This window comes from Pelmatolapia mariae, linkage group LG7 (assembly GCF_036321145.2).
Source record: "Pelmatolapia mariae isolate MD_Pm_ZW linkage group LG7, Pm_UMD_F_2, whole genome shotgun sequence".
NCBI classification, from domain to species: domain Eukaryota; kingdom Metazoa; phylum Chordata; class Actinopteri; order Cichliformes; family Cichlidae; genus Pelmatolapia; species Pelmatolapia mariae.
In genome coordinates this window covers 1,668,044-1,811,004 of record NC_086233.1, presented here as the reverse complement: position 1 = coordinate 1,811,004, position 142,961 = coordinate 1,668,044, and the positions used below count along the sequence as shown (strand labels likewise).

At 46.2% G+C, this 142,961-nt stretch overlaps 5 protein-coding genes across 5 annotated transcripts; 2 read left to right on the top strand and 3 right to left on the bottom strand.

The window, feature by feature from the left end:
* The first annotated feature begins 13,729 nt into the window (after nucleotides 1–13,729).
* Nucleotides 13,730–20,532, top strand: znf277 (zinc finger protein 277). The gene is made up of 12 exons (XM_063477537.1): nucleotides 13,730–13,767; nucleotides 14,300–14,513; nucleotides 14,794–14,882; nucleotides 14,996–15,078; nucleotides 15,316–15,407; nucleotides 16,119–16,229; nucleotides 16,313–16,445; nucleotides 16,576–16,643; nucleotides 17,119–17,215; nucleotides 19,313–19,355; nucleotides 19,439–19,613; nucleotides 19,821–20,532. Exons 1-12 carry the CDS (start codon nucleotides 13,740–13,742, stop codon nucleotides 19,993–19,995), a joined length of 1,308 nt encoding a protein of 435 aa, XP_063333607.1. The 5' UTR covers nucleotides 13,730–13,739; the 3' UTR covers nucleotides 19,996–20,532.
* Nucleotides 20,533–21,873: 1,341 nt separating this feature from the next.
* LOC134630277 (uncharacterized) lies at nucleotides 21,874–32,789 on the bottom strand. The gene is made up of 7 exons (XM_063477430.2): nucleotides 32,784–32,789; nucleotides 32,597–32,654; nucleotides 32,215–32,328; nucleotides 28,325–28,478; nucleotides 27,356–27,974; nucleotides 26,465–26,607; nucleotides 21,874–22,228 (listed from the first exon to the last, which is right to left on the bottom strand). The coding sequence occupies exons 1-7, from the start codon at nucleotides 32,787–32,789 to the stop codon at nucleotides 22,213–22,215; spliced, it is 1,110 nt and encodes a 369-aa protein (XP_063333500.1). The 3' UTR covers nucleotides 21,874–22,212.
* A 5,873-nt stretch (nucleotides 32,790–38,662) lies between these two features.
* Nucleotides 38,663–88,464, bottom strand: LOC134630335 (neuronal acetylcholine receptor subunit alpha-7). The gene is made up of 10 exons (XM_063477536.1): nucleotides 86,735–88,464; nucleotides 80,162–80,301; nucleotides 68,764–68,808; nucleotides 62,453–62,562; nucleotides 59,187–59,266; nucleotides 57,238–57,405; nucleotides 51,972–52,166; nucleotides 49,557–49,643; nucleotides 47,517–47,626; nucleotides 38,663–41,151 (listed from the first exon to the last, which is right to left on the bottom strand). The coding sequence occupies exons 1-10, from the start codon at nucleotides 86,790–86,792 to the stop codon at nucleotides 40,567–40,569; spliced, it is 1,578 nt and encodes a 525-aa protein (XP_063333606.1). The 5' UTR covers nucleotides 86,793–88,464; the 3' UTR covers nucleotides 38,663–40,566.
* Nucleotides 88,465–91,152: 2,688 nt separating this feature from the next.
* On the bottom strand, nucleotides 91,153–110,080 carry spg11 (SPG11 vesicle trafficking associated, spatacsin). The gene is made up of 40 exons (XM_063477535.1): nucleotides 109,615–110,080; nucleotides 108,933–109,120; nucleotides 108,627–108,857; nucleotides 107,817–108,027; nucleotides 107,350–107,487; nucleotides 106,789–107,189; nucleotides 106,293–106,438; nucleotides 105,955–106,087; nucleotides 105,386–105,541; nucleotides 105,132–105,307; nucleotides 104,847–105,023; nucleotides 104,392–104,463; nucleotides 104,150–104,277; nucleotides 102,868–103,076; nucleotides 102,604–102,799; nucleotides 102,152–102,355; nucleotides 101,785–101,891; nucleotides 101,539–101,684; nucleotides 101,263–101,427; nucleotides 101,109–101,175; nucleotides 100,486–100,648; nucleotides 100,168–100,376; nucleotides 99,828–99,936; nucleotides 99,392–99,551; nucleotides 99,005–99,286; nucleotides 98,498–98,698; nucleotides 98,271–98,378; nucleotides 97,766–97,931; nucleotides 97,465–97,679; nucleotides 96,435–97,170; nucleotides 95,403–95,548; nucleotides 95,081–95,285; nucleotides 94,835–94,975; nucleotides 94,234–94,367; nucleotides 93,813–93,932; nucleotides 92,543–92,711; nucleotides 92,360–92,436; nucleotides 92,051–92,206; nucleotides 91,647–91,798; nucleotides 91,153–91,565 (listed from the first exon to the last, which is right to left on the bottom strand). The coding sequence occupies exons 1-40, from the start codon at nucleotides 109,827–109,829 to the stop codon at nucleotides 91,391–91,393; spliced, it is 7,290 nt and encodes a 2,429-aa protein (XP_063333605.1). The 5' UTR covers nucleotides 109,830–110,080; the 3' UTR covers nucleotides 91,153–91,390.
* A 64-nt stretch (nucleotides 110,081–110,144) lies between these two features.
* On the top strand, nucleotides 110,145–122,079 carry ciao2a (cytosolic iron-sulfur assembly component 2A). The gene is made up of 5 exons (XM_063477538.1): nucleotides 110,145–110,382; nucleotides 111,891–112,055; nucleotides 114,138–114,187; nucleotides 120,390–120,435; nucleotides 121,368–122,079. The coding sequence occupies exons 1-5, from the start codon at nucleotides 110,259–110,261 to the stop codon at nucleotides 121,466–121,468; spliced, it is 486 nt and encodes a 161-aa protein (XP_063333608.1). The 5' UTR covers nucleotides 110,145–110,258; the 3' UTR covers nucleotides 121,469–122,079.
* Nucleotides 122,080–142,961: the final 20,882 nt, after the last annotated feature.

Here is a 142,961-nt window from a genome sequence, read left to right as displayed (position 1 = left end):
CCCGGGCCAGAACCAGGACACGCTGGAGAGATTATATCTCTTGGCTGGCCTGGGAACGCCTTGGTGTTCCTGCGGACAAGCTGGAGGAGGTGGCTGGGGAGAGGGAGGTCTGGGCTTCTCTGCTTAGGCTGCTGCCCCCGCGACCCGGCCCTGGATACGCGGAAGAAGATGGATGGATGGATAAAATAATCCAGATCAAAAGTTACAAACAACATGAATTAAAGATCATAACAATGCATGCACTCATTTACTCACAGCCAGGCAGACCTTCAGTACAGTAAAGAAAAACACAACTGTTACACAAAACAAGAAAAACAAAGTAAAACATGAAGTAACCAAAACAGTTTTCTGAGACCAGAAAAGTGACGTGAAATGTAGCAACAGAGACGGAGCAAACAGACAGACAGCAGAAAAAACCCTACAAATACAGAAAAACTACAAATACATGACACACACCTACATCTGGTGTTCCCGAGCTGCTCTGACATGGATGCAGTCATGTAGATCTTGTTCTGATGACATCACTGTCACAGGTGTAGGTGGTCACCTGCAGATGTTTAGACTGCAGGAAACATGTTACACACAGTTCTGTGGTGTGTAGCATTGTGTGTGTGTGTGTGTGTGTGTGTGTGTGTGTGTGTGTGTGTGTGTGTGTGTGTGTGTGTGTGTGTGTGTGTGAGAGAGCTGGACAAAGAATGAGCAGAGGAAGAAGAGCCCTTGTGGCTGTTGTGACTCTGATCCGTGTGGGCGACTCAGCTCGCATCATGACATCTTCTGAGGTTCTCGGGCTCCAAACACGAGGAACGGTGTAGGTGCCGAGCAGGCGGTTGCTATGCAACAATTCATCGCCAGCAGCATCCAGGTTGGACCCGAGTGGAGAGCAGCAGTCAGGCGGAGGGGGTGGTGTGTTCTTTGAAAAGCCGGAGGAAAGCAGCGTTTCTGCAGCTCTCTAGTAGGCGAGCTGTCAGTAGATTTGATTATGTGGAAGCTTAATGGAGAGGATCGGGCCAGAGCAGCTGCAAACGTTGATACGGTGCAGATAAATCTGAAAGACCGGGATGGAGGATGTGTAAAAACAGGCAAAATGGGCCCTGGATGAACAGAGTGACACTAATTTGAAGCTTGCGACAGGCTGATGTAAGACAGGTACAGTGAGAGGCAGCACAGTGTTTACGCTTTACAGTGAAGGGATGAAGATGCCGAGTCTGTAAATGGAAATATTTACCGATCAGCTCTTCTCTACATGAAGCCGACCTCGCGTCAGCTGTGACAGTCTGACCAATTAAACACACGTGTTTTATGGTTACATCTTTTAAAAATCACCTTGTTCATTTAAACTCCTGTCACAGAACAAAAAGGAATTGCATCGTGGGTAATTTAGGTAATGAATAAATAAAGTACTTCCTGTTCTGCTGCACTTATTGTAATCATCTTTGTTGAATCCAACATCGTCACAGGAGAATTATTTTAGCAGAAAGTTCAAAGATTTGGGCAGTCTGGAGTTTTTCTACATGGCAACTCTGCATTCACAATTTCCAGTTCTGATGAGTAGAAATCTTCAAATTTCACTCAGTAAAACTGAAGCTCGGACTTCTTGGACGTTCTGTTGGTACAGTAACTTTACAGCAGTCTTATTATTGATCAGATGATGTCATTAAAAATGCTCCAGAAGACTCAAAGCATAAACACAGTCCTGAGGTCCAGGTCAGGTGAAGCTGAGCAGACAGCTCTCGCCTGTGTCACCATCCACCTGTCATTCAAAGAGGCCACGCCCCTAGTAATGCAAAATTTAATCCTTAATACAATTCAAACGGGCGACTTATAAAAACATTGTTGTGATGTTTACAGAGATTTTATTTTGAAAGGTCGAATGTAAAGCGGAAGGATATAGAAAAAAGGACAACGGGGAAACGGGAAAGAAAACAAGTTAGCGCTGCAGACTGTGTTACCGCTGCAAGCCTGAGAATTAAAGAATGTAACTGAGAAATACTGAAGGTGTCATCATTAATGTTTGAGGCATGCAAACATTACATTGGCGACGAGAGTAAAGGCTACAACCAAAGCAAGACGAAGGAAGTTTCCCTACCCGGAGCTTAGGAGACAAGGACATGGCTGCACACGCTACTCCACTTCCACCCTTCGACACGGAGACCGACCTCGGTTCCGTCGGACCTCGCTGGACGAAATGGCTTCAGAGGTTTGAAAACTACACCACAGCAATGAATATTACTGGAGATGCGAGATTAAGAGCATTATTGCTGCATGTGGCTGGTGAAAAAGTGCATGACGTTTACGACACGTTAGCAACAGATGGCGACAAGTACGCAGGTACAAAACAGAAACTGTCAGCATACTTTGCGCCCAAGAAAAACGTGCAGTATCAGATTTATCTGTTCAGGAAAGCGGTGCAGGAATCAGGTGAAACGTTGGACAACTATCACACCAGGCTGAGGATTTTAGCCAAGAACTGTGAGTTTGCAGACATGGCTGCAGAGATTAAAACACAAATTATCCAAAGCTGTACATCATCACAGCTGCGTAGAAAAGCACTCAGAGAACCTGATTTAACGTTGGATGATCTATTGAATCATGGCCGTGCATGTGAGTTGTCTGAATTGCAAGCTACAGGGATGGAAGCTGACAAGACAGCTGCAGTTAATAAAGTACAGCACAAAACAGGACGTGACACCACGGCTAGAAACAAATGGACACCCTCATGGCAGCCGAATAACCGCTGTCGAAACTGTGGAGGCAGATATCCTCATGAGCAAGGCTGCCCAGCCAAAGACAAAATCTGTAATGCTTGTGGCAAATTCAATCATTTTGCAAAGCAATGTCGCTCAACTGCTAACTGCTTAACTGAAGCCACCTACAACAAACTGACACCACGTCCTGTGTTAACTTCTACAGACATCAAAACCTACCCATACCATTCATCTACGTCTCTCCCTGTGTGTGGTGCGTTCAGGTGCAGTGTGGAAAAACAAGACAAAACAGTTAGGTGTTCCTTCTTTGTCATTAAAGGAGGAGGTTTCAATATTTTGAGTTTTGAAACCTCAAAAGACTTGGGACTCCTTCATATTGTCACTGCGGTCTCTTCTCAGTCTCAACGTTCTGTTGCAGACAAGCTAGTGGAACAACACCCAGAACTTTTCCAGGGAATTGGAAAACTCAAAGATTTTCACGTGAAACTGCACATAAACCCAGATGTAAAATCAACCTGTCAACCACACAGACGTGTTCCTTTTCATTTACGTCAAAAAGTGGAGGACGAACTTCAGAAATTGGAAGCTGATGACATTATTGAAAAAGTTACGGGACCAACACCGTGGGTTTCACCCATTGTAACACTGCCAAAACCAAAGAATCCAGACGACGTACGGATATGTGTGGACATGAGACAAGCAAAACTGCAATCGAACGTGAACGACATGTCACACCCACGATCGATGATGTAATCCATGAGCTGAATGGATCTACGGTGTTCTCAAAACTAGATCTCAGGGCAGGATACCACCAACTTGAACTACACCCTGACAGCCGCTACATTATGACGTTGACTACTCATCTGGGACTTCGGAGATATAAAAGACTGAGCTTTGGGGTCTCTTCTGCAGCTGAAGTGTTCCAAAATGCTATTTATCAGACGCTGCAAGGACTGAACGGAGTCAAAAATCTCAGTGATGACATTATAGTCTTTGGCAGAGACCAGGCTGACCATGACAACAATCTTACAGCTCTCTTTAAGCGACTATCAGAGGCAGGTCTTACTCTGAATCGAGAGAAGTGTGAATTTAATAAAACAAAACTTGAGTTTTTTGGTTTCATCTTCTCTGCAGGTGGCGTTTCAGCAGATCCTAAAAAGGTTGCAGCAGTTCAACACGCTCCCAACCCGAAAACACCTGCTGACATCAAAAGTCTCCTTGGCATGGCCAATTACTGCTCGAGGTTCATCAGGGACTTCTCATCGATCTCTGAGCCACTGCGCAGGCTCACACACAAGGACACCCCTTGGACCTGGGGTCAGGACCAAGAAACTGCGTTGCAGGCACTCAAGGTCAGTCTCACAAGCGACACGACGATGTCCTACTTCTATCCCAGCAGACTGACTGAACTGATTGTTGATGCTAGTCCAGTAGGACTGGGCGCCATTCTCTGTCAAAAAGATGAAAAGGGGATGAAGCACATTATTGCATATGCAAGCAGAGCACTGAGTGATGTGGAAAGGAGATACTCGCAAACTGAGAAAGAAGCGCTCGCCATTGTGTGGAGTTGTGAACATTTCCATTTGTATGTTTATGGACATCCATTCACACTGGTGACCGATCACAAGGCACTCGAAATCATCTGGAATAACCCACAATCAAAACCGCCTGCCAGAATAGAAAGATGGGGACTGAGACTTCAGCCATACAACTTCAGAGTGGAATACAGAAAAGGTGCTGATAATCCAGCTGACTTTATGTCACGTCATCCAGTGCCAACACAGGAGAATGAAAGTGCTCGTGCATGTAAGGTTGCAGAAAAGTACGTCAATTTCTTCTCTTATCACTCCACCCCAAAAGCCATGACACTTCAGGAGATAAAAACAGAGACTCTGAAAGACCAGGTTCTGCAGGAAGTCATCGGTCGCATCAGGAACAACATGTGGCATCTAACAGATAAATCCCAGCATGCTGACGTTTTGAAATCATTCAAACATGTTCAAAGTGAACTAACAGTCGCTGACTCATCTGACTTCATACTCAGAGGCACGAGGATAGTTATTCCAACTGTCCTGCAAGAAAGAGCAATACAACTGGCACACGAAGGGCACCAGGGTATCGTCAAGACCAAAGCGCTACTACGTACCAAAGTATGGTTCCCAGAGATCGATCGGAAAGCAGAATCTGCAGTTCAAAACTGTCTGCCATGCCAAGCTAGCACACCTGTCACACACACTGATCCTCTGCAGATGTCACCATTACCTGAAACGCCCTGGCACAGTGTCAGTGCAGATTTTTATGGACCGCTCCCTACGGGGGAATACCTGCTCGTTATCACAGACGAGTATTCTCGCTATCCAGTCGTTGAAAGTGTACGCTCAACATCAGCATCTTCTGTTATCCCAGTTATTGACAAAGTGTTCTCCATGTGTGGAATCCCAAGGACAGTAAAAACTGACAATGGTCCTCCTTTCAACAGTGAGGCGTTCTCACAGTTTGCGGACTACCTGGGATTTCATCATTGCAAAATCACACCTTGTTGGCCTCAGGCGAATGCTATTGCTAAGAGATTTATGAGAACCCTAGGCAAAGCACTGAGAGTTGCCAAGACACAGGGCACACCATGGAAACAGCAACTAAACATCTTTCTTCGTGAGTACAGATCTACACCTCATAGCACAACGGCGAGCTCAGCAGCTGAAATACTGTTTCAACGCCAGCTATACACCAAGCTCCCTTTCTTTAACACCACTCCACAGAAGTGTTCAGATGCTGAAGTGAGAGCGAGGGATGATAGTGCAAAGATCAAGATGAAGGTGATCGCAGATGCAACCCGTCGCGCCAGACCACACTCACTAAGTCTGGGTGACACAGTGCTGCAACCCAAGCACAACAAATTATCCACACCGTACAATGCAAAACCCTACAAAGTGACCAAGGTTAAGGGTTCTGAAATTACAGCTACAAGGGATGGACACTCGATTGTCAGGAATGCATCATTCTTCAAGAAAATCAGACATGGACTTGAAGATGCCCCACCTGTACGGCATGTCGACCCCGCCTTAACAGACACGCCCAGATACCCAGTCAGATCAAACAGACGCGTACCTATGCATCTGTCTGATTACATCAGATCTAAGACTTGAATGTCTGAGTGACCAGTTTAAGGTTACGCTGTGTGTAACATGTTTGATGTTCCTGAATCTAATACTGTAACCTGTATTCTGGTGTTGAATGTTGATAGTGTTTAGTCAGAGATCTGCGCAAGTGCAGTGCTGTTTAATTGATGTTTAGGTGTGGAGAAACTCAAGTAATAAGAACGTTCAGTAATTTCATTAGGTGTCGTTGTCATAGGGTCGGATTAATAACTCACCTCGTTGTGTACCTAAGTTTGTTAAAAAAAAAAAAAAAGGAGGTGATTGTGATGTTTACAGAGATTTTATTTTGAAAGGTCGAATGTAAAGCGGAAGGATATAGAAAAAAGGACAACGGGGAAACGGGAAAGAAAACAAGTTAGCGCTGCAGACTGTGTTACCGCTGCAAGCCTGAGAATTAAAGAATGTAACTGAGAAATACTGAAGGTGTCATCATTAATGTTTGAGGCATGCAAACATTACAATTGTCATTGCTACTGTTGCTATGAGGGACAAAATGATCCATTAAAGGCGGACATTTTAACATGGGAGTCTGTGGGGACTGCCTCACTGCTGGAGCCTCTGGTGGACGTTGGAGGAACTGCAGCTTGTAAATACTGTGTTTGATAAATATTTTATTGTTTTACAGATATTCTCAGGCAGTCCTAACACTCTAGCTGCATTATGTCACGCTAAACTTAAAATAAGATGGCAATCTCCTGACAACAAGACAACACAGCGGTGATTCAGTTTAGAAGCAGTCAGGCCCACTTGGTTTGCTGCTGTGTGGATATTTTAGCACTCTGAGCTTCGGTGTGGACGTCCAGGCCTCCAAACATGCTTTTGCTTCATCTGAAGCATCAGGAACCCTGCGCTGTTTGAGTTACAGTGTTCAGGCTTGGAGGGAGAAAAAAAAGAAGATTGATGCGGCTCGTGTTGAAGTCACGGTCTAAATCAGAAATCCTCATCATATCCAGGCTGACCGAGGCTGCCTCGCCTCGCTTCTCTCCAGGGTTTAATTAGAGCCCCCGGGCTCGGTGTGAATAATGCAGCACCTGAACGCACCTGAGCGGCCTGCTCGAGCAGAACGAGGAGCCGCAGGGAGGCCGAGAGAGCACCACCTCGAGAGGGAGAGAGAGAGCGAGGGCGGTGAAAGGGTTTGAAAGAGTAACATCATAACATCTGAAGGTTTTCATGTCACTCTAATGATGTCCTGACAGAACCACGAGGGGCATCAGAAACATCTGTGTCACCCCTGTCCATCACTACATCTGTGTTCGTGACACTGCTGGAAGAGGGAGATTAATCCAGATTGCTTTGATTATTGTTTCCTTCCATTTTGTTTGCACTAACACTGCAAGCATCAGACTAAATCATACTTATTACTTATGACCCCACAGTACCATATCACCCTATTAGAGCACTTCGCTCTCACACTGCAGGCTTACTTGTTGTTCCTAGAGTATTTAAAAGTAGAATGGGAGGCAGAGCCTTCAGTTTTCAGGCCCCTCTTCTGTGGAACCAGCTTCCAGTTTGGATTCAGGAGACAGACACTATCTCTACTTTCAAGATTAGGCTTCAAACTTTCCTTTTTGCTAAAGCATGTAGTTAGGGCTGGACCAGGTGACCCTGAATCCTCCCTTAGTTATGCTGCAATAGACGTAGACTGCTGGGGGATTCCCATGATGCACTGGGTGTTTCTTCTTCACTCACCATGTGTTAATAGACCTCTCTGCACTGAATCATGCTTGTTATTAATCTCTGTCTCTCTTCCACAGCATGTCTTTATCCTGTCTTCCTTCTCTCACCCCAACCGGTCGCAGCAGATGGCCCCGCCCCTCCCTGAGCCTGGTTCTGCCGGAGGTTTCTTCCTGTTAAAAGGGAGTTTTTCCTTCCCACTGTCGCCAAAGTGCTTGCTCACATCTGATTGTTGGAGTTTCTCTTTTTTCTCTTTATTATCATAAGGTTCTTACTCTACAATATAAAGTACCTGGAGGCAACTGTTGTTGGGATTTTTTGCTGTATAAATAAAAGTGAACTGAGCTGAATGTAATTTGGTTGAACAGGAAATTCACATCATGGATCTGCAGCAGCCGTGTGATGATGTCATGTCAACATGGACCAAAACCTCTGAGGGAGGTTTCCAGAAACTTTTTAAATTTGTGCCACGAATAATTAAAGCAGAAGAGATCTCAGACTAGCTTCACTGTCATTCGGCCATTTGACATGATATGAATGAAAAACAGATTCTCTGTCTGGGACCTGGGTCTGAGCGACCCAGGGTCCATGAGCATTTATGACTCTTTTTATATGATATATGTTTGTTTCTGCATTGTGCTGCTGTTCCTGTATCTATGATGTTGGAGACCTCAGTTGGAGGTCTCCACACCTGCTCAACCGCCTGCCATAACCACGCCACCATCACTTCACCTACCTGTTGCTGCTGCATCACCGTCCAATCTACCCCCAGTGGCTGCTACACCACCATCATTTCCACTGCCTGCAGCTGCCACACCATCTTCACCATCGGTTCAACTGTTGGCAGCTGCGGCGCTGCCGGAGGGACCTGCTCTGCCCGAGCAGGAGATCAGCGCGCCGGAGGGACCAGCACGGCCTGCATGTCACAAACCACCTGCAGTGCTTCACCATTGGCCATCGGAGCTCTTACGTGGCTGGACCTACTACAAGGCTGTCATCAGATCACTGGCCAGCCACCAGAACTGCTATGCCGCAGCTGCCGGACCTGTGGCAGGCCACTCGAGCTGTTTTCCTGCCGTCACCGTCCATCGGGCCAGCTGCCAAAACTTTGGGATGCCACCGTCAGAACTGCGGTTGGTTTTTTCAGTTTTCTGGGGACTGTTTTGACACCGCTGCTGGACGTGCGGTCGGACTTTGAAACTGTTGGGATTAGGGGCTCTGTTTGCTAGAGGATTTTGTTTTTGCACGGAGAGTGCGGAGACTCGGGAGCAGAGTACAGGCACTTGGGAGAAGGCGCGACACGGGAGTCGAGGGAGCGCACTGGAGATTTATTGTGTGTTACAATTACTTCACTGTAAATAAACGCACTGTTTACTGCACAGAGTCCAGCGTTTAGGTCCTTTCTCCCACATCCCCACGGTCAGGTCTCAGTATTGCAGCATGCTACCAAACAACGAGTAAAACATTACAAATAACTACAATTAATAGAACAAAAAATTCTCAAAAATAAGTACTAAAATATGCAAAAACATAAATGACAATCACAAATATATAATATTTATATAAATATAATGGTTCTTCTTTATTTTAATGACTATTTACAGATTTTCACTGGAGGCGTCAAAACTATGGATGAACACATGGAATTAAACCCTCGGCCTTCTCTCAGCGAGCTTCGTGGTGTAGTCACCTGACATGGTTTCACTTCACAGGTGTGTTCATTGGTGGAATTTCTTGCCTTCTGAATCTGGTTGAGACTAGAAGTCAGGTTGGTACACAATAGGGCTGCACGATATTAGGAAAACCTGCGATGTGCGATAACTGTGATCAATATTGCGATAACGATATGACTTGCGATAAAATAAATAGCAAAAAAACAAAACCCCGAATACATAATTTCCGTTTTACTGCAACAGTTTTATTTAAAGAAAGCTGCTGTATTAGCAGTGTAACAACACAGTGCACTTTAACATTGAAACATTGCCCCCATAAAAAAGTTTGGGTCTTCTTTAAGATCCCAGCTGGCTAGCTCCTCACGTAATACACGGGCTATATTTTCACTAGTGTGTGAGTCTGGAAAACACACAGTCTCTAAACACCGTGTTTTCAGTTCAAAGTCTTCGGTGAGGAAGTGCACTGTGAAACTCATATATGGCTCCGTTGTACGACTTGACCATAGGTCTGTAGTGCTTGCGTAGTTTTCAGCTTGGCTCAGTTCAAACGTGACGGTCTTGCGGCATGTTTCGTACATTTGTGGAATGGCGACATGGGAAAAGTAGTTCCGTGAGGGGATGCGGTATCTCCGGTCCACTTTATGTAACAGACTGGTGAAGTCCTCTCTGCTAACTGTATTTATAGGCATCATGTCTTTGTCAAAAATGTGTAATGGCCTCTGTTATTTCTTTGTACCGCTTCGACGTTTTCTCATAAGGAGTTCCACTTGAAAAACTCTGATACAGAGACGGCTGTTGGACTGTGGTGCTCTTTGTCTTAACATTAGCAACCTTTGTTTGGCTAGCCCTATCTTTCTGGAACTCTTCAAACAGTTCTCTGTGGTTGTATTGAAGATGATGGTGGTGGAGATTAGTCGTGTTTCCTCTGGTGGTTGCCACGAGGAGAGCGTCGTCTTTATCAAATCCAAAGTACCTCCAAATAAGCGAGGTATTACTTTTTTTAGCCACGAGTTCATAGTCAGTAGCGTTCTCGTCATGCGTCTCGCTCTCAGCCATTACAGCTCTGACTCGTTGCTGCAGCGTTGTTCGCTTCCCACCTACATAGGAGGAGGGCCTCTAATCCATTTGATTGGTTAATGCCGTGAAAGGCTCTATTCGACTGGTCAAATGTGTAAAGGGGTTTCTTTGATTGGCAAATTCTTTAAAGCATGTGTGTAAACATTTTAAGGTACCCAATTATCGCAGTTTACGCCGTCTTTTGCGATGGGCCCATCGCACAGGCTGATATTGCGATGACAATAAACTTTCGATTTATTGTGCAGGCCTAGTACACAGCTGACAGCTCTATTTGACAACGGTTAGAATTCATATTATGGCAAGAACCAATCAGCGAAGGAAACAACAGTCTGTCATTACTTTAAGAACTGAAGGTCAGTCAGTCCAGGAAATTGCAAAAACTTCACAAAAACCATCAAGCGCTACGATGAAACTGGCTCACACGAGGACCGCCCCAGGAAAGCAAGACCCAGAGTCCCCTCTGCTGCTGAGGATACATTCATCCACCAGCCTCAGAAATCACAAGTTAACAGCTACTCAGATTAGAGCCCAGATAAATGCCACATAGAGTTCCAGTAACAGACACATCTCTACATCAGCTGTTCAGAGGAGACTGTGTGAATCAGGCCTTTATGGTCAAATAGCAAGCAGAAGAGATTAGTTTGGGCCAAGAAACACAAGGAATGGACATTAGACCATCTGTGCTTTGGTGTGATGAGTCCAAATTTGAGATCTTTGGTTCCACAAAGGTGAACGATGGTCTCTACATGCATGGTTCCCAACATGAAGCATGGAGAAGGAGCAGTGGCGGTCCTAGCCTGTTTGGCGCCCTGGGCGAACACTCCCTCTGGCGCCCCCCCCCCCCCCCCCCCGCCCCCCCTGCACACACACATACTCACACACACACACACACATATGAAGAGAGAGAGAGTATGCATAGTATGCAAACGGCTACTAAAAAGACATAATTCGTCATACAATGGGAACAGGACAAATCAGCAATTGACACTAATTAATATTATATTATTGTATATATTGTTTGGAGTTTAGTCTGTTACTGTTACTATTTTTACCATTTCTTCTTGGAGGAACTGTAACCCACATAATTTCCTTAGGGATTAAGAAAGTGTTCTGATTCTTAATGTTTTAGGATACATGACCTGCCATTATCCAATGACACATCTGCTTACCTGTATCTTTTGCTCGTTTCTCCTTGTAGGAGCCATAATTAAATGTATTGAATTTTAATGATCACTGGGTTTTCATTTGTTTGGTTGCTATGGTGATGTGTAACGGGAGTCACGTGGGTGCTAGCGGTGACATTAAGAGGTCGTTGTCAGTCTGTCTTTCACTGGTTTGATTTTGACAGAGAGGAGGGCTGGGTAGCCGTAGTTTTTGTTGACCGCAGCACAACGAGTTTCCCCTTGTTGCATTAGAGCTGTGATGTTTTAAGAGTTTGAATCGCGAGCCGATCACATTGCTCTGTAAACTTTTCAAGCACTTTAATAAACAAGCAAGCAAGCGTAAAGTTGACAGCGCGTCAGGCAAATTACTCTTAAATATTTATTGTTTGTTTACTTGCACTGCTGTAACTGGAGCCTCGTCGTCTCGTCTCTCTATATACTGGACTGTATGTAGCGGAGATGACAATAAAGTTTACTTTGACTTCAGCAGCGAGCAGGCGCACCGAGGGCTCTCGCGCTCACTTTTCGCGTATAGAATTTCGAAAAAACATCGGTGCAAATTATAAGTCTGTATCATAATGTCTGCTGTCTTCGTGTTTGTTGGTTTGTTTTTATTTTGTTTTATTTTGCGAGTTGGTTATTAGACGCTGCTCCAGCCACCCCGCCGCCCCGCCCTCTCCTCCCTGTGCCGCAAGCAGCAGGCGCACCTCGCAAACGGAGGGCGCCCTTACTCCCAGAAAATGGGCGATAGAAAACTGATCGGTGCCTATGCCATCTCCAGTATGCGCTGGCATGACGTCGGGGCAGCATGAGTACGAGCAATTTTTTTTTTTTTGCCGATGCCCGTGATGCCGCCCCCCACCACGATGCCGCCCCGGGCAACCGCCCGTGTCGCCCGTATCTAAAACCGCTACTGAGAAGGAGTGTCTGGTAGTGTGTGCACCAGTGAACATGAACTTTTAAAACTCAAAATATTTTTTTATATACTGGTTCAAAGTGTTTGTGAGACACTTTGTTTTTTATGGCTGGCTGTAGCTCAGGTGGCAGAGCAGGTCAGCCACTAATCAGAAGGTCGGTGGTTCGATCCCAAGCTGCCTCCTGGCTGCATGCCAAATATCGTTGGGCAAGATACTAACCCTGTATTTGCCGGGCCCTCTGACCACCACCAGAGGGCCCGGTGGCGCCAGTGTCCGGCAGCCTCGCCTCTGTCAGTGCGCCCCAGGGCAGCTGTGGCTACAATGTAGCTTGCCATTGCCAGTGTGTGAATGACTGAATGTAGTGTAAAGCGCTTTGGGGTCCTTAGGGACTGAGTAAAGCGCTATACAAATGCAGGCCATTTACCATTTATGCTGGACTAAAAAACTGCAGTCACAAAGACTGACTCTGAGCACTTTTTGGTGATTACAGAGTCATAATAACGTGTCATATATGAGATTATCACCATGGCATGACATCACATCATTTGCAATATTAAAAAAAAAACAGCTGACAGTGTGTTTTCATATTTTCATTCTGTGCTTAAAGGGAGAAAAGTTTATTATTTATGCAATATTGCTGTCAATGCTTTTATCTATAGTTTGTTTTTGCTTTTTTTGTTTTTTTAGAATAACAGCACCAAACCTGAGAGTGAGTCAGACTGCAGGATGAACACTGAGCTGTTTGTGCCCCCCAGTGGTCTTTGACCACAACGTGCGTCCAGTGAATTCCCGAATCCAAGCTGGATGATGAGCTGTGTGTCATCAGCAGCCACTCCACCTTAAAACTGATTTCACGTATAAAACTTGGGTCATTTATTTAAGAATTTGCACCATATCCAGCTTTCCGTTCCTGTGCCCCCCTGTACAGAAACTCAAATGTTATTTTCAGACTTTTATTTTAGGGACCATTACACCTGTACACATGGTACACATTCACAAATAACGTTTCCTTTAAAAATTTGTAATAGAGGGGAGGAAACATATGCTAATGTAATTTTAATAAATGGGGATTTATGAACACTAAACTTTCATGTTCAGAACACTCTCGGGTATATCTTGAGGATCTGAGTGTTCATGTGATTAATATTCTTTGCTATATATATGCATCAACGTCCAATGTTACATGTTAGTCAACTTCATTCACATTAATTAACCTTCAGCTTTCGAAACTTAAGTTTTTATATTTCCGTGAACCACTTGAATGCACCTTTTCTAATTCGTGTTTTACCGGGGGTCCGCGAAGGCGCTTCGTTGGCATTTTACGGCCTCCGATTGGTTCGATTTGTGTTATTTGCACCACGTGACACCAGACATGGCCGCCAGCGAGCCGAGTAAAGACGGTAAGTGTGACTTTTTAAACGTGTCCGCGGCTTTAATGCTGATATCTGGTGGTCTGCGTGCAAAGGTTTGGGTGTCGGCGACTCTCCGAGTCTGTGGAAATTCACAATCAGCAGAAAAAAGGCTAAAAACATCAGAAAAGCAGGCGGGAAACCGCCCGGCTAAGCTAGCAGGCTAGGAAATAGCTAGGCTGCTAACTCTGATTATACAGCAATCTCTATATTCAGTCAGTACACTCAGTCTGACAGAGGTGAAGTTTATTCAGGATTTAACAGCGTGTAAAGTCTGAGCTCGATTAATGAGTTATTTTATTTATTTATTTATTTTTAACTTTTAGATCATAATTTTGTCCCCACGGGTGATGAAAATAATTATATACAGGCAGATTTTTGTAGATCAGAGGGAAATGCTTCTTCATGCCAGGCTGTACATTCTCGCTTCCACTTGGTTTTGACTCACCTGGTCTGGAGTAGAGAGAGTGTGTGTGTGTGTGTGTGTGGTAAATAAGTTATTGTCTCTCTTCTGCTTTCTCAGGTAAGGACAGCATTCTGGAGGCGCTGTGTTTCCCCGAGCAGCCGGCTGACACCTCCAGCGCTCCCGGTGTTCAATGTCCCGGCTCCGAGCCGCTGGTCTGCCTGTTCTGCTCTGAGTCCGTCCCACCGCCGCAGAAAGACGTCCTCCTCAGACACCTGCTGATGGAGCACAAGCTTGTCATCGCCGACGTCAAACTCATCGCAGACGTCCCAAAGTACGAGCCACACATGCTCCAGCTCACTCGTTTAACTCTCGGGAACACGTTTGGATGTTTTTAGCATTTGGAACTCGATCATTTCACCAAAGACTTACTGTAATTATTTGGGGTGATGGGGGGAAACCCTTACCTTACAAGTATACATATATACAACAAGTCCAGCATGTCCACGCCCATTAGTGTGCTGCTTTTATGAACCGTGACGAAGTGTTTCTGTGCGCTGGTAAACCTGGCTGTGAGTCGGTTGCAGTTTTTACTGACGAGTTTCCTCCATCAGGTACTTGCTGTACTGGAAGGGCAGATTCCTCGAGCAGCCAGTCACAGATTTCTGCAGCGTCATCAAAACCAACTCCACGGGCCCAGTCGGTGAGTTCACTCAAACCCACAGAGGACCTGACCTTTCAAAGTTAACCACGTACACTTCCTCCAGCTCTGATTAATGACTCATTAAAAACTCTTCTTCCTCGCTGACCTGACAGAGAAGCAGGAGGACTACTTCCTGCTGTGTGACGTCCTTCCAGAAGACAGAGTCCTCCGAGAGAAGCTGCAGCAGAAACGACTGGTGAGGAGACGTGACACTCGGAGCATCCTGAGTGAATCTTGTGCTGCTGGAAGTTTCGTTTCTTTTAAACTTTATTTTGAGGCAAAGTCTGAAAATCAGGAAAAATCAGAAAAATTGCAGATTTAAGTGATGATTTTACACGCTTTGTGTCGTTGTAACCTCTGCACTTTAAATATCTGAGCACTCCGAGGTAGTTTGGGAAGAATTCCTCTGAGCTCTTCTTCTGTGCTCCCACAGGAGGAGGTCCTGGAGCAGCAGCAGAAGGAGCGAGACGACAGCAGCTTCCATCGTCTCTGCATGTTCTGCAGCGAAGAGTTCACGGGAAACAGGTAAAGCGCCGCAGGATTCCCATCAGTCCTGGAAACCTCACATGTGTTAGACTAAAGCAGACAGAAGGTAGAGCTTCCTGAAATCATGTGACTAAAAGCTTCTTTGCTTCCTGTAGTCATCCTCTTATGATCCAACCCCCAAAAAGCTGCTTTGATGCATAATTCCATAAACATCATTCAGTGACGTGTCTGAGCCTGAACCAAGAAGCTGATCTGAGACCAGTGCAGCTCCTCATCCTTCTTCCTCTTCTGCTAAGGGTCATGTCTCAGACCTGTGCAGGTGTGCGCTGGTTCATGAATGGCATGAAGGTGTGACTGGCTTCTCACTGGTGTTTACCACAGTTCTTGTGTGGATCTGTGTCTTTATCTCCAGTTAGGCGTCCATCCATCCATTTTCAGTCACTGTGTTGGTTCGCAGATGCTCGGCCTCCCTCTGCACAGCCACCACCTCCAGCTCCTTGGGGGAGGACGCCGAGAGACATAACCCGTGTCCGCTCCGGGTCTCCTCACATTTGGACATACAGCGGCCCATGGCGAGAGAGGCTGCTTCCCTCTGTCTGCCACTATGGGCACGCTGCATGGATCTTGAAGTCTTGTCCAAATGGGAACTTCTGGACGAAGCCCAAAGGACTGCAGCGCAGTGCTAACAGTGATGATGTCAGCTGATGTTTTCTTTTGTTTATTAAAAACGGCTCCACGTGCTGTTTCCAGGTCGTCTCTGCTGAACCACATGGCCAGAGAGCATTCCTTCAGCATCGGACTGCCGGACAACATCGTCTACTGCAGCGAGTTCCTCGACACGCTGCAGGACAAACTGGACAGGTACGCTAATTGTTGCTTTTTATTCACAGCGTTAAGTTTTGTTTAGTTTCGCGCGCCTTTTCATTTTGCTCCCCTTGCTTCAGTCTGCAGTGTCTGTACTGCGAGAAAACGTTTCGAGATAAAACCACGCTGAGGGATCACATGAGGAAAAAAGCTCACCGCCGCATCAACGCCAAAAACCACGAGTACGACCGCTTCTACGTCATCAACTACCTGGTAAAACCCAGCAACACACTCGCCACACGCTTCCACGTCAGGATAAACGAAGCAGTTCTGTAGAAGCAAACGCGCTACCTGAATGTATTGTCCCGATTCTGATTTTAAAGCGTCCCTCCTGTCCTGTCAGGAACTGGGAAAAACGTGGGAGGAGGTGCAAAGCGAAGATGACCGTGAGCTGGCGGATGATGAGGATGAGTAAGTATCCTCATGTAGCTCTGTGAGGATGGCATTAACTAAAGTGTCCTGATTCATATCATACAGACTGCTGTGTCGTGTTAAAGGCAAAAACCGGGCCGGGCTGCACTTGCGTGTAATACCAGTTTTTACCACCAGATGGTGCAGTTACTGGGTGTAACGTTTATTTTAAACCAACACGACATCACCAGTCTGAGCACGCTTGATCTCGAGAGCTAACCAGGTGCTGAACCAGGTGCTGAACCAGGTGCTGTGAGCTCGGGGTAGCTGTGGATCAGGAGGTACAGCGAAAGGTTGGAGGTTTGATCCCCGGCTCGATCCCAAATACTGACCCTTGGGTTGTCCTTCCTGAGAATATTCTTATTTACTGTGTCAGCCTGGATGCAAAAGTTTAAATCAAGTCCACTTCCTACTCCTCCTCTGATCCTGTGTGAATCCTTTCAGTCTGCTCATTTCATCTCCGTATCGTCCGCAGTGATTGGTCGGACTGGCAGGCTCATCCGGTCTCTGCAGTGTGTCTGTTCTGTGATCACCAATCGGAGACGTTGGAGCAGATCTACGCGCATATGAAGGTACGGGAACGTAGAAGTTTCAGAGAAGGAAAATATCGTTTTCTGCTTTTCATCCCTGAAATGATTCTGCAAAGGATTCTGGGAGAACAGAGACAGTGCACACTAACAGGAAACGATCTGCTTCCTGAGGTCTCTGCAAACATATGAATCCATCGTAAGCACAAAACATGGATTTTACTCAAAAAGTGCTCTCACACACAGATGGACCGAAGCTGAAGAGCTTTTAAAATGAAGCGCCTTTTATTTTGAAAAGTTTCCAAATAAATACATGATTGTCAAAACTTTAACAAGCAAATAAAAATGTTTCCTCGTTGTTGGGTCTGTGTTTCCACAGGCCCCGCTAGTTTAGAGACTTATTCATCATGAAGAAAACAAGACATAACAGAACATCTTCAACCGGTTTTTCACTCGCTAACGAGGGAAGTTTTTGGTCAAGAACCAGCTCTTGGAGCTCACGCTCCTAACCTGTCTCATGCCCAAAATCCTTCAAAGAGCAGCTGTCCCCGTAGCTATTTATTGACATGACAGTTACAATACAAAATACAACACAAGCACCTCCCACCGTAAACCCCCCAATGGTTCTAAGACAAGGCACTATGGTCGTATCCAAATTCATGGGCTGCATCCTCCTGAGGACCAGGCCTTCGCAGTCTACGTGGGCCGGGTACTCATAAGGTCAGGTAGGCTGGAAGTAAACGGCTGTGGAATTGGATGGTCTAGCCTTCTGATTAGCGTCACCGCTGTCTCGGTGGAGTTTAATAAACTCGGCCGTCTGCTCCTTGCTATCTAAAATATAACAGGACACTGGCGTAAATTCTCGACTGTCTCACACTTCTGTTTAATCAGTTTTCTGTTTGACGTTTATCCAGCTGTGTGAAAACCAAGGAGGAACCCACCCGGGGGACTAATAAAGTTTTATTTTATCTAATCTAATCTAATAACTCTAATCTCAGCCAAACCGATTTACTCACGAACAAACAAAACACTGAAAAAAGCCCAACAATAACATTTTTAGGTTGTCTAAGTGACTTATATATTATGTTTAACCTGAGTAGCGAAAGTCCGCGGTGATCTGAAAATGATGTGCCGGGAGTTGTGCCGTTCTCGGCGGCTTCAGTGACCCTCGAGCTCTCGGCTAGCTATCGAGCTGGTGGGTGACAGACGTCTCCGAAAACGTCGAAGAACTTTTGCAAATATGCGATGTCTTGATAAACCGAGCAGATATTTGATGTTTACACAGCTACTTTCTCACCTGAAAATATCTTAAAAGTTTATTTTGTGACTCAGAAAGATTAATAAGATTAATTTTAAAACTTAGTAGCGGCCGCCATTGTTGGAAACTGGAGTTTGGCTGGGCCACGCTATGAATTCTGGGATATGCTGGGCCATGAAGGACACACCCGACCCATCCTTCAAATTCGGGGAAAAGGAGGATACATTTGTCGGCTGCATTCGGAGGAGTCTACGAATTTGGACAGCCTTCGGCGCGTCGCTGTGACGTAATCAGTCTACAAATGCGTCCTCAGGAGGAGGCAGCCCATGAATTTGGACACGACCTATGTGTGTGTGTGTATGTGTAAGCATCTGTATGCATGTGCAAGAACGTGTGTGTGTGTGTGTGTGTGTGTGTGACCTCCTGCTGACCAAAAGGATCATAAAAGCAGGAAGCTTACAACACAAGAAACAGATCTGTCAGATAGGATGTATCTGCAATAAAACCTCCCCCAGCACAGAGTGGCTGGAGAGGTGGTCAGAGACAAAGGAATGTCTTGATCCTATAGATTGAACTCAGACCTTACAAATTTAAGAAACACAATGACAACATTCAACAATTAGACTTAACACTCGCTAACAATAAATAAAATCTAGGGTTTGACGTCGGCTGCAGTCAGATTTTTGTCGTTGATTAAACGTTCTGATGGTTTAAAGTTAGAACCAGTTTCCCAAACGTGACTCTTTCTGCTCATGAGTGACGAGTTTACCTGAGAGGCAGAAAACTTTCTCTCTGCTTTATGGTTTTGTTATTTATGAAGTCTGTGACAAGCGTCGCGGCGTTGCGTGACCCTGACATCTTTCTGTTTTGTGATTATTTTGCAGGAGGCTCACGGCTTCGACTTCCACCTCCTTAAGACCGAGCTCAGTGAGTGAAATCTCTGTGGTAATTAGAGCAGTTTTCTTCTTTTTCTTCCTTCTGAGTGTTTCTAATGTTCTGTCCTCCCTCAGACCTCAAGTTCTACCAGCAGGTCAAACTGGTGAACTTCATCCGGCGGCAGATCCATCAGAGCCGCTGCTACGGCTGCATGCGGATGTTCGACTGCCGGGCGGACGCCCTGCGTCACATCACGGCTGAAGGTCACGTGATGAAACTGCCGGAGATGTCCGCCTGGGACCAGCCGCAGTAGGTTTAACGAAGCGCCTGTGATCCGCAGAATTAACCAATGAGAGCGCGGGCTTTAAAGCTGGCGTACAGCTGCTGATGAACGTGGTCAACGCCACAGATGTTTACACTTCATTTGGAGTATTTTTATCAGCTGATGAAAATGGCGTCCTTTTTTAAGTTGGGACTAATTTGAGCCTGAGCACTAAACTTCGTCTCGCTCCGCAGGTACTACTTCCCCACGTACGAGAACGACGCTCTCCTGTGCACGCTCTCTGACAGCGAGGAAGGCGACGGTGACGAGGAGCATCGCAGCGAGGAGATCCCGGTCATCGCGGAGGACATCTCTAACCTGAGAGCGCTGAAACAGTCCAGCGTCCTCAAGCAGCTGCTGAAGGAGTGAGGAGGCAGCAGCTAGGACCACAGACGGACACGTGTCATACATTTGACTCAAAGTCGTCTCTGAGGTCGGCTGAGCTCAGCTCATGGTGACCACATCCCACATGGGTGGAACGCAGCGGCACGGGTTTGAGTCCGGCCCGTGGTCTTTCCCTCTCAACTATTTCCTGTACGTCTCTACTTAGTACAGATAAAAAAGGCAAAAGGAAAAAGTTTAAAAGAAGAGTCCTCTCCACAGCTGGACACGCGGACGCCATGATGTCCGCTGTAACGTAATTGCTCTGCCTCATGCAGTGAAGCTGAAACATGCGTTTTCTTGAAAATGAATTTTATTACTCGAGTAAAAATGATTTTCTTTTGTAACTTGTAACTGAGCTGGATTCAGTGCTGTGGTGGACGGGCAGCTCATCGTCAAGATAAGACGAGAGAACTCTTTATTGTCATTGCACAGTCATACTTAGAACAACAGTACTACACAATTGGAAACTGTCCCGCGTCGGCACTACGCACAACACAACACAGGAACTTAATAAATGAAAAGAATGAGTGTATGTTTTATTGCACATTGTTATTATTATTGTTGTTGTTGTCCCCTCAAAAAGGCCAGGGACTTCTCGTGCCTGAAACGTCTGTCCTACTTGGCGTTTCTGTTGTTTTTCTGCATTGCTTTGCCGAGCGACACCTGCCGTATGGTGGAGCCGAACTGCAGCGTGTTCAGAGTTTCCACCGCGTCCTTCGCGTCCGGGCTCACGTTCACGAACATGCAGTACTGAGGAGAGAAACGAGAGGGCGCTGCAGGAACTCACTGCTGTCAAACTTCCTGTTTTATCCTCATTTCTGACTCTGGCAGGCCCAGGCTGTGTCTCAATTCAGGATCTGCACGCTTGAAGTACGCGCACTACGCGCACTACGCGTACTACGTACGGTGCGTACTATAAGTACGAGAAGTGCGGAAGTGAGAGGCTTGTGAAATGGGACGATCTAGCCTTCGTTGCGCTGTTCAGGTTGCCTAGCAACCATGATACTAACCAAGAGAAACGTGTCATACAGCTTTGTTTGACAGAAATGAAGGAGAACATATTTTGTTCATTTGAGACCACGGGACTGTAAAACATGATTGTTGGGCTTCAAATCTGTACTGAACAGTCATTTTAAGATTAGCTAGTAAATAACAATTAGCTAATGTTGTTCATGAGACTAAAGTCATCTCACTGTGGTAATGTAAATATAATATGGCCAATATTATATGTATTGTCAGATTATATATATATTACAGCAGTGAGCTTGAATCTCTGGGTCAGAGATTCAAGTTGCAGTTATTTATATTTCCTATCACCTTAAATCTTCACTCAAAGACAAGTATCTGTGACAGTGTATATATAGGTCTATTATACATAAGAGACAAATATTGTTCGTTTAATATGTTGGCATTACTAAATTTGGCTCAGTGCTTACAGTACATATATGTGTAAAAAAGAAAATGTACGAGCTGTGATAACTGTTGCTGATAGAATGAAGAGTAGACTGATATATGAAATATTCCTTTATTGGGTGAGAAAATCAGACCATGTCATAACTGCTTTAAGTCATACAGAATAGATATCAGAGCCTTAAACAGGCTGACTTCTGCTAAATGGGTCAAACTGGGCAGAAAGTAAACAAACACATAACATCCTTATAGAATATGATGTAACACTATAGATCAACTTACCTCAGAATATATAAAGCATACAAACAATTACAGCAATATGATGCAACAAACACAGCAGTGCTACTAATCCAAAATACTCAAAGCTTCATAGAACTGAAACAAACATTTATTTTTAGCTCCATTCTGCTGCTGATACATACTTTAGGTTTCTGAATATTAAACTTGTTGCTGCCTTTCATAGTGTGTAACTTGAAGGCCCTGAGTACTTTCTCCCACACTGAAAACACTGGAATGATAACATTATTTGAACATTACCTAATAAGACTGATTCAGGACAGATAATTAGTTATGTTAAACTTTCCTAGCAGTCCTTCACAAACAGGGAACAGTCTGTCTATTCTCTCCATCTGTCAGCTGCTGCTGGCTCTTCCTCCTCCTCTTCCTCACACACTGCGTTTGTGAGTTTGTCCTGGTGGATCATCAGGGGTGCAAAGCCTCACAGATGATGTGCAGCAGTGGGTCCCTCAGTCTGTCCTCACTCTGGACACTTGCAGTTGTCACACATGGAAATCAAATGTGTGATAAGCTGCAGGATTCAAACACAAGTGTAACTTATAAATACATGTTCATACTTTTATTCCACAATCAGAGAGAAAGAAACAGAGAGAGAGTGCAGGACAGACAGACAGGTGACAGTCTCAGGTGTATACACTGCTACAAAACAGCACAAGAGAAGGAGGATTTAGTCTTTGTGTTATTACGAGTGCTAAACAAGAAGAGTTCCAGATGGTACAGTGGACACATGTGTGACTCCTGTGATTAAAGCATCTTTCTTTCAGCTTAACGAGTGAACCGTCAGCTCGTTCAAAGACACGTTAAAGTCCGTTTGGCTCGACACCACCGAACAGAGGCAGCAATATAACATAGCTAACATTAACAGTGCAGTGAATCCTGCTTGTGCCGTGATATTCAGGACTGCAAACCGAGCAGCATCACTGACTTTCGGCTCGTTGTGTTTGTGGATATATGACTGACTTTAATTAGCCATGAAATCATCACATTCTCTGTAAGATTAAGGTCGACTACATATATTTATATATGGGGCGATTGTGGCTCAAGAGTTGGGAGTTCGCCTTGTAATCGGAAGATTGCCGGTTCGAGCCCCAGCTTGGACAGTCTCGATCGTTGTGTCCTTGACACAAGTGTCCAAGACACTTCACCCGTTGCCTACTGGTGGTGGTCAGAGGACAGAGAACACTGTGGCGCCAGCCTCACCTCTGTCAGTGCGCCCCAGGGTGGCTGTGGCTACAATGTAGCTTGCCATCACCAGTGTGTGAATGTGTGTGTGAATGGGTGGATGACTGGATGTGTAAAGCGCTTTGGGGTCCTTAGGGACTAGTAAGGCGCTATATAAATACAGACCATTTACCATATTTAGAAGTAGAGGCTTCAAAACCAAGTTAACGCTGAAAGTACAAACATCAGACTGAACAGGCTGATCCGAAGGGCCAGCTCTGTTCTAGGATGCCCTCTGGACCCAGTGGAGGTGGTGAGTGACAGGAGAATGGTGGCTAAGCTGTCATCCCTGCTGGACAACATCTCCCACCCCATGCATGAGACTGTGACAGCACTGAGCAGCTCCTTCAGTGGGAGACTGCGGCACCCACGGTGTGGGACGGAGAGATTTCGCAGGTCTTTCCTCCCCACTGCTGTCAGACTGCACAACAAAGACTTTAACTGATCAAACACACACATCCACAAATGTGCAATAACACAAATGTGCAATAATCTTTCTGGCACCGTTGTATTTTTCACTCTGTTGTATATAGCATTTGTTATTGTATATTTTATTCTATTTTATTCTACTGTATATAGTATTCTATTTTTATTCTATTCTGTACAGTTGTGTACTGTATTTATTCTTATTTTATTTTATTCTAATTGTCCTTCATAACTTTTGCACTGTCCACTTCCTGCTGTGACAAAACAAATTTCCCACGTGTGGGACTAATAAAGGTTATCTTATCTTATCACTAATGTCACATAACTTTGCCGACATGTGACCAACAGTCATGTTTTAATGTTCTTCATTATTAAACATTCGCACATAAATAAGTGACATAATATTCAGTACTGACTTTTAAAAGTTTACTCTTCGGCCGCTCCCTTCTGCCGTCTTTTGGAGAAGGGTCTGGCTGCAGCCACTGGGGAGCGCCATTCTTGTGGGGTATTTTGCGGCAAAATTATCCACACCCACCGCCGCGCTATGAATTGTGGGATATATGGGACCACGAAGCGTGCACCGGACCACGCTTGATATTTGGGGAAATCGACGGCGCATTTGGAGTACGCATTTGAAGTACACTTCGAATTGGGACATCCGTCGTCGCGTGGCGGTGACGTAATCGCACTCAAAATGCGTACTTCAAGCGTGCAGTCTCTTAATTGGGACACAGCCCCACATTTATAAAATCAGCACCACCATGTTTGGAGAAAGACCAACGACTGACACCACAAACGTCTCTCATAGATTTCTGTAATACCAGAGGCGTCGCCCCCTGCTGGCCACTAGAAAGAGTGCAGGTTTTAAAGTAATTTCCTGGATCGACTGCACTGATCAGACTCACGGGTTAAGAATAAATTAGGTTTTTAAGTTCATTCACAGCTTCTAAGTATTTTTATCCAGCTGTGTGATAAAACTGTCTCAGTTTAATGTTGGCTTACGAACCAAAGTTCACATCAATGTAGGCGGCGCTGCCACAGCCAAGCGAACTTTCGCTTTACCTCGACGTCTCCGCTTTGGCTCTTAAAGCCGAAGTGTCGTCATTAAAAAGAAGTAGACTCTGCTCTACTTTAAACGCTCCCACAGAGACTTTTGGCACACTCGAAACAACTTTTTTCCTGAAGTGTTCGTGGCTGCTCGGTGAAACTCGGCTGCCATACCTTCAGAGTGTATGACACCTTCTCCTTCTCGGAGCAGATGCGCAGCAGCTCTCGCACCGACCTGACAGAAACAAACTCGTGTTAGCGCCGGCTCGTAGCGCCTCAGCAGGTAATGAGAGAGCGTGAGGAGGCTGGGACGGGTTTGTCCTGCTGGTCTCTGTCTCCTCTCTGACGGGAAACTCGACCTCTGTAAATGAAGCGTCTCCTGTCCGCACTGAGCTGCAGCTTCTCCTCATCAAACATGGATGCACGGCTGTCAGGAGGCACAGGTTTGTCTCAGTGGGCCCAAACAGCAGATCATGTTCCAGGGAGGTAGACGAGGGTATTCACAAAGTTTATTCCCAGCTATGTAGACAACCCTGCATTAAATTCAGCTTTGAGGATCAACTTCTGAAAACATTTAAACTCTTCCAGTTTATGCTCCATTGACTGTCTTTCAGATGGAATTTTAAATTTGAGTCTTTCTTTGTACAACATTCACACTCAAGAGCAACTCGGGGTCAGTATCTTGCCCAAGGATATTTGGCATGCACGCTGGAAGAGCCAGCGATCGAACCACCAACCTCCCGATCCGTAGAAGACCTCTACTGGTTCTACCTCCTGAGCTACAGCCACCCCAGTGGAGTAACTAGGTAGCATGTCGGAGTCTCCTCTGTTATCAAAATTAACCAGACAAATCGCACCACCAGTTAAGAACGGCCATGCACCACCACCCACTATTAAGTCAGTTGTAAGCTGGTGGTAAATGCAGTGCTTTAGGGGGTTTACGCCTCAGGATACTCCAGCATGCAGGCTGGAGGAACCCGGGGTTGAACCACCGACCTTCTGATTCGGTTTTAGTTTTGGTGACTGTAAATGGCTTCAGAGAAGAGTGGATTGGAACGTGTCTGATAATAAGTTTCTCGTATTGGTTTTCAACGTTCAAGAGAAGATGAGTTAAACTCCGCGGTGTTGCACGGCCTTACGCGACGAAGGAAGAAAAAAAAGCATTACTGAAACATTGATGAAGCCTCTGTTCAGCGTGAGCCGGTGTCTGTATGCCAGCATGTGCAGAGGAGGCTGAAACACTTCCTCATTTATTATATATCAACGCAGGCTTTCCCCAAACAGGTAACCCTCCTGTAGCCTGAAGCAGCCGAAACAATAGACACGCCTATTAATTATGCAATATATTCTCTATGCTCTGTGAAATATTCATATAAATATTTGATTCAGTACAGGTGTATTGATTTGATGATGGTAAGGGAGATGATCTTATTCCAGGTGGGGGGATAACACCAGCAGCTTACAGTGTGGACCATAACTATTTGGACACGCAGACATTTCAGGGTTTGGGTTAATATCAAACACTTTCTGTCTAAAACATCTTTGCACCGATACCAACGCTGACTGTACTGTTCAATTCTGCAAAAAGCACCGTTAACTTGAGCAGGTCTGCATAAATGTTAAACACGTCATGCCTCAGACGGTTAGCAGCCACCCAAAGTCTTTCACCGTCTTTGTCCTCTCTGGTGCTGCTTCAGTGCAGACATCTCAGCCTTTGTTGGGTCTTTTTGTCACCATGAGGTTTCGGACTGTTCTCCAGCGAGTTTTCATGAATTTATCTGACTGACCAGACAGAACAGTCCTGTTTTATGCTGCTTTTATCGCATCCTCTGAGGTTCTGTTCAAACTCTTAAACACAGTCGCTTACATCTTGTTCGGCAGATTCTTTTTAAACCTTTGAACAGATTCAAACGGCCATGCTTCACATGCAGATCTGTAAACAAACCTTCTCAGGTTACAGCTGCGTTTTGGTGCTTTGTTCTAAGATCTTATAGAGAACCTGAAGAACTAAACTGAATGTATGTACCTAATGTTCCTACTGAGAAAGGCTGACCTGATGTTGACTCCCGGGTTTTCCTTGCTGCCCATCATGGTGTACGTCTTCCCTGAGCCCCTCTGTCCATACGCCAAAATACAGACGTTATATCCATCCACACAGGAAGTTATCACAGGCAGAGTTCCTGCAAACACGACTTCCTGCAGAGAGCAGGGACAAAATCTGCAGATAATTAGTGCTGGTTAGAACAAAAACAGCATGACGGGCATTCGACCATCGAGGTTTGCTGCTTGGAGTTTTTGGGTATGTTCTGGTTTTCTGGATGCAGATCCACGCTCCCCACAGGATCGTCAAATGAAGCCTCATGCCAATTTGTTTATGAGGCATTAAACAAAAATTACAAACCAATCAACGTTAATAAGCTGAGTGCTGTGAAGGCCAAGCGCTCGTTAGAGCCCAGGCTTCATTAAAATCTAGAGCTCATTAACGATCAAAAACAAAGCTTCCCGGTGGGAAAATTAATGACAGAGCTGTGGTATTTAATAATATGCAGGATTGCTTTTAACTGCTAAGTTTTCTGTTAATTAACACAGACACTGTAATATAATCTAACCTCTTAACCTCCCCCAGATCACCAGCAAGCAATCTGAAGTAAGAGTTTGCGTTCAGAGAGCATCCGTCTCTTTGTATCGAATGTTCAGCTACCTGCAAACAGAAAAGCTCATAAAGGAATGAAACCGCTGTGCCAAAATAAATGAGTCTTCATCTGAAATGTTTCATCTTCTACCTTTTGAGCATTTATTTTTAAGATGTGGTTAAAATGGGTTTCCAGTTGAGTGTCAGTGCTGCTTCTGTATTCTTTAAAAATAGGCATGACTGAGGGAGGAGCTCCTGTCTGAAATCGTAAGTTTGTGTGTTCAGAATTGTGGAAGAAGTCTAAGCCTTTACCTGTGTGCTGCTGGGAGAGTAGACTTTGTCTTTGACGACCACCTCCTGGTCATCCAAGCAGCTGGAGGCCGAGCTCTTCCTGCAGCGGCAGAACACCCGTGTGTTCCCCTGCAACTCGAGCAGCTTGTTGTACAGGCTCTTCCTCTCCACCGCCTCCTTCCTGTCGAGGTATCGTAGCTTCTCCACCTCACTGGTTGCCTCCTGTTCCACTTGAGCCAACTTCCCCAGAGGACAATCGAACTGCCCCAGGTGGTTCTTAATGTCAGCGAGTGCCAGGTGAACTACGGCGCGAAGGTGCTTGTTTGAGACGTTCAGCTCCCGGGTCAGCCGGCTCATGTGGCACAGTTGGCCGATGTCCACAGCAGGCTTGATGACGGGTTTGGCAGGTGGGACGGGAGAAGCTCGGTGGTTCAGGAGGGATCGGATCTTCTCCCAGAGCTCCTGCTTGTCAGCCTCGAGCTCGGCGAGCTTCTGATTCAGGTGCTGAACAACATCAGTCAGATAGCGGACTTCCCTCAGCAGCTGACTGTTCCTCTGAAACAGATTGTCGACCTCCTTTTCTTTCGTCTGGAGCTTCTGCTTCAGATCCTCGATGACCCGTTCTCTCTCCAGGAGGGCTCTGTAGGGTTAAAGCAGCATGTTTGATCACATGGTGCTCAGATATCTGATAAAAATAAAGATAATATAACATCTTTTGACTCAAATGTTCCCAAAAAGCACCACTATAGCTTTGAATGCAAAACAAAGAAAACTAAATTCAAACAACATTTGGAGGGTCAGTAGAGTTGGACTGTTCTGTGTACAGTGCTAGCTGGAGGCTAGCCCCAGAGCTAGGATCAGGGTTGTTCCAAAGATTTAGGCGATTACTGACTGGGTGAAAAACCAGCTGAGCCGATGCAAGTGTTGTAGGTGAGAGTACGAATGGAGTAATCGTGTGATTTTTCCACTCTCCAAAAGAAAGTTGCCAACCTGAAGGAGTTGAGGTCATGATAGTTGTGATTTCCTCCTGGGGGGGCCTGCAGGAGGATATCTCCAAACATGGTGTGGTAGACGGAGATGACCTCATCGGGGTCGTAGTTACACTGTCTGAGAGCTGCCGTGATCTCCTTCTGGTCCACCAGGCCTGGAACACAAAATCCAAAACTTATTTCAATGACAGGCAAAGGTGGGAAGTAACAAAGTACAAATACTTCGTTTCTGTACTTCAGTAGAGCTTTCAGGTATCTGTACTTTACTTGAGTACTTTTTACTTTTACTCCCTACATTAAACAAATATCTGTACTTTCTCGTCCTCACAATTTTAAAACAGGCTCATTACTTTGGATTAAGGTGTTTGAGAGGAGTTATTATTTCACGTCACTGCGAGCCTCCCAACATCAAACTGATTTGAGCCTAAACAGAAACACATGAGAGGAAATCCTGTTTATGTATTGATCACTAGGAGATGCCGCGTAAAAAGAGATGAAAGAGGCAAAACCATGTGCCACGGTCAGGGGTTTAAGTGGACCCCCGTGCCTTTTGTTTTGGCACAACGAGAGCAGGTGTCCATAAGTTGTGGTACTTTAGCATCTACTGTAGCTAGCTCTACAGAAGTAGCATAAAGGAAGTAATGTTTATTAAGTGTCAGGTCATTTGAAATGCAGCGTTTCTATCAGCTTGACAAACATCAGCAAACACACAAACTGTTTGTGTCACAGTGTGTTGCAGCTAAAGGCCCAGCTGGTGTATCTGACAGGGAGAGAAAACACAGAGAGCTAAGTTCACTCAGAGATGGAGACAGATAAGAAAGAAGGAGAGGAAGAAGAGCTCAGAGTTAAAGGAAGGATGCTCATTTAAAGCTCACATGGAAGTCCTCATGTTTCTAAATCTGTACACGTCACATGATGTTTGTTCATAAAGCTGCTGCTAAACAAACTGAGGCAGACTGACTGTGTTATTTAAAGGCTGCAGGTTGGTGCAGGATAAACAGGTGAGTTTGCTGTTTGCTGTACTCTCAATAGAAATGATTGTGAGTTGTGGCAAAGTCCATCTCTACAAGCAACAGAAAATAGTTATTAAAATTTAGACTGAAATAAAGTTTGCATTCGTTAGCTTTGCATACTTATAGGTGATAATAATGTTCTTTAAGAGCTACTTTTACTTTCTTACTTTAAATACATTTCAGAGTCGGTACTTTTTCACTTTTACTGGAGTAAAAAAGTTCAATCAGTACTTTAACTTTTACTGGAGTATTTTTCTACACTAGTATCTCCTCCTCTTCTTTTACACAGCAAGGTTTTCTCTCTACACAGTTCATCACACCGAAGCACCACCTTTCTCCAAAGGAACATGAGCATCATTTGGTGTCCAAGTGGGATTGCTCCAGAAACTGAGCACAGCATTTGTTTGCAGGCCAAGAAGCCAAACTCGTCCATGGCCCGGTAGATTAGCCGATCTCAGTGGCACCCGAAGGCTGATGATAAGCTCATATAAGACGTGCTTTGTGAGCTTCTTTGGCTCACAGACGAGATTATCAACAATCCAGATTATTCTTTCATAATATATCTGACAGCCAGTCAATGTCATCTATGTTGTCACTGATGCCTGCTTAGGGATATGAACATCCATCTTCTATCCTGGTGACACTGGCCGAGAGCTGGGCTACACCTTGGGCAGGTCAGCAGTCCATCACAGGCAGACTGACACAACCAGTTTAGATTATTTAACCCAACATGTGTGAAGAAACCGATGCAGGCCAGTGGAGAACAAGGAAAGTCCAGATAGAAAAGAAGACCACTGCTCCACCATGTCATCATTTACAAACACAATCTGATGTTTGGGTAACTCTAATAAGCAGCCGCCCACATGGTTACATCTCCATGCACCATGTTCCTCACTGTGACTCGTTGGACTCGAGCTTTGACGAACTCGGCGTTCTTCTCCCACTGAAGCGGCAGCAGCAGCCAGAGGCCCGACTCGGGATCCCAGAACCTGCAGCTATTCCCCCACTCCTGCACGGAAACAGCAGAACGAGATGGAAGATCCGACACGATTCTCTAAAGACAAACTCACATGCTTCTGGAAACTGCAGAGCTAACGATAAGTGAATGCAGCAGTCGAGGGTAGGCTGGTGCACAGTTTACACAGCACCGCACTGTAAGTGGCTACACCTGCAGTGCAGACTGGACTGTCTCAGCAGCAGGTTACTCACCGAGAGTCAGTACGGATTCAGATCAAGCAGATCAACATCATTGGCACTATTAGATTCAATAGAATACATCACAAATTCCATAGACAAAAAGCAATATGTGGCTGGGTTATTCATAGACTTGACAAAGGCATTTGACTCTATAGATCATGATATATTAATAAGAAAACTGGAACGTTATGGTGTCAGAGGGGCAGCTTTAGATTGGGTCCGGAGTTATTTAGGTGACAGGAAGCAGTTTGTGAAATTAAATGGTGGTTGCTCCTTATGTATGGACATTGCTTGTGGTGTACCCCAAGGGTCAGTTTTGGGTCCAAAATTCTTCAACTTGTACATTAATGACATCTGTAAAGTGTCCAAAGTATTAAAAATGGTTCTCTTTGCTGACCATACAAACATTTTTTGCTCTGGTGATGATCTGCAGAATTTATTGGAGGACTAATGAAATAAGTAAAGTGAAGTTCTGGCTTGATAAAAACAAATTATCATTAAATTTGAATAAATCTAAACTTATGTTATTTGGAAATAGTAGTTTAAATACAAATGCAAAGATTCAAATAAATGGTGTTGATATTGAAAGAGTCAGTGAAAATAAATTTCTGGGGGTAATAATAGATGAAAAACTTAACTGGAGAGCTCACGTAAGATATATTCATTCCAACGTATCACGTAGCATTGCAATACTAAACAAGGCAAAGCAGGTATTCGACAGAACATCACTTCATGTTCTCTACTGTTCACTGGTTTCACCATACTTAAGCTATTGTGCAGAGGTCTGGGGCAACAACTATAAAACCACATTACATTCACTTTTTACTCTTCAAAAAAAAGCAATTCGAATCATCCACAATGCAGGTTACAGGAACATACAAACTCACTATTTTTGCAGTCTGAAATATTGAAAATGGATGATCTAGTGAAATTCCAAACAGCACAAAATCTATTCAAAGCAAAAAGTAAAGAACTGCCAGGAAATATTCAGAGTATGTTTTTTTTGAAAGAAGGAAGTTATAATTTAAGGGGTTTTTGTAACTTCAAAACAGGGAAGGTACGAACTACAAGAAAAAGCTTTTGTGTTTCTGTTCATGGGGTGAAACTGTGGAACAGTGTGAATATGGAATTAAAGCAACGTCCAAACATAAAACTGTTCAAAAAGAGTTATAAAAATATGATCTTCTCGAACTATAAAGAAAAGGAAAATATTGAAATTAAGTGAATGTCTCTATTTAAAAAAATAAATAAATAAAAAATTCATGATGTGATATTATAGTATAAAGTATATCAGAAATCTGTTCACTATTTCTATTACAAATTATATCAGTAAGGAAGCTGACTAAATATTAACTGATAATTTATGGCAACGGGGTGGGATTAAATAAGTGTTTACTTCTTCCCGCTCCCTTTCAACATGTAAATTAATCAGAATGTTGGTTTTTTTTTTTTGTATGTATTTTGTATAGTATTTTTTTTCTCTCTTATTTTCTTTTCTAAATGTACCCGTATATTGTTCACATGTTGAAATAAATTACTAATCAATCAATCAATCAATCAATCAATCAATCAATCAATCAGGTTCACTCACAGACTTTAATCTGTCATCATGACTTTTCTGCATCAACATTTGTAAAGGCTTTCGTAAGTGCAGGCACAGCAGTGCTTTTGTTCATCTCACCACAAACATGTAGGTCATGACGGTTCCTCTGCCCTGGACGTAGATGCTGCCGGTGCAGTCGTCCTCCCAGGCCGTCGGCTGGCTGCTGCCGTGAGTCTGCAGCTGACCGGAGCCCTGAAGGAAAGAGTGTGTCCTGTCATCACTCTCAGGCCTCACACACATGGACAACACTTCTCAAGGACTCCAGTTTTACCTTTTTCCTCCTTCTGCTCTTAGCTCACAGTGATTTTTCAGCTCATTTAGTTTTTTTTTAAAAGTTCAAGGCATTTTCAACTTTGCAAAACAGCAACTTTTTCCATCACGTTAACAGGAAAAGTTAAATAAATGCATCACATCAGGCAACAATACTGCACCGAAGAGCGTCATAGCAGACGGACCTCACTGCATGTGGCGATGAAGTGTCCCTGATTGTACCACTCCTTTGGAAACGGCTGCAGTTTCTGGGAAACATAGAGCCAACAGTGACATCACAAACGGCTGTCAGAGAAGTTTCCGTCCTCACATCGTGGTCATGGATGTCGGGGTAATAAGAGCACAGACGCCATCGTCTACATTCAGTTTTGCTTCACCGTCATAATCATGCTCATCAGCAGTTCTTACCTGAGACTCGTCCACGTAAACTCTGTTGCCATGGTGACGGAAGCAGCTGTACAGCGTCCCGTTTTCATGGAGGAAACTCTCAAAGTGCAGAGACACTTCTTCCCCCTCTGCCGCAGTTTCCTGGTATTAACACAGAAGCCACTCACTGCTCAACACTGTCAAACCCACTTTGGTGCAAATACACTGGAAGTCGCTGAGAATCATCACAGCCTACCAGAGGACGGCAGCTGGAGTGCTGGATGTGTGCGTGCTGTCCTGGTCGATCACAGAATATTATCAGCACTGTTACCGTTTACATGCTTTATGCCTCATTTCCAGCAGAGAAAGACTCTAATCCGGCTCAAAGGACGGAAAATGTGAAGGAGGGCATCGATTTTCAGCTCGTCCTGCTGATGAAGACCTCCCACATCGTCTTTCCTACTACACCAAAGTAATTCAGTAATAGGTAAACAGCTAAACAACAGAAAAGTTCCTGTTTTTCACCATGCACGACAAAAATTCTTCCCTGTTTTGTTTTGTTGGAAGTTTTTTGTTGTTTTTTCCCACATTTTAAATTAAGAACATTTCTATGAATCAACATAAACTTTCTGTAACTGCAGGACAGTCTGAGCAAAACCTTTTTTTATTTTATACATTAATTTCTTATAATTTAAAGAGTCTGATTTCTCAGCTTGTCCCACAAATCGAGACCTGCTGTTGAAATGACACTGTTTTTCCTAATGTTGTGATATCTCAGGACTAAAGATGCAGTTAAACTTGTTTGCACTGACAGAAAGAGCAGTTTGGTCTGGTCGCACCTTAAAAGCTGGCTGTGAATAATTAGTAAGTAATTGGGGAGCATTGCAGGCCCCTGATTACTCCTGCAGAGGTCACACACTCACAGATACGGGAGGACCAGCGAGTCCTGCCATGAATAGTATAACAGAGCCCTGACCTTCATCTGTCAGTGCGTCTCAGGTAACTGTGACAGTTATGTTCTGTCAGCTGAGGCTGGGAGAGGACCAAAGAGTCCCATCAGACATTACATCACAGAGGATCAGTGATGACATCATAACAGCAGCTCTGAGTCAAATGATCAGGACAGATGTTTAGTGTTAAAAAGTTGCTCACGGTCACAGCTGGATCCACCAGCGGCTGGGCTGCGTCCTCCTCCTCCTCTTTGCTGGTTCCTCCATCACTCTTTACACACTGGACGTCCACAGTGTGACTCTCAGCTTTGCCTTCCCTCAAATCTGCCTGCTAACACGCACACACACACACACACACACACACACGCACACACGCACGCACACACTCCTTCCCAGACTCCAGTGGATACAAACAGTGTGGAGGAAATGTTACCTGCAGGGTGTCGTTGCTCCCTCCTGCAGGTGTGGAGGCCCGGGTGTCTCCGGGCTCCGCCTCCCGGGCTTCCAGCGTGTCCAGCCGAGGCTCCTCACCGACAGACGCTCCGCTGCCCATCACGATATCCACAGACTCAGAAGCATCCAGAGAGAAAAGGAGAAAGAGAGAGAGCTGGCAGTGATGTCAGTGTGACAGGTGAGAACAGGTAATCCGACACACGGGAGTGTCTCCTGTCACCTCTGAGGACGACTTAAAGGGGTTTCCCTTCTCATGAGGTCTTGTTAATGGTTTTTTATGAATGATTTAAATGTGATTTCAGTATTTATCATGTGACAAAATGCTGGTTTATCAACCTGCTGTTGGTCATTTACAAACTCATTTCTCCAAGAAGCTGCTGTGAAGAGAAGATCTCCAAAGTTTTACCCTCAGTGTTCCTGCTCTGCACTGCTGAAGATCAACACTAGAGGGCAGCATCTACACACAAACACACTGCAGGGAACACGACTCCTGTTACTCATCCTGGAGAAGGTCGACGGTGTTAATACAGGAACACTTTAGACTGCAGAGCAAACTCACCTGTTCAGCCCTTCATGACCTGCCCACAGAGGCTCTCCTTTCTTATGCTTTGTTCAACACCAGTATCGGTCATTTAACCTTGCTTTAGGGTTAATCTCACTGTCGTGACCTCAGTCAGCAGTTTGCATCCTTCACTGTTGCCCAGCGGCGTGTCTAGAAGTGGGCGTGAGGTGGCACCTGCCCTCCCTGAAATCTGATTGGCCCCTTGGGACCACGCTGGGCTGGAACACTGCTCCTCTTTTAGCCCCCACCATGTTGGATGAGACAGGAACATTTACTCAGGTTTTATGTACTTTTACTTCATTGAAGTATTTCCACACACTTTATATTTTGAGTGAAATCACTGCATGATCGATCAAGCTGCTAAAGAATATATTAGTACTTAAAACCATCATCAGCTGGAACATTAAAGATATACACATCAGTAAATCTATAATTATAGCCCAGTAACATCATCATATATTTGAATACACAACCACTCAGCTATTAGGCTACTTAAAACGATTATAACTTTTAATTAAGTAACAAATTTTAATACTTTTTTGCACTTTGCAGAACGACCATCCATCACAAGATTAAGCTCTCATGCAGCGCCGCTTTTTTAATGATAATTCTGCAAAAGCACGCAGGGCTGAAAACTCTGGTGTGTACACCACACTTATGAAATATTTCTGATTAATATTCTGATTACCTGTGGCCCTCTCATCCAGGCTGTGACCACTCAGAGGCTGAGATGGTTTGAACATGTGCAGAGGAGGGAGGGTGGAGGATGAGGGTGGAGCTGCCAGGCAGGAGGAGAAGAGGAAGACCTCAGAGGAGATTCAAGGATGTGGTGATGGAAGACGTGCAGAGGGTCGGTGTGACGGAGGACGGAGCTGGAGGCAGATGATCTGCTGTGGGGAGCTCTGAAGGGAATTTATGTGCGTTTACTTCCTCAAACAAAACACACGAAACTATCCTGATATCAGCACGGTCGCCTCGTTACGCTCCCAACCTCATTTCTAAGCAAACACAAAAGAATAGAGCATGTCTGCATGCATGCTGATTCAGCAGGGATAATATTAAAGAAGGAAAGCAGAGAATATTTATTTGAAAGTGAAAGAGGATTCCTGAGAGCCTGACGACAGGAAGTTACTGATGCTCAGACTGTCGTGGAGGAAGAAGCCCTGACTGCCTGCTTACCGTGTCCCCACAATACTGGAGCCAAAGCCACACTTATCAGAGGGCGAACAGGCACGTCCACGCCAGTTCACCCCAAATCACACACGTGCAGAGCATCAAGCCGTGAAGACGGTTTGAAATCCGCTCGTGTGCAGCAGATTTACCACAGTGGAGAGGTGGGAGTGCTCAAAATGTGCACAAAAACAAAAGTGTGCCTGTGTGAGTGGAACGAGCGTGCTGTAGTGCTGCAGGGCTGACAGTTTAAGGTGTTTTAGCCCCGCCTCCTGCTACGCCTGAAATGAAGCCTGAGCTTCTGGCTCACATGGATTATGTGCACAGGTGACCTCGTTATCAGAACTGTGGCCATGTTTAATGCGAACATCCACCACGGCAGCAGGATGCAGGAATAAATATATGTGAAAGGTTTACCCTCTTATCTGAACTCTGGCTCTGGCTGATGTACTTTCCTTTCTTCAGTGTTCGGCTGTTTTGGATGTGTCATGAAATGTGCTTCCAGAACTCGCTTCAGGCCAGACAAAGTGAGAGCAGCTGGTGATCCCAGCAGATATATTGTATCCCAGTCTGTGAGCCACGGAGCAGTAAAATCCTCGCTGATTGCTCCTTTTAAAAGAGGTGGACGCATTTCTGCTCCCGGAGGAGCTGCCGGCTGTTCTGGCAGCCGAGCGGCGGGTGAATAACAGCAGGACTCATTGTGCCTCGGCTCGGGCTCCACACCGCAGGCCAAATTAAAAATGACACGCAATGAAAGAGCAAAGGAAACGAGTTTCCCCCAGAGAACAATCTGGAAAATTACCCTCCATTCACACAGACAGGGAGAGCATTGACAGAGTGTCACACTCGCTCACAGCCAATCAGCTTTTGTTGCTTTCTATCAGAGCGGACTCAGAACATCTGCTGCTCCTGTGTCTGCGTGGAGCTCAGAGACGCCGTACTGGAACAGGTGCTGAAGCGCGTCAGGTGACCTAAAGCAGCACTGCAGGACAGGAGGAGCAAACCCACAGCATGTTTGTCCTCGAGTAGCTCTACACAGGAAATGATGTCACAGCTGCCATATTATTGTTCATGTAATCGCGTTAAAAATTATCCAACAGGCTCCAACTGCACAAACGCGGTCCAGATGTCCAGACAGCTAGCAGCTACAACCGCCTGTGTCGCCATCCACCTGTCAGTCAAAGAGGCCACGCCCCTAATAATGCAGAGGTCAGTTATAAAGAGAAATTGTCTTTTAAGAGCAAAACAGTTTATCAGGCTGTGAACATGTTTATTTCTACTGTAAAGTTTTCATTTGGGAGTCTGTGGGGACCAACCGTAGAAAATGCGGAAAACGTCTCTATCGCCCCCTGGTGTCTGGCTGCAGTAAAATGGTAAATGGCCTGTATAGCACTTTACTAGTCCCTAAGGACCCCGAAACGCTTTACACATCCAGTCATCCACACACTGGTGATGGCAAGCTAGGTTGTAGCCACAGCCACCCTGGGGCGCACAACAGAGGCGAGGCTGCCGGACACTGGCGCCACCGGGCCCTCTGACCACCAAGGACACAACGACTGAGCCTGTCGGAGCCGGGGCTCGAACCGGCAATCTTCCGATTACAAGGCAAACTCCCAACTCTTGAGCCACGATCGCCCCTCCTACATGTTAGCGGATGGGACTGGGGTCAGACTAAAATAAAATAAAAATTCCCTCAGATAATTTTTTTCCAAAGATTCTTTCTTTTGTTATCAATAGTTCTCATCATGCTGATCGATGTCCAAGGGGTCTCCTTTCCCATAAGTTTGATTCTAATTCCTACCGCGGTGATGTTAAATTGGGGTGAAACGTCATCAATACAGCTTTGACTGGCAGCTGCAGTCACAGAGAAACTTGCGTATCTCTGTTCGGGAATAGCAGATAGAGCGTAGGCTCTGAGAGGACGCCCAGCGTTTACGCTACGAAAACACGACCGAGTGTTTTAACCTGACAGCCTGAGGTGTTCTTCAGTAAACTGGACTACCCGACAGAAGGACTGGACTACCTGAGGCTGTTGGGGAAACTTGTTTAGCTTCTTTTCTACAGTCACTGGGACCGACCTGCTGGAGCCTCTGCTGGACGTTACAGGAACTGCAGTTTTTTTGTCATTTCCTGCATGTTTTCCCTGAAACGCTGACGTTTGGATCCGCTCAGACTCCTAAAATCCCGCACAGGCTTCTTTCTGTATGAGGCCTTTTTCCAAACAGCTGCTTGTTGCTTGAAGAAAACATTTTCTTACTTACTAAATATTTTGCAGAGAGATCTAAACGTGAACACACCTTTTTTTAAAGAATGTGGTGAAAGAAGCATGCAGTGCTTTTTCTTTGGAGGAAACTGGTGCTTTATTGTTGTGGGTATACACACATCATGTTGTTTATTCTGTGTTTTACATTTTTGTAAATGCTGTGAGTTTAAATGGCTGCTACCTTGGCCAAGCCTCTCTTCTAAGAGAGATGTGATATATAAAAATAAATAATGGGAAGCACAGTTTGAAAGGATCGCTTCTGGCTGCTATAAAAGGGAAGAACGTGGCAGCATGTATTCACGGCGTTGTATACAAGGAGCATCATTTCTACATATTTTAAGCTTTTCTCATCTAACGTCTCTCTCTGGGACTGAGGAAGCAGAGATGGGGAGATGCAGAGTTCCTTCGGATACAAATGACTCACTGAAGGAATAAACTGTCCTTCAGACCAGCACTAAAATAGGTGAACTGGAAAGAATTGGAAAGGTTTGCAATTCATATATACTTACATGTTTGTTGTTGCATGCTGTTTTCCTTCCTGAAACTTAGTGGAAACGATGATGCATTCAAGGACACTGTCCATTTAATGCTTCTGTGTATATCTATGATGGCACAAAAGACCTCACAAACACTGCAGACGAACATCGTGTTTGGAGTAAAGACGAACAGGCAGACGCAGTAAAACAATGGTGTCCACTGGTGTACAGAAACGTTATCGCTGTAGGATCATTTTAATGCTTAATGGACTGAAAGAGCACAGATGATACAAGCACAGCAGACTGCACATCTCACAGCATCCACCAGGTCACTGGTCAACCATCCAGGGTTGGTTTGTGTTTAATGTTGCGGGGAGGGATAGCTCAGTAGGTGGAGTGGTTGCCCCATGATGGAAAGGGCGGGGGCTCGACTCCACTGAACGGCTACCCTGAGGTACCCCTGAGCAAGGTACCGTCCCTACACACTGCTCCCCAGGCGCTGCATTGGTGGCTGCCCACTGGGTGAATGGGTTAAATGCAGAGAAAGTAAGTAACACATATACATTATTATTATGTCCATCACACTCAGATAAAGAAATCTCTGAGACTTCATTGGACGTCTAACCCTGCACCTGGTGACCTGGTGGATGTTGACAGGTTAAACTATGTTTGTGAGAAAGAATTTTCCCCATTCCACATTATTTTGCATATTTGTCATACTTACATGTTTCCAATCAACAAACTATTTTTAATATTGAATGAAGATAAACCAAGACAAGAGTTATCAAACCTTCCTGCCCTGTGTGCGAAAGTAACTGCCCCCTAAATCTGATAACTGGCTGTTCAACCCTCGGCAGCAGACCTGCAGTCTCATGTTTGTGATCCATTCAGGGAGTCTTTCACATCACTGTGGAGGAATTTTATCTTCTTTTCAGGATTATTTGAATTCAGACACACTGGAGGTTTTCCAGCATGAACGCCTGCTGAAGGTCACGCTGACGCACCTCAGTCTGATTGAAGTCCAGACTTTGACTTGGATGCTCTTGGAGTAATTTTGGAAGGTCGGTCACTGCTGGCACGGCTCAGCTCTGTTCCAGGTTTTCTCCATGTGTGGATAACAGCTCTCACTGTGGTTCACTGAACTTCTTTAGAAGTGATTTCTGACTCAGCAGGTCTGGCTGAACCAGACCTGGGTGTGGCAGTGAAACTCAGCTATACAGAAATGTGGTTAATCACAGTTACTTCATGATGTATTAAGAGTAGGGCAGTTACTTTTTCCACACAGGGAAGGTAGGTCGGGATAACCTTTTTCTTTTTAAATAAAGTTAATATTACAAAAAAAAGTTGTTTGCTTCAAAGCACAGGCTGCTTGAAACCAAATCAGGAACATCTTTTCAAAAAGTCTTAATTCAGTTCTTCAATCAGGATCCTCAGTTGGTTCTAGAAAAATCCAGATTTCTGTTTCAGTTTGGAGCAAAAGAGACGTCCAGATTTGTGAGTGTGGTTAATTATTTTTCAACAGTTTCTTTAAACCTGGATTTTCTGCTTCTCCAGCACGGGCAGAGAACCGCCATCACGCGCAGAGAACCGCCATCACGCGCAGAGAACCGCCATCACGGGTGGAGAACCGCCATCACGAACTAAACTGAGGAGTCTGAAACAAGAATGAGGTCTGGAGCGGCTGAACAAGTGTTTGATGTAAGTTAATGTCCAAAGGTCACAGTGGGAATCCACAGAGGTTCAGTCCTGAACAAAGAAAAGTACAGCAATGACATATTTCTGATTTGAAGGATAATCGTCTCTACGAGGACACGGTGAGGGAAGTCAAAGCGCTGAGACCAAGACGTTGGTTTGGGTTTGCACGTGAGATTTCTCCATAAATATAAAAATAGAGACACTCGTTCGTCCTGTCTTCCCTCCTTAGCTGAAGAAGTCTTTGGAAATGGCTTCCACAAAGTTGGGGGCGGACATGAGGATCCCGATGGTGCAGAGGATGGTGAAGAGCGAGAACGCCACCAGGCAGAGCCGGTCGATCACCGCCGCGGCGAACTTCCACTCGCTGCAGACCGTCTCCTCCTCGTCTTGGCCGCGGAAACGCCCGGCGATGTATCTCACCTCCTCCAGGATCTGGTTCAGCTCCGTCTCCAAGGCCGAGCCCCCAGCCACTCCCCCTGCTCTTCCTCCAGCTCCAATCCCTCCTCCTGCTCTCAGCGCGTCTTCCTCAGCACCGACGCCGCCTCCAATGAGCCGCGAGCACAGGAGTTCAGGGTCAGCGGGGGATCCGTAGTGGAGTCCTTCCACACCCCTGAAGCCGACGTAGAGGAGGTTGCCGTTATTTACCTGTGGGTTGTGCCGCAGCGAGCCCTGGCTGACGCTGAGCTCCAGGCTGGACAGGCTGCCGCGCCGACGCTTGGCGGCGTTGTGACACGCCGGACGGACCTTCGCTTCGCCGGGGCGGCGCATCCTCAGGAACCAGGCACACCAGTTCAACAAAATCACACGAGTCTAAAGAAGAAAGAGAAGAAAATCATTATTTCAAAGTAAATTTGATTTATTTTTCTGATGTTATCGATGAATCGAGAGTTCCAGTATTCTGTTTTGGTTCCTTGGAACTTACGATTAAGATGTCGCTTTGTGCGTTTGGCTTCTCATCCTCGTCTCTGTGTTTAGTACGAATCCTTCAAGTTGTTTCCTGTTTTATCATTATTATATATTTCTTATATATTTTATCTGGCTTCTTGATTAGGGTTTTCCTTCCTTCCTGTCTGATGTATTGATTACCTTCCCCTGTGCGTCCGTCCCCTACAGCTTCAAACTCGTTTAGATAATATTTGGACTTTTTGTTCACCTTTTGGATGTCATGATTTTAAACGTATAAATAACCTCATTATTGGAAACTCATTTTCTGTTTGTGTTCTCTCTGAGCCTGCTAACTGTTCCCACCTTAAAGGTTAAAGGTCATCATCATAACAAGACTCCCGGGTTTCTCAGTGCCTGAGGAAGTTTGTGTTACTTGGTCTGTATCATTTAAATGTTAGCTTAAAAGCACTTTGGCACAGAAAAAAGTGCTTGTATGAAACATGTATGAATGGATGAATGAGGCTTGTGGTACGAAAGTGGTTCGAGTGCACAGACGGAGTTGAAAAGCACCATTTAGGTGCGAGTCCATTTACCACATAGGTGAAAAACATTTTCTTAGGAGTAAAGCATGCATCCTACGATTCAGTAGCTTGTAGAACTTCCTTCAGCCACTCAGTGGTTGAAAGGAGCTCAAATCATCATCCCTCCTCCACCACGCTGACAGCTGCCAGGAGGTGTTTGGTTTCCTCCAAACCTGCTGCTGTGCACTGTGGACAAACATCTGTGCTTTGTTCAGAGGATGAGGATGCATGAGGATGCTCACTAAGAGCACAACCCTGCACGCCCAGTGTGTCAGTCTGTCATTACACCGCCGTGAGACTGTGATGGTGAAACCAGGAAATTTCTTCTTCAGAAGAAAAATGAACTCATTAACAAGCAGATCATTTATACCAAAATGTTTTTCCTCATTTGTTAATTACTGATCGGGTATCAGTTTGGATTTATTTGCTTACAGTGTAGAAGAGTTGCAGAAATATCTGGGAAATCAGAAGCTCATTAATATACAAATGCATGCAGAGAGAAGCTCTGAAGTCTAATCAGATCACCTCCTCCATATGCATGTATGAAGCTTCACATGTTCACACGTTCACGAGAAGTCAGAGAGTAAAAGAGTCACGGAGAGGCAGAGTAATTACAGCGTACTTATCTGAAAGTTGACTTTACAGGGTGCGTAAGTGAGGAAATATTTACGTGATTAAAATTCATTTATGCACAAACGTGTTTATGCGGAACAAATGTGCACGAGTGAGAGAGATACGAGCTCCGTGTGCGACGCAGGAGGAGTGGGCAGATAAAAATAGAGCATGAATAAAGTGGGAGGGGGGGCTGCTCGCCTCTCCGAGGAAATCTTCTCCAGCCGTCCAATATCTCACTTCACACACACACACACACTCATTAAATATTTAGCTGTCAAACGCAGTGTTGATGGACGGAGTCTGAACATCAGTCGGTCCTCAGACTGCTCAGTCTGAGTCATCCTGAGGAGCACGGACAGCACCTTAAATTACAGCCATTTCATTTCTTTCCTGTCCGCATCCGTCACAGTCTGCCTGGATTTCCTTTCCTTTCACGTTCTTTAAACTTCTCTTCACTTCCCACAAAAGCACCGAAACCCTCCAGACTCAAACTTCTGCTCTGAAGCCGTTTCCTTCTCCCTGAGACTGATGGTCACACAAACCTCCACAGCAGCTGCTCAGACGGTTTGAATGTCAAACTTTCTGCAGGTTTAGAGAATAATGCAACATCTTGAACACCTCTTCTCAAAATCTGCATTCGTAGTTCTGCAAAAGCTGTGTGAAATATTTTATTTCTAAATATTAAATCTGGAGTATTTGATTAAATACGGTGCGTAAATATTTGTTTCTTCCTGATTTCTTATTTTTGTATTTGTCACATTTTCATAAACAAACTTTACGTTTTAGACAAAGATGATCAGAGTAAAAACAAAAAACAAAGACGCTGTTTCCGATGAAATTTGATGAGTCATCATGTTTTCGCACTATTAAAAAACTAATATGAATTTTTTCCCCTCATAACTCCATAACTACAGGCAGGAATATATTTAAACCAATTTTACTTCGACTCCTATCATACTGCTGACTGACAGCCATGTTTGGATTTTAAATTCCTTCAACAGCGTTGGAATCGACCCTCCGGACACCAGGAAGTGTCCCGGCGATCCTGAGAGGCAGACCGCCACTGCAGCCGTGTATATATGACCCATTTCTGTCCTGACCCCAGCCCTCCCATATGGAAAAGAAATAGTAAAAACTTATATGATTTACTCATGAAATTGGCCACTTTCTCATTACTTTCATATATTGTTTTAGTAAGTATCCAAAACATACAAGTTTCATTATATAATTTTTCAAGGGATCTTATATCTGTTTTCACTCTTGTATGCTTTTCATACAAGTTTCACACAAGACAGATACAAACTTTATCAGATTTATATATATCTTTTCCATATGGGCTGTGCAACGACACCAGAGCAACACTTTGATTCAGAAAAATGTTAACAAGTCTTAACCCTCAAACGAGTCTTTGAAGAGATGTGAAAAGACAAGTTTTATAAAATGTCATCACTCTGACGCTCAGAGAGGTCCTCTTAACCCTTTACAGCAAGCTCAGTACTGGAAACTCAGAGTTTCAACCCTTAAAGGGGTTTTGGAGAATTTACAGGTTCAGCTAATAAACATTTAACTTAGTCCCCATCGCTCTATGTGATCCATATGATTCCTGTAGAGACCTGTACCCTCCTTGCATATGGGGTCGTGCACAAGTTATGTGACCTGTGCTTTGCTCCCATCTGCTCAGTCCTCGGACCAGTTACAGAACAAGACAAACCAATAACGTCGGGTTTGTTTGTTGGGCTCGGCCTCAGTCCGTATCGTAGGTCTGACTGTTACTGATGAGAACCTGAAACCTGTCAAGGATTTGACTTAACCTGGCAGTCCAGTCAGGACAGAGCCCAGCAGGACTACATGCTCAGGCTGAACGAGGCACAGGCTGTCTCTAGAAGGCTCTACTCCACCTGGAAACCAAGCAGGAGACCAAGACAACAGCAGCATATGCGACATCTTCCATTCAGACCAGTGTTCAAAGACTGAACTGCACAGAAGAACTGTTTGCAGAAACATCTCAGCACTTCAGATTGTTCCAGAAGAACATTTGTGAGAACAGATGCTGATGTTGGACAAGAACACCTCAGTCTCCACTCTAATTTAATCTAAATGTGTTCTGTGAGGTTGGGGCCAGGACTCTGTGCAGTCAAGTTCTTCTGCACCAAACTGACTCATGGACCTGGACCTTGCTTTGTGCACTGGTGTGCAGTCATGCTGGAACAGGAAGGCACCATCCCCAAACTGTTTCTACTTTACTTTCCACTGACTCTGCAGGAAGTTGGCGACCTCTGCGTCTCCTCCTGACCCCGCTCTGCGATTTACGTGGCCTGCAGCCAGTGTTGGGAAGGTTACTTTTAAAATGTATTCCACTACAGATTACAGATTACATGCCTCAAAATGTATTCTGTAACGTATTCCATTACGTTACTCAATGAGAGTAACGTATTCTGAATACTTTGGATTACTTAATATATTATCATGCTTTTTACAACTACATGGATGTACTATTGCTGTGTGATTTATTACTATTACTGAAGGTTACTCTCCATACCAATACCAACTAGATGTTTAAATCTTAATATAAATGCGTAACAGTAGGTGGACATTAGGTAAGGCTGCACTTTTTGCAGCGATCTCGTATAGAAAACTATTCCGCGCGTATATAAAACAGGTCTGCAGCTCCGAACCGTAGTAAAGGGACCTCTGGCTAATACATCGGGTTCGTGTCGGGCTCGTAGCTGAAAACTAGCTTTACTTTGTTGTCTGGGTCAACTTTGCTAGCGAGAGACAGAGAGAGGCGTTGAAAGGCTGCTCCAACTGAACTTATTGTTTCAGAGGAAAACACGAACACAGTGTACAGTTGAGTCCTAATAGCTTACTTACAGCTGGGTTCGTCAGGCACTCTTCTTGGCTGCAGTGGTTATTATTATATTTACATGCTTCCAGCTCCCGTTTCTGCTCGGTGACAGCTCGGACTTTTCCTTTCTCTCCCTCCCTCGCTCACAGACACATGACGGGTATGGCAGTCCATTCTCCCTGCAGCACGGACTACACTGCCCATCAGGCTACATGCTTTAGGGCGATGCCTGTAACACTCTGCCTATTAGCTTCATATTAAATCATTTTGTGAATAATAATTTTTAAAAATATTTCTTCACTTCATTATGAGGGGTGTAGTAGAGGTGACATGGGCCACGAGACTGAGACACAGGCTTTAGAGCAGGGGTCCCCAATCCCAGTCCACGAGGGCCGGTGTCCTGCAGGTTTTAGATCTCACCCTGGGTCAACACACCTGAATCACATGATTAGTTCATTACCAGGCCTCTGGAGACCTTCAAGTCGAGAAGGTAATTTATCCATTTAAATCAGCTGTGATGGATCAAGGACACATCTGAAACCTGCAGGGACACCGGCCCTCGTGGACTGGGATTGGGGACCCCTGGTTTGGACTGTGGGAGAACCGGAGAACAGAACCAGAACCTTCTCACTGTGAGGACACCCTGCTTTAGAGCCTCTTATTGCGTGTTTTGTTTGGGTTTCCACCGGCGTGGAATTACCAAAGATAGAGAGGGCACAGCCTAACATATGAAACAGGAAAAGACCGCCGTGTAATCCATTTATTTCAACAAAGTAACTGTATTCTGAATACCACCTTTTAAAACGGTAACTGTAACAGATACATTTACTCATATTTTGTATTTTAAATACGTAACGGTGGTACATGTATTCTGTTACTCCAACACTGCCTACAGCTTCATGGCTGGTTGCTGTTGTTCCCAGTCCCTTAATCCAGCGGTCCCCAACCTTTTTTGCGCCACGGACCGGTTTATGCCCGACAATATTTTCACGGACCGGCCTTTAAGGTGTCGCGGATAAATACAACAAAATAAAACTAGTACCGGTACCGAAAAAAAGAAGATTTATTCATAACACACGTGAAAAGACCCAGGAAAACCGAGTTAACGATAAAAACGATAACAAAATAACGCTGAAAACCGATAAAAACCCTGAAAACCATACATTTCACACCTGAGCCTCAACTCTCGCGGCCCGGTACCAAACGACTCACGGACCGGTACCGGTCCGAGGCCCGGGGGTTGGGGACCGCTGCCTTAATCCCACTAACAGCTGACTGAGGAACATTTAGTAGTGAGGACATTTCCTGACTGGACTTGCTGCACAGGCGGCGTCCTATCACGGTACCACACGGCAGAAGCAGTCTGCACGCCGAGTTTCTGATTTTATACACCTGTGGTCATGGAGGTGACTGGAACCTGAATTCAGTGATATTTTTGGCAATATTTGAATATTATCTTTGGCATCACCATCAGTCATTTATATCATCTGAGTTTGAGAAACCTGCAGCCAAAACTCTGGCTTTACTTTGAACACACGTTCGGTGAGTTCATCTGTGCAGCTTTCTGTTTGCCTGTGTGTGACACGTGTAGGGGGACGCCTGTGACAGCCTGTTCTCAGGTGTCTGTTCTGCACGCTTCATTCATTCAAACTGAAACAGAAACAAACTGCTGGACTCCTCGTGTGATCGGAGCGGACAGCCTCGTCCTCCTCACAGCTTCACCTTCACACCTCAGCGTCGTCCCTCCTCTTCCTCAGCAGGAACATTCACATTCATAAGAGGCGTCAGAGCGGGACTGTCACCTTCACACACCCGACCATGACACACACACACACACACACACACACAGGTAAGAGTTCTGACCTTCAAACTAAATTCTGCTTTAATGGAATCTTGTTCAGAGCCCCAAGTGTGCGTGTGCGCGTGTGTGCGTGTGCGCGCGTGCGTGTGCGCGCGTGCGTGTGCGCGTGTGCGCGCGTGCGTGTGTGTGTGTAGTCATTATTTCTGGAGTTTCTGAAGGAAGCTGCTGTAAAATAAATAGGGGCTGTATTAATAGTCAATCAGTTCTTGGAGTGAAGCCTCTTCTTGTTCAGAGCTCGTTAAAGCACAGACCTCGTTAAGGACCTGGAGCTCATTAAAGCTGACTCGGCACAACGTAGAGACCGAACTGGACTCCTCACTGAGAAATCAGCGCATGCTGCAGCTACATAATTAAAATGGAGAAGAAGAAAAGAAGCGGAGTGACTGACCCACTGTGGCATGTGTCCTCCGTCGGGGTCGTGGTGGTGATACTGCAGAACCAGGACCGTAGCGATGACCGACAGACCCACAATCACCATGGTAGTGGCAAAGTACTGCGCTGAAAGACAGACGTCCAGAGGACACTCAGTGCTGCTCAGCTTTTACATCTGTGACATCCTCTACGCTTACATTTGTCTTATTCATGTGTTGGATAGTTTGCAAGTGGGGTAGTGTTGGAAGATTGAAGCTTAATTTGGAACTATTTTTAGGTTTTCATATATATATGTGTGTATGTATATCTATCTATATATAGATATAGATATATATAGATAGATATATTAGGGGTGCAACAATAATCGTATCGGTATTGAACCGTTCGATACAGTGCTTTCGGTTCGGTACGCATATGTATCGAACAATACAAAATTTTTATTTATTTTATCAACGTTTCTTCTGACGATGCTGTCTGTGTTGAGCACTCAGTGGATCTGCATTCGACTACGCCGCCTAGGCTGCACTGTCGAGCGCAGATCCACTGAGCGCAGCACAAGCTAGAGAGACAGAAGCTAAGCTCGTTGCAACATGGCAACTGCCTCAACGCTACCCGAAACTGAACCTCCCCCACCCTCATTCAAATCTGGCGTTTGGAACTATTTTGGTTATCATCCTAATGCAAAGACAAGTGGAAGCAGACAAAAACAACAAGCATGCATGCTACAAACTTGGGTAAAGTTTGTAGCTGTCATTTAGACAGCCGTTAGCACATGATTCTCCTTATGGGGACCTGATATGTTTAATATGCTGCTGAGAGTATACCCCAGAAGAAGCTATAGTATAGCTTTTATTTTGGAAAGAGCCATTTCTCTGTAATAAACTCTCTTTTCCAAAGATGAGGGATTTCTCCATCAGATAGATTTTTTTTTTATTTGCACTTTGCACTACGATGATGTCGGCGTAAATGTGCAGTCATATTCGTTGTGTTCCCACTGTATATATATATATATATATATGTATGTGTGTGTGTGTGTGTGTATATATATATATATATATATATATATATATATATATTTACAGTGTTAAACACAGTTTAGAAAGCTCTGTTTATGAGGGTTTTTTGGGTTTTTTTTACCACATATTCAGATTCTGGTTGTGGAGGCAACAGTCTAAACTGAGAATCCAAGGCCTGCCTCTACCCAGCTGTTCTTGGTGGACACAGAGTCATTCCCACACCAATCAATAGACATGATCTTTTGGTTGTGAAGCCCCCAGCAGGATTACATCATCCACAAAAAGTAGGGACATGAGGTCACCAAACCAAAAACCATCTGCCCCTTGGTTATGCCTATAGATTATGTCCATAAAAGCTCTAAGGTGAATGAGTGACAAGGGAATACATCTGACTTAGTGCCAGAAATACAGGCACAGGTGCCAAATAACCTATAATAACAGACCTGAGTCTCCATATATACCAAGGGACCAGGTTCACAAAACTCATGTAGTCTGCTCAGGCACCCTCAGGTATCCACGAGAGGATAATGCCAATCAGAAGTCTTGGTCCACGGTTTCACTGAACTCCTCCCACACCTGAACTTTTGCTTGGCCTCCCAACAGGGTAGCAAACTGTGCAAAAATGTAATAAGAGCTTAAAAAATGACCCTATTTTAATTTTCAGGAGGACAGATTTGTTCAGGCTGCTGTATCTGGTCAGCAAGGCTGAAAGGAAAATCAGCTCCTGTGAGCCTGATTCCACTCTTTGTTCAGTCAAACTAAAGCCAATTCCTGTCGGATGTTTTTCAGAGTTTTTGTCCAGCATGAGTAAAATACAGAAGAAGACTTCTGGGTGTGTCGTCATGGCTGTACTGGGAAACCGAAAGTAATGATGGAGAGTAAGTTTTGCTCAGCCTACAGCACAGGATGGATTTTATATGGTGATTATGAGCAGCCAGCAACAGATTTCCTGCGCTGGCTTCCAATTATAACTCCATCACAGGAAGAGATAAGATGATGGAGGGATTAAGGATGAGCAGCGTATTCTGAGCGAGGCTCACCTATGAGCGGAACGGAGTCTGAGGTTGCCGGCATGATCTCGGCCACGAGCAGCATGAAGACGGTCAGAGAGAGCAGCACGGTGATACCTGCAGGCACAAACGTGTCATCAGCTTCATGTTTTTAGTGCGCTCATCAATTTCACAGTCTTCTGACATCTTTTATCATTTTATATTGAATACAAGCTTATTCGTTTTATTTTGTTTTTGTTTTGAACCTTTTTGGAAATGTGGAGGATCTAATCTGCTGGTTTCCATTAACGAGGCTCCAGGTTAGCGTCTCTGTCAGACTCATCCACAGCTCAAATTCATCACTATTTGCTGCTCATTCATATAAGAAATTACTTTTACGCTCGAGTAAGTGTGCAGAGATCCATCATTACCTTTTCATGCCTTTCTGTTCTCACTTATGATGATGGGTTTGGATTGCAGCGATGGGCACAGATTATGACAGAACGAATGAATCCCCTTCTAGCGCGGCCACTGCTTAGGCCTGTTTTGAGAGGCTAAAATGATCTGCCGTGTCTCGCATGAATATTGTGAGAATTCTGTTTGGATCCTTGTTTCTTCTTATTAAACTCGGCCTCACGCCGTTTCCTCCCAGGTGGAGTCCTCTCTACAGTCTGCTTTTGCAGAGACGATGTGTGAAAAGTCCTGTTCAGTCTCGACCCGCTGGCTCAGTGAAAGTCGGATGAACTCTGGGAGATGTGAAGAGTGATGGCCCTCTTGACATTCAAGTTTGATTAAGAGCATAAATTAAAGTTCCAGTGGAAGATGCCGTGTCTGCCGTCAGTAGCTGGAGGCCTGCTGGCACCTCCAACTTCCTGTTCCAGTACGTTTTATGGCTGATGAATATCGACTCGGAGACATCAGTCATGTCGGGTTCAGCGGACGAAGCAGGTGTCCAAAACACACCCGCCATCCCCCTGAGAGACTGAATACTGCTAGGACAGATATTTGTAAGGACCAGCCTGAAAAAATGACAGAAACATATTTTCTGATTCTTCCAGCTGTTCAGAAATCTCTCGTTTCTGCTCTGATGTGAGGCCTTCAGAAAGCTTTACCTGAACACCATCGTCTCACACCTGCAGAGCACTTTACTGCTCTTTGTGAGTTTTCTCTTGGAGTCATACCATGTTTGCTGGTGTCCGTCCCTCTGTGATGGCTGCTGGATCTCCTTCTGTGAGTGTTTTTTGTGGCGGTGGTGACTGAAGGTCGTGTTAGTGTGAGCGAAACCCCCCGGTCATTTCAGGCGTCTCCCTTAGATGCCGCGGGGCATGTCAGGAGAACTCCACAGCGACAGTCTCTCTCTGGGGGATAAATCCACGGTACACGACCTTGTGGATGTCGGGAAAAATGAAGAGCACGCTTCTGGTTTCATTTGTCAGTTTAAGTGCTGCTTTCAACAGAAAGCTTTAAAAGATGCGCAGAGACGCACCCTCATCAGCGATGACCCTCCGGTTCGGTTCACACCAACGAGGCAAACTGGATCTGATTACATACATCGCTTCACGTGTTTCATGTCCTCCTGTGCTGACATCCTCTCTCCTGCATCCTTCTTTCCTTATCGTTCAATCGATGATTTAACGTGCAGTGAAAGTGGTCAGATTTCCAGAGAGAAGCTCAGGTATGACTTTACTCATAAACAATCCTCCAGTCTCCAGTTATAGTTCTAGTGTTGGGATTGAGCGGCGTCTGTCTTTAAAGAAAGGTGCATGCAACATGTTCACAATAAAAGAAGGTGAATATCAGGTGGATGTGAACAGAATTAGCGGGTGACTCTCTTATGTTCGCTGTTCCTGATGGGCTAGGGCCAGTTCAGCGAGAGTATAACGGACTCGACTGTGCTAAAGTTATATTTATAGAATCTGTGCAGTCTCAGAGTTTATTTTTCTACGCATGATGTTTAATTGTGACATCATTTTCTGACTGGTGCAAATTTCAGCAAAATGTCGAACTGAAGCTCAAACAGGAGAAGCAGAACATCTTACAGGTAACGACCTCGAATGAAAACATGTTACATCTATATTCCAGTAATGTATTCTTTCAGATCAGAGCACATTTCTGTGCCTTTGTGTGACTCGATGTTTTGGGCTTTGTTTCCTGTACCTGCCTGAAAGCCTTTGTGTTTGTTCTGATAACAGTGGACTGTTCCTGCTGCTCTGCTCACACTAAGGTGGAAGCATTTCTGTATCTGAAACCAGCTGTGAGTCTGTTTCTTCCTGTTTAAAAGGACTTTTCCTCCCTGCTGCTGCCGGGCGCTGCTCATTTGGTTTTTCTCTGTAATCTTGTACCTTTGCCTCTGTTCACACTGAACACTCTCACAGTGTGTGAATTTTACTAGTCTGGAAAGTCTTTGAGGAAGTACTTAAGAATCGGAGTAACTGTCATCACCGATAAAGAGAGCTGAGCGCTCACCCAGGGAGATCTTCTCTCCGGAGTCGGCGGGCAGCAGGAAGACGAGGAGGGCGAGGGTGGAGATGAGGACACAGGGGATGAGGAGGTTGAGCCCGTAGTAGAGCGTCCTCCTCCTCATCACCACGGTGAAGGTCACGTCAGGGTACGGCTCCTTACAGCAGTCGTAGAAACGCTCGTTCCTCCGCCCAGGAACCTCTGCGCACAAACAGGAAAACACCGACGGTGACGTCAAAGAAACCATAAACCTCGTTCCTCTGAGAAAATGATCTGCTGCCCCTAGAACAGAGAACATCAACATATCTCAGCATGTCTTTGAATTTAAACCCATGACAAAAATATTAAACTGGAAATGATAAAATAACTTGTTTCTATAATCATGAAGCCAACAGTTAATGATTACACTTAGCAGCTTAATGCTAAAATTCAATCATTTTTGTATCCACGATTTTTAAAATGTACCTTTTTACAAAAAAGCAGAAAAATTCAAATGCTTTGATTATGTATTTCAATAAGTGCATTTACAGAATAAGAAACGTCGTCTTGATCCATTCTCAATCATCCAGGAAAGTAAATCTCCAAAAGTTGATTCTGTTCATCTGGACGTAGCGTTTTGTGGGAGAAACGTTTCGTCACTCATCCAAGTGACTTCTTCAGTCTCAGCTGACTGCAGGTTTCAATCTTATAAACAGTACATTTGCATAATGACTGAAACCAGCCCACTGAAGGAACAATGGGCTGGGAGGTCAGTTCCTTCATCATAATTATGCAAATTCTCATGACCATTGATCAACAACCACTGACCAAAACCCACTGATCAATAACCACTGATCAATGGCCATGAGTACCATTCACAGAGAGTTGGGGAATGGCTGCAATCACAGCATTGTAAGATGGCGAAAGATGTACCCTTAGGCCCCCTCCTCGATTCAGAGATGGTCTTTCCCTTTTCACGTAAATGGCCTCCTTGACTCCGCCCTCAAACCAGCGTTCCTCCCTGTCCAGGATGTGTACATCCTCATCATTGAAAGAGTGTCCACTGGCCTGTAGGTGTAAATAGACTGCAGAGTCCTGGCCTGACGAGGTAGCTCTTCTGTGTTGTAGCCAGAGGTTGTTTGGTTTCCCCGATGTATAAATCCTGGCAATCCTCCTGCACTTAACAGCGTACACTATGTTACTCTGTTTGTGTCGGGGGACCCGATCCTTGGGGTGGACCAGTTTTTGGCGCAGCGTGTTTTGGGGTTTAAAAGCCACAGAGACCCGGTGTTTAGAAAAAATGCGTCTCAGCTGCTCTGATACTCCTGACACATATGGGATCACTACAGGTAGTGCAGGAAACCTGCAGTCAGCTGAGACTGAAGAAGTCATTTGGATGAGTGACGAAACGTTTCTCCCACAAAACGCTATGTCCAGATGAACAGAATCAACTTTTGGAGAATAAGAAACATCATTAAAAGTTTCTCACAGGCTTCAGAGATATTTGTGTTTTCTTGTTTTTATACCAGGTGATCTAATAAATGTGTTAATGTCATGTTTCTGGCTCATTGAACGCAGCGTTTTAGTCTCTGTCACGCATCAGTTTAGTTACTTGTATCTTCATCCTCTGTGCTCCTCTCTGTTTATGTGTCTGGGTTTCCCCCATTTAGTTCCCATGTTCCCCTCCTCGTGTTTATGCCTCCAAGATCTGTCACGTGTGTTCTCCCCGTCTCGTCCTCTGTATGTGTTCCATAGCCGTTTCCACCTCTCGACGCTGGGAAAACCGAGTCTCTCCAACAAACAGACGGCGATCACGCGCCACAGACGAGAAGAAAAGCTGTGACAGGTGTGCGTGACGTGGGGTGGCTGTAGCTCAGGTGGTAGAGCAGGTCAGCCACTAATCAGAAGATCGGTGGTTCGATCCCAGGCTGCCTCCTGGCTGCATGCCAAATATCCTTGGGCAAGATACTAACCCCATGTTTGCCTACTGGTGGTGGTCAGAGGGCCCGGTGGCGCCAGTGTCCGGCAGCCTCGCCTCTGTCAGTGCGCCCCAGCTGTGGCTACAATGTAGCTGCCATCACCAGTGTGTGAATGGGTGGATGACTGAATGTAGTGTAAAGCGCTTTGGGGTCCTTAAGGACTAAGTAAAGCGCTATACAAATGCAGGCCATTTACCATTTTCCTCCAGGTAAACTGAACGGTCGCTGCTCGGCCAGCACGAAGGAGGTGAGTTCAGCTCACGAAAAGCTCGTTTACTCGCCTGCGACGCCTGCTGAGGACGGCTGACAGTAACGAGGTCTCCTCAGGGTTTATCACTGGAACAAGAATCTGCCAGTGACAGGTTTATTTAGAAATATTAAAAACACAATTAATTAAAAAAGAGCACATGACGTGACGGCCTCACAACAACAGCTTCTACTCCTCCCTCTGGATCCTCAGAAAGCTAAACCATGACCCACATGCACCCACCAAAGACTTCCTCCCTCTTTGGGATAAACTTCAGAAAAGTGAAAAAATCCATCATAAAAGCTGTGGCTGCTTTACTCTGATTGGACTGAGCCGCACCGGGCACTCCATGCTACGATATTATTGTGATTATTAACGTTTTATGTTAATGCTGAGTATTGTAACATGCAAGTTAGTAATTCCATGCAATCTGTTTCTGATAAAAGAAAAATGCAGTGAGATAAATGAGTGAGAATCACACCTCTGTGTCTGTTGACGTCCACAGACGGTCACATTTCCCATCTGCACTCGCAGCCTCGCGAGGCTCATTCAGACTGAAGGCAACATGTTGACAGTCTGTCTTCATTAGACTGCAATTATTTGCAAACCTTCAACAATCTCTCTGAGAGTCACTGCAACTATCTGCACAAAGGTTGCAACGCTGTATATAGAATATATATTTTATTTATTTTATATTATTATTTTTCTTATTTTTTAACATGTTCAATGTATCATTTTGGCATGTCAAGTGTACAGCACTTTGTGTTCAGCTGGGGGCTGATCTGAAAGTGCTATATAAATAAATTGCTTGCTTGCTTGCTGTGATCAACAGTAAGTGTGCAACACCTTCAAGCTCTGGCAACTCGTTTTGTTTCGCAGATGTAAGGAGGACGGCGTCCTGGTTTTACTCGTGTGGCGGAGCCGTTAGCTCGCGCTGAATTATGAGGCAGCTTCGTCGAGCCGACTGTGTTCAGCGTCTGAGATGAGCCGTCATAGTATTCCCAGAATACTTTATTTATTTAATAAAACATTGATATCTGGTGTCGCTGTATTGGTACTGTGTACTGTGCTGTAGCCCTTCCTTCACTTCCTCCTCGTCCTTTTCTGCTTTTAGGATCATCTCTGGAGGAAGTGGCAGATAAAAACTGGCGTGCAGTACGCCTGGCTGCGTTTCATTTGCCTATACATCGCAAACATTGCTCACTACATTGGTTTTAATCTCAGCTAGGTGATGGAGGAGAGTAAATGGGAAACATGATGTTGGACTTTTCAATTAAGTTCCCTCTCAACGGCCCATTGGCTGAGCAGGAAGCGTCCACGGAGGCCGGCATTCATCCTCAGCTGTCTCTCTATCCAGTTTGCACTGAACAGAAGCTCTGAGGCTCCCCTGAGACTTTGGGTAACCCTGCGCTCATCCTCACTCTGTAACTTCAGCAGAGACAGAGGACAGAGACGCTGCTGGATCACCTGCAGAAACAACAGCAGAGACAGAGAGAGCTCTGGACCAGAGGTCACCGGACAGACATCACAGCATCACTCAGGTCACCTGACATCAGATTTCCTTCATATTGACTGTATTCACTGTCGGGTCTCAGTCACATACACTAGAGGAAGCTCCGCCTTCCCCCAATTACCTTTAAAACTGTTACCTTTTGTTGGAGCTGATGCTTTGTAATCAGTTGTCTTCAGTAGAAATGAGTCCATCAGTTGAGCTGCAGATGTCCTGAAACACCAAGGAGCTCTCTGAGCATCACACTGCAGTAATTAGAAGTTTCCTGCTCTTCACTGTAGCTGCTTCTCTCTCATTTATGGTCATTATTTTACTGCATTTCACAAAAACCTGCAAAGACCTGCAGTTTTCCACCTCATGTCACCCATCGACCGTTCTCCAGTGGCTGTGGTGACTTTCAAAAACTGGAGTCAATCTAAAAGTACAATACTGTTATCCTGTTTTCTTTGTCCCACATGTTCACACAACGCTGTGAATTAAAGAGGGACTCCTGCTCACCCACTGGAGAAGTACAAGGACCTACAAACAGGAGCTGTGCTGGAAGGCGTCTGCATGCCTCAGAGTCCAAGCAGGAGATGAAGCGTTTGGTCAAACATCATGTGAGTCACAATATTCAACAGACTGGAGCTTTGGATCTGAAACTAAAGAACTTCACACAACTTCTCTTCCTTGGTTTTCCTTGGAATGCTTTGTGTACGGATCAAAGAGGCAGCAGGAGGAGGCTGCAGGCGAGACAAAGACATGCATTTGTAAACCTCCAGAGCTGCTCGGGTGATCCTGAGCTTTCTGCAGCACGCAGGCAATCAGGCAGCTTAAAACCTGAAACTGTGTCATCTGTTCAGGAGGAACCGGGACTCCCCACGTGCAGAGTGATGGATAAAATAATACAATGTCAGTCAGTGCTCGTGTGTGATCTGGTGTGTTGTGAGTATTGTGCATTATAAAAACGAGCCGATGCAGCGGAGGCTCTGCTTCAGGGTCATCGAGCTGCCTGCCCTTCAGGCCGCCGTGCTCGGAGGAGGATTTAATTACCGGCACGTTAATGCTGCATGGAAGCGCCGATATGAAACCCTGTTTCTCCGCAGCAGACAGACGGTGGAGTAGACGGCAGACCGACACGCTGTCGCTGGCAGGAGGAAGATCCTGGATGTAAACTAATTAAAACAACTTGTCTGCATTGCCCCGAACCTGCTGCTGCTCACTCGTCTCAGTGGGAATCCTGCCGTGAAATGAGCTCAAAAAGTTCTAATTTTCCTCCTCCAGCTGCTGCAGGTTAGATCAGGACTGCTGGGAGCCGCGGAAACATCTGACCGAGGCTGTTTGCTCATCTTTTACTCTTACCTTAGGTTCGTGCATACAGTTGTTATCAAAGACGTTCAGGCCTGATGGGGAAACATATCAGCAGACGTCTATCAGGACAGGACGGGTCTTTGTTAGTCTGCTTTAGGTTTGGTCTGTGCCCGGTTTGTCTGACAGGAGCTGAACCCGGGACAGACGGGATCCAAAGCCACGCGAGTGTTGTTGTTCTACATGTGTGAAGGTGCCGATGTGTCTTACCCACGAGGTCCCACTCTCCGTTGGCGATGTATCCGGTGATGTCAGCCTCAATCATCTGCAGGTCCAGAGACCAGCCGCCGTACGTCCACGAGCCAAACTTGAGGTCACAGCGTTGCACGTCGAAGGGAAACCAGCGGACGTCGATGTAACAGGTGCTCTTAAATATTCCTGAAGCAGAGACGGACATTCAGACGAGCGCTGTTAAAACAAGCTTCAGTCAAAGCTGGAAAAAAAAAACAAGAAGAAGACTGAAATACAGGACAGGACAGCCGTTAACGTGCTCGAGGGAAAAGGAAGAGGAGGACGGTGAGCACAGCTGAGATTACAGTTTGTATTTGACACAAAATCAATTTCAAATCACACAAAGCAGCAACGAGGTCTCTGGACAAAGAGGGAAACGCAGGAACAACAGAGACGGCAAACAGAAAGCAGCATATGTGAGCGCAGACGTCGTCACAGAGAAGACAAGCTGTGAAGACAAACCTCACCCACTGACTGATTTTACAGATGCAGAGACCAGAAAGCAATAAAAGGAAGTTATTTCTCATGTAAACAGGAAAAGGAGCGCAGCCTCCCTCGGAGAATCACATCGCTGCTGTTTGCTTTGCATTAACTCCGCGTGGATCAGCTGGAAAAAAGATGAATGTTTAATGATCCCCGGGGAGGAATCAGGACGCCGCCGCAGCACGAGCTGACGCCTACAGCGAGGAAGAAACACGATTAAATATACAGAACACCTGAGGGTGAGACCCGGGGTAAAACACGGGGGCAAATATGGATTAGATTTCTTTATAGGGAGCAGGCTGGAGCTGAAGGTGCTCTGAAAAGTTTTTACAGCATGTAGAAAGTTCCTATTCATTTATTTATTCTTAGTAATTTCTCAAGTTTGAGTCACACGTCCACAGTAACAAGAGGTTTGTTTGGAGGAGTAAAGGTGAGGCTGTCAAACCCGAGACCAGCGTAACAGCTGTCAGGCATGCTGGTGGTAGCATCGCTTGGGGCTGCTTCACTGCTACATCAGACCAAGTGGCTGGAACAACGAAGCAGGAGGACTGCCCGCAAATTCTTCTCAAATTTAGTTTCACATTGTAATCCTGGAGGTTTGCTCCAGGACACTCCAGCAGGACTGTTGTCTCCAAACAGCTGTTACTGATTTCTGATTGGACGATGGCTTTCCTTTCTGCTTCTGGATCATTATAGTTCAGCTTTAAATCATTTGCAGATGCATATTGTTTCTCTTTTAATGTAAAGCATCAGTTTTTCTCATTTCACGGAGCTCTTTGTGACTGAATCAATTTAAAAACAGGGACAAACATCCCAGAATCATCTTTCAATCAGCGCCGCGCTAAAAGACAACGTGAGTCTCAGGCTGTAAATCACGACCATAACTCCTCCAGATGACCTCGGGACCTCATGTTGAAGCCCCCATCGACACACACACACACACACACACACACACACACTTTGATAAAAATGGTTTTCACAGCCCTATTCCCCTCAGGGCTCGGAGGACTCTTTCACTCTTACACATGTTATTTACTGGCTCAGTAAAATATCAGTAGACGATGGTGTGACTAGCTCTATGAAATAAGAAGTATCTGTAACAGAAAACCACTTTGATGTCCAGAGTTTCATTATCTGCATCAAACATCGGATTTAAAATTGAAAATCCAGTCTGTGTGGCGTCCTGCTGCTTCCACCATCACACTGTGAACAACAGTGAAAGACTCTCAAACAAAGGGGTGCATTTTGTTTTTATTAAAAATATTCACCCTGAATTATGAAATTAGATGGAGAAGCTTTTTTCTAAATCTGTAGTCACTTCAGCATCATTGAGTAAGTAGAACCACAAACACCTGTTAATGTTAAACAGCTGTGATTAGACGTGAATTCGGGACTGTGTAGTTGTTGTTGTCATTGTAGCAGTGGGAGGGGCTTGTGTGTGTTACCTGGCGGCAGGTACTGGCAGTAGCCTGTGGAGTTGACCAGGATGTTGGTGTGGAATGAAGCATCGAACCTTTCATCAGCGCTGTGGGCAGAGACAGATCCACAGTCAGGGTCCATCGGCAGCCACGAGCGTTGAGTAAATCATAGTTTCATCAAGACGACAGCCGAACACGCACACACGTGTTCTGCACATGTGCAGCCTCGGACACACAGAGCTGTGTATTTATACCTCTGACCTTCATTAGAAACTCTTCACTGAAACATAAACCACATCTCCATCGAATAAAATTCATATTTAAATAATGTCCACTAATTCTTACAGATGTCATCAGGGTTCATTTCGCCTGCAGTGATGCTTATGAGCTGAAAAATATTATTATTAAAGGACTTTATTGCTTCCTCCTCCTTTTTAATGTTTTGTTTACAAAATTGCTCTTGTTAAATGTCCTTCCTTGTCACTCTGTGTTCATCAGAGCTCAGCCCACGAGGAGCTCAGACTTTGGGAAGAAGCTCCAAACATGTCAGCTGTTCCTCGTTGGCGAGAGAAGCTCGCCGGGACGGCTCTGACGGCTGAAGAGAGAAATCTTTCAGGGCCTTCTGTGGAGGTTTTATTGTTGGAACTAATTGGAAGGAGAGCCCAGAGCAGACATAGAACATGCTGGGAGCATAAACCAATCAACCACAACAATAAAACCACCTGCCTAAATTGTGTAGGTCCCACTCATAACCCAAAACACTCCTACCCACAGGGGTGTGGACGTGGACCTCGTGGACTGTCCAGAGTCTCAGGAACAGTTGGGGCGTGGAGCCGGCTTGGATCAGGTTTGTCCAATATCCGGTCTGTAAGTCTGGCGTCATTAGCCATTTCCAGGCCCAAACTCCGCTTCAGGTCCCAAAGTCAAACGAACACTGCAGCATCACTGAGAGTTACAAACTGTCTAAATTCTTTCATCTGTAATAAAACGATCAGCGTTGCTGCTTTACCAGGTGTAACAATTAAGTTTAACATCCAGACATCCATGAAAACAGAATTTATTACATTTAACAGAGTTAGATGTTAGCAGGAAATTAGCTCGCTAGCTTCCACCTAAACATGATATAGCATGTTCTGACTGAGAGATTTCTGACAAAATTCAAACGTACAGCTCTGCTATCACTTCCAACATAAATGAAGACAGAAAACTAAACAGCAGTGACGTTTGTAGGGTTACTGAAGTTGGGCTAGCTGGTATATAATGATGTGCTACGTGACCGCTAGCGACACAGCTACGTTAGCATAGCATAAACACAGTGAAGCTGGAGGATGAACGCTAACTTTTTTCCACACGATAAAAGTTAACGTGAGGGTTCCTGATGGTTAGGGACAAATGCAATCGCATGGCAGGATGCTGTAAACGGACCAAACTTCAGTCAGGAGAACAACTGAGATAATCCATCCACAATACGAGGTTAGTCATTAATATACTGCTGCATGGGCTGGGCTGGAGTTACATCATAAGGGTTTAAAAACTGAGCTTTAAAATGAACAGTGGTAATAAAAACTGAGAGAGGCCGACAGTGATCACTGACTGTTTTTAGAGGCTTTTTGAGATTAAATAGAACAAGATACAAAGCATTACAACATGTTAAAAACACAACAGCCGTTTCAAACGCAGAGTAGTTTGGGCTGGAAGCAGGGTTCATCAGATCGTCACTCAAAGACTGGATAATGCTGACGCTTATTCGACTTTGGATCTGATGAGTTTAGAGGCGCGGCCAAAGATTTGGGCTCTTTGTCGGGTTTCTTTCTCTGCTGCAGAAGATCAGTGTTTGGATTGTTACTCAAAGTAATCTCTATTTGACATGTTACTCATTACTTTTCTTAAAAGTAACACAGTGCAGTCCTTTATTGCTATTTATTGATTTATTACCTTAATGACCCCGGAGTACACACGGTCTTCAGAAATATTTAGATGAATTTCATCTGTTAGTGAGATCCCCGATGATTTTCCAGCAGACAATAGTTTGGGAACACGAGTCATCGCCCTGTCAGTGGTTTTGAGCGTTTGCATGTCATTCTGTCAGGATGGCTGGAAGAGTTTTGTTCAGCGAGATCTCAAAGGTCAACTTAAAGATTTATTGGTGGAAAATTGACAAAAAGCTTTAAAACTTAGAAACTATGATTGTGCTGTGTATTGTCAACATATAGAAAGTACCATATGAAAATTCAAAATATCATGTGACCTTTGACCTCTCCTTCAAGGTCTGTAGATTGACCTGAAGGTCAAAGTGATAATAATGCTATACAGAGCTGTTTTTTACTGACATTGTTTGCATTGGCAGCATATAGACGATGATACTGGTACATTCTAAATATCACTTTATAGTTTGCATCCAAGTATATCATGTCACATTTGACCTCTGACCTCTGAGCGAGCTGCCTGGGTGGAGGTCTGGGTTCTCTGTGTCCTTCTTGTTATTTATGGAAACTTCCATTTTAAAAAATGATAAATCACTGGTTTAAAACCAGAACATTTTCAGTTTTTATGGATTTTTGATTGTACAGTCCCTCCTGCTCTGGGGGAACTGGAGCCATCTGCCAATCAAAGCTCAGATGCAGATGTGTCGGCATCAATGAATGTGTCCAGCCAGCATGTAATAAGACTGAAGTACAGAGGAAAGGAAGTTTGCTGTAAAAGTGAACCCACTGGCTGATAATCATTCACCGTCAGGCTCTGGTCCTGTGAGCTGGGTCTGTCTCATTAAAGCCAGCCAGGTCAATATTCCCTCTGACAACCCCCCACCCCCTCCACTTCCAAGGATCAAACTTTGCAGCTCGGTTAATGAGCTGAAGTGCCACCAGCAGAGAGCCTCCCACAGCCCTGATGTTAACAGCGAGGTGTTCATGCTTACAGGAGAGAGCCTAACTTTAGCATCTATAACAGGAGGGCTGACTCGGCTTTTTTACGCAATCACAACAAAGAAAGAAAACCTCAAACTGAGAGATGTCTTTGGCTTCCACCAGGAGACAAACTGATTTCTGGTTTATTGATTTCTTTCAGAAACTTTACAAATTGACCAGAAGACGAACGATCGTGACGCTCCATCTCCTTTCTGACATTTTTCATACTCGGGGCGGCTACACCAGGAAACTTTAGTCTGTACGTCCTGCTCTAAAGATCGGGTTAGAGGTTATCAGCTGTGCAGCTAACAAACTGGGATACATTTATTATCTCTTCCCAGCTCCATTACCGAGTGGTCCGGCTGCTATCCCGCAGCACAGAGGTACCTGTTGTACAGCAGGATGTCGGGCCTCCAGATCTGGCTGTCGGGGAACCTGACGTTGGTCACACCTGGATACTCGGACGTGTTCCACTGCAGGTAGAAATCTGTCCAGTACTGCAAACACGCACACAAAAACCCAGTGTTACCAATGGACCGACCCACCTCGTACCCACATGTGTTTGTGTGGAGTCGCAGACTTTATTTGGCGCTCTGTGCAGATGGAAATGATGCATTCAGTGAGTTACAAAGCAGGATCTCGACACTGTGATGGTCAGACTTCACATGAAGGTCGTCCACGTCAACAGCAGTTATTTTTAGCCCCCTTCAAAAATCAGCCAGTATTGTAGTTTTCCTGCCATATTACCATAAAAGGCTCCAGTATGATGATGCTAACATTAACACGTGTTGGTTTCCATGCTGAAGAACGGAGCAGCTTTGCAATAATATTATTTTAGGTCAACATTTCTGCTTAGAGCCGAACGGATCGTTCGTGTTTTTCAGATCAGCTGAGCTAACGTGTCCACTTTTAATCCTCCAGGTTTAGGACCTGTTTGTTTGGGTTTAAATATTATTTATGTTGTTGGCTAATGTTTCCTGTTTTTGGGTCTTTCTTAAAAAAACTTGTATGTAAACATTGTTTGATGACATGAACACGCCACCGATGCTTAAAGTATCCGAGAACAGATTTATTAAGTGACCGACACGTTTCAGTTTCTTTAAATAAAAAACAGGAAACAGAAAAAAAATCCACATGGACCAATCACACCTTCACAAATAAACCAGCTGACCAATTAACATTTAATGAGGTGGTGATGGTTAATTGGTTGAGCCACAGCCCAAATAGATTCTGGACTGAACCACTGCAGATTAAAAGGGGGAGAAAATAAATAAATCAATAAAATAAAAGCATGTCTTAACATAATACATACTCAAAATTACACAGAAAAATGCAAACAAGTTAAAATAAAAATAAATGTAAACACAGTTTTCTACAAATTCAGTGTATTTTTGTGAAACCTGCAGAGGGAAATAAAGATAAATGATGGGCCAACAGTAAAATCACACAGATGTGATTCTTCTGTGTGATCAGCAGCAGCTTGTGTTTGCCTGACCTCCAAATCTCAGCTGGTGAAATCCAGATTACACTGATGAATCTTATGTAACAGCCATTGTTAGCTCCGGGTGTTTGAGAGAGGATGGAGCGCCGCCAAGAATCGCCTCATTTGCATACTTGGCTCCCCGGCAGGCTCGGCCCTCGTTACGTCTCCGAGCTTCTCCGAGTTCTGTGGTCCGTGCTGACGGTTTGAGGCTGTGGTGACTGAAGGTCGCACACATCCCTCTTCATCTTGTTTACTTCCTGTCACTGAGTTGAAATGTTTTTCCCGGAGGACTCCACTGAGAGCTGAACTGTTGCAGAGACATTTCCCCTCAAAAAGGCTCTGACGTTTGTAAAAAATAAAAATGCAGGGCACATCTGATGTTTGACAAAAACGTGACGCTGTGCATATAATAACTTTTAAACTGAGCGAGACAAGAAACATAAAAGTGTCCATTACCATTAATGTCCTTTCATCATCGCGTCTATCAAAGAAATGTCATCACTTATTTTTTAAGCATCACGTCAGAGTAAACCAGCCTCACTGGTTGGACCACACACTGATGGCGTGTATGGATAAACGCCCACAGGCTCAGTTACTGCTGCATCACTGCAGATTTGTTCATCTAACAGGTCAATAAAAGTGTGTCACTAACATTTAGACTTCACCAAATACACATTTCCAACCGTGTCATGGTGTAAAACGGGCTCTCTTCTCACTCTGTAATTACTCAGCATTATCAGGGATCACAGCTGGATTATCTTCTTCCTCACATTCACACCAACAACAAACCTGCGGATCTCAGCTCTTTTATCCGGTGTTAAGTGATGCCGAGAGTTTGGATAATGGGGTTTGGTATTGTGTCACCCTGAGTGCTAAAAACAAGGCTAAGAATTCTTGTTCTTTGAATGTGGCCGTGCTCCCCTCCTTTTGCTTTTGTTATGACAGAAGTTTACATCATTACATCACAGCACAGAGCAAACAGCTCGTTTGCTCCCATCGGATCTGGTGTTAAAGTGATATTTAGTTTCACCAGTAGGTGGCAGCGGCAAAAAGTAACGCAGGCCAGTTATTGTAATGGAAGCCATCATAAACCCAGAGCTGCTGTTTTACTGTGTTTCAGGTGAGAGCAGTAGATACATTTATGTAAAGTTGATACTTATTTAGTTATAAGTAAATAATGTGACCAAATAATGCAGGAGGCTAGCTAAACGATGTTAGCCTCCTGCATTAGACTTTGTAACAATGCTCCATCAAAAATTAGAAACAATTAGAAACAATTAGCTGGTTTCAGTTAAAGTTATAAGAAATGTTTTGGTAAACCAGCCAGTACATCTTGTGCTGCGTATCGTTTACTGGTTTATTCTCCATCATTTACTCTGATTACACAGGATCCCTTACAAAGGCAACGCAGGCCAGCTATTGTAATGGAAGCCGTCAGTAACACAGAGCTGCTGCTTTGTTGTGAACACCTGAATGTGCACCTGGATGAACCGTCCCTCTGTGTGTAACAGTAGCACCGTGCTGCTCGACTGTAACTGTCAGCAAAGCTGGAGAAACTGGGTCAAAGCGTCACAGACGCACCGAGCGTGTAAAGCAGCAAAGCTTAAAGATGATTTTCAGCGTGTTTTTGAGACGTACGGAGCAAACAGAGAAGCCTAAATATTTTATTTTTTACTAATTAAATATTAAGATTAATCCAATTAATTTTCCAGGTTGAGATATTTGGTGATTTAGATCAGAGCGCTTTCATCCAAAGGCCTTTAGTTTTCATTTCACATATTAAATTCTTGCGACTGTTGAAATATTAAAAGAGTTGGGCTGACGTTTTACTTCTTAGCTTTCAGGAGGAATATGTTGACTCCATGAGGTTTGCTGAAATATGTAATAAAACACAACATTAACTCCTCGCTCCGTTAGCATTAGCATGGAAACCACTGAGACTAGAACATGTGAGAAACTTCAGAACATGCCGAGGAAGCCGGTTTGATTCTGAGAGTTCACATGTAATTTCAATGAGCAGGGAGGATGTTCAAAGCCTCCAAAGCTTCACAAGTCAGAGCCGGATAAGACCAACAGAAACCTGCACAGTACAAAGGGAGAGGCCGACTGATCCACGAGATAAGGTTCAGAAAGAAAGAGAGAAATGCACACAGATAAATCCAGCAGCTCAGAGACGAGGCCGGATATCACCGCTTTTATTCTGGAAGACTTCAGGGAGAATCTGGGACTCTGAAAGAGCCGCTGATTATTATAAGACCTCTCCAAACACTTTAATTATTTGTTTCAACACGACTAAACGTGTAAAAGCTGCTGAAGAGCTGAAGATGATTAGACATCCTGTCGTCACCACAGGCGGACGTAAGCAGTAAAATGGTGAGGTAAATACAATATTTTAGATATTTTATTTTAATGGTTTAATTTCGAGCTGCTGTTATTTTTATTTGATTATTTGCACTGACAACACCACAAGAAGAAGAAGAAGAATTTCATGTTAATTACACTCGCTGGCCACTTCATTAGGTACAGACGCTTATTAACACAAGTATCTAATCGGTCAATCACAGGGCAGCATGTGAATGCGCACTTATGATAACAACTTTTATCTTCCAGCAGTTTTACTTTTTTTGCCCTGAATATTGAATCAACTCTAAACATTTTTATCCTCATCAGTAATTTTGATGTAGTGGATTGAAGTCATGACTGTCATCCACGGAGTCTGGATTAAATACCTGCGTGTTACATTGTTGCATTCATCGTGGAAACGTGGCTGTGTGTGTTATTAATCCCAGAGGACGTTCAGACCCAAACGTAGGACAGAGGCGTGGAAGTCAACGCGATCATTAACGCTGATCACCCAGGAAATAACAAAATACCAGCGTCCCAGTTTCCAGCGACAGAGATGGCGACCAGTGGGGAAAACCGTGCGTGATCGAGTACCGCTCTCTCCGCTGTTGTTCGCCGGGTGCAGCTGTGTGGAGGGTCGCCATGGCTATTAGCCAGGCCAGCTTCCCAAGCGATGGTTCTAGCCAGAATCTGTCTGTTACCAGGGCGATGACACGAGGGAAGAGGTGATGGCAGCGAGCGAGAGACCCGATTGCGGAAGGCAAGGTGGAGGGACGAGACGGAGACGGGAGGCTTCTCCTTGTCCTCCTGGGACTAAGCTGGTTCCTGCTCTGGAAGAGGAATTCCTCTCCTGTTTTTAACCGCATGAGGAGCATTCGCCGTGGGTCGTAGGACAATCGTGGGACTGTGTGAGATTTTAGTGCATCGAGAACATTTTATTCATCATTATTTGGTTTGTTTCATTCCAGCTTTCCCCTTCGAGGAATAAACTCTTTCTGATTAGACCTGTAACATCTCTGTGCCCCGGGTTTGTGACTCGCTTGCTCCCTAAAGAACCAGCTTTACTGTCTACATTTGCACCTCTGACTTTGACCTTGAGGTTGAAGTCACTGATATTCAAACTCTGTGCTCTACAGCGTCTGCTGCTCTCGACACTCCAGCAGTCTTTCATGGCTGAGGGCTAAAAACTATAAAAAAAATACTGGAGCTGAAAATAAATCTCAAAACCAAAAACCCCAAAATTCAACTTTAACCTGAGGGCCAAAGACCATCACAGCTAATGTGTTTAGGTGGTAAATATCCTCACTGCTTATTTGCTTTGTTCATTAATAAAAAATCATTTTAAGTGGAGTAACAGTTAAAGTACAGCGTCTCCCCCGTGCTTTAATGAGATTTCTGCATTTTTCTGTGTTTACGCTCCTTTATGCTGCTGAGTCTGTGCGTCTGGGTACAAACAGCTTGTAAATGAGACGAATGCTCAACAAAATCATTGCAGAATAAACGTGAAAGCTCTTTCCGAGGCCCTGAAGGAAGAAATGTGATCCAGGAGGCAGTTTTTACTCTCACGGTGAGTCAAAGTTTCTCGCCTGCCAGGAGGAAACGAACAAAGGCTGCAGGAACACTCTGACATTAAAAAGCCTCCCAGCTCCCGCTGCAGAAATGTTTCTCCTCGCTTAAAGACATTCTTCCCCTTCACAATAAAACCCTGAACAATGACTCCAGCAGCAGCAGAGGAGGAGAAAGAGGAGCTGAAGCCAAATTAAATTAAGCCAAAACAGTCATTGGTCCTGGGAGAGCCTCTGGGGAGGAACCAACCTTTCCATCCGAGAGGAGCAGATTAGGCCGGATTAGTGCAGCGTACAAACACACATTCCACAGGCCCTGATATGAAACCTAATTAAATTTGGACAGCTGTGTGAAATGGGCTTAAGGAGCTCTCTTAATGGATTCCTGCGCTCTCCATTAGCTTTGACATTCACACCAGAGTCAGCCCTGCCCGAGGAAAACAAAGAAAACTGGCTTTCCTCCGAGCGAGACCGGCTCAAAGCGAACAGAGAAGATGTAAAGCGTCAAAGAGCAGGAGGTGGCGAGGCTCACGGAGCATTCGTGGAAACAGAGAGGCGGTGCTGGCGCTGCTTTTTGGAGTTTTTCTCCATCACAGCAAACTCACTGTATCTGGGTCAAGTGGCAGAGCTGGAGTTCATCCTCTGTGGAAGGATGGGGCGGTGTGGCTGCAGGCTTTTATTCATCGTCAGTGTTTACTCGCTTTATTTTGCCCACAGTCAGTTTGCTCGCCATCCCGACTGCCACCGATACTCCCGCCTGCGACGGCTGACGGAGACCCTGCTTTAACTCTCTGTAGGTGACGGCAGGGGGAGGCTGGGTGGAGGGCTATCTCATATCTTGAGCCGCTGATGAGATAACTAATCCTCTGGCAGTGAGTTATGGATCATTACACTAAACTCCCCCCAAAAAGGGACCTCCATTTCTAAATGCCAAAGCTGGCACAAACATACCCTCAAGATAAAGTTCGACATGTTGGGAAATACACAGATTCTCACTGAGGCGTAGAACGCGCTCAGCCTCGGCTGCAAATGTAAAAACATATAAAAAAGACAGAAAAGAGGAAAAAGACTCGAAACTACGTCCCCTGGAAACCGCTGATGTTTCCAGCGTACCTGACAGGTAAAGGCGGCTCACCTGAGCACCACAAGCATGAGCTAAGAACAACATTAATAGATGTAACATTCATGTGCATCTTTATACAGTCAGTGGGTTGAAGGTGTGAAAACTAATGTTTTACGGTTGGTGTAAGAACCGTCTGGACCCTTTTTTACAATCATCTTAATCTTTTACCAGAAGGAAAACTCACCAGCTGCAGCCAGATGTTGGTGGTCAGCACCTGGTTCTTCTCGTCCTGAAACAGAAAAAGAAGGAAGGCGATCAACGCCTCGGTTACAATGAATGGTCCATCTGAGAGGTCAAGAGTGCTTTTCTACAGGTACAGTTGCAGAAACCAAGATAGAGCGCACATCATGGTGTGAAGAGGACAAACCAAAAAAATGACTCTGAAGATGTTGAAGGAAATCTTATCTGCTCATGATGTCATTCATTTGGCTTTGGGGTGGTGACCCCCACCTCACACTGGGGCAGTTAAATGAGCGTGTGAAGTGGGGTGAAGGAGAATTAGCACCCCCAAGTCTGAGGTGGGTGAAGTGGACCCACCCTGGATCAGAGTTTAGGTGTCTCAGGGTCTTGTTCACAGGTGAGGCGAACTGACAGCAGGTTTGATGTGGCGTCAGGTGTGATATAAACGCTGCACCGCTCCGCTGTGCTGGTGAGAAGTTAATGAGAAGCTGTCGATTTACCAATCTATCCACCTTCCCACCCTCACCTGTGTCACGAGCTCTGAGTAGTGACAGAAAGAACAGTTTAATGGATGCAGGTGCTGGAAATAAGTTTCTTTGAAGCGACGCCTCTTCCTTAGACACAAGGTGATCCATCATTACGGAGCGACTCGGAGTAAAGCTGCTACTTTGTTGACGTGGTTCAGGTGTCTGACTAGGACGAGACGAACATCTGGGCCTCTCTGCCTGGAACAAGACCCCCCCTCCCCGACCTGGACCGAAATAAGAGTTGTGCTACTGGAACACCAAAAATGTGCCTTTGGTGATTAAAGTTAGGATTTAATTTTACAATAAAACCAATTCTGCACTTTGATCTGTTGCACTTTGAATACGTTCCTTTCCCCGACTCCTGTGAGAGAAGCTTCACAGCTCAGTTTCATCAGCAGAGATGCCCGACGGCAAACACGTTACAGACATTTGTCTGGATCCAAAGACACCCTCACAGTGTAGACTGCAACGTGGCCACTCGCTGAGACGTTATTCAGACGAGTCATAACAGGGTTTCTGCCCATCATGCTGATGTTCTTATGCACCAGCTGCAGCAATGCTGTCTTCTAACAGATAACAGTCACATGTTAGTCACATAAATGTGGATAAGCCGCAGGTTTACATGCCGGAGACGTTGGTGTGTGTCCTGCTGGTACTTTTATGTGTTGAGGACCGTCCCCCTTCTCCACACTGATGTGTTTTCACTCACTGGTTATTAGTAGATGCTAACAGCACTCTGAAGCAGGGGAAATGTTGGTGCTGGAATAACAGCGGTGGCCACAGAGCTGTTTCCTCAGTGCTCTGAACCAGAACACCTTCTGCATAAAGAAGTCATGCCGGCTGCAGAGAGGCATAACTAACAAGTTCACAACAACTTTGGAGACGCACATGAGGATCCTGCTGCTGGCGACTCAGAAACTGAGTAGGATCAATCTCTGCTTCAGTGGGGGGGTTATGACATTTTCACAAAAAATACGCAAAAAACAAACTCTGGGTTTGAGTGGCACGAGAGGCTCGGTGGTGAATCTACAGATGGAGTCACGTGCGCTTCATGAGCGAGGGTTGGCTGATTGTTCAGGGAAAATTTCCCAAACAGTTAGTAAACTTTGCTGTTCATGAAAACAGGAGGGACATGAAATGAACACTGAACACATGAACTCATATGTATTGGTGATTCCTACAGTCTCAGGTGAGTTCAGCTGCTCTGAGCTGCTGATGTTAGGAAGCAGGTGTTGATCGCTGATTATCTCTAACTCATAAGGACTTTGATGGATTGTGCGGTCATCTTGGCCAAAGATGCTTTTGGGTTAAAGGAGCTTCTGTTGTTTGCATATGACTGAACACTCCTCTGCAGTCACGGTTAAAAGACAGTCTATTCTCCAGCATTTCCTTCGTCCCTGTAAATTAATCTTAAACATGTGGAGCGCCGGCAGAGGGGAGGATGAATGCGAATAATGTCACTTTGATGAATGTCCAGCCTGTTAATACATTCTCAGGCAGCCGAGCGAACAGAAAGAATTAAAAGATGAGGATGTAAGCAAGTGGCCGGCACGTTGGAGGAGGGAGAGTCTACAGAGGAAAGAATATTAAAAGTTTAAGGACTGACCTCCAGTTACTAACGAGTATTATCTGTATGCTAAGCCGACTGCAGCCACATGAAAAACAGAGAGTATGCTTGAACAAATAATCCTCTTTGAAACAACGCCTACATTTAAAGCTCAGACAAGTTCTTTCTTCAGTGCACCAGGAAACCATATATTAAGCAGGAAATTCACCTGGAGAGCAGATTATTTGATATGAAAAGAAGCCAAAACTTCATCCCAGGATCTGCAGTGGTTACACAATCGCTGTCACTATCAGTGTTGTGGAGTAACGGAATACATGTACCGCCGTTACGTATTTAAAATACAAAATATGAGTAACTGTATTCCGTTACAGTTCCCGTTTAAAAAGGTGGTATTTAGAATACAGTTACTTTGTTGAAATAAATGGATTACACGGCGGTACTTTCCTGTTTCATATTGTGGCGGGTCAGGACTGTTTGGGTTTGTTTGACAGCTACGCTCTGTTGTTCCAGGCGGCAGCGTTACGGTTGTGTTAGGAATAAAAGAAATATTTTAATGTGTATCTGCTCATTATATTGTTTTATGCACTTTAATAATGAAGGTTAATAATCCCATCGCCCACAAACAAGTGCTCAGCCAGGCTGAAAAACAGGAAGTTTTAGTGCACAGGCATATTAATAGATATAGACACAAAAAAGAGGAACTTTCCATATAAGCAATGTTCAAGCCTGTGTGACGTGTAAAGTACCGAAATAACACCATATAAGTCACAGCTTATGATTCTGATGTTAGAGAGCTCTTGCAACTGGCGTTCGAGCTGTGCAGAGGTCTCTCTCTCTTCCGGAAGATGATTAAATAAAGAAATATAACTGTTTTAACACACTACGAGTCGGTTTTCTCTGTTTTGTCATGGGGAAAAAAGAATCGGGTTTAATAGTTGCCATGGTTACAGGGTGACGCTCTCTCTCTGCGTGTTTCCTGGGTGAGAGAGCGCCTTTTTGTTGTTGTTGTTGTGCTAAGCTAATAGGCAGAATGCTACAGGCATAGCTCTAAAGAATGTAGCCTGATGGGCAGTGTAGTCCGTGCTGCAGTGAGAATGGACTACCATACTCGTTATGTGTCTGTGAGCGAGGGAGGGAGAGAAAGGAAAAGTCCGAGCTGTCACCGAGCAGAAACGGGAGCTGGAATCATGTAAATATAATAATAACCACTGCAGCCAAGAAGAGTGCCTGACGAGCCCAGTTGTAAGTAAGCTATTAAGACTCAACTGTACACTGTGTTCGTGTTTTCCTCTGAAACAATAAGTTCAGTTGGAGCAGCCTTTCAACGCCTCTCTCTGTCTCTCGCTAGCAAAGTTGACCCAGACAACAAAGTAAAGCTAGTTTTCAGCTACGAGCCCGACACGAACCCGACGTATTAGCCAGAGGTCCCTTTACTACGGTTCGGAGCCGCGGACCTTCAGTAATAGTAATAAATCACAGCAATAGTACATTCATGTAGTTGTAAAAAGCATGATAATATATTAAGTAATCCAAAGTATTCAGAATACGTTACTCTCATTGAGTAACGTAACGGAATACGTTACAGAATACATTTTGGGGCATGTAATCTGTAATCTGTAGTGGAATACATTTTAAAAGTAACCTTCCCAACACTGGTCACTATGCTCCTGCTGAAAAGCCCGCAGCAATGATCCAAGAAAACTAGAAAACTTATGTAATTTATAGCTAAACTTAGAAGTTATCTGCCTTTAAACTATGAAATGATAATGTTTATAATTGGTTGATAACTGATTTCTAAGAAAACTGCTTTTTCAGTTATTGCTATGCTAGTTGTTTGGTTTGGATTAGGAAAAGCTCGTGTTTGGTTACAGTTACAGTTGTAAATGTAATCGCAGGTATGTGTCCGTAGAGTGCAGATTGCAGTCAAACGTATCCTGTTTTCTTACTCCAGCTGTATAATCCTTAAACTTCCATAAACTGCAAACCCACTCGTATGTCTTTTTAATAGGTTAATGATAAGTTTTTAAAAATCCATCAATCTGTGCTGATGTCACCTGGACCCACAACACCATCGCCCTGGTAACAAAGGTCCAGCAGCTGCTGCACTTCCTCCGTCTCCTGAGGAAGAGTAACCTGGACCAGGAGCTGCTGCTTCTACAGCTCCTCAGTGGAGAGCGTGCTCTCCTCCTGCCTGGAGTTTGTACTCAGGGGCCACGACTGAGAGCAGGAAGGCTGCACAGAGGGTCATTAACACCACCCAAAACACTGGCTGTGCCCCCCTGGAGGCTCCAGGTGGGGCACATAGGACACTCACACAGACTCTGTTCAGTCCTTTTCTCTTCTTTCAAGCACTTTGAAACTGTTCTCTAATGTGCACCTCTCTCTTATTGTCGTCTATATTTCTCCTGTTTTCCTGCTGTCTACTCTTTATATTTAATTCCAGCCCAGTTGGTGTGGTCACCCACCATTTCATTGTACCATACAATGAAAATGCAGGCCTATTCTATAAAAGAAAACCAGGTACTCTCATACAGTAAGGAGAAACGCCACAGTAGCAGCAGCCTGACGGAGAAACCAGGGTTGCCCTTTTCTCAGCCTCAATCTCACCTGTGACTCACAGACCAGACCGACCAGTCAGCCAGAAGGAAAACCCACCGGTGTGGATATAAAACTCGGGAGCAATGGGGCAAAACGGCAGCAGCTGTGAAATGGTGCTCAGCAGCTGATGAGATGATACGAGCTGATGAAGCCCAAAAATCACAGTGGAGGGGGGTGGGGAGGGGTGGGAGGATGAGAGACGATCATGAGCCGAAGACTTACATAGTATTATATATATTATATAGCTAAATGATAAACTTAACTGTCAGCTCATCAGAAAACAGTCAATCCTTTAATCCTGGACTGTAAAGGAAGTACTGAGACTGGCTGCTTTAGCTCCTCCCACTCCTCTGATAGGCTGCCCCTCACATATAAAATATTTAAACAGCAGGTAGGATGGCACTTTATCCCATCGCCCAGAACCAAGAGTTGAAAAGACTGAATGAAAACGAGTTTTTATAGAGATTACTGCTCTTACACGCTGTGTGTGAATGTTGATGTCAGGAAGATGGAGGCAGGTGGAGGTCCTGCTGGTATCCAACAGAAAGATTCAGCAGGGTACAGACGATAAACGAACAACCTGATATCCAAACCTGCAGCATCTTAAATCTGTAAAGAGGCTGCAGGAGATCAAAAGCTGCTCCTGTACTCAGCTGAATCTGATACTGTGTCGTTATCTCGTATTAATAAGTGGTGATGAACGAGCGCTGAGAAAGGATCCTAATGTTACGAATGAAACCGCGTTTCCCCAGAGGAAAGATGAAGTCTTTTAAAAATGGATGCAGACTGATCAGGCGAGCTCAGACAGGCTGAGACAGAGAAAAGTGTCTGATGAATGGTACCAGGAAGAAATAAATGATGTTAGGAGTGGATGAGGACTGGAGTCGAGGAGAAACCAGCAGATAAAGCAACAGATGAACACGGAGATACTTTAGTGGGTGATTAAAGGAAAATGGTGTTTGCCCCACATAGCAAAATTGGTATGGCCTGGATCCACCCCACACAATGTGCTTACACATGGCCCACATACCGCAAAGAATGACGGCCCTTTGGTGGCCCAGATCTGGTTTACCAGAGGTGGCCCACACATGGGTCAGCTGCAGACACACTGCTGGCCCTGTGTTGGCCCAGAACAGTTTCAGCTCTGGCCCCAGATGTCAGCTTGATATGTACCTTAATCAAGCCATGTAATAACAACATGCGCCAGGACATAATAGTGCAAAAGTAACATGACGAAACTCTGTTCAGACACTGATTCTTATACAGCACTTTTCTTCTCTCCCGGTAGGGCTGTGCGATATGACCAAAATCTCATATCCCGATATAAGACATCTATCGTCCGATAACGATATAAATCACAAAAATGTAACATTTTCTGTAAATTCTGTGAACCTCGGGCAGCTCGACTTGCGTGAAGTGTTTCCAGCTGGGCGTCGTGTACCTGGAGTCGAGTGTTTTAACTGATGCATGAAACGATACATTTTTAGACATAAGTTGTAACGGCCGCTGTTTTCTTTGTGAGTATTTATTACACAGCGTGCTGCGGGGAAAAGCCTGTTCTAACGTTTGAGTCTAAGGTTTATTTTTTAGCACCTGACGCCTCTTTTTTTGCTTCTCATCCGTAAATACTCTGCATCCTCTTTCACGTGATTCAGTTTATTTTGAAAAGTCTCAACAGGATCTTGAGCTTTATTGTGAAAGGTTCATGTGGAAAATAAACAAGCGGACATGCGGTGGTTTTACGGTCGTTGTTGCTAACGACAACGCATAAAAACAAGCGCTTGTCCGTCTGTAGTGTGGTTATATTAAATATAAGAGAAAGAGAAAACTTTAACAAATTAATATAGCCACTACAGTGACCATCAAAATGATGAAAAAAATATTGCCGTAAACAGTTTATTTTGCGACACCACGAAATAAACGATAACGTAAAATTAAACGATAGACGTTTTTATATCGTCATCCGATATATATCGTTATATCGAACAGCCCTATCTCCCGGGTAGGGCTGCTCGATTATGGCATACGGATAATCACGATTATTTTCACTGAAATTGAGATCTTGATTATTTGACGATATTTATTTAACAATAACAATGTATTGAATAATGGCTTTAAAGATGTCAAAAAATAATATAAAATAGTGTGCAAATACTGATAACAGTGCAAATGTCTGCAATATAAAAAATAAATGAAAAATGTAAACATCTTGTCACGACCTGCGGGATTGGCAAGGCGCTGATCAGCATCTCTCCACTCCTAGCCCCCCTTCTCTTCTCTTTTTCCTCTCCCTCTCCCCTGTTTTGCCGGGGCGGAACTCATGGCGGGTTCACGCCCTCGGTCCCCGCCTTCCCGGATTGTGCACACCTGGGCCTCATCAGACCAGCTGGTATATTAGAAGGAGGAGATCAGCTGTTCAACGCTGGATTGTTGTGAAGGCTCTTGTCAGTACACACCTAGCTCAAGTTTCCCGTGCCTCTGTCTCAGAGACTTAACGTGTTCCTTTGTTCCTAGATCCCCCGGACCCGTCCCGTGTTTCCTCGTGTGGAGTGTGGAAGGAGTGACTGGTCGCTAGCGGAGAGGAGAGAGGCTGTACTGAGCGCGTGTGTGATTTCCCCATTTTCCCTGGAGCCCTGGACCCCTGCCCCTCACGTCTTGTATATAGCACTAACCCTGCACTGTCTGTACATACACCTGGTGAAGATCTGTAATAAACAATCTCTGTTTGAACGCTACCCAGGAGTCCTGCGAGTGGATCCTCTAAGCAACCCGTGACACATCTATGTTTAGTGAACTTCAAAATACTGCATAATACTGGTTGTTCACTGTGTTAATTGAGCAGTGGTCTTTGGCGAGGAAAACGTTACCGCGTTTGTTATCTCCTTGTGTCTCTGGGAGCTGGTGGGATATTTAGTCGCGTTGTACAGGGTAGCGTGAATGGAGGTCTGTGAGGATGAAGCAGGTGTTGTCAAGAGTTTTTTCTCTATGTTCCTTCATTGTTTGATCGTATGTCACTTTGTGAGCGGTCTTCAAATGATTGAATAAATTTGTAGTGTTGCTCTGTGGTGCAGCTACGACACCGTAGCAAAGTTTCCACACTATGTCTACTTGATCCACGTCTGACTCCGCGAACCCAAAATGTTTCCACACCACTGAAGTCGTTTTACCTCTCTTTTCAACCAACGGCATTCTTTCTTCAGCAGCCATTATCCTCTCCTCACCAAATAACTTCTGCTTAGCTTTCTGAGCTTCCCTCGGGTCCTCTTAATTGTTGTGACGCGTGTTCGAAACGCAGAGAGGTGCGCTCGATTTGCCACACGGAGCAGCACGAGAGGAGGAGCTAATAATCGGCTAAGTCATTTTTAATGATCGTTGAAAGCCCAGATCGTAATCACGATTAAAATTCGATTAATTGAGCAGCCCTACTCCCGGGTTACTCAAAGTGCTCCATACAACATTCACACACTTTCTCTAAGCCGAGTGCTTCCTAACTACATTCATACACAGTCTCGCTCTTGACATGCAGACTGGAGGAGCCAGGGATAAAACCACTAACCTTCTGATCAGTAGGTGACCTGCTCTACCTCCTGAGCTACAGCCACCCAGTGGTAAACATGAGTAAACCGTCACTAGGTTTTAGATAAAGTGTACACTCACAAACCTGTCAAACCTGCATTTGAAACGTTGGCTACCATAGCAGTATAGTATTGCAACATGGCATTTGGATCTTCTAACTAAAATAGGAAAATAGGAACATAAATAGTGCCATCATTGCCAGACCTGGCCCATATCTGGTTGACATACTCCCTGCCATGACACCAGTCAGTCAGAAGTGCCAGCTTGATGCCAGATCTGGGCCAGACCAGCTTGCTATGAGCCTGGGCCACATAAACCAAACCACAATCAGGCCAGATGCAGCATACGATCACATAAACAGTGCCATCTATGCCAGGCCTGGCCCATATCTAAGTGACATACCACTTACCATGCCAGAAGTCAGCCAGCAGTGCCGGCTTGATGCCAGATCTGGGCCAGACCAGCTTGCTATGTGGGTATGTGAATGTTGAGCTGTCTACGTGATGAGACTGCTGGGTCCATATTTCGGTTACATCCTGGTGCTATGGGGAGATCAAGAACCCAAAAACAAGTTCAAACTTAGGATTTTGGACGTTTTCCTGTTAAACTTGAGTCAAACCCTCAAGCCTGGAACTTCCTATCAAACACGTCGCCGAGGGAAACGCCACCTTTCACCTTTGGGGTGGAAAAGCAGTTGCTCCGCATCCCGTGCCGGGATGGTTGCTGCCGGCGATGCAGCGGAGCGCAGACAGAAGTGATGCTGGAAAATCCTCCTAACGAAACCAAAGCAGATATTTGAAACGACAGATTCGCTTCAGATGAAGCTGCAGAAGTGAGAAATCATGACATCAGGTAATTAAACGCTCGGCTTCCTGCCAACTTCACGCTGAGTCATTTATATTGATTAAGAACCTCATCAAGCCCACGCAAAAATACGTTTCCCTCGCCGTGTGCTGTGGAACGCCTTCGTCACCCCTTTAGCTAATTAGCACGTTCCTGCTAACGGCGAGCTGTTTGTGAACTCTTGTTACTTCTGAATGTTTACGTGCTGTTAGACTCAGATTTAAAGAGTATTTCCTCCATTTGTTCCTTATTCAGATCCACATTACCTGTTACCATGGCAACAGCTATTCTTCCTGAAGTAAAGAAAATAAAAAACATTAAAGAAGCAATACATCAAAATGAAAACAAGTAGCTCCTTCAACGACAACAACAATCATTAAAGATCATAAAAAACAAAAATATTACGACTGGTTCGATTCCTGAAACGAGCCGGCCGCTTTCTCCCTCCTCACCCGACCTCCCCCCCACTCTGTCCGATCCTCTGCTGGCGCTCCCTGCTCCAAAACGCCACACTGACAGGAAGTGAATTTAAAGTTCATGTAAATGCCAACATTGTGTAAAAATAAGCTATACTTTGTCACGGTGAGAGATTTAGGTCCGATTCAGGTTTCATGAGTAACTTGTTTCTCCGTGGGACTGTGGCGCCCCCATAAATTCAGACAGAGGGAATCAATGAGATTTAAGGAAGGAGGCAGGAGCGATGACAGACACTGTGGGGGGCGCTCTCCACAATCACTCAATCCAAAACCCTCACACATGCAGAACAGCACCGAGGCCACGCCTGGGTCCATATGAAGGTGAAGCTGCTGCACGTGGAGCACGATCGCATCTCCTCTGTGTGCACAAACATACACACACACACAGACACGAGTGCAGACCCATGAAACACATATGAAGCTGCACACAGAAGACACACACTCACCGCACATCGCAGACAAAAGGCAGTTTTAGAAAGAGTGTGTGTGTGTGTGTGTTAGCTGCCCTGCACTGTGGTTGAATAAAGTTCTGCAGCCAGGACTCTGACATGTCTAATAATTGATGTGTGTGTGTGTATGCTTGTTGTCACATGCCATGATAGATGAAAGATGAAAGTTGCCTCCTGCTGTGGGCTGCTAGCAGGGTGCAGAGCGAGTGTTTGTTAAACTGGCTGTAAGATGTGCGTGAGGTAGAAACGAATGAGCTGAGCTCGTTTAGTTCCTCACAGCATCTGTTTGTTTGTGTTTATGTCTCAGCCTCACGGTCGGGCCGCGCAGCAGGAAAGTTCATCCCTGAAGTCGGGCTGATTGGAGCAAACGTCCACTCTGAACCCGCAGAAACAGTCGGGGACTGGGAGCTTTTAAAGTTTGTTTGTGTGAAAAGCAGAAAAGCAGTAATCTGAGGTGCGTCTCATCTCAGATGCAGCTCCACCAAAATTATTGTGGCTGTGGACAACAAGGTTCAGCCAGTCTGCCACTGAGTGGAGTCAAGTTGGCAGTTATATGCAATCTGTTTGTGATAATACGCAATTAACTGTAATAAATCTGCAAAAATTGGATTTTTCTTCTCAGCAAAAGCAGAAATTCACTTTAAATTCCTCCACAGTGACGTAGCTGCTGCAGGACGGTCAGCTGGTAACAAGCTGCTGCAAAGAGTGTTGCAGTGGAGCTGCTCGTCTGTGCAGACTGCAGCGTGTCGGCGACCCGTCTGAGTTTATTCATTCAGCTCTACACAGCAAAACATTCAGTGCAAACACAGATGTTATCTGGATATTTCTGCTCCTGCTTTCCCTCCTTCCCTCCCTCATATCCTGGTTAAAGTGTTCATAATAGCATTAGAAGATCACAATACCAGATCTTTACTGCATGGTTATCATATGATATGTCATATGTTGCCCTTAGTCACAATCATCCTTTATTTATTTGATTTATTTAACTTTATGAATTCACACTGGTTCCCAGTAAGACCTGCAGTCATAGTTACAGTGAGGAGGCACCTGTGAGTCACAGCGCAGCGCAAAGTTTATCTAACGCAGCTCAGATGCTACAATACAAACAGGAAGCTGTGATTACACTGATGTTTACATATCAGTTAATGTTATTATTGGTACAACATGTGCACCGGTACGTGCACCAGTACACGCACCAGTAGCTCACACTCTTCTAAAGATCCCCTTTAAGCATTTCTTTCTTGCCCCTGTATGAAGTCATCTGGTCTCTGATCTCACACACAGATGCCGTAATAATAGGGATATATATATAGGGATTATTAACAGTAATAATGTGTCCTGTTCATACTGAAGCAACAGTTCTTACCACGTCCATGATCTGCAGCAGGCTGAAGCTGAAGTGGACGGTCAGGCTGTGGGAGTCATTGCTGACCGGCCGCTCTAACGGGTTGTAGTTCTTCATCAGCTCCTTGTAGAGACGCCGCTGGTACACGCCCTGCAGAGAGCCTGGAGGGAAACAGGAACGACTGTCGTCAGCACGCATGACCGCTCCAACAGTTTAACTGAAGTGGAGCCGGTTAAACCACTGACACTAACACAGGCTTTCTCTCCCAGTTTAGCAGCTGAAAACCACTGAAGTATTCTGTGGAGCTGCCCAGACTCTCCTCCATCCACATCCTGCCAGTCCAGAGTTTCCTCCTGGACTCAAACCCTCTTAGAGGTCGCTTTGACTACATCGCTCACTCTGTTCCAGGTTTTTGTATAATATAAAAATGAGTTTGATGATCTGAGACATGAAAGTCTGACAAATATGTAAGAAATGTGAGAAATCAGGAAAAAGGCAGAGAACTTTCCCAGCACTACATTTGTTCCACATTTCTGTTCATTATCTGTTTTGTACGACTGAAGTGCTGTGACGCTGGGAGTGTTGGCAGGTCGTTAGCGGTGCCTCTTGATTGGCCGATGCGACTGAGCGGCTGCTTGAAGTGTGCAGAGCTCTGAATCTGCCGTCGGGTGAGATCTGTGACCCACGTCTGGTCTGACAAACATCGATTTCACCACATTTCTCTTCCTTTTGTCACCTTTCATCTGAGGCAGCCCAGAGTCGCTCAGAGACCGGGGGTCTTGAAGGCTTCGAGGAGACGGATTACATCAGCCTTGGTGGAGATGAAAGCTCATCCGGATGACTGACAGGTGCTCGTGAGACCTTGGCCGAGCGTGGGGGGGCGGGGCTGACTGTCAGGAAATGAGCTCCAGATAACAGAAATATTTTCTATTCCTTTGTCTGCGTTTCGTGCTTTGACTGCTCAACTAAAAAACCCCAAACGCTGGTAGAAGTCAACAAATGAAGGGATCTGAATTTCTGAATGAACGTAAGTGAAAATGAAATGATTTTATTTACTGTCAACATGAAGAACTGCAGAGCTGTGACTGTTACAGTGATGCTGCAGCTTCTGCAGTCAAATGCAGTGTTTTACTTTTATCTGGACTTCTGATCCTCGGGTGTATTATAAGTTTTAGTCTGTAGTCCAGTCTGTTACTTCAGTCCTGCATTTGAAGCTGTTTCTGTGTGTCAGTCTGCAGGTTTCTATTAATAGAACTGTTGTTTCTATTTCCCCCGTGCTCTCACGACTGCTTTATCTTCTAATATTTTCTATAGACTCTTCATGGTTTATATTCTCATCTTGTTATTTGAGTCTTTTGTTCTTGGTTTTATTCCTTGGCATATGACACAGTCTGACCCAATTTTATTGATTTTATTGTTTTGATCTAATGTGCTGATTTTATTGTTTTAAATGTAATTCTCATCATCATTTTTTATACTATTTTATTATTGTCTTTGCTATTTGTGCTAATTTTATTTATTTTAATGTCATTTTAATAATCATTTTTTATATATATATATATATATATATATATATATATATATATATATATAATTATTATATATATTATTATTATTATTATTATTTTTTTTTTTTGGTAATATTATTATTTTTCTTATTTTTTAACATGTTCAATGTATCACTCTGGCATGTCAAGTGTACAGCACTTTGTGTTCAGCTGGGGGCTGATCCGAAAGTGCTATATAAATAAATTGCTTGCTTGCTTGCTTGCTTGCTTGGTTGTAGTTACTGTGACTAACGCTGTGTTTTTCTCTGTGATGTCTCCTGTGTCACGTTAATCTTGTTTATCCTCATTCAGTTGTGTCTTACTTCCTGTTTTACTTTGATAGCGGCTGTTATCAATGCCTCACGTGAAGTTAAACGTTCCCTCTGTCTCCTTATGTTGTCTCCACCTGTTTCCACCTGACCCGTCGAGGCACGGACCCTGCAGCTGTGCTGTGGTATCTGCACCAACATGTTAGCAGCAGAAGCTTTGAGTCCTGTAAGCTGTGAGGTGGAGCCTCCATGGATCGGACCGTTTGTCCAGCACGTGATTCTGGGGAATCTGGAGGCCAAGTCAACACCTCAAACTGGTTGTTGTGCTCCTCAAACCATTCTGGAAACATTCCTGCTTTCAGTGCATTATCCTGCTGAAAGAGACCACAGCCATCAGGGAGCACTGTTTCCATCACCCGAAGCATCACGCTGCTGCTTCCTCTGGCTCACCTTCTTCCCATAATGCGTCCTATTGTCGAGTGTTCCCCAGAAAAGCGACGCACACGCGTCCATCCAGCCTTGGTGATGTAAAAAACGTGATTCGGACCAGGCCACCTTCTTCCATTGTTCTGTGCTTTAGTTCTGATGGTCAGCACGCCCACCCTGACTGGTCTGCAGCCCCATATGCAATAAACTGGTGCTGTGTGCATCCTGACACCTTTCCATCAGAACCACCTGACATCGACAGTTTGAGCTACAGCAGCTCGTCTGTTGGACTCGTGCAGACTGGAGACATCTGACAAATCTGCAGTTTTCTACATGTTCTGACCCAAACTGTCAAACTGGCTCACACTGACCCATTTCTCCTGCTTCTCCCATCATTTTACAGGTTCTTGTTCCCTGACATGTCCCACCCACTAACAGGTGCCAGGATGCAGATCAGTGTCATTCACTCCACCTGTCAGCGTGTTAAGGCTGATCGGTGTATCGCTCTCTGATTTTGCATTCCCAGCCTCGCTCTTTGTGTCTTGAGCTTTTGTACGTTCTCCTCATTACCTGCATTAAATGCTCACTTTGAGCTCGATTCCTGCTGCCTGAGTCAGCGACACAGCTAACTCTGACACTCATAAACACATGAAACACAAATATGGACTCTAACCGGTCACTGATCCCAGAGCTGTGTAGGAGAGCTGATGTGAGTGAAGCTGATATGTAAATGTGTCAGACTGCTCCAATAAAAGCCTTTCATGCTGTTCCAGCTGCGGCAGCCCAACCCTGCACGCTGCATGTACCAAACCAGTTCTTTTCCTTTGTTTTTTGGCATATTTCTCCTGTTCCAGGTGTGCATGTTCATATCAAACATGACCAAAGCTTCAGATGATGAGCTCAGTGTCTATACAGTGAGCCAAAAGCTGCAGACTGCTGTAAAAACTCTATTTATCACCGTTTTTTCACCCTTTTATCTGAAGTATGTTCTGATTGGGGATTTCCTTAAGTGCTCTGATGTAAGGGAGGCGTCCTCCATCAGTCTGCTCGGGGTACTGGAGGGTGGGGCACGTGTTGAGAGACGGGTGGTTTTCAGAAATCTGCATATCACAGCTGACCTGCAGCATGTGTAAATGCAGAATGCGTGAAGAGTCGGTGCATTCAGGAAGCTAATGCTGCTGCGCCACATGCATTCATTAAAGACAAAGGAAGGAATCTGAGTCTCAGCCAGCTGTGAACAACAAACAGAGATTCTTCAAAATCCCAGATTATGATATAGGAAGCGAGTCTGTGGAGGAGATGGAAGGAGTACTGAGCAGCTCATGAATAGAAAATGAGAGTGAGAGGAGGACGGGCGGAGGAGTAATAAAGATGAAGAGAGGGCAGCTATGACGAGTGGGACGGCGGTTGGTCCTGGTGACATACATGTGGAGGTGTGGAGATGTCCGGGAGAGGGGGCGGTGGACTTTAACCAGACTGTTAACGATGATTTTGGAGAGTTGGAGGATGATGAGGAAAGCAGGTGCACTGATACTGATGGCATGATTACGTGTGTGGTAGGAGAGACAGATGGGTTGAAGGTGGGGGTACATCAGGGATCTGCTCTGAGCTCCTTCCTGTTTGCAGTGCTGACAGATGAGGTCGAGAAACAGGAGCAGGTGGAGGAGAGCCTGGAGAGGTGGAGGTATGCTGGGGAGAGAAGAGGAATGAAAGCCCGTAAAAGGAAAACGGGCCATGCGTGAATGAGAGGTGGAGAGGTGCAACACAGAGATAGTGTCGCTGCAGGAGTTTAATACCTGGAGTCAACCATCCAGATAGAGATGAAGAAGCGAGCGCAGGCAGGGTGGAGCGGGTGGAGATGAGTGTTGGGGCTGATTTGTAACAGAAGGAGAGCAGCAGGAGAGAAAGGGGAGGTTTCAGGATGGTGGTGAGAGCTGCTGTGATGAGTGGAGATCAGATTTAAAGGGAGAAGCAGAAGCTGCTCAGTGACTCCACGTGTTGTAAAATAAACACTGTAAAAACACCACCCCACCCTGAGTGTGCGCTGGTGTGTTGGTATCTGAGTCAAACCGGAGCTCGGTGTGTCCACACTTCTGCGGAGACGTGAAGCTTCTGGGCTCTTTGTGTGTTTCGTACTGATCTCAGAAATGTGACTGCCTGCACGATAATCCTCGAACCTTCAAACGTCATTAAGAGAAGGTGGGAGACACGGTTCAACAGTGAGGCGCTGCAAGGACGCCCCACAGACTGTCACTAATCAAAGGGGAACAAAAGATGTTTTATTAGCTTTAAAAAATGTTTATTCTTCTTAGGAAATGACCAAGAAAAAAAAACATGATTTAATTGGCTGAGTTATTTGAACAGCTGTGAAAGGTCAACATTTCCTTTGGGGAAATAAAATTTCAAAAGATTTAAAGCGGCAGCTGCTGAAGAAGACGTCTTTAAACCTTAAACTGAACCTCAGAGCTGATTTCACAGCGTAAATACCAGAATCAGCACAGAGACGTAAAGTAGTTCAAAACGTCTTTTTCTAAGAAGACATTTATGACCCCGATTTTATGCAAACGAGCGCCTCCAGCAGCGAATAATCTGAACCTGCAGCAGGCCGATCAGACTGAAGACGTCCACAGACGGTGTGAACAAACGATGTTCATAATAAAGATCTGTAATAATATGCAGGCTAATAGAGACTGCTGTAAACCTGAAAGAGTTGATACAAAACAATCCAGATATGAACTGGTGACTTTTTTAATCTCTTCTACCAGATTACATTAAAAATAATCCCACAGAAAAAATAAGTTGACAGATAAGTGAACACTCTGCTACCACAGTGACCCGGCAGCTCGTTTCACTCAGATTTAATCTGACATGAATTATGAAAACCTGATAACGGCCCCATTTAATCTCCACTGGACCAGTAAAACTTCTGCCTAATAACCCAGTAAAAAAACAAAAACACCCTTACTCTGAGTGGATAAAAGTTTAACTGCATATTTAATCCTTGCGTTGTCTGATAAGAAAAAAGATTGCAGCAACACTCGAGACGGGGACAGGGTTTAACAACAGGCGAGCCGTTTATTAGGCTGGGAGAAGGTACAAACAAAGACAGGTGCTAAAGCTAAACTGAACTAGAACGAAACTGGGAGAAAATAAATACTAAACTCACGGGACAAAGAACATGAAAAAGACCTGAACACAGGAAACCAGGAAACACGTACGCTGGGAAACAAACACAACAGAAGACCCGACAACGACTGACAGAAAACTCACACACTAAATCCACAGAGAGGAGACGAGGGGAGTGGAAACACAGCTGGCTCAAATGAGGGGGAGGCGAAACTAAACACACCGAACATGAAATGAGACTATCAAAATAAAACAGGAAACACTGAGACGTAGACTGACACACAGGCCTGACACAGGAGACAAGAGAGAGGGACATGATGGGGAAACACAACCGACAGGAAGGGGAGACAGGAAGACAGCAAGGAAATGGAAACATTACTCAACAATAAAGACAATTCAATACTCAAAAAATAGAAAACCCAAATATTACAACACAGAAAACATCGTCGACTCAAAAGGTCGGGTCATGACACCCATCAGTTCTTTAAGGTTTTACTGTAAGAAATACAGAATAAATAGAAACTCGCAGAAAATCTACTGTTTCTTATTGTGTGAACAAAACCCAAGAAAACTCTGCTGCACTGTACTGTGACACGTGGCTGAGCGTGGATGGTGTCAGTAAGAAGAACATAAATCTGATGAAGATACACGTCCAACTTTACACCCTTCTCCTTTGAAATGTTCCCAAAGCCTCGCCGTGGCCCAGACTGGACCCTTTGACGGCCTGGTTCTGGCCCGCGGGTTGCATGTTTGACACACCCGTGGCAATGTTAATGCACAGGTGCAAAATTCTTCTTCTTCCTTTTTCCTCCCTTACACCTGGACTGCACGAGGATCACCTCACACTGATTCTCCCTCAGCAAACAGCAGGACGCCGCACGCACAGAATCAAACTTCTTATTTAATCTGCAGATTAAAGTTCTGTTTTTGATTCACTCCAAAGAGATAAAATGTGACAGAAGCAAAATCTGATCACAGGATCTGTTGTTAAACATTTATTCTAATCAAATCAACTTCTTACTCACAGTCAGACTTTTATCAGTTTTAACCTGCGGCTGTAAAAGAAAAATCTCACGTTCTGTTTGAAAAACGCATCTTTGAAATGTCTGCATGTGCATCAAAATGCAGTTTAAAGCTGGAGAGCTGGTTTTAGTCCACAGGTTACAATTCTTTATCCAAATAAGTGTCCTCACAGCCATAGATGACCTGCGTGTGTGTGTGCCTACCGTGGATGAGGCTGCACAGCGTCAGGATGAGCGGGGTGAAGACGCGAGCGTCCATCATCAGCAGAGAGTCTCAGAGAAGCTGAGCGGAGTTCCTCCTGAACCGACGGCAAACACGGAGAGAGCGAGAATCAATAGAGGGTTCGCTCTGAGAGGAGACGGGGTTGCTCCTCCCCCCAAAAAGCATCCAAAGGAGTAGATTCAGCAGCCGGAGACACCGAGGAGAGAGAGAGAGGTCTGTGAGTGTGTCAGTTTTAACAGTCATAAAACTGAGCTTTACAGAACAACACACCTTCATCCACTGCTGGATGTTTAAGAGTTTGTAGTGGGTTTTTTTTCTTTTTGTTATCTGGGATCTGTATGATGTCATCGATTGGAGATACAGTTGTGGCCAGAAGTTTCCATCCCCTCATCTCAGGCTGGGGTAATGTTGGGCTTTTAATCATGTCTTTGCACTGTTGTTTTCTCAGGGTGGATGCAGGCTCAGATAAATCGTTCATATTTGTAGAAATGTCTCTGAGCAGGCTGCACCTCGAGCACAGTGTTGTTGGCAGCTATGAACATGAACTCAGGCTGATATCTGACTGCTCCTCTTGGCAAAAGTGGTGGACTTCATGTGAATTGCTTGGTTTCCTGGGATGGACCACATTCAAAGACATTCTGAAGCTGCGTCGTCCACACCAAAACCAGTTCTGATGTGTGTTTGGACTTTTGCTAATCCACACAAAAGCATCACACGGCTTCATCTACACTCACTCAAATCTTTTAATTACGATTAATTTGTTGGATTGACCGGCACTCCGAACAAAGTCCAACCAACTCAGTGAAGGAGAAGTGCAGATTTACACAACTACAGGTTATCCTGATGTCACGTCCCTTTGCCGAGGTCTGGAAGAAGTCCAGCCCTGTCACTGTGAAATGAGAGGAAAATAGTTATGATGTTCAGGAACCAACCAGGATCAAGCTCGCCATGAACTGGGAGTGGACATTACACTCAGTGATGGAACAATGAGGGACGATGGCTACCTCCGAGTCGTTCTCCTCAAATCAGCACATAATAAATAACATTCAGTGTTGTGGCTGAACGGTGCAGCAACACCTCCCAGCCGTGATCTGGACTCTTCATCGCTCAGCTTTCACACCTCACTGAAACCAACTCTCAGGGTCTGACAGCCTGAGGTCACCTGCAGAGTCCATTCACACGTCTGACTGCAGCGCCATCACAGACGTGAAAACTGAGAGACGTGCTTAAAGAGACGCCTGGAGGAACAAAGTCACAGCCAAGTTCAAATATGTTGCAGAAAAGAACACGCTTTCCTTTATTTCCTGTCATAGATCTCCTGTTCCTGTGGACGATGTTCAGCTTAAATATCGTGAAAGTTTCAAATAAGTGCATCAGTGTAAGTACAAGTAATCAAAGTGAGAACCAAAGCTGCAGACGCTCACTTTCTCACAGTTTTTCTCTTTTGGATCTGTATGATGTCATAAAGAGCCTGGTCCTTTCAGGTACTCGACAGCGTCACCAAACTGGTGTTCAAATCTTGACCTAAAAGGGGAGGAGCTAAAATGATGGATGTGATTCAAACAGCCCGCGGTGGCTGACGACCGTGCTGTAAATAAAGATTATTATTGCGGCTGTGTGCAGGGAACTTGGGATCTTGTTGCCTTGGAAATGGTTCCCTCAAAGACTCGTCTGCAACCACTCACAGTCAGCTGCAGCTCTGGCAATAACACACCCGTCTGCTTTCAGCTTTATAGGAAATCTGTTTGTGATAATACAGTAATTATCTGTGATGAATAAGCAAAAAATCTCAAATCTGTTGTTGTCCTTATAGACGGAAATTCACATTAACTGCTCAGACCTAGATTAGAAATCAGATTTTAAATAGGAAAATCACCAGAAACCAGTTGCCAACCAGTTCAGCCTCTGTTGCAAAGACAGGTTCTGCACACATCTGTGCAGACTGACTCCCACAAAGGTGACATCCACAGGTTGGGGGTGTTGCATGCTGAACTTCTGAACAACCGTCTCCGCCAGTAAAATAAATTCAATGCAATGATTTTTACTTCTCATCTAGTCTAACTGAACCGTAACCTTTGACAGCTGGAGGATGTTAAGATCTTCCATGAGGACTGATGGTGGTGCAGGTGCATCAACTACATCCTGCCAGCTTCTCACATGTAAGCACAAGGTGTCCTTTGTCTGCACTGCATGGCATTAAAGATTACACTCATCACACGTGGACACGTGTGAAGGACCTCATCGTGCTCAAACATATTTAAACCCCGAGTTTTACAGTCAGCATCTAGTGGCTGTTAGCGGTACTGCACTGAGAGACGCCGTCCTCGGACACATGACGGAGGCCAAAGCCTCGTCACTGTTTCGTGTTTGTTTCCTTCTCCGTCTACATGCCTACGAGTTATTCCCTGTGATGACATCATCGTGTCCAGATGTTTTTCCTGGTGCGTCTGATGAGCGACAAACTCAGACTGCAGCTCTGACATGAAGGCTGTGACTGCAGACAACAGAAATACTGTGTGATTGTGCGACATGTACTGATGGCAGCATTGAAAACGAGCTCTGATGTTCAGTTTCATACTTTTGCCTTTTATTAAAAGTCATTTTAAATTCCAGCATGTCAACATTTTATTTACTGTCATGGAAACTCTGAATAAAGAGTCGAGTCCCCAGCGTGAAGGCGTTTCTCCGCTCAGCTGAGCGTGATACAAACTCCTGATTAATTTCCTAATGAGGGCTGAATAATTAGCTCGTTTTCTTAATGACTCTCTCCATTAAAGACAGCGGCTGGCACAGAGAGAAGAGCGACGTCTGCCAAACTAAAGCCAAACTGTGGCCAGGATGATTATTCTGAGTCTGTTTGAGTTTAGTCACTGCAGCTTCAGCCGAGGGCGTTGCCCTGACAGATCCATCGCTGCTGTCACACAACAACGAGGAGCTTTACACATGGAGACAAAGACTTGGAGTTCCTCAGGGCTCTGTGATGGGACTGATACTTTTTATTATACATGTTTCCCCCCAATACTATAATTCATTATTATCAGGATGTCATTCATTGGCTTCCTGTTAAATCCAGAATTCAAAATCCTGCTCCTCACATACAAGGTCTTAAATAATCAGGCCCCATCTTATCTTAATGACCTTGTAGTACCATATCACCCTATTAGAGCACTTCGCTCTCACACTGCAGGCTTACTTGTTGTTCCTAGAGTATTTAACAGTAGAATGGGAGGGAGAGCCTTCAGTTTTCGTTCCCTTTAACACCAGCTCCGTGTTGTAATCTTTGTTTTGAGCCCCGTGTCGGATGCTTCACTCGGTGCAGAGGTGACTCTCCTGTCAGTAATGAACTTCTCTGCTGCTGTTTCTGAACTTTAAATAAAAGAAACCCATTCCTCTTTAAATAATCACCCAGCTGGGCACAGGCTGTGAAGATATGAAAGTTTATCATTGGTCTAGGTAAATCCCCTGGATCAGGTACCAGCCTTATAAGCTGTATGCAGCCAGATAATAGTAAGACACTGAAACACTGATTATTGGTAATATTTCTGGTAATATTTGAGTTTTGCGCAGATGTTTTTAATCCCAGCATCCTCAGCTCAGCAGGCTCGGTGCGCTCTGCAGCTTATTACCAGCTCTGCCTACAGCAGAGATGAGCACAAACGCTGTAACACATTCAAAGGAAATGACATGAGGAGCTGAAACAGCTGATCATTACACAGGCCTGGACTGCCACCTAGTGGAGGAAGAGAGAACTGCCTCTCACGACCGTTTGCGAGGAGCTGCAGGCAAAAACATCCTGAAATTTCAGGCTGTTTTACTCCCGTGGAGTCAGCTGGGTTCCAGACTTTTTTCATTTCACACTTATTTAACATCCCTGTGACTCTGGGCCTTACTCCACCTGGCCTCACCTGTGCACCACCTCTATTTTCTATTCCTCTACAGAGACATGGTATGCAGTGGGGACTGTGAGATGTAATGCATGTCTCCTTTTTGAAGTTATTCACTCAGTTTCCAGAACTGAAAAATGAAGCCAATGCTGAAGTGCTAAAAACTGCAGTTCCACTAATGTCCACTAGGGGCTCCAGCAGCGAGCCAGTCGCCTGGTCGAGACTTTACAGCTCCGGTCTCTGTGGGTAGCTCCTCTCTTTATAACTGTGCAGGTGGTGAGTCAGCGGTCTGAATGGTGTTTATGCTGAAGGTTTGCATTATTAGGGGCGTGGCCTCTTTGACTGACAGGTGGATGGTGGCAGAGGAGGCTGTAATGAACTGCACTGTGTTTGTGCTGCTGGAGCATTTTTAGTTAAGTGTAGTGAAAGTCTGTGCAAGATGTCTGAGTGAAAGTCGAGGATTTATCTGATCTTACTGAACACGGACGCGCTGGAGTTACAGGAAAAACCCAAAGTAGTTGAAAGAGCATGTTTAATGTTAACTTTCACATGTTTCTACAAAGACTTTGTGCTTATTTAACCACCAACGAGCTTTTGAGCCAGAAAACTAAATCCTCGTCACCCAGTGAGAAAGAAGTCATCCATCAGGTGAGAAGGACACACGGCATTTTTCTACAAACACAGTCTGTACATCCACAGTGTTTCCTGTCGTTGGCGGTTATTGATCACGATGATGCTGCGGCCAGGTAACGATCAGCTGCCCAGCCTGTCGCTCAGGTAGCTCGACGTCTTGGCGTCCTGCAGCAGCATCTTGGTGATGTCGTGCAGGTTCTGCTGGTACGCCAGCCTGTAGCGGCTGTACACGTCATCGCAGTAAGTCAGCAGGCGCTTGACGTTGGAGGTGACGCTGCCGGGAGCGCCGTCCAGCCTGAAACACACACACAGCGCAGGTGAGTCCACGTCAAACTTTGGCTGTTTTCAGGTCGTTTTTCTGTGGTAGGAGTCTTACTTTTTGAAAATGTCCTCAAACAGGGTGGAGGTGAGCGGGCGGTGGCGTTTGAGCTCTTCCAGGTAACCAAAGTCTCCGTTCAGGACGACCTTCTGGTACAGAATCTCCGCCCAGTCCGGACTGTAGCTGTACGCCTCCGACACCACAAACACCTGAGACACAGGAAACACCGTCATGGCGGCTCCGCCCATCGTACGCAACATTAGAACCACCTCCCAAGTACCGGGATCAGATGTGGAGAACAAATCAACAGCTTGAACTTTTCTTCAAGTCTTTAAATTTGATTTATCAGCAGAACCTTCGTCACAGCGCCATTTCCAACCAATCAGCTTCAAGAAGTGATTGGAAGAGTTGCTGCTTCAGACAGGTGGAGGTTTGTGGAAGGAAGGATAACAGGAACCCACCTGGTAGCACCGCGGCAGCGCCATGGCGGCGCTCAGCAGCTCAGCAGGTCGCAGGTTGATGATGCGCAGGTCTGATCCCTGATTCAGGAAGTGGAGCTGAAGAGCAACCAGCTTAGCTGTGCGGATGCAGCGAGTCGCCTGACGCACACACGAATCCTGACACACACACACACACACACACACACACACACACACACACACACACACACACACACACACACACACACACACACACACACACAGAGTCAGGTCCTCTCTCCTCAGGACGTTAAAGACAGGAACAGGAAGCTGTGGGAGGAGCTCGGGTACCTTGAAGAAGCTCTCTGCCGCGTCCTTCAGCAGACCCAGCACTTTGACCAATGAGCTCTTCAGCTCCGGCGTGATGACTGAAACACAGGAAGTAAAACTGGGATCAGACCAGAGGAAAGAACCAATCGTGGAGGCTTTGGTGAGTTTTTGGCGTTGGCCAGCTCTCGGTGGGCGCTCGCTCACCCCAGGCCTGAGACTCGATCATCTTCAGCTGCGTCCTGGCGGCTATTTCGTGGTTTTCTCCGATCTCCCTCCTCATGGTGAAGCACAGTGCCACCATGTTGTACTTCTCGCTGTCTGCGGGGAGGCAGCGCTTTATGTAGTCCAGCAGAGCCGACTTCAGACTGGAGCTCTGCAGCGAGGGAGCGAGCGTCAGCGTGAGTTTACTCGACTTATGGACATGCTGCAGGATGTGTCCCCATCCAACTGTTCCAGACATTACCAACAACTCTCTGCAGTCCTGTTTCTCTCACATGTACTCACAATAAAATCAGGTAGAATCATCAGTAATTAGTTATTATAGACCTATTTCTACTCTTTCTTCTCACCGCCTTTACAGTGAGACCCAGTCAGGGTTGTCTGTGAAGGTTCTCAGTCATCCCGCTCATCGTAGTCCGAGGAGCCTGGAGAGAACAGCGTCCAGACTTCTATAAGTTTCCTTCAAGACGTTTTATCTGAGAAGCTTCTTCAGTTCTCAGAGGAACTCGTCTGATTTTAAGCCAATGTGTCATCTGTGTCCACTGTGAACGACCATCTTTGAACAGAGGGCGGGGCTTACAACACCAACTGTCTGCCATCTATAATCCAGTTCTGAGATCCTTCCCAGATGCCTTAACGCCCACTCACATCCTGGGCCTTCTGACCTCAGTGAGTCACATGATGGGGTGGGGCCAGATTTCACAGTGGGTTCACCTGAAACCCTGGCTGATTGTGACCTACACCTGTTTTCACACCTTGGCTCGTGTGATTAGGTAGAGGATCATTAGGGGGTCCATGACCCTCTTGGGGGGGAAACTCTCACAGGGCTTAAATCTGGGACGGTTTCTCTGTACAGCTTCTCGGATGAAACGTCTCCAAGGAAACTTAAAGTCCGGACGCTTTTCTTTCCAAGCTCCTTAGACCAGTGAGGGTTCAGAACCAATCAGAGCACAGGAACAGTTCTTACTAAAGTCATCAATGAGCTGAAGCTCAGCAGATTCAGCTGTACTTCTTCTTGCTCTCTGCTGATTTTAATCCTTCGTGGCTCAGTTGGTTTAACAGGTCAGGTTCTTGATTGGCTCTCACTCGTGTGCACACTCGCTCGTCTCAGCAGCAGATCTCTGAACTTTCTCTTACTGAGGAACAGGCTGCACACTGACCTGAGATCAGTTAGAGCTGATCCACATTCAAAAGCAAACTTTTTATTTCCACTCAGTAACTCTGTGTGTGTGTGTGTGTGTGTGTGTGTGTTGACCTGTCCTCTGTCTGTGTCCACCTTCTTCCTCAGCAGCATCTCGAAGCAGTGGTTCTGATGCAGCAGATCGAAGACGTACGTCATCTCGTTATACCTGCCGATACCTGTCAGCAGACGGACCTGCGCGCACACACACACACACACACACACACACACACACACACACACACACACACACACACACAGGAAAACTTACTTTTTTTCGTCTGTAATCCAACTTTGAACCAAGTAACTGAGTAGAAACTATCCACGGCTGGTTTGTGTAATGATAGTCACTCAAATCACTCACGCACTTTTTTTTTTTCTATCAGCTGGCACCACATGCACACACCAGGACGCTACGAAGCAGTAATTAACATGCATGCAGCAGCACGAGCATGAAGGGTAACAGCGGGGTGTGGATCTGTGTTTGGGGGCTCACCAGCAGGCTGTAGTGCCCTCCTGGAGCCAGGTAGGTGTGGCTGAGGTGACGGGCGGCTTGGAGCACTCTCACGATCCCCTCCATGTTGCAGGTGAGACTGAAACAGTCGTGCGCCACGATCAGCAGCTCCACAACTACAGGAGACAAAAAGGAAGGGGGCTTTCAGTTCTTTTCAAAATAAGACGCCGAGCCTCGTAAAGCCACCTCCCAGCTGGAAATGGAAGAACCTGAAGCATCCTGATCAGACTCTGAAAGTCCAACCGCACATCTGAATGTGCAAAACTCATCCCACAGTTTTTATCATCACAGTTTGTCATATGAAGCTTTTATACTTTGTCACTGTTTATGAGTACGTGTGTAAATGTGAGAGCATGGGTTTGCATTTGCATACTGTGCATTAGTGTGCATAACAGGACAAAGCCATAACAAGGTAAACATTTAAATCAAGAACATTTCATGCTTCTTATTCAGAAACCAACACTGTTCATGTGCTTTGTGGCCTCTTGGGGGCAGCAGAACACAACAAAACAGCTCTTTACACTAGAGGTGTATTTGTGTGTGCGCGTGTGCATGTGTGTGGGTGTGTGCGTGTTTGTCTTACTGCAGTTCAGGTCCCTCAGAGGAACAGAGTTGAGGTGCTCCAGCAGTTTGAGTCCCACCAGGTTCGGGTCGTCACATAGTTTGATCAGCTGCACCAGCGCGTCCCTGCCCTCCAACGGTCTGAAAATGTGCTTTTCCACCACTAACACACACACACACACACACACACACACACACACACACACATTACCTGGATGCTGAGGCCTAACACTGGAGAACTTTTCAAACCTGAGACGTGCTCTCTCACCTGGCTGCAGCTCCTGGGTGGAGGCCAGCAGCGCCTGAACCATAGCGGAGGAAATGAGCTCAGCCACGGCGTCTGCAGACAGACCCTGAGCTTTGACGAAGGCCCGAGACTTCCTGAAGCGCTCCGGCTGCTCGGACAGCAGCAGCTTCTCCAGCACCGAGCAGGGCTCCTCCCTGCAGATGCTGCTGAAGGAGCACTGCAGCTCCTGAGGAGACGGGGTCGGACACTCCGGTAAACTTCATACAGTTTTATAAAGAAACAAACAGAGCAGACGGTTCTGCGGGAACACTATCAAATCACCCGACAGGAGCCGGTTAGATACCTTGGAGAGCTGGTAGAGGCTGAGGACTTGTTTGCAGTAGTTGTTGCCATGGCGACACTGATCCACCAGTTTGTGGAGCTGGACGGCGACCTCGTCTTCGGGGAGGGGGAGCATCACAAAGGAGGACAGGCTGCTGACTGAGGGAGCTGGAAAAAGATGGTTTTCATACTCATTGATGACGGTTCAGGAAGCAAAACTGTAATTATTGGGTTAAAAACAATAACAGCTTTTTCAGAACACACAGAGTTTCTGCCCAGCGTGTAAACTGCTGCCTGGATCGAGCCCTACATGTATTTATAAGCTGCTATGCCACCGACTCGTCTCAGATTTTAACCCTTGTGTTGTCCTCGGGTCAAAAATGACCCCTAGGTGTATGGAAAACAAGTGTATGGGAATCCCGAGGACAACACAAGGATGGAGAGGATTTCTCACGGCAGTTAAAGGTCAAAGGTCGTTGAGTTCGGTGGCCTCGGGATCTCATCTCTGCCTTTTCTGGATAATGCGGTTCTGCTGGGTTCATCGAGCGATGACCTCCGACTACACTTTCATGACCTACAGCCATGAGCTGAAAGGACGACACCACAGATAGAAGCAGCAGGAAGAAGCAGCAGGAAGTGGAGCTGCCGCTCCTCCACAGTGAAAGGAGGCAGCTGAGGTGGTTCGGGGATCTGACCAACATGTGTCCTGGATGAACCTAGGTGAGGTGTTTTTGGGGTATGTCCAACCAGGAGGAGGCCCAGCACAGACCCAGGACAGAAACACAACATTACCAAGCTGGGAGAGGGTCGCGTGGGTGGTCACTGTTACTGCTGACCCCAAAGACAAAGACTTGGATAGATGGGAGAAGATGGACGGATGGATGATTCCGTGTTATCCTATTACACGAGTAGTTGGAATGCAGTTGAGAAAAATAAATATACAACATCGAAAGCTTCAATATTTTGTGCTTAATAAAAAAATCTGTTTTCTGGAAGTTCTGCTCGGAGAGGGGATATGTGCTTTTTTGTGAACTGAAGGTCAGAGGTCACTTACAGCTCGTGATGCTCGCCCTTGCGGGAGCTTCAGAGCCATCCTCCTGCGGTTCGTCGTTCAGCTCTCCGGACGCCAGGCCTCGGCAGCGCAGCACCAGCCACACGTCCGGGTGGTACAGGGAGAAATAACGGCACACCCGGCTGGCTTCATGGATGCTGCCGTCGTCTAACAGCTGACCAATCAGAGTGGCCAGAATGCTCCGCTCCTCTGGACTCAGTGCCGACTCGGCATTAGGCTCCTCCTGCTCGTCGGAGGGACCGGGCAGTCCCTCCAGCCCGAGGTACCCCTCAGTGTTCAGCCGAGTTATGTTGGAGAAGGAGAACTCCTTCATCAGCTCTTCGTGCGTGTTCATTCCAGGGTTGACGGCCGGCGGCGGCAGGTTAAAGACGCTCTCCTTCTCCATGGCGACGGTAAGGATGCGTTTGCGGATCCGGCTGAGCCACTGCTCTTTCTCCAGGCTCTCCAGTTTGTCCACGGGAGCCGGGGTGATCCGGGAGAGCCAGTGGGCGGCGAGCCCGAGCAGCAGGCAGTGCTCCTGGATGTCCAGCAGGTCCTCCGGAGCCTCCAGAGACCCTGGAGCGCCGGCCTCAGCCTGCGACAGGAAGAACTGGGAGGCGGGGTCTGGATCGGTGCCGTCGGCCTCCAGCTGCTCGTGACATTTCTTCCAGAAGCCGACGCGGGTCTCCAATCTGCCCCACTGCCGCTTGGACCTCTGAGAGCTCACCTCCTGAAGGAGCTGAAGGAGAACAGAGGGAAGCTGCCGTTAACTTTAAAGGGAAGCGTCTCAGATTCCTCACCCAAACAGCACAAAGACTTTATACTGGGTAAACTGGACCACTTAGAAATTCACCCTCAGACCATTTACAACAAACCAAACAGAGAAAATAAAGCTCGACTCAGTGGTGTGCAGGACCTCTCGTCTTCTGTGTCAGTAAATCAGTTTTTGAGACGTCACAGATAAATGATAGATTTTAAAGCATGCACGAAGAAGACCGAGTGTGGAACCCGGCCGTGTGCAGGTGGGTCGCACCTGGCTGAGCAGCAGACGGTGTACGGGCAGGCCGGCCAGCTGTGCCACCTGCCGCGCCTGGCTGTAGCACCCCCTCGCTTGCAGAGCGTCTACGGTCGCCTGGAACTCCTCCTGCTGAACGGAGGGAGAACTGCTCTGCAGGAGCCTGGGAGATATGTTGACCTCTGACCCCTGAAGCAACTGACTCAGCTGGCTCAGCTTCCTGAAATCTGGACCTTCAAATGAAAGAGAAAATGAGAAACTCAGGTTCTTCCAGAGGGTTGATGAAGCGGGTTCCTGCAGACCGTCGGGCACAGCTCACCGTTGGATTTGAGGAGTTTGTCGACGTCGGCAAGGAGCTGCAGCAGCCGGTGGATGTCGTACTGGGAGGAGCAGCGCTGCAGCATCGTGAGGAGCAGCACCGAGGCCTGGCTCTCCACCCACTGCAGGGGGAGGCCACCAGGGGGCGCAGGACCACCGTTTCTCAGCTAAGAGAAGGAGAGAGGCGGATTAGAGACCCTTTGTTTAAAAAGCTGCTGGGTCGGGCTGTCCCTGAAATGACCCATCTGTTCAGAGCAATAATCACCAGCATCTGCTGGAACAGCAGCATGTGTGAGAAATCAGTTTGTAAGTAGCTGACAAATGTGAAATAGACAGAGTAAAAGTCTGTTTTCTGCTTGAGTTAAAAACAGAAGCTCAGTCCTCGTGGTCGCTAACAGATGAAGACGAAAAACATGCGTTCAGGTAAACTAAAGGACGGATGGACTGATGAGGAAGGCCTGTCTTTGTCTTTTGTGTCGGGTACTGGAGCAGTCGGCCGGACTCACAGTGATGAGGGTCCGTTGGAAGTCCAGCAGCTTCGACTTGGCCTCAGCGAAGTTTCTGAAGTCGCAGCACAGCTCAAACATCCTGAGCACCAACACCAGAGGACAGTCCTGAGAGTCAGACAGAAAAACAACAAGTTTGTGTTTCAAGCTGATGCGACGAAGTGTTGAACGCTGACACGACTGCAGCGGTCAGACGAATGGTGACTGAGACAGAGTCGTGTTTTTACCCTCTGGAAGAGCTCGAAGCCTCGCAGGAGGGGCCTCACGTGGCTCCGGCCCAGGAGCGTCTTCCAGATGATGGAAAGGTCGTGCAGGGTCCATTCGTGATGCTGCGGCGCTTGAGCCAGGTGGGAGGTGGCTTCCTTGGCGGTGACATCATCGACAGAGGTCAGCACCCACACACAAAGGCACGGCAGCAGCTCTGCTCCCTGAAAACATCAGGTTTCAAACATGTTTATACTGCGGTACATGTATTACAGAGGAGCCGATGAATGGTGAATGTGCAAACAGCACTATTCTACTCTCTCTGAGCACTTGCTCAAGTTTTACACAACTTGTTTTTCATTGTTCATGCTCCAGTGGATGCATCAGAGAGTAACTTGCTCCGATGTATCTTAGCACAGATCAAACCACCAACCTACCGAATAGCAAACGACCTGCTCTACCTCCTGAGCTGAGCCCTGTAACTTTGATAATAACTGGAAAGGATAGCTGGGTGTGTTTCGCTCCCTTACCTGCACGCAGGCAGCCAGTACCGCCAGTGTCGGGCAGCGCTGCACCAGCGCCTCCTGCAGGAGGTATCTGCAGGGCGCCGGCTCCTCCTGGCTCTGCAGGAGCACCTGGAACATCTCCCCAGGGCGCTCCGGGCTCCCTGAGACCGCCTCCTCAGTTCTCAGAACCGAATGCTGCTCATCAGAGTCGCAGCTCTTCCGCTTACAGTAAACCTGCAGGTCCTGAAAAGCCAAGCTCAGGTGGGCCTGGAGGGTGGGGCCAAACTGAGCTGCCAGCGACCTCACCTGGAGGAAGAACCAGACGTAGATATTTGAGAGAGATTAATGTTTATGAACCTGCAGGGCCAGGCTGACCGTGCAGAGGGTACTGCTGTGTGTGTGTGTGCGTACCTGCTGAGGCGGGAAGTTGTGCAGTTGGACAAATAACAGGAAGTGGATGAACTGTCCGTCATGGGCACAGTGGGCGGGGTAAACGGAGCTCAGCTGCAGGTTGTGGAGCTGACAGAACTGAACGGCCAGCGCCCACTCCTGAGCCGCCTCGTACGATGACCTGACACACACACACACACACACACACACACACACACACACGAGTAACATGGCTACAAGTTTCAGAAGGATAACACAAATGTAACACTCAGTAGAAACCCCAGCCTGTGTTTAAGGAATATGAAGTGCCCATTCAACCTTTACACAAAAACAGGAAGCAAGCCTTGTACTTCCTGTTTTAAAAAAAATGCTTCAATAACACAATAAAAGTCTATTTCAGACATTTCTGAGCTGCAGAGCACGTCACACTAAAATGCATCAACGAGGCGGGGCTGACCTGCCGATGCCTCTCTGCTCCAAACTGTCTGTTAGTGCAGCTTCCAGGTAACCAATCAGCTCCTCTGCTGCTCCAGGCTCCGCCTCCACCAGTTTCACACCTTTAGACACTGAAATGAGACAGCAGAGGGGAAATGTAAAAGCAAAAACCTGCAGTTCCTCTAATGTCCAGCAGAGGCGCCACAGTGAGTCAAACTACAGTCTGATAGAAAAAGTTCATTTTCCCCTTTACATATTTGAAGGCATCGGGCCACTTCCTGTTTGCTTCTCAGTTTCCTTCCTGCTCAGTGAGCATTTTGCAGGTTAAACTCAACTGTGTGTGTGTGTGTGTGTGTGTGTACCCAGAGTGTGCAGATGCTGTGTCGGGCTGCTGTGTGTGTTGCGTTGGTTCCAGTGCTGCAGGATTGCGTTCATGGCTCTGATGTCGACCCTCAGCTTGAGGCTGCAGACTCCCAGCAGCTCACAGAAACAAACGGCGGCTGACGCCACAGACGGCACGTTGAAACGCTGCAGGGCCAACCTGGACGCTCGCCGCGAGGCCTCCTGCAGCCTGGGACACATGACGCTGATGCTTAGCAGAAGGACGATGTTCCTGTGTGGTGTCCTCGCACCATTACACTTTCCTCACAGAAGCTCTGACATGAGCGTGCAGTACTCACGTTAGCCTGACGTCCCCGCTGCCGCTCAGCTGCTGGACGAGGAAGGTGGCGTAGGCGAAAGATGGCCGACCGTGGTGGAGGAAGTAGAGATAGTCCAGATTCTCTTTTAGAGCGAACCTTTGGACCAGGTGAGGGCTGGAGAAGTGAGGCAGCTCTGATGTTTCTGTGGAGAATCATCACAAACAGGTACACACAAACTATTCCAAGTGTACATTTAAAATCTTACAACATGTCAAACGTCTTCAGCTCATCCTCCGCCGTCTCCAAACCACCACAGCAGGTCTCACCGCCATCTTCAAACCTTCCCTTTCACTCCTGCTGGATCACCCCGACACTCGTCTCCACCTGCACTTTCTTCTTCTCCTCTCTTTCGACGTCTGACCCCAGGTACATGCACCACCTTCACTACCTCTGCTCCTTGCAGCTTCACCTTTCCACCTGTCTCCCTTCCTCTGCAGCACATCTTTTACCTGCTTCCTACTCTCACCACAGATCACAGTCACACTAAATTTAAAGAAAACATCTGTTTTCTGCTTCTTAGTTTCCAAAGTTCAGAGGTTTTTGGGGTGGGGCTTCCTGTCACCACCTGAGCCGTGACCTTCGTGCTGGCTTTCGGGTCTTACCTGTGGAGTTGAGGGTGTTTGCTGCCTGCCAGCCAAACAGCCTGGACGGGTCCAGAGGGTGGAGGGACTGGAAGGAAACACCAACGGGCCGTCAGAATACCGACAATAACGAGGTGAATACTAACGGGCCGGCAGGTGACGGGTGGGCGTTTACCTGCAGCAGGTGGTACACGGAGATGTCGGAGGGCGGGCCGTTTCCTCGGGGGACGGCAGGGAACAGGGCGGCCCTCAGTTTGGGATGTGGGGCCAGCGCCATCTTCAGCAGCTGTGGGTCGACCGTCCTCTCTGACCTGCCCGACCTTTGACCCTGAGCCATCACCTGAAAGCACGGCGTGGAAACACTTCATCCTCCACCCTTCTTCATGTTTAACACCTGTCAGTGTTTTATTTCCACACAGAGCAGCAGCTTCCTGACAGGAGCAGAGTTTACCTGGTCGATTCCTCCGGGGGCGAACATGATGGCGGCCAGAGTCAGCAGACTGTGACCCTCTAACAGCAGACTGCTGAGGGACGCCTGGCTGCCAGGTAATAACACCTGAGCACTGGTTAGACTGGCCTGGAACACCAGTCCTGGATCTGCAGCAGAGAACGAGGACAAAGCACGATGAAGAACGGATTCAGGAGCGAGGAGGACGAGGAACGCGCTCCAACTGAGAGCGCAGAGTTCGGTTCCCACCTGACAGATCTCTGGTGATCTCCTGGATCCGCACCAGCATCTCGAACCAGGGTTGCCGCTCAGAGAGGCTCTGACTGCTCAGGAGGGAGCAGTTTCTGGGGGTCAGTCTGTGGACAGGAGGCCAGAGCTCATAATGGTGTTTATACAGCACCAAATCACAACAACAGTCACCATAAGGTCGGCCCAACAATAACACATACAGACACAAACCCAGCAGTCATGTGACCCCCTCTGAGTGAACAGTTTGGCAACAGTGAGAAGGAAAAGCTCCCTTTTAACAGGAAGAAAGCTCAGACAGAAGCAGGCTCAGGGAGGGGCGGGGCCATCATCAGCACCTAATCCACTTACATCAGATCATATCACGCACCTGTAGTGCTCCAGGTAGGTGTAGAGCAGGTACTGAAGGTTGTGCTCCAGACAGAAGGTGATAAAGACGCCGTGGAGGTCGAGCCCGAGGGGGGAGCGGTACTGAGGGATGGGAGGAGAAGAAGCCATCACGCCTCCACCCTGAGCCAACCTCCACAGCAGCTGCTCCAGGTGTGCCAGCTCGTCCGGGATGAACACGCCTCTCCTGTAGGAAATAAAACCCTGTGGTTATTTTCTCGCACCGTGCCAGCTGCACAGCTGATACGGTGGTTGATATCAGGCTAAACTGGAGATGGTGGACGTGCAGTGTCCTGGTGTACACGGGAGCTTCTGGTCATGTCTCTGTCGTCAGAGTTAATATATTTGGTCTTTTGGATGCAGGTGACCTCATCGCTACTCGCAGTGGAGCTGTGATGAACCAGGACACCTGTGCACAAACGTCTGTGTTTGTACCTGGCCAGCAGGTCCAGGATGTTCTCCCTCATGTAGCTGCTGCAGGCCGTGCTGTCGTTCACCAGTTCTGGGGTTAAGTCCGGCCACCGGGGGGTGCCAGACGTCTCCGTATTCTGGATCCAGTCGACCACGCGGCGCTGGTCGTGCAGGGCGGTCAGATAACGCCACAGCACTGAAGCGTCGCAGGTTCTGAGCTCTAACGGAGAAAAGGAGGTTAACGCTGAACAGAGACTTATTAGAATCTGATCCCGACCCGGGTTCTACCTGCGTGCTGCAGTCTGGACAGGAGGACAGCTGTCCGGCAGCTCTGGTCCCAGTTCTTCACCCAGTCCAGTCTCAGTATCCTCCAGAGACCCCCCCGCTCCTCCTCCTCCTCTTCTCGAGGCCTCCTCTGCACCTCCAGCTCTTTCAGAACCTCCTCACCGCCTCCCTCCTTACGAGCCATCCGAACAGTCCCGGAAAGTTTTTGGATTCTCAAAGTCAAAAACAAAGAGTTTGTGTTTACTCAGAGGTTTAACATCTAAATGCATGAAAGAGTCGAAGAGTCGAGGGGCGGGTTAGAGGGGATAAATAGAGAATTCAGAGGGTTCAGAGGAGGCGGAGGGCAGGTAACGTAATAAGGAACAAAAACAGGGACAGAGCCGAAACAAAGCAGCTTAGAGCAAGATGGAGATGTTTGTAAGATGAAACAGGAGGCTGAGAAGGAAGCTGAGGAGAATTAATGTCTGTTTGTCCTTCATAACCACGGTGGGAAGAAGCAGAGTCAGAGCATGTATAATGCAACTACCTGACCAATAATATGGCTGCTGTGAGGTTACCGTACCAACAGACTGTCCAGTCAAATTATAGCATTGTGATTGGATGTCACAGATTAGCAGGTGTCTGTGTGATGCTCACACTCTGCTGGCTCCACAAACAAACATGGCGGTTAAACATGAAGCTTTAAAACCAGCTGATTGCCTCACGGTGAATGTGCCATTTATGCATCTACACGACAGCAAAGACCTCCGAGGAATATTCAGACCTGATTTTCCATAAACGTGTTCACAGTGTTTGAGATCAAATTTGAAATAATGTAATATTTTACTGCTTTATGATGACTGGTATGATAAAGCCCATCAGCCAACGTGGCTGTTTTTACTGATGGAAGCTGATAGAGCAGAAACTTTAAGTATTTTTCAGTTAGAAGTAAACTAGGCTTTCAGCGTGACTGCAGACAAATCACAGACTGTGGAAAAGTCTGAAATTCCTCACATTAGTCCCACCTGTAGGATGGAGCCCTTACACAGCTTACCCAGGTCTCACCTATGACCCTGAAAAAACTCAGGATTTAGCTGTAAGCCGTAACGTCTGGCTCCTTGTGCAGCATACTAACTACTGGGTCGGCTTCCAGAAGCTGACCAATCAGAAAGAAGCAGGTTTTTGGGTGGGCGGTGCATAAAGAGACAGGAGCTAACACATCCACAACACAGACGTCTGCAGTGTGACAGAGAGCCACTCTGATTGGTGGAACTCTGTGCTGTGGATTCAGCTAGCAGCTGTTTACCCTTGATGCGAGGTACTTCCTGTGCAGCGGACAGCCGGCCGCGACCCCAGCTTCTCCATCTCCCCGATGAACTCAACACTCTCCTTCTCTTCCTCTGGGAAGTAACTCCGACTGGACAGCTCATCCACCTGTGCAACAGGTAAGAACAGTTTAGAGGTCGGACGGGGACGATCCTAAACATTCACAGAAACAAACGGAGAGCATGTTTCAAAGTAAAATACCGGGAAACACGCCACACTCACCATCAGCTCCCTCAGCTCCTTGTCATCCGTGTGGAGGCAGATAAGGTGGAGCTGCTGCTTCACACTGAAACCCTGCAAACCCAAACACAGACTGCTCAGCCTCGACGCTCTGTCTCCTTTAAAGAACAGAGCTGTCACATCCATCCCAGCGCTGGCTCACACGCCGAGCTGAAGGATCGACCAATCAGCTCGCAGACCCGGGGTCCAGGCCCCGCTCCGTTTGAGACTGTGGACTCAGAGTCTCTGTGACATCATACAGATCCCAGAGCAGATAAACTGACCCACAGGCTTTACTCCTACACCTGCGGCCACATTATTAGAAACGCTGGTCGTGTTTGATCGAACAGGAGATAAAACATTCGGTACTTTTGTCTTAACTTCTCTCCTATGAGGCTCATCTTTGCTCTTTTCCTGATAACCTGTAGTTGAACGTGTGTGATGTCAGCTGCTCTCACCATGTTGGCGAGGAGCGTGTTGGCGGTCTGCAGGTCTCGGCGTCGCAGGCAGGAGAAAACTTGCCGCAGACCCTCCCTCCTCAGAGCCGGCAGGTGGCGTTCGGGCCGGTTCTGCCTCCGCAGGACTGCCTGAGCTCTGGGGATCTGATTGGTCAGGATGGACTGATGGACCACTTCCTGCACCATGGACACAGAACAACACTTTTCAGATTTTCACACATTTTTTTAGCGTCACAGGAAGGTTACTGCGGTTATGGGACCAAAGTAAAAGCGTCTAAATCTGACCTCTGCTGAGAGCTGCTCCCACTCGTCCCGCTGAGCCTCCTCCTCGGCCGGAGCCGCAGCTCTGGTAGCCGACACATCGGGCCCTGCAGCCCAGGGGAATCTCTTCATGTAGCTCCTCAGCTCGGCGACGTACCGATCCAGAACGTTTATGCAGCTCTGCACGCCCGAGTCCTCGTCTGCAGACGCAGCAGAGCAGCGTCAACTCGGACACCTGTATTAATGCTCTGTGTGTGTGTGTGTGTGTGTTTTCTTACGGTGTGTGTTGGACAGCACGGAGCGGATCTGCGTGTTCACGAAGCTCAGGGTGATGTTGAGCAGCTGCTCGGAGAACTGTCGGCTCTGAGCTTCGCTGTTCGAGTCTCTGACGGCCGAACACAGCAGGTCTAAGGCGGGACACAGCTCCTGCACTCCTGCAGGGGCGACGGCTCGTTACACACATGATATGACTCTTTGTTTCTTTGCACACAGGGCAGGTAGGATTTTCTCTAACAATAAATGAAATCATCTTTTAAAATCATGTGAGTGTGGCCAATCTGCAAACAAATAAGAAATCAGGAAGAGGACATATTTGTATCACAGCAGTTTACCTCTAAGATTATGTGTTTTCTGATGTTACAGATATGTTGTTAAACTGAACGATGCTTTGTGCTGTTTCTTCGTGGAATAAGCACCAAGAACGCTGAAAATTCTTTCCTGAACTCGTTTCAGGGAAAGTTGTTTTAGAAGATTTGCATTCAACGGCATCCACGTGCATCTGCGAGCAGTTTGCACGCTTCTCTGCCTGTGATCTAAAACGTGTGCTTGTAACGTGGCGTGCACGTACTGTCTGTGAGGCTCAGCGTGGAGGCGGCGGGCTGATCAGCAGAGCTGAAAGCTGCCGCCGGAGGGTTCAGGACGTTTTCTTTGCTCTTCAGGTAGAAATCGACCGTGTCCAGCTGACGGTTCTTCAGTCCAGTCTGTGCAACAACAAAGAAGACAAACTGTTTGATGCAAATGTCATAAACAGTGGAAAAAAAGTAGAATTTGTTTTTACTTTTCTTAATGAATAGATAACACAGTTTTTTGTTTCAGGATTTTCTCTCTCACAGAACCATCAAAGATCTCAAAAATGTTTCCCTGTGATCAGAACGAGGTTTAATTAGATATACAGGTGTTTGCTACCTGCAGGGCGTGGATGGGGATGGAGCAGCGCCCCCAGCTGTTCAGGTGGCAGACTGCGTCCACTGTCGCCGCGCTGCCGAACAACATCAACCGGCTGAGCAAGTCCTGCTGCGACACGGAGAACAGGACCTGGAACACACCGGCCTCTGACACACACACACACACACACACAGGATGTGAGGTTACTGAAATGGAGGCGGGGCTTGCTGGTTTGATGCGGTCCCTGCCGTCTTTCCTTTCTTTCACAGACGGAGAGAGAAACACTGAAACAGCAGCAGATCACTGCTCACGATTACTGCAAACAGGAAGCACTCTCAGAGAAACACGAGCTGTCAGGTGATCGTGCCGCTTCGACACAAACTGCAAGTTTTTGAAAATTACGTGGACAAAAAACCAAGTTGGATTCATTTGTGCAGAATAACCGTGTGAACCTTTGGCGCCCTGTCGGGCTGCTGAGGCCATCACAGCAACAGTGACCTGGAGCGCGGCGACTTACTCTTCAGCAGCAGCCGATGCTGCCGCTCTCCACAGCGCTGAACCGGCGCTGCCTCGCCCGCCGCCTGGTGGTAACTCACGTTCCCGTACTCCATATCCCACAATGCAACTGTGGTCTGTTGGTTTCCCGGGCGGACGAAGGTCAGCAGAACGGAGAACTCAGAGACGGTGAGCTGAGATGAAGCGGACGATTCGGGGACGGCGAAAGTGACGGTCATCCCCCCCGGAGGCACTCTGCTGTGGGACGAGGATGGAGCCAGGTGGGAGTCCAGGTGGGGGAGGGAGGAGAACCAAGACGAGGTCCTGGGAGGCTGAGATGAAGAGAAGCAGGAGGAGGAGGAGGAAGGAGCAGTGGCCTGTTTTGCTCTGCTGTACATGGAGTTGAGACGAGCCTCCCAGGAGCTGGAGTTGAGGTCAGAGGTGAAAGGTCAGAGGTGAAAGGTCAGAGGTGAAAGGTCAGAGGTGGACCTTTCTCTCTTCTTAAAATAAATAACTATTTTAACAAACAAAAATCAAGAAAGATTCGGTCACAGCTCATAAATCCAGATGCTCTGCAGCTTACCGGTCGGCGCTGAAGGTCGCTCCCAGGGCCGAGATGCTGAAGCCGGAGCTCGACAGGCTGTCCTGGTCTCTGGGGTGCTGCGGCTGAAGAGGGGGGCGTGACCGGGGGGCGGCGCACAGCAGGTGGTCCGGAAACATCCTGAAAGACAGATCATGACTCTGAAGTTTGCTCTGTGCCGTCTCTGCAGTGCAGAGTGGGATTAGCTCGCAGACGAGTCAGCGCCATTGGATTTTCCCTGTTTGATGCAGTTAATCAGTTTAATATTCCTCCAGCTGAGCCGGGAACCTCACACACAGGATCAGAGCGCCGCAGAGGGCAGACTAATCCAGCCCGCCCTCACCGTTTCTGCTTCTGTCACCATTCTGAGAATCTTTTCACCTGAATCACCATAAACAGACTCTAACACAGACACTGCTGCGCTTTCTACTCATCGAGATGCCTTCTGAGTCATTGCACTGACTTTATACCTGAAGTAGTGGTTGAGGTCGATGGCGATGGCGGCGTGGGACTGAGTGACGGCCACGGCTGTGCTCAGATCAGCCGACACCTGGAGCAGGCAGAAGGAGGGAGAGGAGGAGAAGGGGAAGGAGGTGAGCTCGTCCTCTGCCGGGCTGGAGCTCAGGTAGGCGGGCAGGCTAACGCTGGCCAGCAGAGTGCCATCAGAGACGCTGCACACAGCTGGAGGGGGCGGAGTTAAAGAAAAGGATGTATGGACAAAAAACGAGGCGCTTTATTTCATGCATTCGTGAAGTTACAGCGCAAACAATTTGAGAGGAGTGTATTTAAATGATTCATAAAAAGGAGAACTTCTTCATTGATACACATCCCTCTTTCCTGTCTCTTGACTAAAGGGAAGCTCTCTTGGACATGTGCAGAGGACGGAGAGTGGATGATGAAGATGGAGCTGCCAGGCAGGAGGAAAACAGGAAGGCCTCAGAGGAGGTTCATGGATGCAGTAAAGGAGGACGTGGTACAGAGGAGGATGCTGGGATGGACCATAACAGGAGCAGCTGCAAGAAGAAATCACCCAGCGATGTCTGTTTTCATAAATTATGTTATTGTTGGGGGATCATCTGCAGAACCTCCACCGCCCGTCAGTGCACATTTGCCCTGATCTCGTGCTATGATGCACTTACTGGTATTGTGACCTTCTGCACGCTGGTACTCGTCCTGACCTGTTTAGGACGGTGTGTGAGTCATGAGCCATGTTCTCAGTGTCACATGTCACAGTGCGCTCATTGTAATACTGTGTGTAGCAGTGAGACCGTGAAGGATACATATGAGTCCAGTGGAGCTGAGGGCAAACAGGGTTTCCATGGAGACGATGGAGTGATGGACCGCAGAGCATGAGTCGCTGTCGGCCAGCTGGACTCTGCAGCAGGATAACGTCTGAGGCTCCTCCTCCTCCTGCTGCCACTGTAGCTGCAGCAGCCAATCAGAGTTCAGCAGAACGCAGCAGTGGGCAGTCACAAAGGACAACAGCTGCACCACCTGCAGCTCGCTCACACCTGGGAGCAAACACTCAGTCAGCTAATGCGAGACATTAATAGCAGGCGGGTGGTCTAGACGGTTTTGGTACTCACTGGGGTCCTGGTCTCTGATGGTCTGCAGCAGGCGGTCTGCAGGATACTCACACACACAGAGCACGGAGATGAAGGCCGACCGCTCAGCCCTGACCTCCAGCAGCTTCAGGTCACCCTGAGATCCCACAGCCAGCAGCCTGAAGCCGCCGACTCCCCGAGAGTGGACGGACACCTCCTCCCACGAAAAACTGTGAGCAGAAAGAAACTTTTAGAAAATCTGCTTGTTTACCTGCAGTCCTGGGGAGCCCTCACTAACCTACAGGTCTGCTGACCTCCAGCTGCAGTATCAGCTGTCTTTGGAGGCATTTTACTCGCTTTTTGTCTCCGTTTGTGCAGCTGCACTCCACAGAGAGCCACACACTGCAGTACTTCAGCATACAAACACATGTTGGTGTTTTAGTAAAACATGCATTTATTTTCAGCCCACTTTCTTATTGTGTGTGTGTCACATTACCCAAATCATGTAGATATTTTAGCAAACATTAAATAGTCAGAAATCACAGTTAAATGTTTGCTGTGACGGACAGTGCCAGGAGGAGCTCTGTTTGATGGGTTCTGGTTTAAACAGAGGATGTCTCACACTGACGTGTTTCAGATCCAACGCATTTTAATGTTAAACCAGTTACTCGGAGATTATTCAGCTTTATCACAGTCACTATCTGTGCAGTTCCTGCTGACTCACTCTCGGTAGCTGCCCTCCACTGCAGCCGGAGAAGCCTCTCTGTCCGCCGGGTCCCACACCACCAGCTGCCCCCGAACCCCCAGACATGCGAGCAGGGAGCCTCCAGGAGCAAGCTCGGCTTTCCGTATGTCCGCTACATCACCACAGTGCTGATTCTCTGGGATCACAGCCACCTCCGTGGATCCAGCCTGCAACCGCTGATCCGCTTCCAACATCTTCGCGCGGTGACCCGGGACCGGAGAAACCGGATTAAAGGTCTAACTGTGAGCTAAGAAGACATTTTAATTTCAAAAGAAGAATAAATCTGCTGTCGAGGCTGTTTGGATACTTCCTCTTCTCATGTAAACAGCTGCTCGGGTTCAGTTGTCACGTGTGCTGCCTCTACTGTCAGCTGACCTCCGCGGAAACTCATGCGCAATAACGTCATCGTGGATCGATTGCTTTTCCCTGGACCCAGCTCTAGAAAGCGACACGCTAATTGGCTGAGACTAACACCGCCGATCTGTATACAGTTTAGCAGTTAGCGCTCATGCTAACTGCAGCTGATTGGTTCCATTGTCGCTGCTGTACGCTAACGGCTGTCTCTTAGCTTTCCTGCCAAAGTCACCGCGAAAGGTCCCGTTTATTATGGCGTTTTCTAAAACATGGAAGCAGTGTTGAGCCTCGTGTCGTTAACTGTCACGAAGGTTTTACAGTTCTCCGGACTGACGGACAACTGGAATGCCCCGAGGACCAAAAAGATGGAGGAGAAAGCGTTAGAAGTGTACGGTACGTTCAGCCGGTAATGGAGGCTAATGGAGGCTCTGGTCTCATAAACAAGGCTCTACTGCACTGTCAGCTAACCTGTCTACGTACTGTAAGTCTGTAAACCCACGGCCAAGATACTGACAATAAATACCAACGACTGTAAATAATGTTAAATACATACAGTCAGTGATGAACACCGCCGCACTGTAAGAAAAACTATCTGAGAGCTTTCTGTCAGTTTTGCTCGCAGATGATTAAATCACGCGCCGAAGTGTCGACCGTGTAATAAGCTTTAGCAGGTGTTATAGATTAGTAGTAAAAACGTAAACTATTGAAGATTAAATTAAATGTGAAATTATTGAACTGGAGTTTGGTGCGACGAAAGAAAAGATTTGGCTGGTTAAACATGTGGAAAAGGGTAGAGAATTAAAACTTACCCTCAACATTTGACCTATTTTTAACTGCCCTCCTCAGTAAAACTACATGAAGTTTCCATCCACTCATCACAGGCTTGAACCTCACAGTCATTTTGGGGCTTTTAATGATTTCTTTGAACGGTTCTTCTTCCAGGATGGACTGTTTTAAAAAACTTAAAAACAAAATCTGGGTGCAAAAGTCTGAATTCATTTTGATTGGACACAAGTGTTTATACAGGCATGTTTACGCATACATGCTGAAAGCTTCTGATAAATGATGTTGGAGGTTCTATGATGTCTTTAAACTTGGCCGAGGCCTGTTAACTTCTCATTTGTGATCATGGTTAATTACAACTGACAGATTCTCTCTGCAGCATAAAAAGGATTTGTTTGACAGCACTCACTGGATTGACCAATACTGGGAACAATGAGAAAGTCCAGCCATCTCAGTGAAGATCTGAAAAGCAGAACTGCAGATTTACACAAGTTGGGAAAGTCTCTCTGAGCCGTTTCTGAACAAGGATCCAAGATCACACAAGTACAAGTTACTCAGATCTGTCCCCACTGAGGTCTGGGAGAGACCCAGACTGTCCCCCTCAGCTCAAATGAGCAGCTAGCCGGGTGAAACGGGGACACAGTCGGGAGTTCCAACAGGACAACGATCCCAAACACACATCAGAACTGGTTTTGGATAAAGCAGGCTAACACTGGGCTTAGCATTGAGCGTTTCCAAACCCCTGAAAATTTGTGGACCAGTTTAAATGAACTCGACTGATTCAGCCAGACATGCCAGAAGCTTGTTGGTGGATGCAAAAACATGTGGTTGAGGTGCATCTTGCTAAGATTAAATGCCTCTTAAATGCTAAGAGGCATTTAACCTGACATTCGTGGGGGTGTATGTATATATCTGAGCCTGAGAGCCTTGAGACTCACTTTCTTCACAGTGACCTTCTTACAGGTCTGCTCTGCAGCAGGAAAAACTCTGAATTTCTTGGACTCTTCGTATCGTTCTCAGTTTGTTTCAGCTGATCCTCAAACACGAGGCTTTGCCTGTTTTCTCGCTTTAATCTCGCTGTCATGTGACTCACGTTTTCTTTTTCTGCCCTCCATCAGATGTGATCAAATCGATCCGTGACCCAGAGAAGCCCAACACCCTGGAGGAGCTGGAGGTGGTGACGGAGAAGTGCGTGGAGGTGCAGGAGCTCGGAGAAGACGAGTACCTCATCATCATCAGGTTCTCCCCCACCGTCCCCCACTGCTCCCTGGCTACGCTGATCGGTGAGTCGATGATTGAACCAGGTCTGAGTTATTTCAGCTCCTGTTAGGAGGACAACTCAAAATATTCCAGATAATCTATTTCTAAGGTTTATGGAAAATCTTTGGAGATCAGCAGGAGACGCTTACAGGAGGAACTGCATTTGAAAAACAAATCTTAGCTTCAACAAAGAGAAACCAGAGTGAAAGATCAACATGAGCCTAAAGACAAGACTGAACACTTAAAAATGAAATCAAGTTAAAAATAATCAGGAACTAAAAAGTTCACACAAGAGTCTGTGATCCACCCCAGAAGCTGTTAGTTGGGATGCTGTGTGCAGTGTAAGTAACACTGCAAACCTCATAAACTCCTGTTTTATCTACTGGAGCACAGAGACGTGTCCAGTGTTTAAACTGAGAAAGTGAACCATTTTAATAAAACGATGAGCTCATTTTGAGTCTGATGGCAGGAACGTGTTTCGTGTTTCTCACTGCGGCGTCTGTTCGTCTTTTTAAATGTCTGTGAGCCAAAGAGAGCAGCTGCTCGACGTAGTTTGTGGAGATTGTGAACCTCTGCTCGTCTTTCCTTCTCAGACTCTTTTTATTCCCAGACATGTTACTGACCTGCTGCCAGTGACCCGATTACCTTGGCCGAGGTGACCTGCTCTGTGTTTGGTGTCATTCTGTCTGTGGACGCGTAGCTGGATAAACTGTGTCAGGGCTTCAGGTAGAGCAGGTCAGGTTAGTTTCCATGATTCTTACAGGTGTGCTGTGTGTTGTCAGCATATAGAAAGGACTGTATACAGATTTAAAATGTGATGTCACCTTTGACCTCTGACCTCTCCTTCAATGCAGAGAGATTGATCTCAAGTGATAACAATGGCTACATACAGGCATTTAGGAATACTCGTGTCACCTTTGACCTCTGACCTCACGCTGACATTTAAGATCTGCCTTTTTTCAAAGTATGTAAGTGTCGTCAGGTTAGTCAGAAATATACTGCAGTATAATATTATATAATACTACTTAGTCCTGCATACAGTTTGTGTAATCAGAGTAAACCTCTGTCACACTGCCCGTATCTGCAGACTTGTTAAAGTAGATTTAATAAGAGCAAAGAAAACAAATGAACATGTAGAAAACAGCATCGTGCTGCCCCGCTGCTTCTCCTTCTTACAAAATGTTCCTCTATTTCCATGGAGAATAGTAAAAGTCTCAGTTTAAACATTTGATGTGTTTTCTCTCTTCTGTTGGGAATAAAACATGAATATGTATGAGAGCTGCACATCACTGAATTCTTGTGCAACGGGGTCGTAACCACCTGATTTATTTTAATTAGAAGTTTGCTTCCCTTTTAATTACAGTCCAGTCCCTCCATCACCTCTGTCAGGCCGCCGTGCTGGCAGCCACAGAGCTTGTACTTATTATTCTGGACGTCCTCACAGCGTCGGCGCTGCAGTGACAGAGTCCGCCCGAGGACGCTCTTAATGTGATGAGCAGCAGGAAATAACCAACGTCTCGCTTTTAGCTCAAAGCGATCTCTGGAAGCTGTGTGTGTGTGTGTGTGCGTGCGTGTGTGTAAAAGCAAATAAAATTTTAACCAGACAGCGCTGCTGCATCATGGAGAGCCTTTTAACACAGCTGTGGGGGGTTAGCCCACAGCTGTGGCTCCATTTTTGGATGTTTTATCGGCCCGCTCCAGCTCCTTTTCCTATTTCTATCAAACTGTCGGAGCGACAGAGTGAATCTACTTCAAGACAGACTATATAAAACCCGATACATGCTGTGGCAGCTGAAGACATCACTGTGGGACAATGATTAATTTAGCAGCTAATGGGAGAAGTTGGTTCGTTTTGAATAGGAGTCTGCTCTCACGATTCAAAGTGTTTATTGTCATGTGTCCCAAGAGAAGTTTTTACTTTGCTTTGATTTCAAACTCTGGGTTTGGAGACTTTATTTGGAAATGAGATGAAGCACGGGCTTCTTCTCATGTTTGATGTTCCTGTTTGCTCTTTTCCTCATCAGTAAACTCTGACACACACTCGTCTAATCTGCTGCTAACGTTGCTCTTCGTCAGTGTCTGATGGGCTTCTTCTGTGTCTGCAGGCCTGTGCTTACAAGTCAAGCTCCAGCGATGTTTGCCATTTAAGCACAAGGTGAGTTTCAGCGTGACGCGAGTCGCTGCACCCAAACCACAGATGACACATTTTCACCCTGACCTCCTGTGGCATCAAGCCCCCATAGATCCTTTTTATCTTGATGTTGTGGTCAAGCCAGTGCAATGTTTGCTTTGGTCTCCAAGTCTTAGCACTTTGGGCCAAAGATGGTTCAGCCAGGGCTGCTGGAAAATTACCAGCTTTAGTTTTAATTCCAATTTTTGGCTAGCAATTGAACATTAAAAAAAACTTTATTAGGTATCACAGATGTACAGAGAAAATACACAAAGAAGGTTTGATGGGGTTTGATTTGAACATTTGCGTTTAGCAATTAGCATCACCTTTTTCCCCGCCCACTTTCTACTTTTGGTCAGGGTTTAGGCGGAGCTCGTCATGGTCTAGGTTAGAATGCGCATGCGAAAGGTGGTCAGCTGACCTCTGCCAAACGACACCTCTGCTTTCAGCCGTTTTCTGACTTCAGTTGTAGAACAATGACATCAAAAGAAATTTGCCAAAAACCTGCAGTTCCTCTAACATCCACTAGAGGCTCCAGCAGTGAGTGAGTCCCCATAAACTCCCAGGTTACAATAAATATGTCTTGTATCAGGTACATAAGCTCACGATAGATAATTTCCCCCGAGGAGTGATTTTATTTATAACCTGTTTAAATTACATTAAAACATAAAGTCTGGATGGTTAGGGGCGTGGCCTATGCAAAAGGTTTATGGTGACACAGGACAGCTTCGTTTTTGAGGATTTCCTCAAATCGATGATGTGTACAGTCTATGTATAGAACAACTAGCAATATAATTATAGAAGTTTCACCCGGTGCTGTGTTTGTGTGCACAGACGTTTGAACTGCCTTCCAAACTCAGATGTGACAAAACAAATCGAACGTTCCCACAGAGAACAAAAGGAAGCGGTGGAGTCGAAGCTTCCTGGACAGACACAGCTGTTCTCTCATTAACACATCAATGAGCGGCACTCGGAGAAACGGAGGCAGGAATACCGCTGTGGATGAACCCTCCGCTGGCCTTGGCAGCCCATTAGCGTTTTATTCATGAGCTTGTTGGAGAGGTTTCAGCATCAGAGATTGAGGAGTTCTTGGACTGTTATCAGACAGACAGGAGAGGGTGCAGGCAGGTGGAGAGCTGCAAGCTTCATCATTAAAGCTGCTTTGCAAACGAGACGAGTAGCCTCTTAATTAGAGGAGTGATTTTAATCAGCAGTGCTGGACAAAGCAGCTTCACACTGGCAGAAAAAGTTATCAGGGTAATGAAAAGTTTGTTTAATGGAGCCTGATTTCTGCAGGAAGCTCTCACCGACTGTTGCATAGCAATTAATCCAAACCACACAGGAACATTAAAAATACAGTGAGTGATTATTTCAGGTTATTTGGTACAATAACTCATATTTATATTATTGGTATTTAATCATCTCCTCCTGATTCTCATAAAAAATAAACCCACATTCTGTTGAACTTATAATTAATAGGTAACACATGAAAAGTCCATAAACATGCTTATTTTTTCTAATGTCCTAATTACTTTTTACCGGTAGGTTAGACAAGCCTGACGAGTGCTGGTTTAACAACAACAACAGCTGGTTATAAGCTAACACTTTTCAAAAAAGTTTCACTAATGTTGCCTAACAGAGGCTAGCAGTGCCCGACAGAGGCTAGCAGTGCCCGACAGAGGCTAGTAGTGCCCGACAGAGGCTGACAGAGGCTAACAGTGCCCGACAGAGGCTGACAGTGCCCGACAGAGGCTGACAGTGCCCGACAGAGGCTGACAGTGCCCGACAGAGGCTGACAGAGGCTAGCAGTGCCCGACAGAGGCTAGCAGTGCCCGACAGAGGCTAGCAGTGCCCGACAGAGGCTAGCAGTGCCCGACAGAGGCTGACAGAGGCTAGCAGTGCCCGACAGAGGCTGACAGAGGCTAGCAGTGCCCGACAGAGGCTGACAGTGCCCGACAGAGGCTGACAGTGCCCGACAGAGGCTGACAGTGCCCGACAGAGGCTGACAGAGGCCAGCAGTGCCCGACAGAGGCTGACAGAGGCCAGCAGTGCCCGACAGAGGCTGACAGAGGCCAACAGTGCCCGACAGAGGCTGACAGTGCCCGACAGAGGCTGACAGTGCCCGACAGAGGCTGACAGAGGCTAGCAGTGCCCGACAGAGGCTGACAGAGGCCGACAGACGCTAGCAGTGCCCGACAGAGGCTAGCAGTGCCCGACAGAGGCTAGCAGTGCCCGACAGAGGCTAGCAGTGCCCGACAGAGGCTAGCAGTGCCCGACAGAGGCTAGCAGTGCCCGACAGAGGCTAGCAGTGCCCGACAGAGGCTAGCAGTGCCCGACAGAGGCTAGCAGTGCCCGACAGAGGCTGACAGAGGCTAGCAGTGCCCGACAGAGCCCGACAGAGGCCGACAGTGGCCGACAGAGGCCGACAGAGGCCAGCAGTGCCCGACAGAGGCCGACAGAGGCCAGCAGTGCCCGACAGAGGCCAGCAGTGCCCGACAGAGGCCGACAGAGGCCAGCAGTGCCCGACAGAGGCCGACAGAGGCCAGCAGTGCCCGACAGAGGCCGACAGAGGCCAGCAGTGCCCGACAGAGGCCGACAGAGGCCAGCAGTGCCCGACAGAGGCCGACAGAGGCCAGCAGTGCCCGACAGAGGCCGACAGAGGCCAGCAGTGCCCGACAGAGGCCGACAGAGGCCGACAGAGGCTAGCAGTGCCCGACAGAGGCCGACAGAGGCTAGCAGTGCCCGACAGAGGCCAGCAGTGCCCGACAGAGGCCGACAGAGGCCAGCAGTGCCCGACAGAGGCCGACAGAGGCCAGCAGTGCCCGACAGAGGCCGACAGTGCCCGACAGAGGCCGACAGTGCCCGACAGAGGCCGACAGTGGCCGACAGTGCCCGACAGAGGCCGACAGAGGCCGACGGAGGCCAGCAGTGCCCGACAGAGGCCGACAGTGCCCGACAGAGGCCGACAGTGCCCGACAGAGGCCAGCAGTGCCCGACAGAGGCCAGCAGTGCCCGACAGAGGCCAGCAGTGCCCGACAGAGGCCAGCAGTGCCCGACAGTGCCCGACAGTGCCCGACAGAGGCCAGCAGTGCCCGACAGAGGCCGACAGAGGCTAGCAGTGCCCGACAGAGGCTAGCAGTGCCCGACAGAGGCTAGCAGTGCCCGACAGAGGCTGACAGAGGCTAGCAGTGCCCGACAGAGGCTGACAGAGGCTAGCAGTGCCCGACAGTGCCCGACAGAGGCCGACAGTGCCCGACAGAGGCCGACAGTGCCCGACAGAGGCCGACAGTGCCCGACAGAGGCCGACAGTGCCCGACAGAGGCCGACAGAGGCCAGCAGTGCCCGACAGAGGCCAGCAGTGCCCGACAGAGGCCAGCAGTGCCCGACAGAGGCTGACAGAGACTAGCAGTGCCCGACAGAGGCTGACAGAGGCCGACAGTGCCCGACAGTGCCCGACAGTGCCCGACAGTGCCCGACAGTGGCCGACAGTGGCCGACAGAGGCCGACAGTGCCCGACAGTGCCCGACAGTGGCCGACAGTGGCCGACAGAGGCCGACAGTGGCCGACAGAGGCCGACAGTGGCCGACAGAGGCCGACAGTGCCCGACAGAGGCCGACAGAGGCCAGCAGTGCCCGACAGAGGCCGACAGAGGCCGACAGAGGCCAGCAGTGCCCGACAGAGGCCGACAGAGGCTAGCAGTGCCCGACAGAGGCTAGCAGTGCCCGACAGAGGCCGACAGAGGCCAGCAGTGCCCGACAGAGGCCGACAGAGGCCAGCAGTGCCCGACAGAGGCCGACAGTGCCCGACAGAGGCCGACAGTGCCCGACAGAGGCCGACAGTGGCCGACAGTGCCCGACAGAGGCCGACAGAGGCCGACAGAGGCCAGCAGTGCCCGACAGAGGCCGACAGTGCCCGACAGAGGCCGACAGTGCCCGACAGAGGCCAGCAGTGCCCGACAGAGGCCAGCAGTGCCCGACAGAGGCCAGCAGTGCCCGACAGTGCCCGACAGTGCCCGACAGAGGCCAGCAGTGCCCGACAGAGGCCGACAGAGGCTAGCAGTGCCCGACAGAGGCTAGCAGTGCCCGACAGAGGCTAGCAGTGCCCGACAGAGGCTGACAGAGGCTAGCAGTGCCCGACAGAGGCTGACAGAGGCTAGCAGTGCCCGACAGTGCCCGACAGAGGCCGACAGTGCCCGACAGAGGCCGACAGTGCCCGACAGAGGCCGACAGAGGCCAGCAGTGCCCGACAGAGGCCAGCAGTGCCCGACAGAGGCCAGCAGTGCCCGACAGAGGCCAGCAGTGCCCGACAGAGGCCAGCAGTGCCCGACAGAGGCCGACAGAGGCCAGCAGTGCCCGACAGAGGCCGACAGAGGCCAGCAGTGCCCGACAGAGGCCGACAGAGGCCAGCAGTGCCCGACAGAGGCCGACAGTGGCCAGCAGTGCCCGACAGAGGCCGGCAGTGCCCGACAGAGGCCGGCAGTGCCCGACAGAGGCCGGCAGTGCCCGACAGAGGCCGACAGAGGCCGGCAGTGCCCGACAGAGGCCAACAGTGTTAGCAGTGCCCAACAGAGGCTAAAAGAGGTTTCAGATGTGTCCTTGATCCAACACAGCTGATTTAAATGGCTAAATGACCTCCAGAGTTCTCCAGAGGCCTGGTAATGAAGTCATGTGATTCACGTGTGTTGACCCAGGATGAGATCTAAAACCTGCAGGACACCAGCCCTGCACCAGATGTTTTCTTGGCCAAAGCTTGGTTAGTTTCCAGTAGAGCTGGGCGATAGAACGATAACGATATGTATTGCGAAATAACTTTTTCTCGATAGAAAAATTAAACTATTGCGATAGGCCTCATCTCTCTTGTCCTCTTAAAAAAAAGAAAAAAAAAGAACAGCCAATCCAAATTAAGTAGCGCAGAGCCGAACCAATCACAGCCGCAGCGTCACGTCACGTGACTTGTTACGTGCAGCACAAGTGCCAAGGCGCACATGTGTATTTGTTTTTGCAGCCGGGCTGCCCGGGTAATGAAGGAAATGAGTTTGCCAACTAGAGAAAAATCAACCGAGAGCGTGAGCGAAGGTTACCGAAGAGAAAAACGATGATGGTTCCAATTCCGGAGAGATTGTCGAACAGAAGGGCCATAGAAGTTCCGTAGTGTGAAGGTATTTCGGCGATTTCAAGTCTGACAAAAAACAGAGTAGCGCGCACTGTAAATTGTGCCGAAAGCAAGTCTGGAAAGACAATAAACCGGTGCATGCTCAATCTCTGACTGAAAGCGCTAATTCGTCATTCGGCTTTTGTCAGACTAAAGTCACTGTTAGAACTGTTTGAAAAGCTAAGCTTTACAACAAGGAGAGATTGAGAATTTCCTTTTAGTTCTCAGTTTATTTGATATTTACAAAAGTTAGTCAATTTTGTCTGTTCTTCTGTAAAACAAACTTAGAATTTAATATTTTGTTTCTAAGTGGAATTGACAATTTAGTAGTCTGTTTTGTTTGTTCTATTTTGAAACTTAAACGCTTTAGCAGCTGCCTTTTGTGTAGTTTGCAATATTTGCCTTTATTTATCTGAAACTGAAGTCTCATGTTCCTTAAGTACGTCTACCCTGTTGAACTTATTATGGGAAATAAATATTTAAATCAAAACAAGCTGCAGATTATTTCACATTTTACTTGTGAGCAACGGCACATTTAAATCTTACAAATATAGTTATTTGGCTTATATCGTGATATATATCGTTATCGCCTGAAATGAAAAAAACATATCGTGATATGAAAAAATCTTATATCGCCCAGCTCTAGTTTCCAGCGTTGTCTTCCTGCCACATGATAGCATTTCTCTGCCCATTGGGGACCAAGTCCTATCACTGAAACCAGTCATCTGAGAGCGGTCTCAGTCATTGAGGGTTCACGCTGTGCACCGTCAGATTTCAGTTTTATCACACTCTGAGCAGCGTTCACATTTCAAAGTCGAGTTTTAAATGATGAATGGCGTCTGTTATTCTCTGAGCCGCAGGAATCCTGCTTTATTTCTGTCTCTCCAAGTTTCTAATCCTAAACCGCCTTCCTCTGTGTTTCTCTCTTTTATGCAGAGCCGAGCTTTCAAATCCTCTGTTAACTGAATAAAAGCTGGATAAATAACTCTGAAACAAGCAGCCCGTTAACACCGCTTCTTTTTCTTTGTCTTCTCAGTTGGAAATTTACATTTCGGAAGGAACACACTCTACTGAAGAAGATAGTAAGTCTGCCTCATTTCTTTTTGAAAGGCATTTTCATGGATTGTGTGGAACACGCAGCTAGACGTATTCAGCAAAGACAGCAGGGGGTCAGGAGGATCCACGAATATTTGATGCAGCTTTTAGAAACCACAGATTGTCTTTTACCCGAAGAGATCTGCTGTTAGAAGCCAAGATGGCTCCTGTATTCACTCTCTGGGTGCGTTCATGGTATTTACTTTACCTTTCTTACTTTGCTCCTAACCCTGTCCTACTGTTTTAGTCACATGCTACCCCAGCTGTGCACAGGTTCCTATGGTTACTATTGTTTTGACTGTCTTTAGGTTTAGTTTACACAAAACTATGGGATCAAAGTGCTCAACATGTAAAAGTATTAGCATGTAGACGGTGCAAGATAAAAAAAAAAATAGTATCAAGAGATTATCTGTACTGACAAGTTACATGAACGACTTTTAAAAAATAGAGCAAACTGACAAAATACAGCAACAGGTGAGAGTGAAGAGCTAAAAATCACCACAGAGCGATAAAGTGCAGAGACAAGAGGCTAAAACGCTGCACGAACATTACAGCACAAACATGAGCAAGTGGTTCACAGAGCACATGGTGTCATTAACCATTAAAACCCTGAATCTGAAACAACAGCAGTGATTAAACTGACACTAATACCTGATCCAGCTCTGAGTTACTCAGAAATGTGGTGAAATCTTTACAAAGACTCAGATAAACCCGAGCTGGGAGCAACAGCAGAGGTCCTAGAATGGAGCCCTGAGGAACACCCCATGAGATGATATGTTGGAGCTAAGCAGCGCTCTCTGAGGTTATTTAAAAACCAGCTCAGCTCCTCCCAAACATTACAGGAGGGGGCAGCACGTGTGCGGGTTTCTGGTGTGGTCCAGTTGTCAGAACGTTTGTGTCGTCTCTGTTTTTGTCTCAGTTAACAAACAGATCAACGATAAGGAGCGAGTAGCGGCCGCCATGGAGAACCCCAACCTGAGAGAGATCGTGGAGCAGTGTGTCACCGAGCCGGACGACTGACTGCTTGGACCGTGTGTGTGTGTGTGTGTGTGTGTGTGTGTGTGTGTGTGTGTGTGTGTGTCCATAGTGCCTGAAAATTACACTCAGAGGACTGCTGAGCGTCGCCTGAAGGCGGAGCCTCGTGTTGGCTCGCCGGACCGTGTTGGGGGGATTTGGGGTTTTGTTTTGGAGGCTCCTCACGGAGAACTCTGAGCCATAAAGAGTCAGAGGCTGAAGTCAAACAGCAGATGTGTGTGTGTGTGTTCACTTTCTCATCATTCCCTGCTGGAGGGACTCTCCCTGAGCGGCGGCGTTTCCTTGGAGATGCTGCAGGCGGAAGTGGGTGGGGCAAACAGAGACTGTCCTACTTCCATGTCATCGTGCAGACTGGGTCGTTCTGTGGAGAATCAGAATCTGTGGCTTTACCTCCTTTTATATACAAGAAGAGAGAGACGCACAGATGTTTCCAGCTTTTCTTTTAATGGTTGTTTTTTGGGGCCTGTCCTTTTCTAAATGCACTTATCGAGATTTATCTGAGGGGGTCGTTATTTTTAATGAGTAAGATGTAAAAATCTAATTTACTAAATAACCAGGTAATAAAATTAGATTAAAAGTGGACCTGTTTTCCTCGTTTTGTTCTTGTTTCCTGTCATAAATCTCCCGTTCCTTCATATTAACTTGATCAAAGTTTGTGATTATGAGCTCAGTGTATGTACAGTCATCCCTGTGAGCCGATAGGTCAGGCTGCACTCAATCATTTTATCTGGCTTTTCTATTCCTGGAACTTTGTGATGTCACAGAGAACGGTGGAGCAGCCAGAACTGAAAGATCTCCCATGTACAGGAGTATTTTTTTAATAACAGGCTTTTTTTTTTTTTTTCCAAGTTCATGTTGACAAACATCTCAGTCGTCAATATTCTCTCAAGTGCTGCCGAGAGCACGCCAAAGCAGCGGGTGTCGATATCATCCCAACCAATCAGTCAGTCAGAAACACAAACAAGAACGCGGCGCACATGATGTCCAAAAACAGAGATGAAGGTTTACTTTCAGCGTTGCAAGACTAAATTTCCTTGTTTGGGAAAATCTTCACCTTCACAGGAGTTTCTCAAAGACCGCACAGAGGCTCAGTGTGAGCTAAAGGATTATTTTGAACTGCGTATCATGCAAAGCTGCTAGTAAAGCACAGAGCAGATGAATCATTTCATTTACGACTGCAAAGCCACAGCTGAGAGCCGCCGTTACAGACAGGAAGTGCTGGACAACAGCGAGGCTCTAAAGTCGGCTCGTAGGATCGATTCGACCAATAGCGACATCTGAGCCCGGCTCCTGTACTAAATATCTCACCCTTATACTTGGCACTGATCCAGCTGCTGTCTGGTACTAATGAGACAACAACAGCTTTTTCTTTTTTACTGCGTAATAATAATAAAAGTAATTGTGCTGAAAAACTACCACTGGCAGCTAAAATCACTGAAAACGCTCCAGAAACTTCTCATAATTACCCTCAAACTGTAACTACAACTCTGACCACCAGGGGGTGACATGTCGCCAGCAAACTGTTGCAATCTTTCCATCTTCTACTTCAGTTTCCTCAACAGATTTGATCTTATCCCAGAAAAGGGGCGTTCTTAATAACCTGGTTAAATAAAGGTTACACTGGCTCGCTGCACCAGGTTGTGGTATGAATGATGAAAGTACAGCCCAGCTGAAGTTCATCCTCAGACAGGTCCACACCTGTCGAAGCTTCAATAAAACCAGATAAATGCACAACTCTTTGTTTCAAACTTGAACGCCTCCCGTCAGGTGGACCTGCATGTGAAAACTGTGTTTTTTTCCACTGCAATGATGTTGCATCAGCTGCTGGGGGCGCTGTTGGTCTTGGGTAAAGATCCTGAGAGGATGTAAAATGATAATTATACAGCTGTGTTATTTGAGGACCTCAGATCTGAATAAGCAGGGCCGACTGGTCGACGTTTTCATCTTTAAACTCCGCTGATGCTCGTTAAGAAGCAGCCCTTTTGACGTCAGAGTGAGCGTGTGGGTTTGCGAGTCTTCGGTTCGGCGGCATCGTCAGGCTGCTCAGGCTCGTTGTTTTGCTGCAGACGGCAGTTTCTGAGCTCTGCAGCTGAAGGGCTGAGAACAACAACACAGAGGAGGTTTTAGACCTCATCAAATCCCCTCACACCGACTCATCACGCTCTCAGCCACCACACTGTTGTTACCGGGACTGAACACCGATTGCTGTTTTTCTCTTCCTCTCAAGAATGGAACGTTTAGACGATGAGGGGGGAACACAAAGGTCCAGAGGTGCAGGAAAGAGCAGAGAAACAGTGAAAAGAAGAGATCACACTCAGAATAAGACCTGAAATGTCATGTTTCTGCAGTCTACTGCCGATGGACTTCTCAGACATCAGTAATGCTTTTGGCTCTTTACCTAAAGCAATAAAGTCATCAGGATAGAGATGATGCAAAAAACGATGGTTAAAATTCCTCTCTTTGCCCCAAAATCAGGTTTTTAAAGCTTCCCTATGGTTAAGTTGTACTTGTATCTTCCATGTAGCAGAATGATCCCACAGATTGAATTCAGGAGTCTCTGAGTGTCCTCTGTCGCTTTCCTAACAGTGTGTGCAGCTCCTGGCAAGCATGAAGGACTCACCATAATACAACCCCGGCTGCTCAGTGCTGAAGCTTCCCAGTGTGCTTTCAGGGTTCAAATGGACATTTTATGATGAAAGCATTTTGAGAATCATCACATGAATGTTCAGATGTTCCCGTGTGATTCCGATCTTCTCGTCCTCCTTTCAAACTTCGTGCACTGCATGAAATGCTTTAAAAACTAAAAGTCTGCCTCATCAGGGGCATTTCCAGGTTTGTTCTTTTCCAGGACTGACATGGTGGAGTGGGCAGGAAAACCGAAGAGGGGGTTGGAATTAAATACATTTTTGTTGCCTAAAATATATGTTATAAGGTTAAGACCCTACAACAATATAAGGAAGAAAAAGCAAACAATATGAGCAAGCACGCTGGCAACAGTGGGGAGGAAGAACTCCCTTTTAACAGGAAGAAACCTCCGGCAGAAGCAGCAGCATCCACATTTATGAGATTTACAAAACCATCACAAAAATACAAAAAGTTTCTATAATTTTTAAATTGTGAATCTACTTTTGTTTTAGTTTTCATAGTATTTATAAAACATACAAAGTACATAATTACAAAGATATTCTGATGTTTTTTTTTAGAAACTTTATTTTAAAACAGTTCTGTTTAAAACAATATTTAATGATAGCTGCTGATTTTAAATGATGATGAAATTTAAAATGTTCAAAATCGTTAAATTTGTGGATATCTTCATTGATGTTATCTTATTATTACTTTTCAGCAAGTTCATCAATTTCTTTGTAGAATTAATTGTCTTTGCACATGTACAAAATATAGTTTTCAAGATATAGAACTCATACCAGTGAAATTACTCAGTTTATTTATTTTCAAAATAAAATATTTTATTATTTGCACTTATGACGTACTGCTGTATCATTGTTTTCTTTCTTTCTTTTTTTCTTTCTTTTTACAATGAAAACATCCAATAATAACTGATCTTTGCGCGATTACAGAACTCAGACATCTTTTTGTAAAATCTTCTCTCAAATGTTAGATTTTTAGTTACAGCATTAAACTAGAATTTAACATTTTTTCATTTTACATAAAATCACATATGTGTGAAATTCTTTTTCTCCGCACTGAATCAAACACCGCTAAATCCAGTCAGTGGCGTCTGTGACGACCAGCTGACTGCTCCTGATGATGATGGTCGGGTCCATCGGTACAAAGGCATTATTCACAATAATAAACACAGTTTTCTCGGGTTTGCTTCCATGATAATAACAAAAACATATAAGAGTGAAAGTTCTTGAGATCTTTTTCGGAGTTTAGATCAATTAAAAATAGAAGATTTTGTCTCAGCCTGAGGCGGTTTTCTGTTTGTCCCACGAGGTTTAACACCAAGGTGTCCACTGAGTGTTCAGTTAAAAAACACACCATCACCGTGAAGGTGGTGAAACTGTCCCCGGTGGGTGCAGACAGACACCACCACGTGGCAGGTAGAACACGCTGAAACAGACCAAACTGAGCCAAGGCTGAGATGATCCACGACACAAGGTTAGTCATTAATCTGCTTCTGTTTGGATTACTGCTCATCCTCAGCTTAATGCCCACGCTGACACCTCACTCAGCCCGAGAGGGATTCTCGGAGGGGCCGAGAGTGACGTTGAGGGTTTTTTGTGTTAAAAAAAGTGAAAATGAGGCAAAGAGGAGAAAGATCCCGATTCAAACGCCCGGCTGGTGTCTACCGCCTGCCTCAAGGCTCCAGCGCTCCTCCGTCGGCGATCAAAGCCAACCAACACTGGCACATCCGCGGGTCGAGGGTGGCACACAGCGAGCAGCGCTGCCTCTGCTGTGCTGAATCATCGGCTCGTCTGCCAGCGGAGGCTGAGAGTGCCGCAGGGACGCCTTTGATAACAGGGGAAGGGGAAGAGGTGATTTGCATTCAGTGTCAAAACATAATTTCCAGGATTCCAGCAGCTCAAACACTGCTGCATCGGGCCCGATGGGACGCACACTGGTATTTTAATTTCATGCTACACATCCTGGACCCAGCTCTCAGAATAGAAGCGTAATGATTTTGTGCATTACTGCGACACTTTTATTCTGATCAGCTGGTTCACAGCGAACAGCTTTTACATAACCGGATTATGTAAATGTCAAAAGAAAACATGTTGAATAAATACTCGCGATTCTTCCTAATATCCAAGATGACTTCAGGGTAAGTGAGCGTGATATTATTCAGTTTGTGAACTTTGCCTTTTCTGTCTTCCATCGCTGTTTGAATTTACAGCATCTTTATGTGAGGAAACATCCCACACGCTCCCCAAACACCTCTCAGCCCGAGCATCGCAATGCTGAGCAGAAAAGCCGGCAGAGGAGAAAAACACATACGCAAAAGAAAGCTCCAGCCGATCCAGGAGAGAAGGACAACCGCTGCCCAAGCGAAAACCTGTAGTGATCCCATATGTGTCAGGAGTATCGGAGCAGTTGAGACGCATTTTTTCTAAACACCGGGTCTCTGTGGCTTTTAAACCCCAAAACACGCTGTGCCAAAAACTGGTCCACCCCAAGGATCGGGTCCCCCGACACAAACAGAGCAACATAGTGTACGCTGTTAAGTGCAGGAGGATTGCCAGGATTTCTACATCGGGGAAACCAAACAACCTCTAGCGAAGCGGATGGCACAACACAGAAGAGCTACCTCGTCAGGCCAGGACTCTGCAGTCTATTTACACCTACAGGCCAGTGGACACTCTTTCAATGATGAGGATGTACACATCCTGGACAGGGAGGAACGCTGGTTTGAGGGCGGAGTCAAGGAGGCCATTTACGTGAAAAGGGAAAGACCATCTCTGAATCGAGGAGGGGGCCTAAGGGTAAATCTGTCACCATCTTACAATGCTGTGATTGCAGCCATTCCCCAACTCTCTGTGAATGGTACTCATGGCCACTGATCAGTGGTCTTTGATCAGTGGGTTTTGGTCAATTGTTGTTGATCAATGGTCATGGGAATTTGCATAATTATGATTAAAGAACTGACCTCCCAGCCCATTGTTCCTTCAGTGGGCTGGTTTCAGTCATTATGCAAATGTACTGTTTATAAGATTGAAACCTGCAGTCAGCTGAGACTGAAGAAGTCACCTGGATGAGTGACGAAACGTTTCTCCCACAAAACGCTACGTCCAGATGAACAGAATCAACTTTTGGAGAACACATACGCAAGTTTCACCACAAACTAGTTTCCACGTGAAACATGGAGGGGAAACACGCAAATGCAGGATGCTCAGAGAAAGAGCAAAAACAACAAGGAAAGGTCTGTGAAGAACACGAGGGATGTTGGAAGGCCTGAAAACCGAGCTAGAGCTGAACAAGAGAAACAGGAGAGGAAAGCCTCACGGCCACTTTGTTAGGTACAGCTGCTTGTTACAGTAAGTATCTAATAAGCCAATCACGTGGCAGCATTTAGGCACGCAGACGTGGTGAAGATGACCCGGAGTTCAAGCTGAGCAGCAGATATCAGTGCGTGGTTGTTGGTCGGAGTATTTCACAAGAGTCGGGCCGATTGGCACGAACAGAGCTTCACCTGAGCGCACCTGAGCGCCTCGGTAAACGGACACTCACACGTGTGACGCCTGCTTCGACCGCTTGGCTGCTCATTTCTGCACGTGCAGGTTTGTGGCAGTGAATACCTGCGCGCGTGGAATTGTTGGTGAATATGTTTGATCTTGCAAAGCATTTAAACAAAACTCTGACTCCATAGTTTCTCAGATAGCTTGGACCAAATGTATCTTAGCACTGCTAAATCTCAGATCTGCATCAAACTTTCATGGTCCACATTTTTGATGTGTGTGCGCGGACCGCTCTGATATTTAGCTTCATATATCCATGTATATCCATCCATGTTCATATTTCAGTGTGAAAGTGGGTCGATGGGCCTTTTAAAAAATAAAAAGCTCAAACTTTACAGCGCTCATTATATATGCCCAAACTCTGGACCATAACATTTTTAGCTAAAGCAGAAAATGTGATGATATGGGATGAAATTACCCCTGTAGTGAAAGCTGTATTAATATTGCAGTTTAGTATTATTTTCTGATATTGTCGACGGGGGAAGAGGAGAACAGGGAGAGCTGCTGTGTGGTCTGAAGACGTTTGTCCTGATGTAGAGGACCAGGACACGTCCTAACCAGTTAAAGCTGTCTCAGTACCCACAGGATGAGGATGGTATGGAAAACAAGAGCCTTCGCTGTCTGTATCAACACATTTGTGAATGGTGGAGTGAAAAATTGTAGAGGCACTGAGCTTGTTTAAAAAAACATGAAAGGACACAGTCACACAGGGACGGTGTCGTTTGGAACTGCTATAAAGCAAAGCTATTCCAAGGCAGTGTTTCCCAGCTCCCGCAGATAGGAACAGCTAGCTCCGCTAAAACAGATGAAAGGAGGGAGTACCTGCAGCGTGTTGAGGCAGTGACCTGCATGTAAGCAAACAGTGCCATGTTTAGTTCAGAAAGTCACAATAAAAGCTGTCTCCATAACTTTGTTGGAGCAGTCTGATCTTGTGTCAGAGGGGTGTACACCTCCATCAAACAGCACATAGCTCCGTCACAGCAACATGACACAGTGCTGTCCATTAGGAGAGACGAGGGCTTCAGGATCTACACCACTGTGGCTGATGAGGCCAGAGATGGGAAGAACACATTTGCCTCCAGGAGAAGCAGAGAAAGTGGTGCTGATGTTGTAAGACAAACGACACAGTGTCGGGGGGCTGTGTCCCGGCATGTTTCAGGTTGTGTTTTTTTGTAGTTCTTTCTGTTTGGGATGTTTAGTTTCTATTAGTGTGAGTTACTCTTTGCTTTGATTGGATGCTGTCTCAGCTCGGTGTCTCGTCTCCACCGTCTGTCGTGTACGCCCATCATGTCTCGTTCCCTCTTCCCTCCAGCAGAGGTCTGCATCTCTGCTGGAGACCTTCAGACACGCTGAGCCTGACGGGAGGCGATTGTGGTCGGTTAGCTCAGCGTCTTCACCGCGCCCACATCCTCCGCTGTCTCCGTGCTGTTCAGACACTCAGTGCAGCAGCAGCAACGCATCTGTCTGCACAGTCCTCTGGGACATCATCTGACATGGTGTTGACACTTCCACATGTGGGCTCACGACACCTGCTGTCACAGCCACTTTTAAGGAGCTGAAACAGGTCTGTTTGTTTTATAGATTATAGAGACGTGTGATGTACGCCGCAGACAAACTCCACCCCCCTGCTGTCCTGTTCATCAGTCACATGAAGAAGCAACAAAATCAGACACAGGATGGAGGTGCTGTGTTCCAGACAGCACGGAGAGAGCCGAGGGCTCTGCCCGCCTTTTACTTTTAGAAAGAACCACAAATAAGCCTGCAGTCTGACACAGAAGTGCTCTATTAGCATAATATGAAACTACTGGGATATGATGGGGCCTGATTATGCAGGACCGTATATGTGAGGAGAACGGTTTAAAATTAAATTCTGGGTTTAACAGAGAGCCAGTGATGAGAAGCCAGCATTTGAGGAATACGATATCTGTTTCTAGCCGCTGTTAAGTCTCACTAATGTTATTTAATGCTCTGCATATGAGGTGACGGAGCACTCTGAGGGCTTCACATAAACTAAGCAAACAAACTCATAAATAATTGGACCCATCAGAGATATTCAGGCCTCTCTGATTGGTCCCCAGAGAACTTTCAGAAAGCATCACTGCTGCCAGCGCAGAGACTTCATTCAGATCCTCCAGAGGTTCGTTTCCACGTGCTCGCGCCGCAGCATCACAGCACACATACGTGATGTTCATCTCCAGCAGCTGTTCACGGCCATGCAGCAGGTTTGCCCACCTGAACTCACGTGTTTCAATCCCCAGGACATCTGTGAGGAGGACAGATTCAGCGGCGTCCCACTTCCTAAAACCTACAACGTAAACATTGTTAAACAACTTGTGTTTACGTGAGCGGTGGATATGTGCGTGTAGTCGTGTTTGTGTCTCAGTGAGGGGGAGCGCTGCTGTAATGCGCGCTAGAAACTGCACTGTTTATAACTTCAAATACATTTTGAGATATTTTGGTCTGGATCAAAGCGGCGGTCCGACGGACGGACGGACATCGCCGTCCCTGTGAGCCACGCCACTGGCATGGCTTCAAAGGAAGGGTCAGAATCAAAGTAGAGGCCCAGATATCCAGTGGCACAATTGCCTTTCCTCTCTGCACTTTCATCCTACTTCATATTCAGTTTCTCTGCATAACTTTGTGGTCGCTCAAGTTCATAAACGGAGCCCAAAAGCACCGATGTGAGAGTGCAAAATACAGCCTTCTTTATTTATGACGGTGAAAACAACGTGCTAATTACCACGTCAGACTGTGCAACGACGATCAGCGACTGGAGCAGTCAAACGTCCGGCTGTCACAGAAACCAGGAGGCCTGTTTGTGAGTTTGATTGGCTGAAGAGCAAATACAGATACTGACTACTGTCCAGCTGGTGGCTTCAGACTGAGAAAAATATTATGTAAAGCTACCATACATAAAATAGTGCAGATGAGGTTTTTGTGTCAAAACACGGTTAATTATCTGTTCTTTCTCTGAGCTGAGAGCAACCACGTCAAGTGAAATGTCATCTCTGGACAACAAATGCACTGCTTCATCTCATCAGCAATGAGCAGTGCGTGCTCTAGCAGCAAGTGATCCTCCATCCCTCCTCCAGACCGGCTGATTATACGCACAAGAAGGGCAACAAGCAGGGTGAAATAAGCCATGTGAGCAGTGCTTCAGCGGGAATCAGTGCTCCTTTGTGCTGTGACATTTTCACTTGTGTAACGTCAAGACGAAAATGGAACAAACAGAATCCTGAACTCGGTGCCTGCTGCCCATCGTGAACAGGAGACGAGAGAGAGGCACTTTCTACAAACCGCATTACCTCGGCCTTTCCAACACACCTGAAGGAGCGCAGACGTAGCCGACGCTCTCATCTGCATGTGGCCCGAGCTCGCCTTCAGCTCTGAGCCCGCTGGAACAAAAGTTGTGTCGCAAGTTTGGAAAGTTTTCATTCCCGCTCCTGTGACAAAAACAAATGTGTTTTTTGGTTCTGCTGTGCCGCTTCATGGTATCAAAGAGGCCCAGGCGGACAGCTCAGAGCTGCGAGATCCAGCGTGAGCGCTGGTCTGGAAAGAATCGAGGAATTATTCTTTAAACTTACAGCTGAAGACACATTCGTCACGAGGAGCATAAATGTGACACTGGTTGCTTTATTTTCTCTACAAGGATGTTTGTGTGGCGAGAAGTTTTCTTGGCAGTTTGTGAAGCCAGAAAATATCTTTTCCAAGTCCGCTGCATGCTGAACAGTATTTTTAAAGCACTGCAGGAGGTTTAAGTCAAGTAATGCAAAATATCAAAACACACTAGTCAAGAAATGCAGAGTTTGTGACATGAAATACATTTTCAATCACTGTTTGAAATCCATCTCAGTACAAACATGTTCAGTCCCAGCCTGTCGGCGTGCTGAATGCTGGCATGCGTGTCGCTGTGCATTTATGAGGAGGTGAGTTCAGGAGAACAAATGGCCTCGCATTCATTTCGACTGAGACAACGTCCGAAAACTGAATAACAGAGTGCAAAGACGGAGGCCAAATAAACACAGTGCTGTGAAAAGTTTCCATATTTGGCACACATGCATGTTTCATAGCAAACTTTAATATTAGAGAAAGATAAACAGAGTGAGTACAACGCAGGTTTGAAACGATGATTTCATTTATTAAAGTTCTCATCTATGCTGTCAGCAGTGAGCCACAGTGAGAGCATCACATACATCGCCCTTTGGTTTATATTATTTGCATATTAATTCAAAAATGATGATCAAACTTTTAATAGTAGACTTAATGAGAGAAGCTGTCCAAACCTACCTGTCCTATTAGAAAAACTACCTGTTACAGAGACATTTCTAAGGCTCCAGTGAACCGCAGTGAGAGTCGTTATCCACACATGGAGAAAACCTGGAACAGTGCTGAACCTTCACAGGAGCGACCGGCCGACCAAAATTACTCCAAGAGTCCATCGACGACTCATCCAGGAGGTCACAGAAGAACCCAGAACAACAGGGGTGTCCAAATTCAAGGGCCGCATCCTCCTGAGGCCACATTTGTAGGCTGATTACGTCACAGCGACGTGATGAAGGCTGTCCCAATTCTTAGACTGCTCCAAATGCGTCCTCCTTTTCCCCAGATTTGAAGGATGGGTTGGGTGTATCCTTCGTGGCCCACCACATCCCAGAATTCATAGCACGCCCAGCCAATTCCAGTTTCCAACAATGGCAGAACTTAGATAACCTAAAAATGTTGCTGTTTATCTTTTTTCAGTGTTTTATTTGTTCGTGAGTAAATCGGTTTAGCTCAGATTAAAGTTGTTAGATTAGATAAAATAAAACTTTATTAATCTCCTGGGTGGTTTTCACACAGCTGAATAAACGTCAAACAGAAAACTGATTAAACAGAAGTGTGAGACGGTCGAGAATTTGCACCAGTGTCCTGTTATATTTTAAATAGCAAGGAGCAGACGGCCGAGTTTATTAAACTCCACCGAGACAGCGGTGACGGAGATCTGAAGGCTAGACCGTCCAGTTTCACAGCCGTTTACTTCCAGCCTACCCGACCTTCTGAGGACCCGGACCACGTAGACCGCGAAGGCCGGGTCCTCAGGAGGATGCAGCACATGAATTTGGACACCCCTAACATCTACAGACCTGCAGGCCTCACCCAGATCAGCAAAGGTCAGAGGTCAACGATAACAATGAGACGGAATAAAAATGGCCTCCATGGGAGAGTCCAAGGAGAAAACCACTGCTGAGCAAAAACATCCCAGCATACAGACGACTCGCCGCAACTGACAGAACTGTGGCCTGAAAACCCTGAAGGAGGATGTCCGCCCATCAGTCTGTGCCTTGAAGCTCAAGAGCACTCAGGCAGAAGGACAATGATCCGAAAGCAGCACGTCCACCTCTGATTGGCTCACAGACACAAAATGAAGGTTTCGGACTTAAGTCAGACTGAGATGCTTCAGGATGAACTTAAACATGCTGGAAAACTCCAACGTGTCTGATTTCAAACAACTCTACTGTGGGCCGAAATTCTTCTACAGTGATGTGAAAGACATGAAATAACTTCATGTAGAGAACCTTTCATGGTGAAAGTTGTGTTGACACTGGGAGACTTTCTAGCAAGCAAAACTTTTAAAGATAAGATAAGATAAGATAACTCTTTATTGCAGAGTCATACAATAAAGAGTACAACAATACAACAGTACAACAATAGTACAATGAAATTGGAAAACTGTCCCACGTCGTCCCACAACAACACGACACAGTAACTTAGTAATAAAATGAAGAATAAGTGTATTGCACACTGTTATTATTGCACATTAATTATTATTACACCCTGATTTTTATAAATATAAACATTATTATTGTTATTGTTGTTACACCCCCCAAAAGTCCAGGCAGGCAGCCAATCAGGTCAGCTGTTAGCATTGATTAGGGCTGTTGCCCTGCTGTAACAGCTGTCCTTGAGTCTGTTTGTCTTTGACCTCAGCAGCCTGAACCTCCTGCCAGACGGCAGCAGCTCAAACACCCGGTGTCCTGGGTGTGTGTGGTCCTGTAGGATGCTGCATGCCCTCTTGAGACAGCGAGTGCTGTACAGGGAAGAGGATGTCCAATGATCTTTTGGAGACGCTGTTGGGCCTTCTTCAAAACCGCAGAGGTGTTTGAGCTCCAGGAGGTCTGTGTCTATGTGCACACCCAGGAACTTGAACCTGGACACCCTTTCCACGCACTCCCCGTTGATGCTGACAGGCTGCAGCTCAGACTTCCTCCTTCTGAAGTCGAGTACCAGCTCTGTTGTCTTGCTGGTTTTGAGGTCCAGGTTGTTGTCTGCACACCAATCTGACAGCCTCTGAACTTCAGCTCTGTACGCCATCTCGTCTTCCCCAGAGATGAGCCCCAACACGGTGGTATCATCTGTGAACTTAATGACTGTGTTGTCTGGGTGGGAACTAACACAGTCATGTGTGTACAGAGTGTACAGTACGGACTCACACAGCCTTGTGGAGAGCCGGTGTTAAGGCTGAGGATATAAAATTTTTATATTAGGGTTTAAAACAAAAAGCAGCTCAAATAAAAAAATAAAAACCTCTGTCAAAGTGACGCTAACGATCGTTAGCCTCACTTATCAGCATGAGCTCTCCTTCTGTGACAGGTCGATGAGATGAGTCACTCAGGTGTGGCTCACAGTAGAGACGCTGCTTCTCCACGTTCAAGGACGTAGCTGAGGTAGTTTAGACGTGATTAGGCTCCCTGGAGAGATCACTTTGTGTTCGAGTTCCTCCAGGATCGATGGTTTTGTTAATTACCTGTTCGGCAACACCAGGGGCTGAAAAATGTAGTGAGCGTGCCAAAGCTAGCAGATACAGTGAGGCCTGCATGTAAAATATACATTCTATGGTTAATTTCCCCCATTCACAAAAGGCTTCAAGTTTATATGTATTAGGGGCGTGGCCTCTTTGATTGACAGGTGGATGGTGGCACAGGTGGCAATAGCTGCTTGGAGCCTTTTTAATGACTTTATCTGACTAACAATATCTCTGCTGTGAGGTTTCTGCACCAACAGACCGACCCACAAGTCCCAGCTCCGGTTGGGTGAGTGAAATTTAAGGATTTTAGTTGTTGCTCAGGATGAATGCAGCCTGATAAGCAAGCAGGCTAGTGCTCCACACCAAGATCCAGATGTGGTCACTTCTGGATCCTTAAACCCAACAGGCTAAAATCATGAACATGCACTCAGTCACATTTTCCCAAACTTTTAATGAATATTTTGATATTAAAAACATAAATTATTCTGCTCGCAGGACCAGATCGTCCTTGATGCTTTTCTGTAGCTCCTCAGCTCTACGCAGAATGTTAAACAAACAGCTGATGGGACATCTCTCCGTGTACGTTATCAGGGACGTTTCCAGTCATTTCTTCAGTGCTTCACGTCACGATGAGGCTCAGAGGACTTTACAAGGACAGGCTGATGTGATCTGATTTGAAACGCAAAATAAATGACTTAGTAATTGATCTGTTTTCCCCAGTAAGCACTGGAGGTGAGTTCAATGTCTCGGCTGTATCTCTTAAATCAGCTCGAGAGAGAAAAACATGCTTTAAATACTACGCATAGAGGATGCAGCAGAATGTCTAATGAACTGCATCGGGCTCGTTTTCAAGACAACAACAACAAAAATGACGTCTGTGAACAGCCTTCACAATAAAAGCACCGTAACATCTGCCTCGCAGCAGGTGACGCTGATTTAAACGCTCCTCTTTAATTGAAATCGTTATGACGAATAATTTGTCATTTTGTGAACGTTCCTAACCAGAGCTTAACAAGGAACATTAAAGAGTTTTTCTGTGGGGTGACAAACGCTCCCGCTGCTGCTCTGACAGGTGGAGCTGCTCTCAGGAGCTCACAGGGGAATAAAGAAGGCGTTTAAAGGAGGATATCTGGTGTGAAACATCCATCAGGACTCAGTGAGGAAGGTCAAATGTTAAAAAAATATTTAAAGGTATCAAACAGGAAGGACAGTAAAATGGTCTCACAAAGGAAAGCCCAGCAGTCAAACTGTGCCAGTCAATGTATTACATCTGTTAGAGCTACGATGCTGCGTCACTGATCATCAGACCTCTTTTTAAACAATATCACACTTTTATTCAGCAGCAACAACCAGGCCGGTGGCAAAGCGTGAGCAACAAAGCAGCCAATGAAATGAACACGTAACAGTAATATCAAAGAAAAGTGGGACTGAACTGAAATGATGAGCAAATGATCAAATGTCCATGACCTGAAATCAGACTTTAGTCTACATGGACACGAATCAGTGGACACAAACGTGTTCATGAAAATGAAGAAAATTCAGAATATTTGAAGGAAAAATGGCAACAACATATTTCCATATACATCAGTAGGTTTAATGAGCTCGGTGAGTACAGCTGTATCGTTTAGTAGCACCATGTCAGTCCTTCGTCTGGAGCACAGGTAAGGACAGCAAGAACTAAACTCTGTGGACCTGTCTGCAGGTTATCGTGATAAACACGAGAACCAGTGAACCTCAGCGACACGTGCAGGTCTCACTCCTGTTTTATCCCCGCACAGAATAAGACGGTGAATCTGGGTTCAGACAGGAAATATCCAGGTAAAGAACAAATTGGAGAAATCTTTATTTTTAGTTAATGCTAAATCCATCCACACAACAGGAAACAACAAGGACAGAGGACAAGAGAGCAAGGTCAGGAAACTGGAAATTCACGAGGGAAAGGCCTGATTCTCAGCAGGCTGTTGAGGGTGACAGCAACCTGGCAAAGAGTGCAAGTTTCACTCGGCATTTAGAGCCAGAGATCTGACGAGCAAATAGAAAACAGGTGTCCAAGCTCGCTCAGGAGACATGGCAGACCTGCCCGCGGGCTGAGCAACGAGCCAGAGCACTGCCCAAACTCAAATATATATTTTACCTCAAAAGTACAGTTTTTAAATGTAATGTTGCTGAAACAACAAAATAATATTAAAAAAATGAATCTATCTGATGGAGAAATCCCTCATCTTTGGAAAAGAGAGTTTATTACAGAGAAATGGCTCTTTCCAAAATAAAAGCTATACTATACGCTTCTTCTGGGGTATACTCTCAGCAGCATATTAAACATATCAGGTCCCCATAAGGAGAATCATGTGCTAACGGCTGTCTAAATGACTCGGGTAAAGTTTGTAGCATGCGTGCTTGTTGTTTTTGTCTGCTTCCACTTGTCTTTGCACTAGGATGATGTCGGAGTAAATGTGCAGTCATATTCGTTGTGCTCCCACTAGTGCTGTCAGCGTTAATCTTGTTAAAATGAAATTAACGTCATAACGCCGCAAATCTCCCTCAACGAGTTACCGCGGATCGCCCCGTGCGTGGGGCTGGACAACACGTTAACGAGCTAACTGTGCTAATGCACTAGTTCCCACCAATTGAGCACTGCGTGGCACATCCGACATACTGTTTTACTTTTGTCCATGACGCGCTTACCATCAGGGTCATACTTCACATGAAGACCAAAATAGTTCCAAACGCCAGATCTGAATGAGGGTGGGGGAGCTTCAGTTTCGGGTAGCGTTGAGGCAGTTGCCATGTTGCAACGAGCTTAGCTTCTGTCTTGCTAGCTTGCGCTGCGCTCAGTGGATCTGCGCTCGACAGTGCAGCCTAGGCGGAGTAGTCGAATGCAGATCCACTGAGCTCTCAACACAGACAGCATCATCAGAAGAAACATTGATAAAATAAATTAAAAATTTTGTATTGTTCGATACACATGCGTACTGAACCGAAAGCACTGTATCGAACGGTTCAATACCGATATGAGTATTGTTGCACCCCTAATATATATGTATGTATATATATCCAGATAACCTACCAGTGGCTGGACTGAAAGACAGCACAGAGGCACTAATCATGGCGGCACAGATCCATAGAGGCTGGGGTCTATCACACCATGCAAGACCCCAGGTGGAGACTGTGCAGGCAGGTATACATGGAACGCCATAACCAAGTGGCCGGCGTAGTATACAGCAGTCATTCTCAAACTGTGGTACGCGTACCACTGGTGGTCCTTGCGCTCTCTCTAGTGGTACGCGGGAAGTCTCCAAAATGTTTTTAAAGATTAAATAATAAATAATATACCATTGGGAGCCGGAGTCGACCAGAAAATGCCTCCCCGAGTGAGTCCTCTATGAAGAGCAGCCTTCTTTATCACCAGCAGTCGCGGCCGCTACATAGGGCTGGGGGGCTCGTTTCCCTGGGCCTTAAAAGTGCAAGGCAGCAGACAGCACCGTGCTGCGGCGCCAAAACGCTGATGGTAAAAACACAGCACATTTCCGATGAGTCGGGGGCACCCAGGAGTATCAGTGGGGGCGCTGGAGATGCTGTCAGCAGTGTTGCCAACTCCTCAGTAAGGAAAAATCGCTATTGGTTGTCCTAAAAGTCGCTAGAAGTCGCTAAATGATGTCATCGCCTAATTTGCATAATTGGTCATACTAATGTAATTGTAACCTACGTTGTTGGAGAGAGAAATAACATCGTGGAAGAGACATAAAGTGAGTAAAAAACGTCTTAAATGCATTTAGAGTTTATTTAGAACTACAAATTAAATTTCTTTTAGCAATTATTGTTTTTTAATGTCACAATTCCAACCCTGCTCCTTTACCCGGGCTTGGACCGGCAAAAGTGACCCGAAATTGGCACTCTGGGGGAGTTACTTTGTGTGTGTGTGTGTGTGTTTATAAGTAGTTTTAAACCTTGTGATCCACAAAACAGCATAACAGTAAAAGAACTGACTGCGTTACAGTCAGTGTGGGAGCAGCGGCTTCGCTCATGCGCGATTCATTTGCAGTTTGGACGCATAGGTGTGAACATCTCCTGCCCTCATAGCAGCTGGGGGAGGACTATCCTCCGCCTGTGAGCGCTTTGGCACGAGCGAGGTGCCCACGGCAGCACCGCTACTTGTTGAGAGTAAGAGCGATACGCCCTTTCACGTCAAAAAGTCGTCATAAATAAGTCTCCAATAACACCAGAAAAAGTTGCCAGATTTGTGGCTAGTCGCTTTTTAGATAAAAAGTCGCTAAGGGGGTCTGAAAACTCGCTAAATATAGCGACAAAGTCACTAAGTTGGCAACACTGGCTGTCGATGAGTTGGGAACTATCGCCTGGATGCCGAAGCTCCTGGTAGCCAGGAGAATGCAATCTGCTTCTTCTGCGAGTGAGTGGTAATCCTTCGAGGCCAGGAGCGGGGGGTTGGTGAGGCCAGCTCACACTGGCAACTGTCTGAGAAAGACGTGAGTGAAGAGGAATCCACCGTCATCCATTCCTAGCAAGGACAGCGTGCTCTCCATGAGCGCGGTACCATCACCCAGGCCCGAGAGAGAGAGGAGTTTCTCGGCCCGCTCTGCATCGGAGAGGGAGTAGCGCCGTAGCAGCAGCGCCTTGTATGGGGGGATCCCAGAGGAAGGTCACCACACGGCGGGTAGACAGCGGATCCAGCTCGGCCACCACATGATGGTATTTTGTGTTGTTGGCTGAAACGCCACAAAGAGCAAACTGAACTTTGACGTGCACGAACCATGAAGGAGGGTCGTGAAGCCAAAAGTCCGGCAGCTTAACCGCCACAGCAAAGACTCAAATGTACAGCTCTGCTATCACTTCCAACATAAATGAAGACAGAAAACTAAACAGCAGTGACGTTTGTAGGGTTACTGAAGTTGGGCTAGCTGGTATATAATGATGTGCTACGTGATCGCTAGCTACACAGCTATGTTAGCATAACATAAACAGTGAAGCTGGAGGATGAACGCTAACTTTTTTCCACTCGATAAAAGTTAACATGAGGGTTCCCGATGGTTAGGGACAGGAAGAACGAGATCTGGGCTATCAACACCTACGCCCTGCATGTGATCAGGAACGCTGCTGGGATAATAAGCCGGCTAAAGGAGGAGATAGAAGCCACTGATATCAAAACACCCTCGTGACCACGCATGGAGGGTTTCACCTCAACTCCAGCACCCTGAGGCTTACACTAAGTGGAAGGAAGGAGGCTGGGGACAGATGAGACAACAAACATCCGTGAGTACATCAGTAAGAGGGGAATAAAAAAACACTCAGGAAAAAACAATCTTGACTCAGGTTCTCATAATTCATCCATGAAAGGGTTTTAAAGGGAATCATCTGCTGACAAGCAGAGAAACCAGTTTTATTATTTGACGATTGCATCAATGCCGGGCTTCGTGGATGACGTTGGCGTGCTGACTGATACAAAAGCAACAGCTCCTCCAAACTTTGCTTTTAAAGGCGCTCCAGGTTTGAACAGGCCTGCGAAAAACTGTATAGACAGAAAAACAAGTTTAGGTTCAGATAAAATACTTTGAAACCTCCTGAATTTAACGCCATGCGGTGAAGGACAGATGCAGCCTTTTGTCTTGTTCTCGAGAGGCCGTGGCTATGTTTTGACTTTGGCTGCTACCCTGGTCAGGCCTCTGCTGGAATACAGATTACCTCTCAGTGGGACTTCCTGATTAAATTAAGGTAAATAAGTAAATATGCATGGAGCTGTTTTGATTTAACACAGAAGTTTATTCAGAAAGTGAGAAGCTGCACTTTAACCACTTTTCATGTCTTCTCTTTAGTGAGAGATTAAACGACTTCATTTAATAAAGCGGCCATCACAGTGGGAACTAAAAAATCTTTTTTGAGATGTAATTTAAAACAACAAATAAGATTTCTTACTGACATTTTTACAGTTCCACTTCCTCTCTGTGTTTTCCTAATATGGATTGGGTTAGCTTCTCCATTTAGCCTTTTAGTCTGTGGAGAAAAACCATTGCAAAGTAAAAATGTGGGTTGATATAAGGAGCTCGTTAAACTCTCTGATTGGTTAAAGACACATAAAGCGGCCCGGATCCTCTGAGTGTGCTAACATGGCTAATTCCAGCATCACTGCACGTAGCCGCACTATCTCAGGTTCACGTTAGCTTGTGAAAATGTTAGCACCCAGCAACACTAGCTAGTTAGCATTTTTAGTGAGCTAATGTGCTCTTGACAAATAAAGCCCAGTTCCATTTAAATATGTGGTGTGTAAACGCAGCTGTTACCACATCACTTTCTGAGTGACGAGAAACAGGTTGATTGAAAGCTTTCAGTCCATCATTCCTTGTATTACTTCCCCCTGGAGATGACGCCACATTTCCGGCCTCTTCAGTATCTGATTGCTCAGATTGTTGAAGCTTTGTAGGGTCCTGTTAAAATCACGAGTATTACACAGTGTCTGACACATATACTGTTACTTAGAAGCAAACGGGTTATTGATAAGTCAGTGATAAGCAAACGATGAAACTGAATTGAATGTGTTTTTTTTACTCTTTCTTGATTTTATAGAGTTCAGCAGTTGTGGCTGTATCTGGATCTCTGCTTGGATCTCTTTTAAGCCGCCTTTCCTTTCTGTGAGCTGAGCGATGGTTTAATCCTGACAAAGAGAGCAACAAACACTCATTAAGAAATCTGTTCCTTTCTGCAGCTGTAATCGAGCAGGCCAATATGTGGGAACAGATAATCAATACCTCAGCTTCAGGTAGATGATTGACAGTTTGCATTGTTTGAACACTGATGGGGCATTTATGGTCTGTCAGAAACAGGACAGGGATATGCTTATTTTAACTTCCTGTCAGTATGTCCTCATATAGGATATTACATTCTGGCTTTTCTGCACGAGTTGTTTCTCTCTTTGGCTGTAGCTCAGCAGGTAAACCAGGTGACCTGCTAATCAGAAGGTTGGCGGTTCGATCTTTGGCTGCACCCTTGAGCAAGATACTGAACCCTGAGTTGCTCTCCAATGTGTTCATCTGTGAATGTTAGAAAGAGTGGCGTTATGAATGAAGCATGCTGTGTAAAGTGAGTAGAGCGAAAGTGATGAAATGTCCCCCGAGTGAGACACGCTTTGGGATTTCTTTACTTGGATTATTCAGCGTACATGAAGACAGTCTCTTTCTTTTTGCACTAAACTTTTCTTTTGCCTTTCAAAGCGACCTGTAGTTTTCAGAATAAAACTCGGAGCATCCATGAAAACATCAGGACCACCTGAGATGGTGCTTGCTCATAGGGGGTCATGTGATTGTTGGGTTTTTCTCTGTATGTATTATTGTAGGATCCACCTTACAATATAAAGCGCCGTAAGGCGGCTGTTGTTGGGATTTGGTGCTGTATAAATAAAATTGAGTTGAACTGAATTGAGAGCGAACAAGAACATCTTTGTATAGACTACGAGTACCCAGGTCCTGATGGGAGACACCGCTAGTTCCACACAGACGAGCAGCTGCTGAACACCTGACACAGCTGCAGAGGAGCAGAAGGCTGCTGTTGTGACAGATGCAACAATCGCAGCACGGAGCAGAGAAGTACCAGAGGCTGAGGGAACAGCAGATGTGGAAGGTCCAGGTATTCCCTGCAGTAACAGGAACGGTAGGAGCTGAAACCACGAAACTGAATGAAAACACTGATTAAGCTACAGGACAGCAGCTGTATGTTGGACTGAAACTACGTGTTCTAACCGTGTTGTTTCAGCAGCTCCAAAGGTCCAAACCTAAAAATACAAAGCTCATCAAATGAAATAAAATAACATCTTTGTATATTTTTAACTGGTAAAAGAAAATCTGAGCATAAGACTCTGGTTCTGGCCTCCTTACACTGGCTTCCAATTGAATTTAGGATCTATTTTAAAATCCTTTTACTGGTTTTTAAATCCTGAAATGGTCTGGTGCCGTGTCCCCCCTCGCTCACTCAGCTGAGCAGTTGTTGCCCTCAGTCCCTCGATCACGGCTGAAACTTGGAGCGAGCGTTCTCTACTGTGACCCCGAAGCTTTGGACGATCTTCCTCTGCCTGTCAGGTTTTCTCCTTTTTATTCACTGGCCTTTGACTCAGTGGGTAACTGACAGTGATTTTATTGTATTTATTATTCTTTTTGTATTTTTTACATGTTTTTATTGTATTTTTTATATTTCTGCTGTATAGCACTTTGGTCCACCATGCGTTATTTTTTAAAGTGCTATATAAATAAATTATGGCTATGATATTTTCCTGCTGGACAGATGGTCCAGCTCCTTTCCTCCCCTTAGTTTAGGATTTCTGTGACAGCAGTAAATTCCCTCCATCCATCACATTCACTTAACACATAAAAAGATGGCCAGTTTCTGGATGGGAGGAGACACAAACCCATCTTCGGGGTGGAGGCTGTCCTGCAACTGTCCTTATGAGTGTGCACTCCTGTTGTCCCTAAATATCATTAGAGTACAGTTATGCTGCATT

Coding starts and splice junctions, on each gene's coding strand:
- znf277 (XM_063477537.1), top strand. CDS start 13,740: ATGGCCGCCAGCGAGCCGAGTAAAGACG. Junction 16,230..16,312: donor CTGCAGGACAAACTGGACAG/GTACGCTAATTG, acceptor CCCTTGCTTCAG/TCTGCAGTGTCTGTACTGCG. Junction 16,446..16,575: donor TCTACGTCATCAACTACCTG/GTAAAACCCAGC, acceptor CTGTCCTGTCAG/GAACTGGGAAAAACGTGGGA.
- LOC134630277 (XM_063477430.2), bottom strand. Junction 27,975..28,324: donor CATGACCTCAACTCCTTCAG/GTTGGCAACTTT, acceptor TTAACCCTACAG/AGCCCTCCTGGAGAGAGAAC. Junction 26,608..27,355: donor ACTCTCCCAGCAGCACACAG/GTAAAGGCTTAG, acceptor TGCTCTCTGCAG/GAAGTCGTGTTTGCAGGAAC.
- LOC134630335 (XM_063477536.1), bottom strand. CDS start 86,792: ATGATGGACGCTCGCGTCTTCACCCCGCTCATCCTGACGCTGTGCAGC. Junction 80,302..86,734: donor GCTGTGCAGCCTCATCCACG/GTAGGCACACAC, acceptor GTTTCCCTCCAG/GCTCTCTGCAGGGCGTGTAC. Junction 49,644..51,971: donor CGGAGAGAAGATCTCCCTGG/GTGAGCGCTCAG, acceptor TTGTGCCTGCAG/GTATCACCGTGCTGCTCTCT.
- spg11 (XM_063477535.1), bottom strand. CDS start 109,829: ATGTTGGAAGCGGATCAGCGGTTGCAGGCTGGATCCACGGAGGTGGCT. Junction 108,858..108,932: donor CATCAGAGACCAGGACCCCA/GTGAGTACCAAA, acceptor GTTTGCTCCCAG/GTGTGAGCGAGCTGCAGGTG. Junction 100,377..100,485: donor AGCGGGGACGTCAGGCTAAC/GTGAGTACTGCA, acceptor CATGTGTCCCAG/GCTGCAGGAGGCCTCGCGGC.
- ciao2a (XM_063477538.1), top strand. CDS start 110,259: ATGGAAGCAGTGTTGAGCCTCGTGTCGTTAACTGTCACGAAGGTTTTA. Junction 112,056..114,137: donor CTCCCTGGCTACGCTGATCG/GTGAGTCGATGA, acceptor CTGTGTCTGCAG/GCCTGTGCTTACAAGTCAAG. Junction 114,188..120,389: donor GTTTGCCATTTAAGCACAAG/GTGAGTTTCAGC, acceptor TTGTCTTCTCAG/TTGGAAATTTACATTTCGGA.